Source organism: Ranitomeya variabilis, chromosome 5 (assembly GCF_051348905.1).
Source record: "Ranitomeya variabilis isolate aRanVar5 chromosome 5, aRanVar5.hap1, whole genome shotgun sequence".
NCBI lineage: Eukaryota > Metazoa > Chordata > Amphibia > Anura > Dendrobatidae > Ranitomeya > Ranitomeya variabilis.
In genome coordinates, this window is record NC_135236.1 from 526,152,172 (window position 1) to 526,296,350 (window position 144,179).

General features: G+C 44.8%; 1 long non-coding RNA gene across 2 annotated transcripts; it reads left to right on the forward strand.

Moving 5' to 3' along the window:
• The first annotated feature begins 44,432 nt into the window (after nt 1-44,432).
• LOC143776424 (uncharacterized) lies at nt 44,433-46,608 on the forward strand. 2 transcript variants are annotated; one of them, XR_013215824.1, is made up of 5 exons: nt 44,433-45,197; nt 45,307-45,375; nt 45,849-46,071; nt 46,324-46,483; nt 46,576-46,608. It is a non-coding gene; the product is annotated as an uncharacterized LOC143776424 (long non-coding RNA). The 2 variants fall into 2 exon arrangements; XR_013215823.1 differs by having other exon boundaries at nt 44,433-45,375.
• The last annotated feature ends 97,571 nt before the right edge of the window (nt 46,609-144,179 follow it).

The following is a 144,179-nucleotide window of genomic DNA, read 5'->3' on the forward strand; positions in this document are numbered from 1 at the left end:
CTGTGGAAACCAACTGCTTTTTTCAAAGCACATATCCTCTTGTTCCTTCCTTTCTGCACAGCTATCTTTTTTGTTTGTCCACACTTTTTATTTAATTTGTGCATCAGTCCACTCCTATTGCTGCCTGCCATACCTGGCTTACATTACTGCAGGGAGATAGTAATTGTAGGACAGTTTTTTTTTTTGTTTTGTTTTTTTTTGTGGGAGATTAAGATTGGCATTTCTGCTACAGTGCCATCCCTGTGTGTGCCATCTCTCACTGAGTGGGCCATAGAAAGCCTATTTATTTTTTCCGTGATTTGTGTTCTAAAATCTACCTCAACACAAAAACACTACATCAATCAGTGGGAGAAAAATATTGGCCTCAGTCAGGGCTTGTGTGCCACTGCTGTGTGTGCTATCTCTCATTCAGTGGGCTATAGCAAGCCTATTTTTATTTTATTTTTTTTTAATATTATTTGGTTTCTAAAGTCTCCCTGAAAAAAAAACAAAAACCTAAAAAAACAGTGGGAGAGTAATATTGCCCTTTCAGCTTGTGTGCCAGTCTTGACTCCTGGGTGTGCCACCTCTCTCTCTCATTCAGTGGGCCATAGAAAGGCTATTTTTTTTTTGGTTTTTTTAATATTATTTGGTTTCTAAAGTCTCCCTGAAAAAAAAAAAAAAAAACATACAAAAAACAGTGGGAGAGTAATATTGCCCTTTCAGCTTGTGTGCCAGTCTTGACTCCTGGGTGTGCCACCTCTCTCCCTTTCATTCAGTGGGCCATAGAAAGCCTATGTATTTTTTTTTTTAAATATTATTGGGTTTCTAAAGTCTCCCTTAAAAAACAAAAAATACATAAAAAAACAGTGGGAGAGTAATATTGCCCTTTCAGCTTGTGTGCCAGTCTTGACTCCTGGGTGTGCCACCTCTCTCTCTCATTCAGTGGGCCATAGAAAGGCTATTTTTTTTTTGTTTTTTTTAATATTATTTGGTTTCTAAAGTCTCCCTGAAAAAAAAAAAAAACATACAAAAAACAGTGGGAGAGTAATATTGCCCTTTCAGCTTGTGTGCCAGTCTTGACTCCTGGGTGTGCCACCTCTCTCCCTCTCATTCAGTGGGCCATAGAAAGCCTATTTATTTATTTTTTTTAAATATTATTGGGTTTCTAAAGTCTCCCTTAAAAAACAAAAAATACATAAAAAAACAGTGGGAGAGTAATATTGCCCTTTCAGCTTGTGTGCCAGTCTTGACTCCTGGGTGTGCCACCTCTCTCCCTTTCATTCAGTGGGCCATAGAAAGCCTATTTATTTTTTCCGTGATTTGTGTTCTAAATTCTACCTCAACACAAAAACACTACATCAATCAGTGGGAGAAAAATATTGGCCTCAGTCAGGGCTTGTGTGCCACTGCTGTGTGTGCTATCTCTCTGTCATGTTCTCAATGGCAAGAGAACATAGCATCAGCATATATAGGAACTAGCTCTTGGAAGATGGGAACTGAGCTGACCATGAACTAAACCTAACGCACAACTAGCAGTGGCCGGGTAGCATGCCTACGTTGATTCTAGATGCCCAGCACCAGCCGGAGGACTAAATAATGCTAGCAGAGGAAAATATTAGTCCTAGCTCACCTCTAGAGAAATACCCCGAAAGGAGACAGAGGCCCCCCACATGTATTGGCGGTGAATTAAGATGAAATAACAAACGTAGTATGAAAATAGGTTTAGCAAATTTGAGGTCCACTTACTACATAGCAGAAGACAGAAAGGACACTTTCATGGTCAGCTGAAAACCCTATCAAAACACCATCCAGAAATTACTTTAAAACTCTGGCATTAACTCATAACACCAGAGTGGCAATTCCTGTTCACAAGAGCTTTCCAGACACAGTAACGAAACTACAGCTGTGAACTGGAACAAAAATGCAAAAACAAACATGGACAAGAGTCCAACTTATCTAGTAGTTGTCTAGGAGCAGGAACAAGCACAGAGAGGCTTCTGATAACATTGTTGACCGGCAAGCAACTAACAGAGCAGCAAGGTTATATAGCGACTCCCACATCTTGATGGGAACAGGTGAACAGAGAAGATGAAGACACCAGTTCAATTCCACCAGTAGCCACCGGGGGAGCCCAGAATCCAAATTCACAACAGTACCCCCCCCTCAAGGAGGGGGCACCGAACCCTCACCAGAACCACCAGGGCGATCAGGATGGGCCCTATGAAAGGCACGAACCAAATCAGAGGCATGAACATCAGATGCATTCACCCAAGAATTATCCTCCTGGCAGTATCCCTTCCACTTGACCAGATACTGGAGTCTCCGTCTGGAAACACGAGAGTCTAAGATTTTCTCCACAACGTACTCCAACTCACCCTCAACCAACACCGGAGCAGGAGGCTCAACGGAAGGCACAACAGGTACCTCATACCTGCGCAACAATGACCGATGAAAAACGTTATGAATAGAAAAGGATGCAGGGAGGTCCAAACGGAAGGAAACAGGGTTAAGAATCTCCAATATCTTATACGGGCCGATGAACCGAGGCTTAAACTTAGGAGAAGAGACCCTCATAGGGACAAAACGAGAAGACAACCACACCAAATCCCCAACACAAAGCCGAGGACCAACACGACGGTGGCGGTTGGCAAAAAGCTGAGTCTTCTCCTGGGACAACCTCAAATTGTCCACCACCTGCCCCCAGATCTGATGCAATCTCTCCACCACAGCATCCACTCCAGGACAATCCGAAGATTCCACCTGACCAGAGGAAAATCGAGGATGAAACCCCGAATTACAGAAAAACGGGGACACCAAAGTGGCAGAGCTGGCCCGATTATTGAGAGCGAACTCTGCCAATGGCAAAAAAGCAACCCAATCATCCTGGTCAGCAGACACAAAACACCTCAGATATGTCTCCAGGGTCTGATTAGTCCGCTCGGTCTGGCCATTCGTCTGAGGATGGAAAGCGGACGAAAAAGATAAATCTATGCCCATCCTAGCACAGAATGCCCGCCAAAATCTAGACACGAATTGGGTCCCTCTGTCAGAAATGATATTCTCAGGAATACCATGCAAACGAACAACATTTTGAAAAAACAGAGGAACCAACTCGGAAGAAGAAGGCAACTTGGGCAGAGGAACCAAATGGACCATCTTAGAGAAACGGTCACACACCACCCAGATGACAGACATCTTCTGAGAAACAGGCAGATCTGAAATAAAATCCATCGAGATGTGCGTCCAAGGCCTCTTAGGAATAGGCAAGGGCAACAATAATCCACTAGCCCGAGAACAACAAGGCTTGGCCCGAGCACAAACGTCACAAGACTGCACAAAGCCTCGCACATCTCGTGACAGGGAAGGCCACCAGAAGGACCTTGCCACCAAATCCCTGGTACCAAAAATGCCAGGATGACCTGCCAACGCAGAAGAATGAACCTCAGAGATGACTCTACTGGTCCAATCATCAGGAACAAACAGTTTATCAGGTGGGCAACGATCCGGTCTATCCGCCTGAAACTCCTGCAAGGCCCGCCGCAGGTCTGGAGAAACGGCTGACAATACCACTCCATCCTTAAGGATACCTGTGGGCTCAGAGTTACCAGGCGAGTCAGGCTCAAAACTCCTAGAAAGGGCATCCGCCTTAACATTCTTAGAACCCGGTAGGTATGACACCACAAAATTAAACCGAGAGAAAAATAATGACCAGCGCGCCTGTCTAGGATTCAGGCGCCTGGCGGTCTCAAGATAAATCAAATTTTTGTGGTCAGTCAATACCACCACCTGATGTCTGGCCCCCTCAAGCCAATGGCGCCACTCCTCAAAAGCCCACTTCATGGCCAAAAGCTCCCGATTCCCAACATCATAATTCCGCTCAGCGGGCGAAAATTTACGGGAAAAGAAGGCACAAGGCCTCATCACGGAGCAGTCAGAACTTTTCTGCGACAACACTGCCCCAGCTCCGATCTCAGAAGCGTCGACCTCAACCTGAAAAGGTAGAGCAACATCAGGCTGACGCAACACAGGGGCAGAGGAAAAACGGCGCTTAAGCTCCCGAAAGGCCTCCACAGCGTCAGGGGACCAATCAGCAACATCAGCACCCTTCTTAGTCAAATCGGTCAATGGCTTAGCAATATCCGAAAAACCAGCAATAAATCGACGATAAAAGTTAGCAAAGCCCAAAAATTTCTGAAGACTCTTAAGAGAAGAGGGCTGCGTCCAATCACAAATAGCTTGAACCTTGACAGGATCCATTTCAATGGAAGAGGGAGAAAAAATATATCCCAAAAAGGAAATCCTCTGTACCCCAAAAACACACTTAGAACCCTTCACACACAAAGAATTAGACCGCAAAACCTGGAAAACCCTCCTGACTTGCTGGACATGAGAGTCCCAGTCATCCGAAAAAATCAGAATATCATCCAGATACACAATCATAAATTTATCCAAATAATCGCGAAAAATATCATGCATAAAGGACTGGAAAACTGACGGAGCATTTGAAAGACCAAAAGGCATCACTAAATACTCAAAGTGGCCCTCGGGCGTATTAAATGCGGTCTTCCACTCATCCCCCTGCCTGATTCGCACCAAATTATACGCCCCACGAAGGTCAATCTTAGAGAACCACTTGGCCCCCTTTATGCGAGCAAACAAATCAGTCAGCAACGGCAATGGGTATTGATATTTAACAGTGATTTTGTTCAAAAGCCGATAATCGATACATGGTCTCAAAGAGCCGTCTTTTTTGACACAAAGAAAAAACCGGCTCCTAAGGGAGATGACGATAGACGAATATGTCCCTTTTCCAAGGACTCCTTTATATATTCTCGCATAGCAGCATGTTCAGGCACAGACAGATTAAACAAACGACCCTTTGGGTATTTACTACCCGGGATTAAATCTATGGCACAATCGCACTCTCGGTGCGGAGGTAACGAACCAAGCTTGGATTCTTCAAAGACGTCACGATAGTCAGACAGGAACTCAGGAATTTCAGAGGGAATAGATGATGAAATGGAAACCACCGGTACATCCCCATGAGCCCCCTTACATCCCCAGCTCAACACAGACATAGCTCTCCAGTCGAGGACTGGGTTGTGAGATTGCAGCCAAGGCAATCCTAGCACCAAATCATCATGTAGATTATACAGCACCAGAAAGCGAATAATCTCCTGGTGATCCGGATTAATACGCATAGTTACTTGTGTCCAGTATTGTGGTTTATTATTAGCCAATGGGGTGGAGTCAATCCCCTTCAGAGGAATAGGAGTCTCCAAAGGCTCTAAATCATACCCACAGCGTTTGGCAAAGGACCAATCCATAAGACTCAAAGCGGCGCCAGAGTCGACATAGGCGTCCGTGGTAATAGATGACAAAGAGCAAATCAGGGTCACAGATAGAATAAACTTAGACGGTAAGGTGCAAATGGAAACAGATTTATCAAGCTTTTTAGTGCGCTTAGAGCATGCTGATATAACATGAGTAGAATCACCACAATAGAAACACAACCCATTTTTCCGTCTAAAATTCTGCCGCTCGCTTCGGGACAGAATTCTATCACACTGCATACTCTCTGGCGACTTCTCAGTGGACACCGCCAGATGGTGCACTGGTTTGCGCTCCCGCAAACGCCTATCGATCTGAATAGCCATTGTCATGGACTCATTCAGACCCGCAGGCACAGGGAACCCCACCATAACATCCTTAATGGCATCAGAGAGACCCTCTCTGAAAGTCGCCGCCAGGGCGCACTCATTCCACTGAGTAAGCACAGACCATTTGCGGAATCTTTGGCAGTAAATTTCCGCTTCATCTTGCCCCTGAGATAGGGACATCAAAGTTTTTTCTGCCTGAAGCTCCAAATGAGGTTCGTCATAAAGCAACCCCAAGGCCAGAAAAAACGCATCCACATTGAGCAACGCAGGATCCCCTGGTGTCAATGAGAAAGCCCAGTCTTGAGGGTCGCCCCGGAGCAAGGAAATCACAATCCTGACCTGCTGTGCAGGGTCTCCGGCAGAGCGAAATTTCAGGGACAAAAATAATTTGCAATTATTTCGAAAATTCTGAAACCCAGATCTATTCCCCGAGAAAAATTCCGGCAAAGGAATTCTCGGCTCAGATACAGGTGCATGACAAACAAAGTCTTGCAAATTTTGTACCTTCGTGGCGAGATTATTCAAACCTGCAGTTACACTCTGAAGATCCATTACAAACAGGTGGACACAGAGCCATTCAAAGATTAGAAGGAGAAAAAAAAAAAAAAATCTCAGCAGACTTCTTATTTCTCTCCTTTCTCAGCCAAGGATTTTAACCCTTTAGTAGGCCGGTCAAACTGTCATGTTCTCAATGGCAAGAGAACATAGCATCAGCATATATAGGAACTAGCTCTTGGAAGATGGGAACTGAGCTGACCATGAACTAAACCTAACGCACAACTAGCAGTGGCCGGGTAGCATGCCTACGTTGATTCTAGATGCCCAGCACCAGCCGGAGGACTAAATAATCCTAGCAGAGGAAAATATTAGTCCTAGCTCACCTCTAGAGAAATACCCCGAAAGGAGACAGAGGCCCCCCACATGTATTGGCGGTGAATTAAGATGAAATAACAAACGTAGTATGAAAATAGGTTTAGCAAATTTGAGGTCCACTTACTACATAGCAGAAGACAGAAAGGACACTTTCATGGTCAGCTGAAAACCCTATCAAAACACCATCCAGAAATTACTTTAAAACTCTGGCATTAACTCATAACACCAGAGTGGCAATTCCTGTTCACAAGAGCTTTCCAGACACAGTAACGAAACTACAGCTGTGAACTGGAACAAAAATGCAAAAACAAACATGGACAAGAGTCCAACTTATCTAGTAGTTGTCTAGGAGCAGGAACAAGCACAGAGAGGCTTCTGATAACATTGTTGACCGGCAAGCAACTAACAGAGCAGCAAGGTTATATAGCGACTCCCACATCTTGATGGGAACAGGTGAACAGAGAAGATGAAGACACCAGTTCAATTCCACCAGTAGCCACCGGGGGAGCCCAGAATCCAAATTCACAACATCTCTCATTCAGTGGGCTATAGCAAGCCTATTTTTATTTATTTTTTTTAAATATTATTTGGTTTCTAAAGTCTCCCTGAAAAAAAAAACAAAACCTAAAAAAACAGTGGGAGAGTAATATTGCCCTTTCAGCTTGTGTGCCAGTCTTGACTCCTGGGTGTGCCACCTCTCTCTCTCATTCAGTGGGCCATAGAAAGGCTATTTTTTTTTTGGTTTTTTTAATATTATTTGGTTTCTAAAGTCTCCCTGAAAAAAAAAAAAAAAACATACAAAAAACAGTGGGAGAGTAATATTGCCCTTTCAGCTTGTGTGCCAGTCTTGACTCCTGGGTGTGCCACCTCTCTCCCTTTCATTCAGTGGGCCATAGAAAGCCTATGTATTTTTTTTTTTAAATATTATTGGGTTTCTAAAGTCTCCCTTAAAAAACAAAAAATACATAAAAAAACAGTGGGAGAGTAATATTGCCCTTTCAGCTTGTGTGCCAGTCTTGACTCCTGGGTGTGCCACCTCTCTCTCTCATTCAGTGGGCCATAGAAAGGCTATTTTTTTTTTGGTTTTTTTAATATTATTTGGTTTCTAAAGTCTCCCTGAAAAAAAAAAAAAAACATACAAAAAACAGTGGGAGAGTAATATTGCCCTTTCAGCTTGTGTGCCAGTCTTGACTCCTGGGTGTGCCACCTCTCTCCCTCTCATTCAGTGGGCCATAGAAAGCCTATTTATTTTTTTTTTTAAATATTATTGGGTTTCTAAAGTCTCCCTTAAAAAACAAAAAATACATAAAAAAACAGTGGGAGAGTAATATTGCCCTTTCAGCTTGTGTGCCAGTCTTGACTCCTGGGTGTGCCACCTCTCTCCCTTTCATTCAGTGGGCCATAGAAAGCCTATTTATTTTTTCCGTGATTTGTGTTCTAAATTCTACCTCAACACAAAAACACTACATCAATCAGTGGGAGAAAAATATTGGCCTCAGTCAGGGCTTGTGTGCCACTGCTGTGTGTGCTATCTCTCATTCAGTGGGCTATAGCAAGCCTATTTTTATTTTATTTTTTTTAATATTATTTGGTTTCTAAAGTCTCCCTGAAAAAAAAAAAAAAACCTAAAAAAACAGTGGGAGAGTAATATTGCCCTTTCAGCTTGTGTGCCAGTCTTGACTCCTGGGTGTGCCACCTCTCTCCCTCTCATTCAGTGGGCCATAGAAAGCCTATTTATTTTTTTTAAAAAATATTATTGGGTTTCTAAAGTCTCCCTTAAAAAACAAAAAATACATAAAAAAACAGTGGGAGAGTAATATTGCCCTTTCAGCTTGTGTGCCAGTCTTGACTCCTGGGTGTGCCACCTCTCTCCCTTTCATTCAGTGGGCCATAGAAAGCCTATTTATTTTTTCCGTGATTTGTGTTCTAAATTCTACCTCAACACAAAAACACGACATCAATCAGTGGGAGAAAAATATTGGCCTCAGTCAGGGCTTGTGTGCCACTGCTGTGTGTGCTATCTCTCATTCAGTGGGCTATAGCAAGCCTATTTTTTTTTTTTTTATATTATTTGGTTTCTAAAGTCTCCCTGAAAAAAAAAACAAAACCTAAAAAAACAGTGGGAGAGTAATATTGCCCTTTCAGCTTGTGTGCCAGTCTTGACTCCTGGGTGTGCCACCTCTCTCTCTCATTCAGTGGGCCATAGAAAGGCTATTTATTTATTTTTTTAAATATTATTGGGTTTCTAAAGTCTCCCTTAAAAAACAAAAAATACATAAAAAAACAGTGGGAGAGTAATATTGCCCTTTCAGCTTGTGTGCCAGTCTTGACTCCTGGGTGTGCCACCTCTCTCTCTCTAATTGTGGGCCATAGAAAGCCTTTTTTTTTTTTTTTTTTTTTTAATATTATTTGGTTTCTAAAGTCTCCCTGAAAAAAAAAAAAACATAAATTAGGTGGGAGATTAATATTGACATTAGTGCTTGAGTGACAGTCCTGCGTGTGTGTCATCTCTGTGATTTTGTGCCACAGAAAACAGAGTGTGTAACATTGTGCCTGATTTTCCTTGTGGTCTCACCAACCTGTTAAGGGATATTGAAATCATACTGAAGTTATAGCTCACCGTGTAAGTTGTTTGACAGCAACAAATAAAGTTACTTTGGTTAAGATTTTAAAACAATGAGGAAGTCTGGTGCAAGAGGTCGTCGTGGGCGTTCATTGTCAGCTGGTAATGATGGTAGTGGTAGTGGAGCATCAGGTGGTCGTGGGGATAAAAATATTCCACCTAAGTCTGGAGCTGTGGAGCCAGTTTCGTCGTCAGGCTACACAAGGCCTCGAACGCTCTCTTTTCTGGGAGTAGGAAAACCGCTTTTAAAGGCGGAGCAGCAACAGCAAGTTTTGGCTTACATTGCAGACTCAGCCTCTAGCTCTTTTGCCTCCTCTTCCGAAACTGGTAAATGTAAAAGCAGCGCGTCGCTTGTGGATGTTCACGGTCAGGGACAAGTCGCTTCCTTGTCCTCCTCAGCAAAAACTACAACAAGAGAGAAGGATGCAGCAGGCGACACAACGGGTCACTCCATGGAGCTCTTTACACATACCGTCCCTGGCTTAGAAAGTGAAACATTTAACAGGCCATGCCCATTACAAGTATATTCTGACATGGAGTGCACTGATGCACAGCCACAGCCAGAGTACTATGCTGCTCCTTTGACTCAGACCACCACATTGCCCTCTCAGGGTACAGATCCACAATCAGACCCTGATGAGACTATGTTGCCCCGCCACGAACGCTATACCACCGACCGACACAGTGACACAGACGAAGTTGCACACGAGCTCGAAGAGGAGGTAATAGATGACCCAGTTATTGACCCCGATTGGCAGCCATTGGGGGAACAGGGTGCAGGCGGCAGTAGTTCAGAAGCGGAGGTGGAGGAGGGGCGGCAGCAGGCATCAACATCGCAACAGGTTCCATCTGCCGGGCCCGTATCTGGCCCAAAACGCGTGTCAAAGCCAAAACCTGTTGGAGCACAGCGTTGCCATCCGGTTAAAGCTCAGTCTGCAATCCCTGAAAAGGGATCCGAGTCTAGGAAGAGTGCAGTCTGGCATTTTTTTAAACAACATCCAACTGATCAGTGCAAAGTCATCTGTCAAAAATGTTCAACTAGCTTAAGCAGAGGTCAGAATCTGAAAAGTCTAAATACTAGTTGCATGCATAGACACTTAACCACCATGCATTTTCAAGCCTGGACTAACTACCAAACGTCCCTCAAGGTTGTAGCACCCTCGGCCAATGAAGCTAGTCAGCAACGCAACATCCCTTCCGTCACTGTAAGGCCACCATTTTCCGCACCACCGGCAGTATCTGTGCAGGTTTCTTTGCCAGCCAAAAGCAGTCAGGGTCAGGGAATCACCAGTTTTGTAGGAGGAAATATTGCATCTAGGGCACCGGCGGAAACAATACCGTCTCCAACCGTCTCTCAGTCTGCCATGTACACCGGCACACCCGAAAGTTCCACGATCTCCAGCTCTCCAGTCCAGCTCACCCTACATGAGACTCTGGTTAGAAAAAGGAAGTACTTATCCTCGCATCCGCGTACACAGGGTTTTAACGCCCACATAGCTAGACTAATCTCGTTAGAGATGATGCCCTACCGGTTAGTTGAAAGCGAAGCTTTCAAAGCCCTGATGGAGTACGCTGAACCACGATACGAGCTACCCAGTCGACACTTTTTTTCCAGAAAAGCCATCCCAGCCCTGCACCAGCATGTTAAACAGCGCATCGTCCATGCACTCAGGCAATCTGTGAGTACAAAGGTGCACCTGACTACAGATGCATGGACCAGTAGGCATGGCCAGGGACGTTATGTGTCCATCACGGCACACTGGGTGAATGTGGTGGATGCAGGGTCCACAGGCGACATCAATTTAGGGACAGTTGTGCCTAGCCCACGGTCTAGGAAACAGTTGGCTGTAGGCGTTCGCACCCCCTCCTCCTCCTCCTCCTCGTCCTCCTGCAGAAGCTACAGCTCTTCCACAGAACGCAGTCTGCCAACCACTCCATCGGCAGATGACACTGTTGCACACCAGTTGTCCCATTATGGGCCAGCTACTGCCAAGCGTCAGCAGGCTGTATTGGCTATGAAGTGTTTGGGCGACAACAGACACACCGCGGAAGTTCTGTCCGAGTTCTTGCAACAAGAAACGCAGTCGTGGCTGGGCACAGTAGATCTTGAGGCAGGCAAGGTAGTGAGTGATAACGGAAGGAATTTCATGGCTGCCATCTCCCTTTCCCAACTGAAACACATTCCTTGCCTGGCTCACACCTTAAACCTGGTGGTGCAGTGCTTATTGAAAACTTATCCTGGGTTCTCCGACCTGCTCCTCAAAGTGCGTGCACTTTGCTCACATATCCGACGTTCGCCTGTACACGCCAGCCGTATGCAGACCTATCAGCGGTCTTTGAACCTTCCCCAGCATCGCCTCATCATAGACGTTGCAACAAGGTGGAACTCAACACTGCACATGCTTCAGAGACTGTGCGAACAGAGGCGTGCTGTTACTTATTTGTGGGAGGATACACGGGCAGGCAGTAGGATGGCAGACATGGAGTTGTCAGGTGTGCAGTGGTCTAAGATACAAGACATGTGTCAAGTCCTTCAGTGTTTTGAGGAATGCACACGGCTGGTTAGTGCAGACAACGCCGTAATAAGCATGAGCATCCCCCTAATGCGTCTGCTGATGCAAAGTTTGACGCACATAAAGGAGCAGGCGTCTGCACCAGAGGAAGAGGAAAGCCTTGATGACAGTCAGCCATTGTCTGGTCAGGGCAGTGTACAGGACGAGGTAGCGGGCGAAGAGGAGGTGGAGGACGAGGAGGATGATGGGGATGAGTATATTTTTAATGCCGAACCTTTCCCGGGGGCACAGGAAATTGGTTGCGTGTCACGGCCGGGTTCTGGTTTTTTGAGGGACACAAGTGACGTAGATTTGCCTGCAACTGCCCCTCAACCAATCACAACCGGAGATTTGACAACTGGAACTTTGGCCCACATGGCGGATTATGCCTTACGTATCCTAAAAAGGGACACACGCATTACGAAAATGATGAACGATGACGATTACTGGTTGGCCTGCCTCCTTGATCCACGCTATAAAGGCAAATTGCAAAATATTATGCCACATGAGAACTTGGAACTAATATTAGCAACCAAACAATCAACTCTTGTTGACCGTTTGCTTCAGGCATTCCCAGCACACAGCGCACGTGATCGTTCTCACACGAGCTCCAGGGGGCAGCAGACTAGGAGTGTTAGGGGTGCACACATCAGAAGTGGCGTTGGACAGAGGGGTTTTCTGACCAGGTTGTGGAGTGATTTTGCTATGACCGCAGACAGGACAGGTACTGCTGCATCAATTGAAAGTGACAGGAGACAACATTTGTCCAGTATGGTTACTAACTATTTTTCATCCCTTATCGATGTTCTCCCTCAACCGTCATTCCCATTTGATTACTGGGCCTCCAAATTAGACACCTGGCCAGAATTGGCAGAATATGCATTGCAGGAGCTTGCTTGCCCGGCAGCAAGTGTCCTATCAGAAAGAGTATTCAGTGCTGCAGGTTCAATATTAACCGAAAAAAGGACTCGTCTGGCTACCCAAAATGTTGACGATCTAACATTCATTAAAATGAACCACAACTGGATTTCGAAATCTTTTGCCCCACCTTGCCCGGCCGACACCTAGCTTTCCTATGAAAAGCTCTTGCCTGTGAATTACTTTTCTAATGTCTAATTTGCTGCAGCTGATTGTACAGCATACGACATGTTTACACCTCCCTAAATGGCAAAACTCCCCACACGGGGCCGTGGTATCGCGACTTGGCGCAAGCACCCGTGAGACTGCTGTTTGTCTGAAGAGGTGGGTGTGCTCGCTTTTGGTTGACGGCATTGCTACTGGGTCCCTCATAGTACAATGTAGTGTCTCTGGCGGTGGTGGTGCGCACCCAACGTCAGACACACCGTTGTAACATGAGGGGCCCTGGGGCGGTCCCGCCAGCCTCAAGAGAGTTCCCCCCTACCCCAGCTCAAAATGTGCTCTACCACGTCCAAAATTATGTCGCACAGCTCCACCAATCTATAGTCTATTCGCTGACATCATTCAATGTCTGGCACTGACAATACAAATTTGTAGACATCTATGATGCAACTTAAAGTAGTCTGTGTCTGTGTCCTATATTGGCACCATTAAATAGTTACTGCCAAATTACTATGTCAGAAACTCAGTAGATGAGCCCACCCCTGTACCTAAGTATGCCACCTTTTTTTTTGTTGTGGTTGTTTTGCGAGTAGTGTTGAGCATTCCGATGCTGCAAGTATCGGGTATCGGCCGATACTTGCTGTATCGGAATTCCGATACCGGGATTCTGATACTCTTGTGGTATCGGGTATCGGGTATCGCAACAACATTAATGTTAAAATGTGTAAAAGAGAGAATTAAAATAAAAAATATCGCTATACTCACCTCTCCGACGCAGCCGGGACTTCAGCGAGGGAACCGGCAGCGTTGTTTGTTTAAAATTCGCGCTATTACTTGGTTACGTGAATTCCCGGCTTGTGATTGGTCAGGTCGGCCACGTTGCCGGGACGCGGACCAATCACAGCAAGCCGTGACGAAATTACGTCACGGCTTGCTGTGAATGGTCCGCGTCCCGGCAATATGGCCGCCCTGACCAATCACAAGCCGTGACGTCACGGGAGGCTGGACACGCGCCCATTTTAAAATGAGCGCGTCCAGCCTCCCGGCTTGTGATTGGTTGACCGCGGCGCAACCAATCACAAGCCGTGATGTCACGGGAGGCTGGACACGCGCCCATTTTAAAATGAGCGCGTCCAGCCTCCCGGCTTGTGATTGGTTGACCGCGGCGCAACCAATCACAAGCCGTGACGTCACGGGAGGCTGGACACGCGCCAATTTTAAAGTGAGCGCGTGTCCAGCCTCCCGTGACGTCACGGCTTGTGATTGGTCAGGGCGGCCATATTGCCGGGACGCGGACCAATCACAGCAAGCCGTGACGTAATTTCGTCACGGCTTGCTGTGATTGGTCCGCGTCCCGGCAACATGGCCGACCTGACCAATCACAAGCCGGGAATTCACGTAACCAAGTAATAGCGCGAATTTTAAACAAACAACGCTGCCGGTTCCCTCGCTGAAGTCCCGGCTGCGTCGGAGAGGTGAGTATAGCGATATTTTTTATTTTAATTCTTTCTTTTACACATTTATATGGTTCCCAGGGCCTGAAGGAGAGTTTCCTCTCCTTCAGACCCTGGGAACCATCAGGAATACCGTCCGATACATGAGTCCCATTGACTTGTATTGGTATCGGGTATCGGTATCGGATTGGATCCGATATTTTGCCGGTATCGGCCGATACTTTCCGATACCGATACTTTCAAGTATCGGACGGTATCGCTCAACACTATTTGCGAGACATTAACATCTATTTATATTTTGGGAGTACTGGGACAGACACTCCTTGCACTACTCCTCCACTCACCACCAAGCTGCCTGTGTATCCATGTAACCGCTGTAAAGCTGCCATGAGCCTATTGTTTGTTATTTTAGGCCTTTGAAGCCTGTCTGCGGTCCCTCCTTCCACTAGTCCTCCACTGACCAGACCACTGCTGCCCGTGTACCCCTGGAACCAATTATAAAGTGCCTACAGCCAGCCCATTTTCTTATGTTAGGCCTTTGAAGCCTGTCTGCGGTCCCTACTTTAAATACTCCTCCACTGACCACCAAGCTGCCTGCCCGTGTATCCATGTAACCGCTGTAAAACTGCCATGAGCCTATTGTTTGTTATGTTAGGCCTTTGATAGCCTGTCTGCGGTCCCTACTTTAAATACTCCTCCACTCACCACCAAGCTGCCTGTGTATCCATGTAACCGCTGTAAAGCTGCCATGAGCCTATTGTTTGTTATTTTAGGCCTTTGAAGCCTGTCTGCGGTCCCTCCTTCCACTAGTCCTCCACTGACCAGACCACTGCTGCCCGTGTACCCCTGGAACCAATTATAAAGTGCCTACAGCCAGCCCATTTTCTTATGTTAGGCCTTTGAAGCCTGTCTGCGGTCCCTACTTTAAATACTCCTCCACTGACCACCAAGCTGCCTGCCCGTGTATCCATGTAACCGCTGTAAAACTGCCATGAGCCTATTGTTTGTTATGTTAGGCCTTTGATAGCCTGTCTGCGGTCCCTACTTTAAATACTCCTCCACTCACCACCAAGCTGCCTGTGTATCCATGTAACCGCTGTAAAGCTGCCATGAGCCTATTGTTTGTTATTTTAGGCCTTTGATAGCCTGTCTGCGGTCCCTACTTTAAATACTCCTCCACTGACCAGACCACTGCTGCCCGTGTACCCCTGGAACCAATTATAAAGTGCCTACAGCCAGCCCATTTTCTTATGTTAGGCCTTTGAAGCCTGTCTGCGGTCCCTACTTTAAATACTCCTCCACTGACCACCAAGCTGCCTGCCCGTGTATCCATGTAACCGCTGTAAAACTGCCATGAGCCTATTGTTTGTTATGTTAGGCCTTTGATAGCCTGTCTGCGGTCCCTACTTTAAATACTCCTCCACTCACCACCAAGCTGCCTGTGTATCCATGTAACCGCTGTAAAGCTGCCATGAGCCTATTGTTTGTTATTTTAGGCCTTTGATAGCCTGTCTGCGGTCCCTACTTTAAATACTCCTCCACTGACCAGACCACTGCTGCCCGTGTACCCCTGGAACCAATTATAAAGTGCCTACAGCCAGCCCATTTTCTTATGTTAGGCCTTTGAAGCCTGTCTGCGGTCCCTACTTTAAATACTCCTCCACTCACCACCAAGCTGCCTGCCCGTCTATCCATGTAACCGCTGTAAAACTGCCATGAGCCTATTGTTTGTTATGTTAGGCCTTTGATAGCCTGTCTGCGGTCCCTACTTTAAATACTCCTCCACTGACCACCAAGCTGCCTGCCCGTGTATCCATGTAACCGCTGTAAAACTGCCATGAGCCTATTGTTTGTTATGTTAGGCCTTTGATAGCCTGTCTGCGGTCCCTACTTTAAATACTCCTCCACTCACCACCACCAAGTTGCCTGCCCGTGTATCCATGTAACCGCTGTAAAACTGCCATGAGCCTATTGTTTGTTATGTTAGGCCTTTGATAGCCTGTCTGCGGTCCCTACTTTAAATACTCCTCCACTCACCACCACCAAGTTGCCTGCCCGTGTATCCATGTAACCGCTGTAAAACTGCCATGAGCCTATTGTTTGTTATGTTAGGCCTTTGATAGCCTGTCTGCGGTCCCTACTTTAAATACTCCTCCACTCACCACCAAGCTGCCTGTGTATCCATGTAACCGCTGTAAAGCTGCCATGAGCCTATTGTTTGTTATTTTAGGCCTTTGATAGCCTGTCTGCGGTCCCTACTTTAAATACTCCTCCACTGACCAGACCACTGCTGCCCGTGTACCCCTGGAACCAATTATAAAGTGCCTACAGCCAGCCCATTTTCTTATGTTAGGCCTTTGAAGCCTGTCTGCGGTCCCTACTTTAAATACTCCTCCACTGACCACCAAGCTGCCTGCCCGTGTATCCATGTAACCGCTGTAAAACTGCCATGAGCCTATTGTTTGTTATTTTAGGCCTTTGATAGCCTGTCTGCGGTCCCTACTTTAAATACTCCTCCACTGACCAGACCACTGCTGCCCGTGTACCCCTGGAACCAATTATAAAGTGCCTACAGCCAGCCCATTTTCTTATGTTAGGCCTTTGAAGCCTGTCTGCGGTCCCTACTTTAAATACTCCTCCACTGACCACCAAGCTGCCTGCCCGTGTATCCATGTAACCGCTGTAAAACTGCCATGAGCCTATTGTTTGTTATTTTAGGCCTTTGATAGCCTGTCTGCGGTCCCTACTTTAAATACTCCTCCACTCACCACCACCAAGTTGCCTGCCCGTGTATCCATGTAACCGCTGTAAAACTGCCATGAGCCTATTGTTTGTTATGTTAGGCCTTTGATAGCCTGTCTGCGGTCCCTACTTTAAATACTCCTCCACTCACCACCAAGCTGCCTGTGTATCCATGTAACCGCTGTAAAGCTGCCATGAGCCTATTGTTTGTTATTTTAGGCCTTTGATAGCCTGTCTGCGGTCCCTACTTTAAATACTCCTCCACTGACCAGACCACTGCTGCCCGTGTACCCCTGGAACCAATTATAAAGTGCCTACAGCCAGCCCATTTTCTTATGTTAGGCCTTTGAAGCCTGTCTGCGGTCCCTACTTTAAATACTCCTCCACTCACCACCAAGCTGCCTGCCCGTCTATCCATGTAACCGCTGTAAAACTGCCATGAGCCTATTGTTTGTTATGTTAGGCCTTTGATAGCCTGTCTGCGGTCCCTACTTTAAATACTCCTCCACTGACCACCAAGCTGCCTGCCCGTGTATCCATGTAACCGCTGTAAAACTGCCATGAGCCTATTGTTTGTTATGTTAGGCCTTTGATAGCCTGTCTGCGGTCCCTACTTTAAATACTCCTCCACTCACCACCACCAAGTTGCCTGCCCGTGTATCCATGTAACCGCTGTAAAACTGCCATGAGCCTATTGTTTGTTATGTTAGGCCTTTGATAGCCTGTCTGCGGTCCCTACTTTAAATACTCCTCCACTCACCACCACCAAGTTGCCTGCCCGTGTATCCATGTAACCGCTGTAAAACTGCCATGAGCCTATTGTTTGTTATGTTAGGCCTTTGATAGCCTGTCTGCGGTCCCTACTTTAAATACTCCTCCACTCACCACCAAGCTGCCTGTGTATCCATGTAACCGCTGTAAAGCTGCCATGAGCCTATTGTTTGTTATTTTAGGCCTTTGAAGCCTGTCTGCGGTCCCTCCTTCCACTAGTCCTCCACTGACCAGACCACTGCTGCCCGTGTACCCCTGGAACCAATTATAAAGTGCCTACAGCCAGCCCATTTTCTTATGTTAGGCCTTTGAAGCCTGTCTGCGGTCCCTACTTTAAATACTCCTCCACTGACCACCAAGCTGCCTGCCCGTGTATCCATGTAACCGCTGTAAAACTGCCATGAGCCTATTGTTTGTTATGTTAGGCCTTTGATAGCCTGTCTGCGGTCCCTACTTTAAATACTCCTCCACTCACCACCACCAAGTTGCCTGCCCGTGTATCCATGTAACCGCTGTAAAACTGCCATGAGCCTATTGTTTGTTATGTTAGGCCTTTGATAGCCTGTCTGCGGTCCCTACTTTAAATACTCCTCCACTCACCACCACCAAGTTGCCTGCCCGTGTATCCATGTAACCGCTGTAAAACTGCCATGAGCCTATTGTTTGTTATGTTAGGCCTTTGATAGCCTGTCTGCGGTCCCTACTTTAAATACTCCTCCACTGACCAGACCACTGCTGCCCGTGTACCCCTGGAACCAATTATAAAGTGCCTACAGCCAGCCCATTTTCTTAGGTTAGGCCTTTGAAGCCTGTCTGCGGTCCCTACTTTAAATACTCCTCCACTCACCACCAAGCTGCCTGTGTATCCATGTAACCGCTGTAAAGCTGCCATGAGCCTATTGTTTGTTATTTTAGGCCTTTGAAGCCTGTCTGCGGTCCCTCCTTCCACTAGTCCTCCACTGACCAGACCACTGCTGCCCGTGTACCCCTGGAACCAATTATAAAGTGCCTACAGCCAGCCCATTTTCTTATGTTAGGCCTTTGAAGCCTGTCTGCGGTCCCTACTTTAAATACTCCTCCACTGACCACCAAGCTGCCTGCCCGTGTATCCATGTAACCGCTGTAAAACTGCCATGAGCCTATTGTTTGTTATGTTAGGCCTTTGATAGCCTGTCTGCGGTCCCTACTTTAAATACTCCTCCACTCACCACCAAGCTGCCTGTGTATCCATGTAACCGCTGTAAAGCTGCCATGAGCCTATTGTTTGTTATTTTAGGCCTTTGATAGCCTGTCTGCGGTCCCTACTTTAAATACTCCTCCACTGACCAGACCACTGCTGCCCGTGTACCCCTGGAACCAATTATAAAGTGCCTACAGCCAGCCCATTTTCTTATGTTAGGCCTTTGAAGCCTGTCTGCGGTCCCTACTTTAAATACTCCTCCACTCACCACCAAGCTGCCTGCCCGTCTATCCATGTAACCGCTGTAAAACTGCCATGAGCCTATTGTTTGTTATGTTAGGCCTTTGATAGCCTGTCTGCGGTCCCTACTTTAAATACTCCTCCACTGACCACCAAGCTTCCTGCCCGTGTATCCATGTAACCGCTGTAAAACTGCCATGAGCCTATTGTTTGTTATGTTAGGCCTTTGATAGCCTGTCTGCGGTCCCTACTTTAAATACTCCTCCACTCACCACCACCAAGTTGCCTGCCCGTGTATCCATGTAACCGCTGTAAAACTGCCATGAGCCTATTGTTTGTTATGTTAGGCCTTTGATAGCCTGTCTGCGGTCCCTACTTTAAATACTCCTCCACTCACCACCACCAAGTTGCCTGCCCGTGTATCCATGTAACCGCTGTAAAACTGCCATGAGCCTATTGTTTGTTATGTTAGGCCTTTGATAGCCTGTCTGCGGTCCCTACTTTAAATACTCCTCCACTCACCACCAAGCTGCCTGTGTATCCATGTAACCGCTGTAAAGCTGCCATGAGCCTATTGTTTGTTATTTTAGGCCTTTGATAGCCTGTCTGCGGTCCCTACTTTAAATACTCCTCCACTGACCAGACCACTGCTGCCCGTGTACCCCTGGAACCAATTATAAAGTGCCTACAGCCAGCCCATTTTCTTATGTTAGGCCTTTGAAGCCTGTCTGCGGTCCCTACTTTAAATACTCCTCCACTGACCACCAAGCTGCCTGCCCGTGTATCCATGTAACCGCTGTAAAACTGCCATGAGCCTATTGTTTGTTATTTTAGGCCTTTGATAGCCTGTCTGCGGTCCCTACTTTAAATACTCCTCCACTGACCAGACCACTGCTGCCCGTGTACCCCTGGAACCAATTATAAAGTGCCTACAGCCAGCCCATTTTCTTATGTTAGGCCTTTGAAGCCTGTCTGCGGTCCCTACTTTAAATACTCCTCCACTGACCACCAAGCTGCCTGCCCGTGTATCCATGTAACCGCTGTAAAACTGCCATGAGCCTATTGTTTGTTATTTTAGGCCTTTGATAGCCTGTCTGCGGTCCCTACTTTAAATACTCCTCCACTCACCACCACCAAGTTGCCTGCCCGTGTATCCATGTAACCGCTGTAAAACTGCCATGAGCCTATTGTTTGTTATGTTAGGCCTTTGATAGCCTGTCTGCGGTCCCTACTTTAAATACTCCTCCACTCACCACCAAGCTGCCTGTGTATCCATGTAACCGCTGTAAAGCTGCCATGAGCCTATTGTTTGTTATTTTAGGCCTTTGATAGCCTGTCTGCGGTCCCTACTTTAAATACTCCTCCACTGACCAGACCACTGCTGCCCGTGTACCCCTGGAACCAATTATAAAGTGCCTACAGCCAGCCCATTTTCTTATGTTAGGCCTTTGAAGCCTGTCTGCGGTCCCTACTTTAAATACTCCTCCACTCACCACCAAGCTGCCTGCCCGTCTATCCATGTAACCGCTGTAAAACTGCAATGAGCCTATTGTTTGTTATTTTAGGCCTTTGATAGCCTGTCTGCGGCCCCTACTTGCAATACTCCTCCACTGACCACAATGCTGCCTGGAGTGCCTGCCTGTGTATCCATGTAACCGATGTAAAACTGCCATGACTGCCTACTGTTTGTTATTTTAGGCCTTTGATAGCCTGTCTGCAGCCCCTACTTGCAATACTCCTCCACTGACCACACCAATGCTGCCCGTGTACCCCTGGAACCTATTTAAAAGTTCATAGAGCCTAGTTATATATTTTATTTACTATTAATAAGGCCATGATGGACTACGCTGTACCACGCTACAAGCTAACCAGTCGACACTTCTTTTGCGAGAAAAGCCATCCCAACCCTCCACCAGCATGTAGAAGACCGCATTGTCCATGCACTCTGGCAATCTGTGAGTACAAAGGTGCACCTGACAACAGACGCATGGACCTGTAGGCATGGCCACGGAAGATTACGTGTCCATTACGGCGCAATGGGTTAATGTGGTGGATGCATGGTCCACAGGGGACAGCCTACTAAGTCTGTCTGCAGTCCCTAATTCAAATTGTCCTCCACTGTCTAAATCGGAGCTTCCACCTTCTGGCTTTCGGCCTATAGTATCAGAAATTAAACTGCATTTGGCCTTCAACTTTGGTTAGGGCCTACTAACGGCTTCTGCCCCTCCCTGGTGTTGTCCTCAACTAAATAAAGCTGAGCTTCAACCTTCCGGCTCTCATTAAGTGGTTTTAAAAAAAAAAATGGTGGTTAGGGCCTACTAACGGCTTCTGCCCCTCCCTGGTGTTGTCCTCAACTAAATAAAGCTGAGCTTCAACCTTCCGGCTCTCATTAAGTGGTTTTAAAAAAAAAAAATGGTGGTTAGGGCCTACTAACGGCTTCTGCCCCTCCCTGGTGTTGCCCTCAACTAAATAAAGCTGAGCTTCAACCTTCTGCTCCAAATTACCATTTTGAAAAATGCAATAGGCTTTTCCGGCCTACTAAAGGTGTCTGTCTGTGTGCCCCTGCCTGGTGTTGCCCTCAACTAAATAAAGCTGAGCTTCAACCTTCTGCTCCAAATTACCATTTTAAAAAATGCAATAGGCTTTTCCGGCCTACTAAAGGTGTCTGTCTGTGTGCCCCTGCCTGGTGTTGCCCTCAACTAAATAAAGCTGAGCTTCAACCTTCTGCTCCAAATTACCATTTTGAAAAATGCAATAGGCTTTTCCGGCCTACTAAAGGTGTCTGTCTGTGTGCCCCTGCCTGGTGTTGTCCTCAACTAAATAAAGCTGAGCTTCAACCTTCCGGCTCTCATTAAGTGGTTTTAAAAAAAAAAATGGTGGTTAGGGCCTACTAACGGCTTCTGCCCCTCCCTGGTGTTGCCCTCAACTAAATAAAGCTGAGCTTCAACCTTCTGCTCCAAATTACCATTTTAAAAAATGCAATAGGCTTTTCCGGCCTACTAAAGGTGTCTGCCCCTCCCTGGTGTTGTCCTCAACTGAACAAAGCTGAGCTTCCACATTCTGGCTTTCGCCCTATACTATCAGATATTAAACTGCATTTGGCCTACTAGTGTGGTTAGGCCCTTGAAACAGTGTCTGCTGCTCTTGGGTTTGCTACTCCACTGAACAAAGCAATGCCGCCTGTTTAGTCCTGTTACCAATTTTGAACTGCATGTAGCCTACTTTATTCTTTGGCCCTATATCTGTTTCCTCCTCATCCTGCCCATTGCCCAGCCACTGCTAAATGAGTCTGCTGGTACATTGACCTAGACCACTACATTCCCCTTGTACTCTACACAGCCAGAATCTGTCCCTGCTGAAAGTAAGGTTCCCCTTCCCGCATGTTATACCACCTTACACAGGGACAAAGAGGAAGGTGCAGATGAAAGTGCAGGTTCCTTCATCAGGTGGGGGGGCATACTCGTCGGCGACGTCACTGGCACAGGGCCCCTCAGAGTACGCAAAAGTGTCGCTGCTGGTGGGAGGCGCCCCCGCCATGCAAACACACCGCCGTACTTTGAGGGGCCCTGTGCCAGTGGCAATGCGAACGAGTGGGCCCCCCCCTGCTTGCTCAGGATCACAGCACTTGCAACTTTTAAATACTTACCTTTCCCTGCAACACCGCCGTGACGTAGTCCGCATTTCCTGGGCCCACGAAAAACTTGAGCCAGCCCTACTCCCCCCACAACTTTCCCCCAATTCCCTATGCCCAACTATTATTATACAGTTAATTAAGATTGGCAAGCTTCAGAAACAAGAATGGATGTTTTTGGCATTAAAATGGGCACTGTAGGTGTTTTCCTGGCCTCCACTCACTGCCGACTATGCTTCCCCATTGACTTGCATTGGGTTTCGTGTTTCGGTCGATCCCCGACTTTTAGCGATAATCGGCCGACTGCACTCGACTCGACTCTGGACAAAATCGGGTTTCCCAAAACCCTACTCGATCTTAAAAAAATGAAAGTCGCTCAACCCTAACGGTCAGGTCTATCCGCCTGAAACTCCTGCAGCACTCGTCGCAAATCTGGGGAGATGGCAGACAAAATCACCCCTTCTCTGAGGATACCAGCTGGCTCTGAATCACCAGGAGAGTCAGGCACAAAACTCCTAGAAAGAGCATCAGCCTTCACATTCTTCGAACCAGGCAGGTATGAGACCACAAAATCAAAACGAGAGAAAAACAACGAACAACGAGCCTGTCTAGGATTCAGCCGCTTTGCCGACTCGAGATAAATCAAATTCTTGTGATCAGTCAAGACCACCACACGATGCTTAGCTCCCTCGAGCCAATGTCGCCACTCCTCAAATGCCCACTTCATAGCCAACAACTCCCGATTACCAACATCATAATTCCGCTCGGCAGGAGAAAATTTTCTTGAAAAGAAAGCACATGGCTTCATCACAGAGCCATCAGAGCTTCTCTGCGACAAAACAGCCCCCGCTCCAATCTCAGAAGCATCAACCTCGACCTGGAAAGGAAGGGAGACGTCTGGCTGACATAAGACCGGAGCCGAAGAAAACCGGCGCTTCAGCTCCCGAAAGGCCTCCACAGCCGCAGGAGACCAATTAGTAACATCAGAACCCTTCTTGGTCAAATCCGTCAATGGCTTAACAACACCAGAAAAATTAGCGATGAAGCGACGGTAAAAATTAGCAAAACCCAAGAACTTCTGAAGACTCTTAACAGATGTAGGCTGAGTCCAGTCATGAATAGCCTGAACCTTGACTGGGTCCATCTCAATAGCAGAAGGAGAAAAAATGAAACCCAAAAAAGAAATCTTCTGGACTCCAAAAAGACATTTTGAGCCCTTCACAAATAAAGCATTGGCACGCAGGACCTGAAACACCATCCTGACCTGCTTAACATGGGACTCCCAATCATCTGAAAAAAACAGAATATCATCCGGATACACAATCATAAATTTATCCAGATACTCGCGGAAGATGTCATGCATAAAGGACTGAAAGACAGAAGGAGCGTTAGAAAGTCCAAAAGGCATCACCAAGTACTCAAAATGGCCTTCGGGCGTATTAAATGCAGTTTTCCATTCATCACCCTGCTTAATACGCACAAGGTTATACGCACCACGAAGATCTATCTTGGTGAACCAACTAGACCCCCTAATGCGAGCAAACAGATCAGATAACAATGGCAAAGGATACTGAAATTTGACCGTGATTTTGTTTAGAAGGCGATAATCAATACAAGGTCTCAAGGAACCATCCTTCTTAGCCACAAAAAAGAACCCCGCACCAAGAGGGGAGGAGGAGGGGCGAATAAGTCCTTTCTCCAAAGACTCCTTTATATAACTCCACATAGCAGCATGCTCCGGCACTGACAAATTGAAAAGTTGTCCCTTAGGAAACTTACTACCAGGAATCAAATTTATAGCACAATCACAATCCCTATGAGGAGGTAGAGAACTGAGTTTGGGCTCATCAAATACATCCTGGTAATCTGACAAAAACGCAGGGACCTCAGAAGGAGTGGATGAAGCAATTGACACCACAGGAGCGTCGCCATGAATTCCCTGACAACCCCAACTTGACACAGACATTGCTTTCCAATCCAGGACTGGATTATGAGTCTGCAACCATGGCAGGCCCAACACGACAACATCATGCAAATTATGCAATACAAGAAAGCGAATCACCTCCTGATGAACAGGAGTCATGCACATGGTCACTTGTGTCCAGTACTGAGGTTTATTCATAGCCAATGGTGTAGCATCAATTCCCCTTAGTTTAATAGGGAATTTTAAAGGCTCCAAAACAAAACCACAGCAAATGACAAATCCATCAGACTCAGGGCAGCACCTGAATCCACAAAAGCCATAACCGGGTAAGATGACAGGGAACAAATCAGGGTAACAGACAAAATAAACTTAGGCTGTAAAGTACCGATGGTGACAGATTTATCAATCTTTTTTGTGCGCTTAGAGCATGCTGAGATAACATGAGCTGAGTCACCACAGTAAAAGCACAACCCATTTTGCCGTCTATAATTTTGCCGTTCACTTCTGGTCAGAATTCTATCACATTGCATAGACTCAGGTGTCTGTTCAGAAGACACCGCCAAATGGCGCGCAGGTTTGCGCTCCCGCAAACGCCGATCAATGTGAATGGCCAGAGTCATTGACTCATTCAGACCTGCAGGCGTAGGGAACCCCACCATGACATTCTTAATGGCTTCAGAAAGACCTTTTCTGAAATTTGCAGCCAGGGCACACTCATTCCATTGAGTAAGCACCGACCATTTCCGAAATTTCTGGCAGTACACCTCTGCATCATCTTGCCCCTGAGAGAGGGCCAACAACGCTTTTTCAGCCTGGTTCTCAAGATTAGGTTCCTCATAGAGCAATCCAAGGGCCAGAAAAAACACATCTACACTGAGCAATGCAGGATCCCCTGGAGCCAATGCGAAAGCCCAATCTTGAGGATCGCCACGCAAGAAAGAAATAATAATCTTAACTTGCTGAACAGAATCCCCAGAGGAACGAGGTTTCAAAGAAAGAAACAACTTGCAATTGTTCTTAAAATTCAGGAACCTAGATATATCTCCAGAAAACAACTCCGGAATAGGTATTCTAGGCTCTGACATAGGACTGTGCACAACAAATTCCTGAACACTTTGTACCCTTGCAGCAAGATGATCTACGCTGGAGGCTAAACTCTGGATATCCATATCAGCAGCTGAACTCAGAGCCACACCAAGATTAAGAGGAGGAGAGAAGCCAGACACACAGCAGCTAGACACACGGCAGCAACAAAAAAAAAATATCTCCAAGCTTCTTTTCTCCTGCTTCTGCCATGCAATTAACACTTTATAGGCCGGCTGTACTGTTATGATCCTAGTGGCAAGGATCGCAGGTCGGACTAGCTAAGTAACTGAACAGACTACTAGCTCTGGGGAAGTGGTAACTAGATTGACCGCAACCTGATCCTTTCCGCAAACAACTATAGGCAGCCGTGGAACGTTACCTAAAAATCCTAGCAAATAGATAATGGCTGCACTCAAGTTTATTGTGCTAAAGCAAGGAAATGTGCAATACATGAAATGTGAACAGCATAATGGCTTGTGAAATTTATGAAAAAACACATGAGATTTTTAGCACAAAATTTGGCCAAATGTTGTGAGCCCATTCACCAAACGTCAAGGTAATCTCAGATCGAATGGGTAACTAACCTGTCTGCCTAGTGTGAACACTTACCTATGGCTAATAAAATGGTAAAGCCTGTATTTATAGAGGAGGTTAGAACCAACTGTGTTTGGATGTAATTAAAATCACAGCATGGTGAAGGGCGGGGCGTTCAAGTCAGAAAAAGCAATACATAGTAAATATAGAAAAACTGACTGAACAGCCATCTAGTCTGAACTGGTGCATAACCAAAAAGTCTTACATAGCAAATAGATAATGGCTGCACTCAAGTTTATTGTGCTAAAGCAAGGAAATGTGCAATACATGAAATGTGAACAGCATAATGGCTTGTGAAATTTATGAAAAAACACATGAGATTTTACCGGGAAACTCGGTACCCATACTAATATCCTGGCACTGATGTAGTTTTTCTATTATATGTATAATATATGTGTATTGTAGTGACTCACGCTCAGCAGTAGGTAGTGTTCGCATAGGCACTGGATTCTTGTGTCAAAACAATGTTTATTTTTACTGGTTGCAAAGTACCAAACAAAAACCATAAACATAAATCCTTAGCCTTGTCCAGTTGCTAACTAAACAACATAGGCCCTACAACTTCAGACTGGTGAGCTAGTCCCAGTTTAGTCCCACAAAACAGCTATCATTGATAGGGTTATAGGATGTTTCGCCCCCAGCAGTTCGCCCTCAGCAGTTCCCCCCCCCCCGGGTATAGTTCGGCCACGCACATTTCGTCCCCAGCATTTGGCCCCCAGGATGATACTTACCTGTTGCAGCTGCAGCTCCTTGGGTCACGGAGTGCAGTCTAGCAGTTCCCCGTGACATCAGATGGAAACAATTGATTTACCAGGTCACAAAAGTGCAGCACTCTTTACAATACTTTTGTGACATGTGGATTGATGATGGATGAGAATTCATGAACCACAAGGACAAACTGACGAAACATACAAACACAAAATTCTGGGGGCAAAACAGGGTACAAGGGCGAAATGTACCTGGGGGTGAACTGCTGGAGGCGAACTGCTGGGGGTAAACTGCTGGGGGCGAAACATCCAAATCCCCATTGATAGCAACCAGTGATAACTGGTTCATGGCCACCCAGAGACACTCTGGCTTGTCTCTCTATTCTGCTCCAACACATTCCAGTATGCACAGCTTCCTCTAGTAGACTGACTAAGGTGAACACCAATCCTGGTGATATGCAGAGCTAGTCAGGTGCACCTAATCGGAACCTGTGGAGCTAGGATTTAACCATAGACTACCTGACTTTGCTACAATATTGCAAAGTCCGTTAGTGGACACAACTTGATTTAGCATGTCCCTTTTGTAACATTATTTTCAGGGGTACTATCATTTCTGTCCAGGCCTATTTCATGGGATTTTTTTTTTAATAATGTGGAAGCATGGTTGAAAAGTAATGTCTGGCTATCATTTGTTCATGTCATAGATTTTTTATTGATTATTACTTTTGTCAGATTCAAGTTATTTCTGTGGCCATTGTGGGTTTTTCTGTCATTAAATGAGGGGTACCAACAATTTCGACCATGTGTGTTTGGTTCATGAGGTGTATGCAGTTGTGCTCAAATGTTTACATACCCCAGTATATTTTTTCTTCTATAGGCCTTTTTTCAGAGAATAGGAATGATAACACCAAAACTTTTTCTCCACTCATGGTTAGTGCTTGGGTGAAACCTATTATTGTCAAACTACTGTGTTTTCTCTTTTTAAGTCATAAATGATGACAACCCAAAACATCCAAATGACCCTGATCAAAAGTTTACAAACCTGGTTAAATATCATATATGATAAAAATACCACCAATATGGTAACCTGTTAAGGTACTACGATACAACCTACTGCTCACGCCTGCCTTGCTGTGTTGGTTGGCACCCTAAGGGTATGGCTCCACGGTCCGGAGGGGCGGCGGTATCGCCGCAGCGGCGAAGCCGCTCTGCGCTAAGCCCCGCCCCCTTTCTGGGACGCGATGGTGCCGGATGTGTACAGTACACATCCGGGATCATCGCACCCCTCGCCATAGGGCCCTGTGATATGCCTTGCGGGGACGCTGCGTCCCCGCAAGGTGTACGGACATGCTGCGATCTGAAAAGACGCACAGCATGTCCGGAGTCGCAGGGCCGCCGCGTGCGGGTTTCCACGCATAGTGGAGACGGGATTTCATAAAATCCCCTCCACTATGCTGGAACATCTGGACGCTGCTTGTTTGACGCTGCAGCGTCAAACAAGCAGCGTTTACTTACCGTGGAAACATACCCTAAGAAATGATTTTTTGGCGCCCCCACTCAACGCAGGCTGCCCCTCACTTCCCTACGAATTCCCTCTCAATATAGGCGGGAAAACAAAATAGTGGAGAGCAGTGGTGAAAAAAAGGTGCAAAAAAAATTGAGCACCCAAATACAGCCTTAACAGGCTCCCACATTAATAATTATAACAATACAGCACATGACCAATCAGATGATAAATCAATACTCAGTCTACATATAGTCATGTTCGTCCCATGTCTAGCATAGACATATAGTAATCGCACATCATAGTCCAATAGGGACCAACCAAAGATGACCAGAGTATAACGATGGATATGATAAAGAATAATAAATAACTTAGCATGTGCTGGTATCACCCCGACGCGTTTCTCTGTTAGTACGGTTCATCAGGAGGAGAAGATGTGGTAATAGATATTGCCGGATGCCATGTAGATGAATAGCATAAGTCAGCGGTGGAAATGTGCGAGTATAAGTAACTAACATTAAGTCAGCGCGCCTGAATAAGCCCCGCCCCCACATGGATACAGCGGGATTATCTCCGGGTTAATACAGCGTTAGGTCCCCCAATTTTAAATATAACCAAAATACCACTAGTCCTCTACATATTACTAAAGGATTGCCGTGCTTCATACAGAATAAGGTATAGTTACTCTTGTTCCTGAGCTGTTGGTTGCCTTATTAGTATTATCAATTCCGGGTCCCAGTCTGTTCAGGTGCAAACCTTCTATTCTAACCTGCTCATGCGCACTCCTCACCAAACAGACCCGCATGACACGCATAGTCCTAAGACAGCTTGCGTATCACGAGGAGACTGCGCAGTGATACCTGGGGGCGTGTCTTATTGCCGACAGATAGACCGGCCTGCCGCTGCATATATAAAAACCTCTCCATGCTACTCGAGGACCATCTGATATGTTGATACTCTATTAAACAAGCAACAGTTAGACGGATTAAAAGCATAGAATAATGGTATACATCCATGTTCATAACAACAGCAAAATTAGTGGTTTTAAAGTATCACATTCATTTAGATTTCCTTTATTAAAGAATTGGGGTAACCAAACTCCTTAAAGTAAATTAAATAGCCACAGATAGTAAAGCAAATAAAATACCAAAATAATCTCCCTACAATCGGGAACATGCTAAGGCATGTGAGAATATGGGATTACTACGGAAGATGTCCCAATCTTTCCTTGTATTTTTATATATATGTGTCGCAGAACCAACACAGGTACTCCACCATAACAATACTCAGATGAAACAGGTATAGGACAAGCACTCATTGAGCCCCTTAGGAGACAATGATTGAATTCTAAATATCCACTCAGTCTCTCTCCTTAGTATAGTTCTATCCAAATCGCCCCCTCTAACTTTCGGTTTGACCAGTTCGATCATACTGAATGAAATATCTCGGAGGTTTCCACCATGGCAGTTATTCATATGTCGAGCCACTGGGGTGTCCCGTTTGTGCCTAATATCCCCTAGGTGCTCGCCAACTCTAACCCTGAGCTCCCTCAGTGTCTTGCCTATATAGTCCAATGGACACGTACAGGTGGCTTTGTAGACTACACCAGTGGACTTACAGTTACCGAAATCCCTCAAAGAAAAAACTTTCCCATTTGATGCACTCCTGAAGGTCTTGCCTTGAGCCATAACCTCACATCTCGTGCAGTTTCCGCATTTAAAGAAACCCAGGGGTCTTCTATCTAACCATGTCCCTGGTTTGGATGGTCTCTGGTACAGGCTATGCACGAGGCGGTCCCCTATTGATCTGCCCCTCCTGTATGTTACACTCGGTCTCGGGGGTAAATAATTCCTCAGACCGTGGTCCGCCAAGAGGATCCCCCAGTGCTTTTTGAGCACCTGGTAGACTCTCTCTGACTGCCCATCAAAGGTGCCAATGAGTCTGACCCTCTCCTCCTTTTGTAGACTGGAGGTATCCTTAGATCTCAATAGGGACTGCCTCTCGGTCCTTAAGATCTCATTATAAGGGCCATCTAGCACTTCACAGGGATAGTCTCTTGCCCTAAATCGTTGATATAGAACCCTTGCTTGTTTCCTGTACATCCCATCATCCGTACAATTTCTTCTAATTCTCATGAATTGCCCCTTTGTTATCCCCCTCTTAAGGGGAACCGGATGGTGACTCGTCCATCTTAGCAAGCTATTAGTGGATGTCGGTTTCCGATACGTGCAAGTGCTAATTGTTGTGAATTTGGATTCTGGGCTCCCCCGGTGGCCGCTTGTGGAATTGGACTTGTCATCCTCTTTCCTGTTTCACCTGATTCCATCAGTAGTGGGTGTCGCTATTTAAGCTCATTTCTCTGGTGGTTTCTTGCCGGTCAACAATGTTATCTGATGCCTCTCAGTGCTTGTTCCTGCTTCTAGACTACTACTAGATAAGTTGGACTTTTGTCCATGTTTTGTTTTGCCTATTTGTTCCAGTTCACAGCTGAAGTTTTGTTGCTGTGTCTGGAAAGCTCTCGTTGATCAGGGATTGCTACTCTGGCGTTATGAGTTAGTGCCAGAGTTTAAGGTAATCTCTGGATGGTGTTTTGTTAGTGTTTTTCTGCTGACCATGAAAGTATACTATCTGTCTTCTGCTATCTAGTAAGCGGACCTCAAATTTGCTAAGACTATTTTCCTGCTGCGTTTGTTGTTTCATCTGAACTCACCGTCATTATATGTGGGGGGCTACTGTCTTCTTGGGAATATTTCTCTAGAGGTGAGCCAGGTCTTATATTTCCCTCTGCTAGCTATTTAGGTCTTAGGCCAGAGCTGGGCATCTAGCGATAAATAGGAAATGCTACCTGGCTATTTCTAGTTGCGCGGCAGGCTTAGTTCATGGTCAGTATAGTTCCATCTTCCGAGAGCTTGTCCCTCTATAGGCTTGCTATGATCTCTGCCTGCAGAGATCATGACAGTTTGACCGGCCCATAAAGTGTTAAAGACCCAGGTTGAGAAAGGAGAGTTATAAGAAGTCTGCTGGAATTTTTTTTTTTTTTTTTTTCCTCCAGTCTGCCTTGCTGCAGTCTTTTCTCTCTCTCTCCTCCTAATCTCTGTATGCTCTGTGTGCACCTGACAATAATGGATCTCCAGAGTGTAACTGCGGGTTTGAATAATCTCATCACGAAAGTACAAAATTTACAAGATTTTGTGGTACATGCTCCGGTATCTGAGCCGAGAATTCCTTTGCCGGAGTTCTTCACAGGGAATAGAGCTAGCTTCCAGAATTTCCGAAATAATTGTAAGCTTTATTTGTCCCTGAAGTCTCGTTCAGCTGGAGACCCTGCTCAGCAGGTTAGGATTGTGATTTCCTTGCTCAGGGGTGACCCTCAAGATTGGGCCTTCTCATTGCCAGCAGGGGATCCTGCGTTACGCGATGTGGATGCGTTTTTTCTGGCCTTGGGCTTGCTTTATGAGGAACCTCATTTGGAACTTCAGGCAGAAAAAACTTTGATGGCACTATCTCAGGGGCAAGACGAAGCTGAAGTTTTCTGCCAAAAATTCCGTAAATGGTCTGTGCTTACTCAGTGGAATGAGTGCGCCTTGGCGGCAACTTTCAGAGAAGGTCTCTCTGATGCCGTTAAGGATGTTATGGTGGGGTTCCCTTTGCCTGCAGGTCTGAATGAGTCCATGACAATGGCTATTCAGATTGATAGGCGTCTGCGGGAGCGCAAACCGGTGCACCATCTGGCGGTGTCTATGGAAAAGACGCCAGAAAGTATGCAGTGTGATAGAATTCTGTCCAGGAGCGAGCGACAGAATTTTAGACGGAAGAATGGATTGTGTTTCTATTGTGGGGATTCTACTCATGTTATATCAGCATGCTCTAGGCGTACAAAGAAGCTTGATAAGTCTGTTTCCATTAGCACCATTCAGTCTAAGTTAATTTTGTCTGTAACCCTGATTTGCTCTTTGTCATCCATTGCCACGGACGCCTATGTTGACTCTGGCGCCGCTCTGAGTCTTATGGATTGGTCCTTTGCCAATCGTTGTGGTTTTGATTTAGAGCCTTTGGAGACTCTTATTCCTCTGAAGGGGATTGACTCCACCCCATTGGCTAATAATAAACCACAATACTGGACACAAGTAACCATGCGTATCAATCCGGATCACCAGGAGATTATTCGTTTCCTGGTGCTGTATAATTTACATGACGATTTGGTACTGGGATTGCCATGGTTGCAGTCTCACAACCCAGTCTTGGACTGGAGAGCAATGTCTGTGTTGAGCTGGGGATGTAAGGGTATTCATGGGGACGTACCTTTGGTTTCTATTTCGTCGTCCATTCCCTCTGAAGTCCCTGAGTTCCTCTCTGATTATCAAGACGTCTTTGACGAACCCAAGCTTGGGTCGTTACCTCCGCACCGTGAGTGCGATTGTGCCATAGATTTGATACCGGGTTGTAAATATCCAAAGGGTCGTTTGTTTAATTTGTCTGTGCCGGAACATGCTGCTATGCGGGAATATATAAAGGAGTCTTTGGAAAAGGGACATATTCGTCCATCTTCTTCTCCCTTGGGAGCTGGGTTTTTCTTTGTCTCAAAAAAAGACGGCTCTTTGAGACCATGTATTGATTATCGGCTTCTGAATAAGATCACTGTTAAGTATCAATACCCATTGCCATTGCTTACTGATTTGTTTGCTCGTATAGAGGGTGCTAAGTGGTTCTCTAAAATTGATCTTCGTGGGGCGTATAATTTGGTGCGGATCAGGCAGGGGGATGAGTGGAAGACCGCATTTAATACGCCCGAGGGCCACTTTGAGTATTTGGTCATGCCTTTTGGTCTTTCTAATGCCCCTTCAGTTTTCCAGTCTTTTATGCATGATATTTTCCGCGATTTTCTGGATAAATTTATGATAATATATCTGGATGATATTCTGATTTTTTCTGATGACTGGGACTCTCATGTCCAGCAGGTCAGGAGAGTTTTTCAGGTTCTGCGGTCTAATTCTTTATGTGTGAAGGGGTCTAAGTGCGTTTTTGGGGTCCAGAAAATTTCCTTTTTGGGGTATATTTTTTCTCCCTCTTCCATTGAGATGGATCCCGTCAAGGTGCAAGCTATTTGTGACTGGACTCAGCCCTCCTCTCTTAAGGGTCTTCAGAGATTTTTGGGCTTTGCCAACTTTTACCGCCGATTTATTGCTGGTTTTTCGGATGTCGTTAAACCACTGACTGATTTGACCAGACAAGGCGCTGATGTTGCTAATTGGTCCCCTCATGCTGTAGAGGCCTTTCAGGAGCTTAAGCGCCGTTTTGCCTCTGCCCCTGTGTTGCGTCAGCCTGATGTGAATCTGCCTTTTCAGGTTGAGGTTGACGCTTCGGAGATCGGAGCTGGGGCAGTGTTGTCGCAGAAAGGTTCCGACTGCTCCGTCATTAGGCCTTGTGCCTTCTTTTCTCGCAAATTTTCGCCCGCAGAGCGGAATTATGATGTTGGGAATCGGGAGCTTTTGGCCATGAAGTGGGCGTTTGAGGAGTGGCGCCATTGGCTCGAGGGGGCTAGACATCAGGTGGTGGTATTGACTGACCACAAAAATTTGATTTATCTTGAGACTGCCAGACGCCTGAATCCTAGACAGGCGCGCTGGTCTTTATTTTTTTCTCGCTTTAATTTTGTGGTGTCATACCTACCGGGTTCTAAGAATGTTAAGGCAGATGCCCTTTCTAGGAGTTTTGACCCGGACTCTCCTGGTAATTCTGAACCCACAGGTATCCTTAGGGAGGGAGTAATTTTGTCGGCCGTTTCTCCTGATCTGCGGCGGTCCTTGCAAGAGTTTCAGGCGGATAGACCGGATCGTTGTCCGCCTGATAGACTGTTTGTTCCGGATGATTGGACCAGCAGAGTCATCTCTGAGGTACATTCTTCTGCATTGGCAGGTCATCCCGGAATTTTTGGTACCAGGGATTTGGTGGCAAGATCCTTCTGGTGGCCTTCTCTGTCACGAGATGTGCGAGTCTTTGTGCAGTCATGTGACGTTTGTGCTCGGGCCAAGTCTTGTAGTTCTCGGGCTAACGGACTGCTGTTGCCCTTGCCTATTCCTAAGAGGCCTTGGACACACATCTCGATGGATTTTATTTCAGATCTGCCTGTTTCCCAGAAGATGTCTGTCATCTGGGTGGTTTGTGACCGTTTCTCTAAAATGGTCCATTTGGTTCCTCTGCCCAAGTTGCCTTCTTCTTCTGAGTTGGTTCCTCTGTTTTTTCAGAATGTTGTCCGATTGCATGGTATTCCTGAGAATATTGTTTCTGACAGAGGTACCCAATTTGTGTCTAGATTTTGGCGGGCATTCTGTGCTAGGATGGGCATAGATTTGTCTTTTTCGTCTGCTTTTCACCCTCAGACTAATGGCCAGACCGAGCGGACTAATCAGACCCTTGAGACATATCTGAGGTGTTTTGTCTCTGCTGACCAGGATGATTGGGTTGCTTTTTTGCCATTGGCAGAGTTCGCCCTCAATAATCGGGCCAGTTCTTCCACCTTGGTGTCCCCGTTTTTCTGTAATTCGGGGTTTCACCCTCGATTTTCCTCCGGTCAGGTGGAATCCTCGGATTGTCCTGGAGTGGATGCGGTGGTAGAGAGATTGCATCACATTTGGGGGCAGGTTATGGACAATTTGAAGTTGTCCCAGGAGAAGACTCAGCGTTTTGCCAACCGTCATCGTCGTGTTGGTTCTCGGCTTTGTGTTGGAGATTTAGTGTGGTTGTCTTCTCGTTTTGTCCCTATGAGGGTCTCTTCTCCTAAGTTTAAACCTCGGTTCATCGGCCCTTATAGAATATTGGAGATTCTTAATCCTGTTTCTTTCCGTTTGGACCTCCCTGCGTCCTTTTCCATTCATAACGTTTTTCATCGGTCGTTATTGCGCAGGTATGAGGTACCTGTTGTACCTTCAGTTGAGCCTCCTGCTCCGGTGTTGGTTGAGGGTGAGTTGGAGTACGTTGTGGAGAAAATTTTGGACTCTCGTGTTTCCAGACGGAAACTCCAGTATCTGGTCAACTGGAAGGGTTACGGCCAGGAGGATAATTCTTGGGTCAATGCATCTGATGTTCATGCTTCTGATCTTGTTCGTGCCTTCCATAGGGCTCATCCTGGTCGCCCTGGTGGATCTGGTGAGGGTTCGGTGCCCCCTCCTTGAGGGGGGGGTACTGTTGTGAATTTGGATTCTGGGCTCCCCCGGTGGCCGCTTGTGGAATTGGACTTGTCATCCTCTTTCCTGTTTCACCTGATTCCATCAGTAGTGGGTGTCGCTATTTAAGCTCATTTCTCTGGTGGTTTCTTGCCGGTCAACAATGTTATCTGATGCCTCTCAGTGCTTGTTCCTGCTTCTAGACTACTACTAGATAAGTTGGACTTTTGTCCATGTTTTGTTTTGCCTATTTGTTCCAGTTCACAGCTGAAGTTTTGTTGCTGTGTCTGGAAAGCTCTCGTTGATCAGGGATTGCTACTCTGGCGTTATGAGTTAGTGCCAGAGTTTAAGGTAATCTCTGGATGGTGTTTTGTTAGTGTTTTTCTGCTGACCATGAAAGTATACTATCTGTCTTCTGCTATCTAGTAAGCGGACCTCAAATTTGCTAAGACTATTTTCCTGCTGCGTTTGTTGTTTCATCTGAACTCACCGTCATTATATGTGGGGGGCTACTGTCTTCTTGGGAATATTTCTCTAGAGGTGAGCCAGGTCTTATATTTCCCTCTGCTAGCTATTTAGGTCTTAGGCCAGAGCTGGGCATCTAGCGATAAATAGGAAATGCTACCTGGCTATTTCTAGTTGCGCGGCAGGCTTAGTTCATGGTCAGTATAGTTCCATCTTCCGAGAGCTTGTCCCTCTATAGGCTTGCTATGATCTCTGCCTGCAGAGATCATGACAGCTAATGCTCCCATCAAGTTCCTTGGAGATTGTCAGATCAAGGAAATTGATGCTCCTGTCATTTTGCTCATGGGTGAAGCAGAGCCCAATATTATTGATGTTAATTGTCTCCACAAAGCGCTGGAGCTCAGCCCCCGGGCCAGACCACAATAGCAAGATGTCATCTATGTATCTGGCCCAGAGGCTGATGTAGGGGCCCCACCACACTCCCTCCTCTCCAAAGATAATGGTTTCCTCCCACCAGCCCAGGAAGATGTTAGCTTACGTGGGGGAACAAGGGCTCCCCATCGCAGTCCCCCTGAGCTGCTGGAAGTACTTCCCATCGAAGAGGAAGTAATTGTGGGTCAGACAGAATTGCAGAAGTTCCTCGGCAAAAAAATTGTGCTCATGACATTCAACTGCTCTCATCTGTAAATAGTGATTAATAGCCTCCATCCCGCAAGCATGTGGAATGCTGCTATAAAGGGCCTCCACGTCTATCGATACCAGCAGGGTGTCAGCTTCCACCGTAATGCCCTCTAGCTGACTCAATAGATGTGACGTGTCGCAGACATAGGAAGGCAGAGATGTAACAAAAGGTCTAAGGATCCTATCCAGATAGATCCCACTGTTCTGTATCACCGAGTCAATCCCTGACACAATTGGGTGCCCTTTAAGAGGGGAGAAGCCCTTGTGGATCTTAGGTAGGGCATAAAATGTAGGCCTAACTGGATTGTTTGGCACTAGAAATTTCCATTCATTTAAAGACAATAAATTCCCCTCCTTTGCCCTCTCAAGAATGTCCATCAGTTCATGACTATATCCCGCAGTAGGATCATAACCCAAGACCTCATAGGTATCTGTTTCATCCAACAGTAGATGACACATTTTTAGATACACAGATTGATCCATAAGTACTAGGTTACCGCCCTTGTCCGACGCCTTTATAATGACATCTCGATTTCTTTCCAAATTCTCCAAAGCCATGATCTCTTCCCCAGAGAGATTAGAGCATCCATGCTGACTAAAGCGAGGTATTTTACATAGATCAGCTTCCACCAGCTGTACAAAAATGTCAACACTCGTGATGTCATTCAAGGGCGGTATCATGGTACTCCTATTTCTTAGGTCTGTAAAAGGGCCCTTTCCTCTCTCCTGATCATTTTCCCTCAGGAGGTCAGTTAATGTTCGTACGCCTTCCATATCTTCCTCTGATAGGCCTAGGTTTTTGCACTGTTCAGAGTCATATTTCTGGAAGAACAATTTCCATTTAAGGTTTCTGCCAAATAAATTGATGTCCTTGACCCACTGAAAACAATTAAAGGCCCCCGTTGGCACAAAATTTAGGCCCTTCCGTAAAACAGAGTACTCATCCCCAGACAGGGTGTATGATGATAAATTTATAATCTGCCCTTGACTTAAAGATGTCTTTTCCGTAGATCGTACCCTGTTGTCAACAGGCCTCGATCTAAAAAAGATTGTGAGGATGAGGATGAGGATTGTACAGCCATACCAGATTCTGGCTGACCCCCTCTTCCAGTGCCTCTCTGTCTGTGATAGTTCTTTAATGCCCGCCATTTGCCTTTAATGTACTTGCCCCTCCCGCGATAACCTGAGAACCCCTCTGTGCGTTCAGTATCTGAGGTGTCAATATCTGATGATGACGCTTCAGTATTTACTCTCGGCTGGTAGTCGTATGCTCGATTTTCTTTGAATTCGGCAAGATCCCGCAGAAACTGATTATGTTTGCGGTCCTTCAAATTCGTTTGGAATCTTTCTACAGATGTTTGTAGTGTATTCTCCCATTTAGCAAATTCCGGATCAGATTTGAATTTCTGGACCTTCTCAATAAGGCTATTGAGTCTCCTCGTGGAGTCCTCAAAAAGCTTCTGTTCCTCCTTTAATAGGAGTTGCATAAAACGGATCGAAGATTCCACGGATTCTTTTGTCCACGCCGTCAACAGCAAGGGGTTTGCTGTGCGTGGTGAGGGCTGTATATTAATATGTAGTCCCTTAGGGACAATTTGGTTTTTGATGTAATTTAATTTTCCAGACCTTTCACCTCCCACCACGATTTGATGCTTTCTTTATATCCCCAATAGAGTTCTTTAAAGAGAGTCTTCAAAGAGGGGTTCTCAGAGCTATCCGAGGGCAATGTATTGGTAGAGAAAACCTGGTTGGCGTCCTGCGCCCATAAGTCTGTGTTGATTGGCACCGAAAGAAAACTCGCCATATCCTAGGCTTTCACATAAATCAAAAAATTAAATAGAGTAGGGACTGATCAAACTGCTTGTGTACATATAATCCCATTAAAACTTAGCCTTTAATGATTAATTAAATCTAAAACCCTGACCCAAAGCAAACCTGGTTAAATATCATATATGATAAAAATACCACCAATATGGTAACCTGTTAAGGTACTACGATACAACCTACTGCTCACGCCTGCCTTGCTGTGGGGGTTGGCACCCTAAGAAATGATTTTTTGCTGCCCCCACTCAACGCAGGCTGCCCCTTACTTCCCTACGAAATCCCTCTCAATATAGGCGGGAAAACAAAATAGTGGAGAGCAGTGGTGAAAAAAAGGTGCAAAAAAATTGAGTATCCAAATACAGCCTTAACAGGCTCCCCCATTAATAATTATCACAATACAGCACATGACCAATCAGATGATAAATCAATACTCAGTCTACATATAGCCATGTTCGTCCCATGTCTAGCATAGACATATAGTAATCGCACATCATAGTCCAATAGGGACCAACCAAAGATGACCAGAGTATAACGATGGTTATGATAAAGAATAATAAATAACTTAGCATGTGCTGGTATCACCCCGACGTGTTTCTCAGTTAGTACGGTTCATCAGGAGGAGAAGATGTGGTAATAGATATTGCCGGATGCCATGTAGATGAATAGCATAAGTCGGCGGTGGAAATGTGCGAGTATAAGTAACTAACATTAAGTCCGCGCGCCTGAATAAGCCCCGCCCCCACATGGATACAGCGGGATTATCTGCGGGTTAATACAGCGTTAAGTCCCCCAATTTTAAATATAACCAAAATACCACTAGTCCTCTACATATTACTAAAGGATTGCCGTGCAAACCCCTTGCTGTTGACGGCGTGGACAAAAGAATCCGTGGAATCTTCGATCCGTTTTATGCAACTCCTATTAAAGGAGGAACAGAAGCTTTTTGAGGACTCCACGAGGAGACTCAATAGCCTTATTGAGAAGGTCCAGAAATTCAAATCTGATCTAGAATTTGTTAAACGGGAGAATACACTACAAACATCTGTAGAAAGATTCCAAATGAATTTGAAGGACCGCAAACACAATCAGTTTCTGAGGGATTTTGCCGAATTCAAAGAAAATCGAGCATACGACTACCAGCCGAGAGTAAATACTGAGGCGTCATCATCAGATATTGACACCTCAGATACTGAACGCACAGAGGGGTTCTCAGGTTATCGTTGGAGGGGCAAGTACATTAAAGGCAAAAGGCGGGCATTAAAGATCTATCACAGACAGAGAGGCACTGGAAGAGGGGGTCAGCCAGAATCTGGTACAGCTGTACCATCCTCATCCTCATCCTCACAACCTTTTTTAGATCGAGGCCTGTTGACAACAGGGTACGATCTACGGAAAATACATCTTTAAGTCAAGGGCAGATTATAAATTTATCATCATACACCCTGTCTGGGGAGGAGTACTCTGTCTTACGGAAGGGTCTAAATTTTGTGCCAACGGGGGCCTTTAATTGTTTTCAGTGGGTCAAGGACATCAATTTATTTGGCAGAAACCTTAAATGGAAATTGTTCTTCCAGAAATATGACTCTGAACAGTGCAAAAAACTAGGCCTATCAGAGGAAGATATGGAAGGCGTACGGACATTAACTGACCTCCTGAGGGAAAATGAACAGGAGAGAGGAAAGGGCCCTTTTACAGACCTAAGAAATAGGAATACCATGATGCCGCCCTTGAATGACATCACGAGTGTTGACATTTTTGTACAGCTGGTGGAAGCTGATCTATGTAAAATACCTCGCTTTAGTCAACATGGATGCTCTAATCTCTCTGGGGAAGAGATCATGGCTTTGGAGAATTTGGAAAGAAATCGAGACATCATTATAAAGGCGTCGGACAAGGGCGGTAACCTAGTACTTATGGATCAATCTGTGTATCTAAAAATGTGTCATCTACTGTTGGATGAAACAGATACCTATGAGGTCTTGGGTTATGATCCTACTGCGGGATATAGTCATGAACTGATGGACATTCTTGAGAGGGCGAAGGAGGGGAATTTATTGTCTTTAAATGAATGGAAATTTCTAGTGCCAAACAATCCAGTTAGGCCTACATTTTATGCCCTACCTAAGATCCACAAGGGCTTCTCCCCTCTTAAAGGGCACCCAATTGTGTCAGGGATTGACTCGGTGATACAGAACAGTGGGATCTATCTGGATAGGATCCTTAGACCTTTTGTTACATCTCTGCCTTCCTATGTCCACGACATGTCACATCTATTGAGCCAGCTAGAGAGCATTACGGTGGAAGCTGACACCCTGCTGGTATCGATAGATGTACAGGCCCTTTATAGCAGCATCCCGCATGCTTGCTGGATGGAGGCTATTAATAACTATCTACAGATGAGAGCAGTTGAATGTCATGAGCACAATTTTTTTGTCGAGGAACTTCTGCAATTCTGTCTGACCCACAATTACTTCCTCTTCGATGGGAAGTACTTCCACCAGCTCAGGGGGACTGCGATGGGGAGCCCTTGTGCCCCCACGTATGCTAACATCTTCCTGGGCTGGTGGGAGGAAACCATTATCTTTGGAGAGGAGGGAGTGTGGTGGGCCCCTACATCAGTCTCTGGGCCAGATACATAGATGACATCTTGCTATTGTGGTCTGGCCCGGGGACTGAGCTCCAGCGCTTTGTGGAGACAATTAACATTAATAATATTGGGCTCCGCTTCACCCATGAGCACCATGACAGGAGCATCAATTTCCTTGATCTGACCATCTCCAAGGAACTTGATGGGAGCATTAGCACTTGCTCGTATCGGAAACCGACGTCCACTAATAGCTTGCTAAGATGGACGAGTCACCATCCGGTTCCCCATAAGAGGGGAATACCAAAGAGGCAATTCATGAGAATTAGAAGAAATTGTACAGATGATGGGATGTACAGGAAACAAGCAAGGGATCTATATCAACGATTTAGGGCAAGAGACTATCCCTGTGAAGTGCTAGATGGCCCTTATAATGAGATCTTAAGGACCGAGAGGCAGTCCCTATTGAGATCTAAGGATACCTCCAGTCTACAAAAGGAGGAGAGGGTCAGACTCATTGGCACCTTTGATGGGCAGTCAGAGAGAGTCTACCAGGTGCTCAAAAAGCACTGGGGGATCCTCTTGGCGGACCCCGGTCTGAGGAATTATTTACCCCCGAGACCGAGTGTAACATACAGGAGGGGCAGATCAATAGGGGACCGCCTCGTGCATAGCCTGTACCAGAGACCATCCAAACCAGGGACATGGTTAGATAGAAGACCCCTGGGTTTCTTTAGATGCGGAAACTGTACGAGATGTGAGGTTATGGCTCAAGGCAAGACCTTCAGGAGTGCATCAAATGGGAAGGTTTTTTCTTTGAGGGATTTCGGTAACTGTAAGTCCACTGGTGTAGTCTACAAAGCCACCTGTACGTGTCCGTTGGACTATATAGGCAAGACACTGAGGGAGCTCAGGGTTAGAGTTGGCGAGCACCTAGGGGATATTAGGCACAAATGGGGTACCCCAGTGGCTCGACATATGAATAACTGCCATGGTGGAAACCTCTGAGATATTTCATTCAGTATGATCGAACTGGTCAAACCGAAAGTTAGAGGGGGCGATTTAGATAGAACTATACTAAGGAGAGAGACTGAGTGGATATTTAGAATTCAATCATTGTCTCCTAAGGGGCTCAATGAGTGCTTGTCCTATACCTGTTTCATCTGAGTATTGTTATGATGGAGTACCTGTGTTGGTTCTGCGACACATATATATAAAAATACAAGGAAAGATTGGGACATCCTCCGTAGTAATCCCATATTCTCACATGCCTTAGCATGTTCCCGATTGAAGGGAGATTATTTTGGTATTTTATTTGCTTTACTATCTGTGGCTATTTAATTTACTTTAAGGCGTTTGGCTACCCCAATTATTTAATAGAGGAAATCTAAATTAATGTGATACTTTAAAACCACTAATTTTGCTGTTATTATGAACATGGATGTATACCATTATTCTATGCTTTTAATCCGTCTAACTGTTGCTTGTTTAATAGAGTATTAACATATCAGATGGTCCTCGAGTAGCATGGAGAGGTTTTTATATATGCAGCGGCAGGTCGGTCTATCTGTCGGCAATAAGACACGCCCCCAGGTATCACTGCGCAGTCTCCTCGTGATACGCAAGCTGTCTTAGGACTATGCGTGTCATGCGGGTCTGTTTGGTGAGGAGTGCGCATGAGCAGGTAAGAATAGAAGGTGTGCGCCTGAACAGACTGGGCCCCGGAAATGATAATACTAATAAGGCAACCAACAGCTCAGGAACAAGAGTAACTATACCTTATTCTGTATGAAGCACGGCAATCCTTTAGTAATATGTAGAGGACTAGTGGTATTTTGGTTATATTTAAAATTGGGGGACCTAACGCTGTATTAACCCGGAGATAATCCCGCTGTATCCATGTGGGGGTGGGGCTTATTCAGGCGCGCGGACTTAATGCTAGTTACTTATACTCGCACATTTCCACCGCCGACTTATGCTATTCATCTACATGGCATCCGGCAATATCTATTACCACATCTTCTCCTCCTGATGAACCGTACTAACGGAGAAACGCGTCGGGGTGATACCAGCACATGCTAAGTTATTTATTATTCTTTATCATATCCATCGTTATACTCTGGTCATCTTTGGTTGGTCCCTATTGGACTATGATGTGCGATTACTATAAGTCTATGCTAGACATGGGACGAACATGGCTATATGTAGACTGAGTATTGATTTATCATCTGATTGGTCATGTGCTGTATTGTTATAATTATTAATGGGGGAGCCTGTTAAGGCTGTATTTGGGTACTCAATTTTTTTTGCACCTTTTTTTCATCACTGCTCTCCACTATTTTGTTTTCCCGCCTATATTGAGAGGGATTTCGTAGGGAAGTGAGGGGCAGCCTGCGTTGAGTGGGGGCGCCAAAAAATCATTTCTTAGGGTGCCAACCCCCACAGCAAGGCAGGCGTGAGCAGTAGGTTGTATCGTAGTACCTTAACAGGTTACCATATTGGTGGTATTTTTATCATATATGATATTTAACCAGGTTTGCTTTGGGTCAGGGTTTTAGATTTAATTAATCATTAAAGGCTAAGTTTTAATGGGATTATATGTACACAAGCAGTTTGATCAGTCCCTACTCTATTTAATTTTTTGTTTCATGCCCAGGATGTGCAAAACAGGACTTAGTCCCAGAAAAGCCTGCTCGCCGCAGATCAGGGCAGGGTACAATAGCAGAGCCTGGAGAGGCAGCAGTAACCCTTTGCACAGAATCAGGCTCAGTGAGACGCTGGGACCGACGTCTCCGCTGAGCAGGCTCCACTGCGGCCGATGGAGAATGGGAGACCACAGCAGACACGGATCGAGATTCCCCCTGTGCAGCAGAGGAAACTCGACTCCTAACATACTATTCCCCAGTAGCCTGCTTTAATCTGGCTGGTAAGAAATATAGGGAACCCCACGTCATTTTTCATTTTAAATTATTATTTATTTATTAAAAAAGAAGGGAAAGATATTACATTCAACTGACCTCTCTCTCTGTGCTTTCCTCAACTTCCTGTGTCATGTACTTCCAGCTGTGTCACAAGATTCACCATTATTTAAATTAGTACACATGCTTAGTAAGGCTGGGTTCACATTGCGCTAGGTGTGTCCGTCTAACGGACTCGTTTTTAAGTAGTAAAAACGCAATGTAACGCACTTACTAACGCGCCCATAGACTTGCATTGTAAAACGCATCGTGACGCATCCCTAAATTGGTATGCGTTTGTCACATAACGTTTTTTTTCTGACGGACCTTCAACGCGGCTTGCAGCGTTCTCGGGTCCGGTCAAGCTAACGCACTACTAACGGAAGCGTTCATTCTGCCATAGAAGGCTATGGCAAACGCAGTCAGACGCAAATCATGAAAAATTTCCAAATAGGACCACACGTTTTAATAGCGTTTGAGGGTGGTCACATGTGTCATGTGACAGGAAATGTGATTTCGGCCATTAAGAGGAATATACCACCCACAATAGGACTACTGCACGTGACAGAGTGTTGCAATACCTCTCCTGAAATGTAAGTACATTTCTATATATATATCTCAGTATACATCATGGGAGTCTGTAAAATGTCCGTCGGATGTGTGTGTACTAAACATGTTGCTTTGTTGCACACAGATGTCGGACACAGATGTCAGCAGCAGCAGCAGCAGCAGCAGTGTGTCTGCGATTTTTTCGTCACAGTCGGTAGGCTTGCACTTTAAAAAACCACTATAATGTTGTGTGAAACTCCATTGTATTGAGCTAGGCATAACAATCCTGTTTATTGTTTTATTGTGAATAGGAGTCTTCTGAGCCCGAGGCTGCTAGACCACCCCCCAAAAAACATGCTAAAAAAACAAAGGTACATAGCACACATGTTGAATTTTTCAGGCATAAATTTATTGATCCAATGAATGTTAACATAATTTAATGTTAAAATGTTTTTTTTTTACATTTTACATACACAATAGGTGGTGCAACACGGAGGACAAAAAAGAAAGAAGGTCCCTAGCCGTCTGTCGTCGCCACAACTGCCAGTGGTAAATATCAAATTAGAAATATTCTATCCAATATTTATCAACAATCTATCTATTCAATTTCTATCTACTATACCTGTAAAATATCAACTATCTATCGCTCCATCTATTTTTGTCAATCTATATCTATGTATATATCTATATCCATGTATCTATCTATTTATCTATCTATCAATATCTATGTATCTATCTATAAATATGTATCTATCTATGTATCTATCTAGCTATATCTATGTATCTATCTATCTATCTATCTATATCTATATATCTATCTATATCTATCTATATCTATGTATCTATTGCTATATCTATGTATCTATCTATCTATATCTATGTATCTATATATCTATCTATATCTATCTATATATATGTATCTATCTATTGCTATATCTATGTATCTATCTATCTCTGTATATATGAATATGGCCATCCAGTGAAATTGAAACTATCAACCTAAATTTTTTGGGTTTACCTAGTCCAAGTCAGCGGCCAAAAAAAAAAGGATTGTCGTTGACGAAGAGCCATTGACTATCCACAACGAGACACTGATCAACCTTGTTGAAGCCAACACCTCCATATGGGACCAGAGCGACAGCTCCCACCATGACATCGTGAAAAACCGGAAGTTGTGGGATCAAATAATCTGTCACTTTGATCCCCGATACATGGAGAAGTCTACAACTTCAAAGAAAAAAATTGGTAAATATTGGTGACGTAACATCGGAAAATGTAAACCCCAAAAAAATTTCTATCCTATCAACCTATCCACTTGTTGTCTCTCTCAATTATGAACTATCTGTACACTATCTATCTATACACTATTTCTAAAAACTATTTCTTAACTATCTATCTACTATTTATATCTCAACTATCCTAGCAAACTATGAAAAATGTTTCCTATATCTTCAAACTATCTGTCTACTATTTTTTTTTTTTTTTTTAAATTTAAAGCCGATGCTGTCCATACCCGTTGGAAGTCCATCCGCGATCGCTTTGTCCGTGACTACCGGAACAATCAAAATGCAGCAAGTGGATCCAGTGGTAAACGGGTGACCCCGTATGTGCATTACGACCAACTGCTCTTTCTTCAAAAAACATTGTCTCAGCGCTCGTAAGTACAAAAACGTCTGTGTGCGAAACAAAATTGTTTAATAAAGGTAACTAATTTACTTTATTTATATTAATTTTTTTTTTGGGTTACAGCACGATATGCAGTACCGCTGCTCCGAGACCAACAGAGGAACTGGAACCTTCTCCAGTGGAACCAACACAACCTGAAGATGTGTCTGGCATCAGCGAGCCACGATCTGCGGACAGAAGCACTGTTGCTGCAGGTGTGAGTGCCCGGTTGCAATCACAGCGTGGACGCAAGCGAGCAACCCAAAAAGATGAAGCTGATGCAATTATCGTGGATGGACTCCAACGAGTAGAGGACATGTGTCGCAGTGAGCTGAAAGACGTGAGGCGCGAAATTACCGAGCTGCAAGCACGCGAGTCTGTCTACTCTGCTAATGAGTGGAAGCTACTTTTCTTATCCTATGTGCCTGTTGCCCAAAATATCCCGGCACATAGAAACTTTATGTTTAGACAAAGATTGAACGAGCTTGTAGAGGAATTTGTGGGACCACAAGAACCCGCTCCATCGGGAACTAGAAGAATGGACTTGCCGGCCTACAACCCTCAATATAGAGGCCGGGGTGAAACGAGCGTGGAACCTCATAGACATAGTAGCAGTCCATCATATAGTTGGGCAGACAATACGCCCGTGCAGTACCAAAGTCTTTAGTACAGTTCAGTGTCCCCAGCCAGGTGCAATAACCACGTTGCAAGTTTTCTATTTTTTTTTTTTGGTTATGTTTTTTGTTGTGAATTTCTATTTTCCTTTTTTTTCTTCCCTATGGGATATCATATGTTAAACCTGTGTACCAAAAGTTTGTTGGAAAAACCCATAAACATGTTGTAAACTGTTTCAAATTTAATAATCTTGGATGACTTTAACTTTTAACACAACACAACTTTATACACGACATAAGGTAATTTTTAACACGACATCTGGTTAAAAAACTTTTTACACGCCATAAGGTAACTTTTTACACCACATCAGGAAGACTTTACAATATTTTCACACGTATCTGTCTTGCCATGGAACATGGCCTTCATGTGTGAAGTAGTGTGCAAACTGATCACGAATCCTCATTATTTGTGCTGTTGACCGAACAGCAGTAGATTCAATGCTCATGAGGTTCGACTCACAATCATCAGGGTCTACCACCTGGGTTTCATGTCTCGCCACAAAATTATGCAGACAGATGCACGCCTTCACAACACGGTCCACATTTTCTGGTTGCAGTTGCATGCAGGTTAGTAAAATCCGCCATTTCAATGTCAAAATCCCAAAGGCACACTCCACATAACGTCTAGCCCGGCTCAAGCGATAATTAAAAATGCGCCTGCTGGAGTCTAGACTACGGCTTGAGTAGGGCTTGAGGAGATTTTGTCCTAGTTGGAAGGCCTCGTCACCAACTAAAACATAGGGCAAACTTGGGCCTTCGGTCCCCGGAAGAGGTCTTGATGAGGGTATGTTGAAACTTTGGCTGTACAAACATCGGCCCATGTTGGAGTCTCTGAATACTCTGGAATCGTTAGTCCGGCCATAAGCACCAATATCCACAGCAACAAAACGGTACCTGGCATCCGCAATAGCCATCAATACTATAGAAAAGTATTTCTTATAGTTATAGTACAGGGAACCACTATGCGCAGGTTTCTGAATCCGTATGTGCTTGCCGTCCACGGCACCAATACAATTGGGGAAATTAGCCACATCCTCAAACTGTTGGGAAATCGCTAGCCACATTTCTGATGTCGGGGTTGGTAGCACAAGTGGTTGCAAGTTATTCCAAATGGCATCACAAGTTTCCCGAACCAGTTGGCAAATTGTTGACTTCCCAAGTCTAAACTGATAATGCAGTGATGCAAAAGTTTCTCCGGTAGCCAGATATCTGTCGACATTTAAATAAAAAAAAAAAAATTAGGATTGTTAGTGATCATCTAAAGCCTAGTTACAATAGAATATACAATTGCAAAATGAACATTATGCCCCACGATACCTACATCTAGTGTTTGTCAATAGAATGCTAAAAAAAATGTATAATTACCTCACAGTCACTACTAGACGTTGCTCCGCACTGATGCTTTCACGAAAAGTGCTGCGATGATGATGTATCTCATCCGTCACATGCGAGAGCAGAACATCAAAGGTCTCAATGGACATCCTGAGATAGCGTTGGAATTTGGAGGGGTGATCCCGAAGCTGCACATACAGGGTGTGAAAGGCACCATATGTACTCCGCAAGAAATTCACTTCGTGGATCCAATATCTCCTTTGCGAACTGCGCTTTCTCTGACGAAGTCGCAACCGCATCAAGCGAAATCTGACGAGCTCAGACACAAACATCTTGCTAGCAGAAGTTCACTCAATGCTTTCAAAATGGAGAATGAGTCTGTGCCCACACCCGACAATGACAAAAGGGAAAAAAAAAAAAAAAAAAAAAAAGAACAACTTTATTGACAGTGACAAACGCAGACAAACGGATACGGACATCAAAATGAAAAACGCGATCACATGCGTTAACGCTAGCGTTACTGTGACGACGAATTTCACATATTTTTTGCTCCTTTTCTGTACATGCGTTTAACGCATCCGTTTAACGCCATGTACTTGACGCAATGTGAACCTAGCCTAAGCTGCATAACCAGAGTTAATATGCATGTGATCTGGAAGATATGCGATTTTACCGCATCTAATGAAAGTCTATGGCTAATTTACGCAGCAGAGACTGAGCGTCTCCGCTACATACATAGACATTCTGCGGTCTGGAAAGACGCGCTGCATGTTCGTCTCATCATTTGAGCCACTGGCATCTCTGGACACATAGTGGGCATGGGATTTCTTGAAATCCCAGCCACTATGCTGTAATATCTGGAAGCTGTGGATTGGAAGATGTGGATGTATGCAGCGTCCAACCCGCAGTGCTTACTGACCATGTGCAACTACTCTTAGTGTGTCCTAACAAGGAAAGACTTGTAAATGAACAAATGGCTTCAATGGAGAAGATAGGGCCAAGATACCACAGGATCAATCATCAGGACCGTGTCAGAAGGAAAGAGATTACATCACATAGCCAGGGTAGTTCTTCAACCTGAGAGAGAAAACAATGCTGTGGTACCAGTAATCTCTCAACATTGAAAGTGGAAACAAAACTTGCCTGGATCCAGAAGAAGATGGATCAGTTAACATGAAGGAAGAGCTCAACACCGCAAACTCAGCTCTGCTACATCAGGACCAATAGAAAAAAAAATAAAACTCATATTTAGATATGCGCCAAAAGTGACACAATTGATTACATATTACTCCAAAAACATTGTATCTCAAAAAGGAGGACAGATGGAGTTTTTGTTTAAAAATATATGTACAAAAATCTTTATTGACACAATAATGAACATACAAAAAGACAGATAAAAACATGTGCTATAAAGGACACCACAAAAAGTGGCGGCATTTAGTACAAAGTATAGCTCAATTCACAGTAACAAACTTGGTAATAGTAAGATGAGGACTTGCTGGTTGTGCTCAGAGAGTCACATTACAATGCCCCCTGCTGTAAGCAAAAAGTGCCATCAGTCATTATACTATTCCTATACTATGTCTACACTAATGATGCCCAGGGTTGTATGGTTTGTGGTCAAGAGCTCAAGATCCAAAACCAATCTGACATTACAATCATGAAAGGTTCCCCAAATTCATTTGTATGATGCACAGTCAGAAAATCATCTTACCTGGTACTAAAACACCAGCACCCAAACCCCAACACGCAATTCGCTGTCCACTGACTCTGCTTCCCTGAGTACTCCCCCTTGAGGAAGCAGAGTCAATGGACAGTGAAACGCGCGTTGGGGTTTGGGTGCTGGCGTTTTAGTTACTGTGAATTGAGCTATACTCTGTACTAAACGCCACCACTTTTTCTGGTGTCTTTTATAGCACATGGTTTTATCTGTCTTTTTGTATGTTCATTATTGTGCCAATAAAGATTTTTGTACATAATTTAAAAAAAAAACACCATCTGTCCTCCTTTTTGAGATACATCAGGACCAAGCAGCAGCTATCAGACTTTCTCCTAAGCGCCACAGATCTGAGTTGAGACACCAGTGTTCAAATGTGTTACAGTATAGAGCAGGGTTCTTTAGCTAGGCCAGATTATCAGAAGTCAGGTAGGAAGTTCGAAGAGAGTAGTTTGGAAATTGCTTACACTGTTTGTATTGAACTTTGCATTTCAATAGCTGGAGCACAGCTTGCATGACTCTCTCCAGCTATCTCTCCATGTATCTATTGTTGTTATTTTCCTTACAATAATTATTAGTCTTATTTTCCAGCATATAATCCTCTGTCTTTAACCCCTTCACCCCCGGAGCTTTTTCCGTTTTTCCATTTTCGTTTTTCGCTACCCTCCTTCCCAGAGCCATAACTTTTTTATTTTTCCGTCAATTTGGCCATGTGAGGGCTTATTTTTTGCGGGACGAGTTGTACTTTTGAACGACATCATTGGTTTTAGCATGTCGTGTACTAGAAAACGGGAAAAAAATTCCAAGTGCAGTGAAATTGCAAAAAAAGTGCAATCCCACACTTGTTTTTTGCTTGCCTATTTTGCTAGGTTCACTAAATGCTAAAACTGACCTGCCATTATGATTCTCCAGGTCACTACGAGTTCATAGACACCTAACATGACTAGGTTATTTTTCACCTAAGTGGTGAAAAAAAATTCCAAACTTTGCAAAAAACAAAACAAAACAAAATTGCGCCATTTTCCGATACTCGTAGCGTCTCCATTTTTCGTGATATGGGGTCAGGTGAGGGCTTATTTTTTGCGTGCCGAGCTGGCGTTTTTAATGATAGCATTCTGGTGTAGATACGTTCTTTTGATCGCCCGTTATTGCATTTTAATGCAATGTTGTGGCGACCAAAAAAACGTAAATCTGGCGTTTCGAATTTTTTTCTCATTACGCCATTTAGCGATCAGGTTAATGCTTTTTTTTAATTGATAGATCGGGCGATTCTGAACGCGGCGATACCAAATATGTGTAGGGTTTTTTTTTTTTTTATTGATTTATTTTGATTGGGGCGAAAGGGGGGTGATTTAAACTTTTATGTTTTTTTTATTTTTTTCACATTTTTAAAAACTTTTTTTTTTTACTTTTGCCATGCTTCTATAGCCTCCATGGGAGGCTAGAAGCAGGCACAGCCCGATCGGCTCTGCTACATAACAGCGATCATCAGATCGCTGTTATGTAGCTAAAATGCAGGTGTGCTGTGAGCGCCGACCACAGGGGGGCGCTCACAGCCACCGGCAATCAGTAACCATAGAGGTCTCAAGGACCTCTATGGTTACAATGGAGGAGCATCGCCGACCCCCGATCATGTGACAGGGGTCGGCGATGCGCTCATATCCGGCCGCACGGCCGGATGCGGTAGTTAAATGCCGCTGTCTGCGTTTGACAGCGGCATTTAACTAGTTAATAGCGGCGGGTGATCGCGATTTCACCCGCCGCTATTGCGCGCACATGTCAGCTGTAAAAAACAGCTGACATGTCGCGACTTTGATGTGCGCTCACCGCCGGAGCGCACATCAAAGCGGGGGTCCCGACATGTGACGTACTATACCGTCACATGTCGGGAAGGGGTTAAATAAAACTGGTGTTTTGTTTCTGCCTCCTCGTCTACTGTACCGTATTTGAGTCTTGCCCTACGGTGTCATTCAGGCACCGCTACGTAGACATAGCAGTAGAATTAAATAATTTTTTCAGCTCACAAATAGGAAAGAATTTGATGAAGAGTAGAATTTTAGTTTAGACACACTGCTCTCTAAAAACCCCTTCAGAGTGCACTGATTTTTTAGGCACACTACTCACAAAAAACCCTGTAGAGTACAATTCATCTTTATGCACACTACTCGCAAAAAAAAGTTGCAGAGTACAATATTTTTTTTACACACACTACTAGCAAAAATATGCTGCAGAGTGAAATTATTTTTTACTCACACTAGTCATATAGAAAAAGCGGTACAGTAAAATTATTTCTTTGGCCTACAAATGGCAATTTGATGGATGGAGTCAGATTTTTATTTCCCATATACTAAATAACAAACACCAGTCTAGAAAAAAATATTTCTTTGGCCTAGAAATGGCAACCTAGATGGCTGATGAGAATTATTCATTTCTCAGACTACTAAAAAACACACACCAGTCTAGAAAAAAACATTTTTGGGTGTAGAAATAAGAACTAGATAACTGATGGCAATTGTTTATTTTCCATATTGCTAAAAACATACACCGGTCCAGAAAATTTTTTTTTTGGGCCTAGTGATGGCAAAGAGGCAGCTGATATATATATTTGCAAAACTACTAGAAAACACACAGCAATTCTGAATTTTTTTTTTCTTGGGCCAACTAGTGGCAATGAAGTGGCTGATGCCAATTATTTTTTTCTCAGACTACTAGAAAGCGCACAGCAGCTTAAAGAAACAGTACTGAAACTGGCAGGGGGTGCAGAGTACACACAGTACTCTCACAGATAGGTTTGCAGAGTACACACAATGGCTTAAAGGGCAGTACTCCCTCAGGCAAGGGGATGCAGAGTCCTCATGTGAGCAGGGTAGGGATGCAGTGACAGACAAGAGGCAGAGCAAGGGTTAACAATTTTTACTGTTTTAATTGAGCAGTGGGTTAACTCCTTGCAGTTGATGCATAATTAAACGAGAGAATAAACAGTCCAATTGCAAAGGATATGCAGAGTTATTTAACACGGTAACAGCAGTTCTTTTTTTTTTATACACTTATCATGTCAGAAGTTCCTCAGACTGCAGATACTACTGGGAGTTAGTAGCGCCAACACTGGCTGGCATGGTGCTTGTCCAAACAAAAGGTTCTGCTAGTAACAGCGGTCCATCTTCTGGCGGCAGCGGTCTGTCTCTGGCACCTTCCGCTGGGCCCCTAGTCCATAAGTATATAAGGCCAGAACAAACAAGGCCGCAGCACTATCAGGGTCCAATGTGAGCAGGCAGGTATATACTGGTAAGGTGGGCTACAAACGTCTGTCCAGTACCTGGTTTTCTCTATGTGGCACCTCATGGTCAAGAAGCGCACGGCACCTCGCTCTCTGCCAGTAACCGGGCACACTGCACTTTTCTCTCTGAAATCCCCGCTGGTGATGGTGGGAGTATACAGATACGGGCAGGTGCAGTCCCGGTGCTCCAGAGACTGAGCACTTCTCTCTCTGTGCTGCACGCTGCCTGTTCCCGCCAAGACTGACTGCTTCTGTGCGCGCTGCTGCTGCTGCCGCTTAGCCACACCCCCAGCTTCCGAGTGCAAAGGTCTGTCTGGTCTCTTACTCTTTCCCCCAGACAACAGAGGAGATAGCCCCGACAGTTCCAGACCCAGCACAGAACAGGCACCCACTGCCCGGTTCTCCTCCTTACACACACAGCAGCTTAAAGGAACAGTACTCAAGCAGGCGGAGAGGTGCAGAGCATACACAGCGTCTTTTTGCACAGTACTCTCACAGATGGGTTTACAGAGTACAAACAGCAACTTAAAGGACAGCACTCACAGAGGCAGGGGGTGTAGAGTACAAATAGTTGCTTAACAGACAGTACTCCCACAGGTGGAGTGGTGCAAAGTACACACAAAGATTCAAAGTACAGTACTCCCATAGCCAGGGGTGCCTACTACACACAGCGGTTTTTAGTACAGTACTTCCACTGATATTGGTTGTTGAGTACACACAGCATTTTTTTTTGCAGAGTACACAGTCAGAATCTGTCCCTCACTCCGGCTGAGTCCTATCCCTACACTAATGAGAGCATAATGGCGGCAGCACTCGTGCTCTGGCCTTTATACAGGCTGTATCACGTGTTGTGCTGGCCAAGCTTTGATGGATTTAGAAGTGCCCACACTCTCAAAGCATGTTGATTGGCTGTGCTGCAGTTTTTCAACAAGATTTATTAGACTGGTGAACCCGAACAGAATCCAGACGTACAGTAAAATGTCTGTGTTCGGCGTTCGGTAACGGACCCTAGGTGCTCAGTCCGGACCTCAAACTTTCCTGTTCAGGGTCGCTCATCTATAACTATTTCCATATAGATGTTGGTCCTGCATTTGAGTTGGAGTGAAACAGGGAGGGGAATGGTTTAGGATGTAAAGTTTTATTGATATTAATAAATCACTAACGCTATACTAAACTCCTATATTCTCATGTTGATTTTCATTATTTGCTCATTGAGCAGAATTTAAAAGAAATTAAGAAACAAATAATAAAAATAACAATAAAAACCTTAATGCACTAAAGGACACTATTCCTGCCTTCTGTTCTTGCTGCTCCAATAAATTATAGCAGGTTTATAATCCTAAATCCCTTTGTTGCTTTCTTTCTTCTTTCAGTTTTTTTTTATTATATTAACAGCTGTGGTTTCTATGTAGTCTGAAGAAAACCCAATCTCTGTGAAATAGCTGCTTGATCTCATTTCTGGATAAACAGGCTCTTATCTAAAGTCTCTCTATTAATAAAATCCATTTTGCTTCTCCAGGATTTCATGCTCGGATTATCCCTGTCACCTCTACTGTATAGTTTATCTTCTAGTGCTATCCTGTTCTCTGCAAACTCTAAGTATTTCACCTTTCTTTTACTGAAGTTGCAGAAATTATTTATCACTTTTTAAGTCTGACAGTTCCAATTCTTCAGTTGCCAATATTGTTTCCTAGTGGAATTGAATTCTGCTTGAGTTTTACAAAAATGCTGATCTTTTTGTAATTCACGTGTATTCACCAAAATGGTAGCGGCGGGTACTAGTGATGACCGAACATGCTCGAATAAAATATTTTTGTCCCTCTTGCTGCATGTTTTGCGCTTGTTAGACAGCCACAACACATGCGGAGATCAGTGAAAATAATTTACCAGCAAAATTCTTGGGAACAGGCAAATTCAAATTTTGCCTAATTAACTAGAAATTGTATTTTTCTAGAAAATACAATACAATGTAATTACTAATTGCCAAATTGAGGTTGAGTTCCCTTTAAGATTATTGGTAAATTCACTGAGCTATTTAAAAGGGAACCTGTCACCCCGTTTTTTCAATATGAGCTAAATAGGGCCTGAGCTGTGCATTACAATGGTGCCTTTATTATCCTCCGATTCCCCACCTTTGCTGCCAAAATACCTTTGTAAACTCGCCGTTTTCAGCTGTCAATCACCCCGGTCCGGTCCGATGGTCGTTGCCAAATCACTGTCTCTTCCCCCGCTCCTCGGCGTGTCAGACGTAACTCGATCTGTGAATAGCACAGATCGCGCTCATTTTTGGCAGTTGCGCAGTGCATTAGGCACAATTTGCATATGCTGACTTCCGGGGCACAGAGGTTACAGTGTAAACCTGCGCATGCGCAATAATGTGCTGAATGCTATGCCCACAGTTGGGCAAAGCATAATGCGCAGGCGCAAAATACAACTCCAACGGCAGGAAGAAGTTTCTTAGTGAAAACCCGGAGGTGGTGAGAATCGGAGATTAGCCAACGCCCATTGGACAGGACCGGGGTGATTGACAGCCGAAAACAGAGAGTTTACAAAGGTATTTTGGCAGCAAAGGTGGGGAATCAGAGGATAATAAAGCACTATTGTACAGCACAGCTCAGGCCCTATTGAATGCTATTTTTAGCTCATATTGAAAAAACGGGGTGACCGGTTCCCTTTAAGGTATGTAGTTAGCAGTTTTGTCTACATTTGTTCTGACTATAGATATTGCCAGCAATGACATCTGCCTTTTGATATATATATATATATATATATATATATATATATATATATATATATATATATATATATATATATATACGGTATAACTAATAGCTATTCAAAAAGAAGCTGATCTGCAGCGGCTGCCACACAGTATATTAAGCTGTGCTGATCATCTTCAATTAATGTTTACATATGGCTGCCTACTGAACTACTGCAAGTACAGCTGATTGGTTGGGGTGATGGGAATCCTGAACCTAATTCACTAATATTAAATGACAAAACGACATATTTGGATTCAAATTAAAAAAAATATGTATTTACATGCAAAAATTTTTTTGAAGTTCTAAATGCAAGAAAAAATCATTATGCTAAAAAGCTAATAAAGAGGTTTTTTCCAGAATTAAAAAAAAAATGAATATTTTCTTCCTTAAAGAGAATTTGTCACCAGGTTTTTCTATTTAACCTGAGAGCTTGCTTTTCTGTCAGCACAATCAGTGTTTTATCAGCAAGGGATTATCAGTGCAGGACTAGTTGCCACGTGCAACCTAGTCCAGCTAAGCTGTGTAACCACCCACCACCACTGATTGGCAGATTGCTGACATTTCACAGAGATCACAGGAAGCTGCCAATCAGGGGTGTGGATGGTTATACAGAGCTTGGCATTCACTCTAAGCAGTCCAGTAAGTGATACATCACTGGAATCAGGGTCTCTAATCCTACATTATGAGACTTTCAGATTACACATTAAAACCTTCTGACTGTTCCCCATTTAACAGCACTAAATTTGAAAGTTGAACTTTGTAAAAATGGAAAGAAAGATAGAAAATATTTAATGATTCATGGGACACTTTTATTTTAAAATTTTATAGATACGTTCATATATTATAAATGGAACGTATTATTAAAACTTTTCAAAATATTTAATAGATTAAAAACAAAACAAAATGCAACTGTTTGTCAACAATGAATCTTCCTTATTGCTTGAGAAAAGCATGAAATATGACTTTCAGAATTCTGGGTAAATTTCAAAGCACTGCCATATCATTAACTAAATTATGGTATTTGTTCATAACTGTCCAACTAGATCAAATTATTCTATCTTCGCATTGCTTCATGGATCTTGAGCAGACACACTGATCTGTTAGTAATGCCTTTATTTTGCAATACATGCGATGATCAATGTTATATAAGAAATACTAAGCTGTGCAGTGAGCAAACTGATTTCATATTACTGCCGAGGGTTACGTACAATGCACTGCAAAAAAAAATGTGTTACAGGCTCATCCAGTAGCTAAGAGGTTACCAAAGTAAATATGCATCCCTAAATGTCCGCCAGCGTTTGACCTTCTGGCTACACTAATGGAAAACCATTCTATTTTAAAACTCACATTAAAGGTCCTATGAGAAACCCAGGAGCAAAGATAAAAATGTGGACAGAATAATGAAACATAGCTTCCCCTCCAGGTTTAGAATTTTTGTTTTTCATCGTGACTTTGAAAAGACTTTTAATAAGTACACACATTTTTATTACATTATTTCAGTGCTGAATTTTTACCATAAAACATAACTGTTCTGTTGTATTAAATCAAATTGAAACAAGAAACTTGATAACCTTTTCCCTTTAAACTCTTGAACCTTTTATTATTGCCAATGACTAATCAAGTAATTACGGAATCTTCATATGCAGACAAGATACTTACAACTCTTGGGGCTATGTTGTATTTATGAATAGCATTGGGTAACAATACATGGAAATGTCTAGTAAATGTATGGTTCTACCATTTTCAACATTTGTCTTCTGTATGGACAAAGACTAGCAATGGGCGAGCACTAAAATGCTCGGGTGCTCGTTGCTCAGGTCGAGCAAATTGGAATACTCAGGTACTCGACCCAAGCAACGAGCCCAATGTAAATCTATGGCCTGCCTTGCTATCAATTCATATGCACCCCAAGAATCCTTTGAACCCAGATACTGGATGGCCACAGGAAAATCCACTTCACATTATTCATTTTGTACTCCCATACTGTTTCCTTATGCATTGACTGCAAGGCCTGCCCTGCTACCAAATGATATGCACCCCGACAAGCGATTAAACCCAGGTACTGGATGGCCACCGGAAAACCCACTTCACATTCTTCAGTTGGTCCTGCCATACTGTTTAATTATGCAATGAATGCAAGGGCCACCTTGACCCAAATTTGCACGCACCCCAACCCCCCTTGGAAGAAACATGGAGGAGGGCCTCATAAAAAAACCTGTCCCATTACAAAGGATTGGGTCTCCTAGACTCGTAAAGCCCATACACTAAATGCATGGGCTGCCAAACATTTCCCCATGGTGGGTACATTTTTTACAATTTTTTTATGGGGATCATAGACACCCTTGCCAAAAAACAGACTGGCTGTAGCAGCACAGAACACGTTCTAGTGGCGGTGGATGATGAGATGTGGAGGAAGGCCTCATTAAAAAATAGGCCCAATTTAAAGGAGCGGGTCTCCTACACTTGGAATGCCCATACACTAAGTGTACTGTATGGGCTAACAAACATTTCCTCCCTGACAGAACGCTAGCAGCAGGGCAGACCAGAACATCCAAGGTGTAGAGAGCCCATTCATGCCACGTGTCCAGCTTGGATTCCCAATGATTAAAAGGCACAGAGGAATCACGGAGGACATTTGTACGATCAGCAAGGTACTCCCTCAGCATTTTTCCAAATTTTGCACTTTTTGTGACAGCACCCCTTGCCTCTGTGCCGGCACGATGGGAGAGTCTGAGAAAACTGTCCCATAACTCTGCCTTTGTTCCCCTGCCTGTGCTGGATTGTACTTCTGTCTCTCTCGCCTGTACTTCTTGGTTGTACAACAAACTCTGACATCTGCTGCCAGCGTTGTCAGATGGGAATTTTTTTAGAAGTTCCGCTACAAGGGCCCTCTGGTACTGCACCATTTTAGTACACCTGTCTGCCTCTGCAAGAAGAGATTGAAAAATCTCCTTTTAGCATGGGTCTTGAAGTGTCACCAACCAGTAATGAGTGTCACCGAAAAGTTTAATAATGCGAGGGTCACGGGAAACATAGCGCAACATAAAGTCAGCCATGCATGCCAGACTGCTAACAGGAAAGATTTCTGTGCCCTCACCAACAGGATGACTGACCATGCTGTTCTCCTCTTCCTCCCTGTCCTCAGGCCATCCCCGCTGAACAGACGGTATGACAGCTGTGTTTGTAGTACCATCTAAAGCACATGAAAGTAGTTACTGTTTTTCCTCCTCCTCCTTTTCCTCATTGTCTACCAATCCACGTTGGGATGACATGAGGCTGGGCTGTGTGTAATCACCCTGCAAGGTTCCTTACTCCATGTCCTCGTGCTCTGCCTGCAATGCATCCTCTTTAATTGTGAGCAAAGAGGTTTTCACAATGCAGAGAAGTAGGATGGTGACGCTAATTATGTCATCATTGCCGCTCACTATCTTGGTGCAGTCCTCAAAGTTTTGGAAGATGGTACATATGTCTGACTTGCATGTCCACTCCTGAGTAGTGTTGAGTGATACCTTCCGATATCGAGAAATATCAGATCGGATTGAATCGGACCGATACCCCAAAAATATCGGGTATCGCCGATTCCAATACCGGAAACCAATGCAAGTCAATGGGACACAAATATCGGAATGAAAATAAACTCTTTCTTTCCTTTCACATCCAGTTCGGGAGGGGGGAAGAGTGTGGGCGGTGCATGGGCTGAGACTGTGTGTGTCTGTGTGTGTGGGCAGGGTCTGTGCGGGCCTCTCGGGGGTCTGTGCAGGCCTGCCGGGGCCTGTGTGGGCCTCTCGGGGGTCTGTGCGGGCCTGCTAGGGCCTGTGCGGGCCTCTCGGGAGTCTGTGTGGGCCTGCTGGGGCCTGTACGGGCCTCTCGGGGGTCTGCGTGGGCCTGCTGGGCCTGTACGAGCCTCTCGGGGGTCTGTGCGGGCCTGCCGGGGGTCTATACGGGCCTCTCGGCGGTCTGTGCGGGCCTGCCGAGGGTCTTTGTGTCTATGCGCAGGCATCGTCCGATGGGACTACAAGTCCCATCAGGCTATGCCTGCTACAAGGACAGTGATTGACACATTAGCCAATGATGGGACAATAGTAGTCCCATCATCCGGCTAATGTGTTGAATGTAAAAAAAACACAAACATACATACTACATACTACATACATACAACATACATACATACATACATACTGCATACAACATACTACATACACACTACATGCATACAACATACATACAGCATACATACTACATACATACAACATACATACAACATACATACAACATACATACAACATACAGTACATACAACATACATACTACATACATACATACAACATACAAACTACATACATACAACATACATACATACTACATACAACATACATACATACTACATGCATACAACATACATACTACATACATACATGCAACATACATACATACTACATACATACAACATGCATACAACATACATACAACATACTACATACATGCAACATACATACATACAACATACTACATACATACTACATACAATACATTCATACATTACATTCAATACATACATATAGACATACAGTACATATAACATAGATTACATACTCATCATCACTTGTCCCTTTGTTCCCCGAAGCCAGTGTCATCTGTGAAAAATATTAAAATAACAAACAAACAATATTCTCCCTGATCCACAGAAATCCACGAGTGTCCCTTTTGGCATTGCTGTGTGAGAAAGTTCCCACGCAGCTTTTGCCATAAAGTGAAGCCAGTGAACTATAGTAACCTCTTAGTGATGCACTGCAGGAGCCATTGTCTCCTGTCAGTGTGTCACTGAAGGTCCTATAGAGCAGTGACATCACCCGATGTCACTGTTCTATAGGGAGATCATTGTGGGACACTGGTTATTAATTGGACTGCGTCCGACAGGGAGTATACGGTTTATTATTTTGCATTTTTTGCAGGCACTGAAGTATGGTAAGTATGGTTAAATTAAGAATATTAAAATACTTTTTTTCTGGCTGTGACTTTATTTTTTTTTTAAACTCTCACTACTGTAGGATTAATAATGGATAGGCGTCTTATTGACGCCTCTCCATTATTAGCCCCTTATTACCCCATATCCCACCACTACATGGGAGTGGCAAGAGAGGGGCTAAGTGCTGGAATTGCCGCATCTTACAGATGGGCCATCTCTGGGGCGGCTGCGGACTGGTATTTGTAGCCGGGGGGGGGGGCAATATCCATGGCTCCTCTCTAGGCTATGAATATCAGACCACAGCTGTCTGCTTAGCCTTTCTGGCTATAAAATATAGGAGGACCCCACATCATTTTTTTGGGGGGTCCCCCTATTTTAATAGCCAGTAAAGGCTACGCAGATAGCTGTGGGCTAATATTCATAGCCTGGGAGGGGCCATGGGTATTACCCCCTTCCCAGGCTACAAATATTGTCCTCCGGCTGTCGACTTTCCCCCTTTGGCGCAGAAAATTGCACGGGAGCCCACGCCGTTTTTTCCCATTTTTTTCTTTATGTTCATTTATCAACATCGGCCTATCTATGGATATACAGTTAGGTCCATATATATTTGGACAGACACAACATTTTTCTCATTTTGGTTATAGACATTACCACAATGAATTTTAAACAAAACAATTCAGATGCAGTTGAAGTTCAGACTTTCAGCTTTCATTTGAGGGTATCCACATTAAAATTGGATGAAGGGTTTAGGAGTTTCAGCTCCTTAACATGTGCCACCCTGTTTTTAAAGGGACCAAAAGTAATTGGACAGATTCAATAATTTTAAATAAAATGTTCATTTCTAGTACTTGGTTGAAAACCCTTTGTTGGCAATGACTGCCTGAAGTCTTGAACTCATGGACATCACCAGACGCTGTGTTTCCTCCTTTTTGATGCTCTGCCAGGCCTTCACTGCGGTGGTTTTCAGTTGCTGTTTGTTTGTGGCCTTTCTGTCTGAAGTTTAGTCTTTAACAAGTGAAATGCATGCTCAATTGGGTTGAGATCAGGTGACTGACTTGGCCATTCAAGAATATTCCACTTCTTTGCTTTAATAGACTCCCGGGTTGCTTTGGCTTCATGTTTTGGGTCATTGTCCATCTGTAGTATGAAACGACGATCAATCAGTTTTGCTGCATTTGGCTGGATCTGAGCACACAGTATGGCTCTGAATACCTCAGAATTCATTTGGCTGCTTCTGTCCTGTGTCACATCATCAATAAACACTAGTGACCCAGTGCCACTGGCAGCCATGCATGCCCAAGCCATCACACTGCCTCCGCCGTGTTTTACAGATGATGTGGTATGCTTTGGATCATGAGCTGTACCAAGCCTTCGCCATACTTTTCTCTTTCCATCATTCTGGTAGAGGTTGATCTTGGTTTCATCTGTCCAAAGAATGTTCTTCCTGAACTGTGCTGGCTTTTTTAGATGTTTTTTAGCAAAGTCCAGTCTAGCCTTTTTATTCTTGACACTTATGAGTGGCTTGCACCGTGCAGTGAACCCTCTGTATTTACTTTCATGCAGTCTTCTCTTTATGGTAGATTTGGATATTGATACGCCGACCTCCTGGAGAGTGTTGTTCACTTGGTTGGCTGTTGTGAAGGGGTTTCTCTTTACCATGGAGATTATTCTGCGATCACCCACCACTGTTGTCTTCCGTGGGCGCCCAGGTCTTTTTGCATTGATGAGATCACCAGTGCTTTCTTTCCTTCTCAGGATGTACCAAACTGTACATTTTGCCACTCCTAATATTGTAGCAATTTCTCAGATGGGTTTTTTCTCTGTTTTCACAGCTTAAGAATGGCTTGTTTCACCTTCATGGAGAGCACTTTTGACCTCATGTTTACTTCATAGGAAAACCTTCCAAATGCAAGCACCACACCTCAAATCAACTCCAGGCCTTTTATCTGCTTAGTTGAGAATTACATAATGAAGGGATTGCCCACACCTGTCCATGAAATAGCCTTGGAGTCAATTGTCCAATTACTTTTGGTCCCTTTAAAAAACAGGGTGGCACAGGTTAAGGAGCTGAAACTCCTAAACTCTTCATCCAATTTTAATATGGATACCCTCAAATGAAAGCTAAAAGTCTGAACTTCAACTGCATCTGAATTGTTTTGTTTAAAATTAAATTGTGGTAATGTCTATAACCAAAATGAGAAAAATGTTGTCTCTGTCCAAATATATATGGACCTAACTGTATCTATCTATAGATATATCTACAGATACATAGATGGTTCTATCCATATATCTATCTGGCTAATTTCACACATCAGGCTTTTGCCATCAGGCACAATCCGGTGAGTTTTGAAAAAAAATGGTCCGTTTTTTTCTGCTGGATCCGTTTTTTCTCATAGAGTTGTATTAGCACCTGATTGCACCTGATGGCCACACGTTTCATCCGTTTTTTGCCAGATCCATCAAAAAAACTGATTCTGCTGGATGGAAAACACATACAGAGAAATGTTTTTTCTGTCCGGCGAAAAAACGCACAGCAACGGATCCGGCAAAAAATGGATGAAACGTGTGGCCATCAGGCGCAATCCGGCTCTAATACAACTCTATGAGATAAAATCAGATTCGGCGGAAAAAAATGGATCCTGCAAATGTGCTCACAGGATGCGTTTTTTACCCATAGACTTGTATTAGCGATGGATCGCGATGGATGGCTACACGTCGCGTCTGTCGTGCAATGGATCCGTCATGTTTTGGCAGACCGTTGGCACGAAAAAATGTTCAAGTGAATGTTTTTTTAGTCCGTCGCGTCCGCCATTTTCTACCGCGCATGCGCGGCCGAAACTCCGCCCCTCCTCCCCGGACTTCAGAATTGGCAGCAGATGCGTTGAAAAACTGCATCCGCTGCCCACATCGTGCACAAATTTCACAACATGCAACAGTATGTCGGCCCGATGCATAGCGACGGACCCGTAACGACGCAAGTGTTAAAGAGGCCTTAATGAGCCTTTCATTAAAAAAAAACGGAAAAAAACGGCATGGGCTCCCACACAATTTTCTGCGCCAGAGGGGAAAAGCCGTCGGCCGGGGGCCAATATTTGTAGCCTGCTATGAATATCAGCCCGCAGCTGTCTGCGTAGCCTTTACTGGCTATTAAAATAGGGGGACCCCCAAAAAATGACGTGGGGTCCCCCTTTATTTTATAGCCAGAAAGGCTACGCAGACAGGTGCAGGCTGATATTCATAGCCTAGAGAGGGGCCATGAATATTGCCCCCCCCCCGGCTACAAATATCAGTCCGCAGCCGTCCCAGAAATGGTGCATCTGTAAGATGCGCCAATTTCGGCACTTAGACCCTCTCTTCCCACTCCCGTGTAGCGGTGGGATATGGGGTAATAAAGAGTTAATGTCACCTTGCTATTGTAAGGTGACATTAAGCCGGGTTAATAATGGAGAGGCGTCAATAAGACGCCTATCCATTATTAATCCAATACTAGCAAATGGTTAATAAAACACACACACATTAAGAAAAAAGTATTTTAATATTCTTCATTTCACCATACTTACCATACTTCTGCGCCTGCAAAAAATGTAAAATAAAAAACCGTATACTACCTGTCCGCCGTAGTCCAATTAATAAGTCATCAAAGCAAAAGGTGGCTACTTTGAAGAACCTAGAATATAAGACATATTTTCAGTTGTTTCACACTTTTTGTTAAGTATATAATTCCACATGTGTTAATTCATAGTTTTGATGCCTTCAGTGTGAATGTACAATTTTCAAAGTCATGAAAATACAGAAAAATGAGAAGGTGAGTCCAAACTTTTGGTCTGTACTGTATCTGGCATGCATGTAGGTTTTATGTATGTAGTATGTTGCATGTATGTAGTATGTTGTATGTATGCAGTATGTATGTAGTATGTTTGTTGTAAGTTGAATGTATGTTGCATGTATGTAGTATGTTGTATGTATGTTGTATGTATGTATGTTGTATGCATGTAGTTTGCATGTTGTATGTATGTGGTATGTTGTATGTATGTTGCATGTATATATATTGTATGTATGTATGTTGTATGTATGTAGTATGTTGTATGTATGTTGTATGTATGTATCCCATCCCGATATTTCTGAATATCGGAAGGTATCGCTCGACACTAGCTGTTATACAGTGATAGATGACTAGTGTTGAGTAGTGTTGAGCATTCCGATACCGCAAGTATCGGGTATCGGCCGATACTTGCGGTATTGGAATTCCGATACCGAGATCCGATACTTTTGTGGTATCGGGATCGGGAATCGGAATCGGAAGTTTTCAGTGTATGGTTCCCAGGGTCTGAAGGAGAGGAAACTCTCCTTCAGGCCCTGGGATCCATATGAATGTGTAAAATAAAGAATTAAAATAAAAAATATTGATATACTCACCTGTCCGGAGGCCCCTGGACATCACCGCTGGTAACCGGCAGCCTTCTTTGTTTAAAATGAGCGCGTTCAGCACCTTCCATGACGTCACGGCTTCTGATTGGTCGCGTGCCGCTCATGTGACCGCCACGCGACCAATCACAAGCCGCGACGTAATCCCTCAGGTCCTAAATTCCCTTCTAGGAATTTAGGACCTGAGGGATGACGTCACGGCTTCTGATTGGTCGCGTGGCGTTCACATGAGCGGCACGCGACCAATCAGAAGCCATGACGTCATGGAAGGTGCTGAACGCGCTCATTTTAAGCAAAGAAGGCTGCCGGTTCACAGCGGTAAGGTCCAGGCTGCGTCGGAGAGGTGAGTATATCAATATTTTTTATTTTAATTCTTTATTTTACACATTAATATGGATCCCAGGGCCTGAAGGAGAGTTTCCTCTCCTTCAGACCCTGGGAACCATCAGGGATACCTTCCGATACTTGAGTCCCATTGACTTGTATTGGTATCGGGTATCGGTATCGGATCAGATCCGATACTTTGCCGCTATCGGCCGATACTTTCCGATACCGATACTTTCAAGTATCGGACGGTATCGCTCAACACTAGTGTTGAGCGATACCGCCCGATACTTGAAAGTATCGGTATCGGATAGTATCGGCCGATACCCGAAAAGTATCGGATATCGCCAATACCGATACCCGATACCAATACAAGTCAATGGGACACCAAGTATCGGAAGGTATCCTGACGGTTCCCAGGGTCTGAAGGAGAGGAAACTCCCCTTCAGGCCCTGGGATCCATATTAATGTGTAAAATAAAGAATAAAAATACAAAATATTGATATACTCACCCTCTGATGCGCACTGGTTGTAACCGCCAGCCTCCGTTCATAAGAATGAGCGCTTGAAAGTCCTTAGATGACGTTGCGGCCTGTGATTGGTCACGGAGCGGTCACGTGACCGCAACGCGACCAATCACAAGCCGTGACGTCATCTAAGGACTTTCAAGCGCTCATTCTTATGAACGGAGGCTGGCGGTTACATCGGTAAGGTCCAGGCTGCATCGGAGAGGTGAGTATATCAATATTTTTTATTTTTATTCTTTATTTTACACATTAATATCGATCCCGATACCGATTCCCGATATCACAAAAGTATCGGATCTCGGTATCGGAATTCCGATACAGCAAATATCGGCCGATACCCGATACTTGCGGTATCGGAATGCTCAACACTATAGATGACTAATAAAGTTTTGACTCTTAAAATAAAGACAGGAGAAAAACAATGGCAGTGTGTCCAATGGGTTAAAACATAAATGTAAGCACCAATGTTTATATGAATACTAGATGGTGGCCCGATTCTAAAGCATTGGGTATCTACTATATAATCGTCTAATTCTGTCTCTTTGTCTGTAACAGAAATCCCGCGTTGCTGATTGGTCTCGCCAGCTGCCTGTGACCAATCAGCGATATTGGCGCAGTCCGCCTGCAAATTTGCACGGGATTTCAACTATGCTTCGCTGATTGGTAGCGCCCGGCCAGCCGCGACCAATCAGTGACAGGTGTAGTCTGGCCGCGAATTGGCGCAGGATTTGAACCATGCTTCGCTGATTGGTTGTGCTCGGCTGGCCACGACCAATCAGCGATATTGTCTCAAGATTTAAACCCCGCTGCGCTGATTGCTCGCACCCGGCCGGCCGCTACTAATTAGTGATATTAGAAAAAAATCAAAACCGCACCCACTTTCTTTTGCATACGATAAAGTCTCAATGGACAAGGGGTGCACGTCCAATACCAGGGAGCCCAGCCCAGACACGTACCAAGACAACAAAGGACAAAAAGACAGCGCCACGCTGGGTAGTGAAAAAATAAAGGCTTACATTTTATTCTGCCTCCTGTAGCGACGTTTCGGTCACAAGACCGTTATCAAGCACTTGCTTGATTAACACGTCGCTACAGGAAGCAGAATAAAATGTAAGCCTTTATTTTTTCACTACCCAGCATGGCGCTGTCTTTTTGTCCTTTGCCATCAGTGATATTGGCGCCGGATTTAAACACCGCTTCACTGATAATGTATATATTTTACCCGGAAAATCCTGTGTATTCATTGCATTATTCTTAAATCTTCATAAATAAACTACATACATATTCTAGAATACCCCATGCATTAGAATCGGGCCACCATCTAGTTATTTAACCCCTTTCTGTCATTAGACGTACTATTCCGTCCATGTGGGGTGGGCCCTACTTCCCAAGGACGGAATAGTACGTCATGCCCTTTAATGCGACACTGTGACTTAAGTCGCAGTGATCGCATTAATATTCCGACGCCATCTTACCTGGAGGAAGATGGTGTCGGCATCCTAGGGTCTATCGCCGCCGCCCCCGGCCTCCCGATCGCTGTGATTGGCTGCTCAATTCTGAGCAGCCAATCGCAGCCTTTCTCATTGTTTCAGCCAATCAATTTGGCTGAAACAGTGAGGTCCCAGCCTAGGATCGAGTACTGATGTACTCGATCCTAGGCCAGTGCCTGGCAATGCCAGGCATGGACCCAAACCCCCCCAGGATTGGCGCGATCGACGATCACATCGATCGCGCCAATCGCAGGGCACAGCGGCGGTGTTACCGCTCTGTGCCCTGCCTGTACCTGCATGCTCTGCAGCCCCGTGTCCCCTGCCATGGCTCTGGATCCCCTGCCATGGCTCCGGATCCTTCCACACTGATTGGCGCGATCGCCAGGCATGGGCTCAAACCCCCCCAGGATTGGCGCAATCGACGATCACATCGATCACGCCAATCACAGGGCACAGAAGAGGCGTGACCGCGCTGTGCCCTGATGGTGACCTGCCGGTGACCTGCCTATGATCGGAGCTGTGAGCTCCGATCATAGGCTGGTGCCTAGCAACACCGGCGTCACCAGGGCCTTCTCTGATTGGTGGGATCGATGTGATCATCGATCCCACCAATCACAGGTCACAGCAGCGGTGTGACCGCTCTGTGACCTGTCTCACCTGCCCCTGACCTGTGTAACTACTCTGAAGGAATCCTCACACTTGGTGAGGATTCCTTCAGAGCGGTCACGCTGCGAGATCCCCTCCTTTCTGAGACTTGTTGAGCGTTGATTGGTGACGCAGTTCACCTATCAACACTCGTGCTCGCTTTTTTTTCACCCCCTTAGCGCTGCCGAGCATTGATTGGTGACGCAGTTCACCTATCAACACTCGTGCTCACTTTTTTTCCCCCATCCCCGTGCGCTCCCCCAGCCACTGTGTCTAATCCGTGCCTTTTCTTTTTTTTTTCCCCCATCCCCTTGCGCTCCCCCAGCCGCCGCGTCTAATCTGTGCCTTCCCTTTTCTTTTTTTTTCACATCCCCGTTCGCACACCCAGCAGCCGCCGAACTCTGATAAGTGACACGGTTCACTTATCAGAGCTCTCGTGCCTGCCGTTTTTTTCACATCCCCGTTCACACACCCAGCAGGCGCCGAAATTTGATAAGTGACGCGGTTCACTTATCAGAGCTAGGGCCTGCTGTTTTAGACTTTTATTTTAACAGGTATTTTTTTCTCCCCATTTGCTTTCTTTTTCCTTTAGCTTTCTTTTTCAGAATAGTTTGCACCAAACACTATCCCCCCCACACGTACACATAGTTACCAATAAAGTACACAAAAGCACCATACTCACAAAAAAAATGTCCCGCTCGTCCCGTTCGTCCAATCTGCGCTATTCAGCGGAGGAGGCATATTCTTTCCTTTCCTCCAACACTGATAGCAAGGGAGAGGATCCCACTTTTATTTTTCTGATTCTTCCTCATCCTCTTCCTCATCCTCTTCCCCCTCCTCATCTTCCTCCTCCGGCCCTGCGGAACCGCCATGCAGATGCCGCAGGACAGAAGCAGTGCCCATCATTCATGAAGATGAAGATGAGGCAGGGCCCACTCCTGAAGATGAACCAGCGCGCCCCTCTTCGGACCCTGTATGGACCTCTCCCCCCGAAAATTACGAACCACTGATTCCTGATTTTGTGGCAGAATCAGGAATCAGGTTTGACACCACCGGCCTCACAGAAATAGACTTTTTTAAAGTCTTTTTCTCTGAGAATTTTGTTAATCTCATGGTGGAGCAAACTAATTTGTACGCTCGTCAATTTTTGAAGCAAAACACCGGTTCATCATATTCTAACTGGTCTCCTGTAGACGCAGTTGAAATGATGCAGTTTTGGGGCCTGATGCTTCATATGGGGCTCCAGAAGAAGCCAGAAATTCGGCAATATTGGAGTGTTGATATTTTACACAACAATCCCATGTTCCGAATGGTCATGGTCCGAACACGTTTTGAGGCCATCCGTAAGTTCCAGCATTATTCCAATAATGCACAGTGTCCTGCACGAGATGACCCCAACTTTGACCGTCTGTTCAAAGTTCGGCCGGTCATCGAACACTTCAACAAAAAGTTTGGTGAAGTGTACGTGCCCAAAAGGGACATCTGCGTGGATGAGTCCTTGGTTCATTTTAAGGGGCGGCTCAGATTCCATCAATACCTGCCCAGCAAGAGGGCCAGGTACGGAATCAAACTCTACAAGCTGTGTGAGAGTACCTCAGGGTACATCTACAGCTTTAGAGTCTACGAAGGGAAGGACACCAGGATTGAACTGCCTGAGTGATCCAGAACACTGCCCCCATCCCTTATGGGAAATATGCAAATGCATGTAGGATAGCTGCGGAGACACCATCACGTGTTTCTCGACGCAAGCAGCGAATAGGGAAGGAAAAACCACGGGAAGGGCAGCATCCAATAAAGGAAAACTGTTATGGTTCTCAATGGCAAGAGAACATAGCCCAGCAAACATGAGTACTAGCTCTTGGAAGGATGGAAACTAAACTGACCATGAACTAAACCTGCCGCACAACTAACAGTAGCCGGGTAGCGTTGCCTACGTTTTTATCCCTAGACGCCCAGCGCCGGCCGGAGGACTAACTAATCCTGGCAGAGGAAAATATAGTCCTGGCTCACCTCTAGAGAAATTTCCCCGATAGGCAGACAGAGGCCCCCACATATATTGGCGGTGATTTTAGATGAAATGACAAACGTAGTATGAAAATAGGTTTAGCAAAATTGAGGTCCGCTTACTAGATAGCAGGAAGACAGAAAGGGCACTTTCATGGTCAGCTGAAAACCCTATCAAAATACCATCCTGAAATTACTTTAAGACTCTAGTATTAACTCATAACATCAGAGTGGCAATTTCAGATCACAAGAGCTTTCCAGACACAGAAACGAAACTACAGCTGTGAACTGGAACAAAATGCAAAAACAAACGAGGACGAAAGTCCAACTTAGCTGGGAGTTGTCTAGAAGCAGGAACATGCACAGAAAGGCTTCTGATTACAATGTTGACCGGCATGGAAGTGACAGAGGAGCAAGGTTAAATAGCGACTCCCACATCCTGATGGAAACAGGTGAACAGAGGGGATGATGCACACCAGTTCAATTCCACCAGTGGCCACCGGGGGAGCCCAAAATCCAATTTACAACAGTACCCCCCCCTCAAGGAGGGGGCACCGAACCCTCACCAGAACCACCAGGGCGATCAGGATGAGCCCTATGAAAGGCACGGACCAGATCGGAGGCATGAACATCAGAGGCAGTCACCCAAGAATTATCCTCCTGACCGTATCCCTTCCATTTGACCAGATACTGGAGTTTCCGTCTGGAAACACGGGAGTCCAAGATTTTTTCCACAACGTACTCCAACTCGCCCTCAACCAACACCGGAGCAGGAGGCTCAACGGAAGGCACAACCGGTACCTCATACCTGCGCAACAATGACCGATGAAAAACATTTTGAATAGAAAAAGATGCAGGGAGGTCCAAACGGAAGGACACAGGGTTAAGAATCTCCAATATCTTGTACGGGCCGATGAACCGAGGCTTAAACTTAGGAGAAGAAACCCTCATAGGGACAAAACGAGAAGACAACCACACCAAGTCCCCAACACAAAGCCGAGGACCAACCCGACGCCGGCGGTTGGCAAAAAGCTGAGTCTTCTCCTGGGACAACTTCAAATTGTCCACTACCTGCCCCCAAATCTGATGCAACCTCTCCACCACAGCATCCACTCCAGGACAATCCGAAGATTCCACCTGACCAGAAGAAAATCGAGGATGAAACCCCGAATTACAGAAAAAAGGAGACACCAAGGTGGCAGAGCTGGCCCGATTATTGAGGGCAAACTCCGCTAAAGGCAAAAAAGCAACCCAATCATCCTGATCTGCAGACACAAAACACCTCAAATATGTCTCCAAGGTCTGATTCGTCCGCTCGGTCTGGCCATTTGTCTGAGGATGGAAAGCAGACGAGAAAGACAAATCTATGCCCATCCTAGCACAGAATGCTCGCCAAAATCTAGACACGAATTGGGTTCCTCTGTCAGAAACCATATTCTCCGGAATACCATGCAAACGGACCACATTTTGAAAAAACAGAGGAACCAACTCGGAAGAAGAAGGCAACTTAGGCAGGGGAACCAAATGGACCATCTTAGAGAAACGGTCACACACCACCCAGATGACAGACATCTTCTGAGAAACAGGAAGATCCGAAATAAAATCCATCGAGATGTGCGTCCAGGGCCTCTTCGGGATAGGCAAGGGCAACAACAATCCACTAGCCCGAGAACAACAAGGCTTGGCCCGAGCACAAACGTCACAAGACTGCACAAAGCCTCGCACATCTCGAGACAGGGAAGGCCACCAGAAGGACCTTGCCACCAAATCCCTGGTACCAAAGATTCCAGGATGACCTGTCAACGCAGAAGAATGAACCTCAGAAATGACTTTACTGGTCCAATCATCAGGAACAAACAGTCTACCAGGTGGGCAACGATCAGGTCTATCCGCCTGAAACTCCTGCAAGGCCCGCCGCAGGTCTGGAGAAACGGCAGACAATATCACTCCATCCTTAAGGATACCTGTAGGTTCAGAGTTACCAGGGGAGTCAGGCTCAAAACTCCTAGAAAGGGCATCCGCCTTAACATTCTTAGAACCCGGCAGGTAGGACACCACAAAATTAAACCGAGAGAAAAACAACGACCAGCGCGCCTGTCTAGGATTCAGGTGTCTGGCGGACTCAAGATAAATTAGATTTTTGTGGTCAGTCAATACCACCACCTGATGTCTAGCCCCCTCAAGCCAATGACGCCACTCCTCAAAAGCCCACTTCATGGCCAAAAGCTCCCGATTCCCAACATCATAATTCCGCTCGGCGGGCGAAAATTTACGCGAGAAAAAGGCACAAGGTCTCATCACGGAACAATCGGAACTTCTCTGCGACAAAACTGCCCCAGCTCCGATTTCAGAAGCGTCGACCTCAACCTGAAAAGGAAGAGCAACATCAGGCTGACGCAACACAGGGGCGGAAGAAAAGCGGCGCTTAAGCTCCCGAAAGGCCTCCACAGCAGCAGGGGACCAATCAGCAACATCAGCACCCTTCTTAGTCAAATCAGTCAATGGTTTAACAACATCAGAAAAACCAGCAATAAATCGACGATAAAAGTTAGCAAAGCCCAAAAATTTCTGAAGACTCTTAAGAGAAGAAGGTTGCGTCCAATCACAAATAGCCTGAACCTTGACAGGATCCATCTCGATGGAAGAGGGGGAAAAAATATATCCCAAAAAGGAAATCTTTTGAACCCCAAAAACGCACTTAGAACCCTTCACACACAAGGAATTAGACCGCAAAACCTGAAAAACCCTCCTGACCTGCTGGACATGAGAGTCCCAGTCATCCGAAAACATCAAAATATCATCCAGATACACAATCATAAATTTATCCAAATAATCACGGAAAATGTCATGCATTAAGGACTGAAAGACTGAAGGGGCATTTGAAAGACCAAAAGGCATCACCAAATACTCAAAGTGGCCCTCGGGCGTATTAAATGCGGTCTTCCACTCATCCCCCTGCTTAATTCGCACCAAATTATACGCCCCACGGAGATCTATCTTAGAGAACCACTTGGCCCCCTTTATGCGAGCAAACAAATCAGTCAGCAGTGGCAACGGATATTGATATTTAACCGTGATTTTATTCAAAAGCCGATAATCAATACACGGTCTCAAAGAGCCATCTTTCTTAGCCACAAAGAAAAAACCGGCTCCTAAGGGAGATGACGAAGGACGAATATGTCCCTTTTCCAGGGACTCCTTTATATATTCTCGCATAGCAGCATGTTCAGGCACAGACAGATTAAATAAACGACCCTTAGGGTATTTACTACCCGGAATCAAATCTATGGCACAATCGCACTCCCGGTGCGGAGGTAATGAACCAAGCTTAGGTTCTTCAAAAACGTCACGATATTCAGTCAAGAATTCAGGAATCTCAGAGGGAATAGATGATGAAATGGAAACCACAGGTACGTCCCCATGCGTCCCCTTACATCCCCAGCTTAACACAGACATAGCTTTCCAGTCAAGGACTGGGTTATGAGATTGCAGCCATGGCAATCCAAGCACCAACACATCATGTAGGTTATACAGCACAAGAAAGCGAATAATCTCCTGATGATCCGGATTAATCCGCATAGTTACTTGTGTCCAGTATTGTGGTTTATTACTAGCCAATGGGGTGGAGTCAATCCCCTTCAGGGGTATAGGAGTTTCAAGAGGCTCCAAATCATACCCACAGAGTTTGGCAAAGGACCAATCCATAAGACTCAAAGCGGCGCCAGAGTCGACATAGGCATCCGTGGTAATAGATGATAAAGAACAAATCAGGGCCACAGATAGAATAAACTTAGACTGTAAAGTGCCAATTGAAACAGACTTATCAAGCTTCTTAGTACGCTTAGAGCATGCTGATATAACATGAGTTGAATCACCGCAATAGAAGCACAACCCATTTTTTCGTCTTAAATTCTGCCGTTCACTTCTGGACAGAATTCTATCACATTGCATATTCTCTGGCGTCTTCTCAGTAGACACCGCCAAATGGTGCACAGGTTTGCGCTCCCGCAGACGCCTATCGATCTGGATAGCCATTGTCATGGACTCATTCAGACCCGCAGGCACAGGGAACCCCACCATAACATCCTTAATGGCATCAGAGAGACCCTCTCTGAAATTCGCCGCCAGGGCGCACTCATTCCACTGAGTAAGCACAGCCCATTTACGGAATTTCTGGCAGTATATTTCAGCTTCGTCTTGCCCCTGAGATAGGGACATCAAGGCCTTTTCCGCCTGAAGCTCTAACTGAGGTTCCTCATAAAGCAACCCCAAGGCCAGAAAAAACGCATCCACATTGAGCAACGCAGGATCCCCTGGAGCCAATGCAAAAGCCCAATCCTGAGGGTCGCCCCGGAGCAAGGAAATCACAATCCTGACCTGCTGAGCAGGATCTCCAGCAGAGCGAGATTTCAGGGACAAAAACAACTTGCAATTATTTTTGAAATTTTGAAAGCAAGATCTATTCCCCGAGAAAAATTCAGGCAAAGGATTTCTAGGTTCAGATATAGGAACATGAACAACAAAATCTTGTAAATTTTGAACTTTCGTGGTGAGATTATTCAAACCTGCAGCTAAACTCTGAATATCCATTTTAAACAGGTGAACACAGAGCCATTCCAGGATTAGAAGGAGAGAGAGAGAGAGAGAAAGGCTGCAATATAGGCAGACTTGCAAGAGATTCAATTACAAGCACACTCAGAACTGAAGGGAAGGGAAAAAAAAAAAAAAAAAAAAAAATCTTCAGCAGACTTCTCTTTTCTCTCCTTTCTCTGTCAATTAATTTAACCCTTTGCGGGCCGATCAAACTGTTATGGTTCTCAATGGCAAGAGAACATAGCCCAGCAAACATGAGTACTAGCTCTTGGAAGGATGGAAACTAAACTGACCATGAACTAAACCTGCCGCACAACTAACAGTAGCCGGGTAGCGTTGCCTACGTTTTTATCCCTAGACGCCCAGCGCCGGCCGGAGGACTAACTAATCCTGGCAGAGGAAAATATAGTCCTGGCTCACCTCTAGAGAAATTTCCCCGATAGGCAGACAGAGGCCCCCACATATATTGGCGGTGATTTTAGATGAAATGACAAACGTAGTATGAAAATAGGTTTAGCAAAATTGAGGTCCGCTTACTAGATAGCAGGAAGACAGAAAGGGCACTTTCATGGTCAGCTGAAAACCCTATCAAAATACCATCCTGAAATTACTTTAAGACTCTAGTATTAACTCATAACATCAGAGTGGCAATTTCAGATCACAAGAGCTTTCCAGACACAGAAACGAAACTACAGCTGTGAACTGGAACAAAATGCAAAAACAAACGAGGACGAAAGTCCAACTTAGCTGGGAGTTGTCTAGAAGCAGGAACATGCACAGAAAGGCTTCTGATTACAATGTTGACCGGCATGGAAGTGACAGAGGAGCAAGGTTAAATAGCGACTCCCACATCCTGATGGAAACAGGTGAACAGAGGGGATGATGCACACCAGTTCAATTCCACCAGTGGCCACCGGGGGAGCCCAAAATCCAATTTACAACAGAAAACCACCTATGCCAAGCATGGTATCCATCCACAGACAGCTGTTTCGGGCTATTAGGAGCAGTGCCTAGTAAAAGGCTGTGAAGGAACAGATGATTGGCCTCGGGGAGACCAAAACATCCAACACCGCGGAGACACCATCACGTGTTTCTCAACGCAGTGATCCAGAACACTGCCCCCATCCCTTATGGGAAATATGCAAATGCATGTAGGATAGCTGCGGAGACACCACCATGTGTTTCTCGACGCAAGCAGCGAATAGCCAGACCTTTCCCCTTCACAGCCTTTTACTAGGCACTGCTCCTAATAGCCAGATTCCTACTCCACACTGATGAGGGGCAAACACCCCGAAACAGCTGTCTGTGGATGGATACCATGCTTGGCATAGGTGGTTTTCCTTTATTGGATGCTGCCCTTCCCGTGGTTGTTCCTTCCCGGGGAAAGGTCTGGCTATTCGCTGCTTGCGTCGAGAAACACGTGATGGTGTCTCCGCAGCTATCCTACATGCATTTGCATATTTCCCATAAGGGATGGGGGCAGTGTTCTGGATCACTGCATTGAGAAACACGTGATGGTGTCTCCGCGGTGTTGGATGTTTTGGTCTCCCCGAGGCCAATCATCTGTTCCTTCACAGCCTTTTAATAGGCACTGCTCCTAATAGCCAGATTCCTACTCCACACTGATGAGGGGCAAACACCCCGAAACAGCTGTCGGTGGATGGATACCATGCTTGGCATAGGTGGTTTTCCTTTATTGGATACTGCCCTTCCTGTGGTTGTTCCTTCCCGGGGAAAGGTCTGGCTATTCGCTGCTTGCGTCGAGAAACACGTGATGGTGTCTCCGCAGCTATCCTACATGCATTTGCATATTTCCCATAAGGGATGGGGGCAGTGTTCTGGATCACTGCGTTGAGAAACACGTGATGGTGTCTCCGCGGTGTTGGATGTTTTGGTCTCCCCGAGGCCAATCATCTGTTCCTTCACAGCCTTTTACTAGGCACTGCTCCTAATAGCTAGATTCCTACTCCACACTGATGAGGGGCAAACACCCCGAAACAGCTGTCTGTGGATGGATACCATGCTTGGCATAGGTGGTTTTCCTTTATTGGATGCTGCCCTTCCCGTGGTTGTTCCTTCCCGGGGAAAGGTCTGGCTATTCGCTGCTTGTGTCGAGAAACACGTGATGGTGTCTCCGCAGCTATCCTACATGAACTGCCTGAGTGTCCCCCTGTCATGGGAGTGAGTGGGAAAATTGTGTGGGATTTGGTGCACCCACTGCTGGATAAAGGTTATCACCTCTACACTGATAACTTTTATTCCAGCATCCCACTCTACAAATCCTTCTCTGCGCGAGGTACCGCAGCCTGCGGTACTGTCCTCAAAAATCAGAGAGGCCTCCCAAAGCTGCTACTTGGGCAGATGCTCAGAAAAGGTGAGAGCAGAGCCCAATGTAGCGACCACCTGCTGCTGGTTAAGTACAAGGACAAGAGGGATGTCCTTCTCTTGACCACCATACACGGTGATGGCAGTGCCCACAGCACTGTACGGGGTACCTCTACACAGGTCAGCAAACCTGACTGTGTACTGGGGTACAACAAAAACATGGGGGGCGTTGATCTCTCTGATCAACTCCTCCAACCGTACAGTGCTTTGAGAAAGGCCAAGGTGTGGTACAAAAAGCTGTCCATGTACATCGTACAAATGGCAATGCTCAACGCTTTCCTGCTGTCACGATGTGCATGCCACACCGATACGTCGTACCTTCAGTTCCAGGAGGTAGTAGTTAAGGCCCTGATATTTGGCACGAGGGAAGGAGCGGGCCCCAGTACTTCCGGAACTGCAGGTGCTCGTATCGTACCAGGTCAGCATTTCCTGGGGGAGGTCCTGCAAACTGGAAAAAGAGGTATGTCGCAAAAAAGGTGCCGAGTGTGTTACAAAAGGGGAATACGCAAGGACACCATTTAATGCGACACCTGCCCCGAAAAACCTGGCCTGTGTATGAAGGATTGCTTCAAATTGTACCACACCTCCATGCACTACTAATTTACTTTACAGGAAACAGTAGATTAGTTCCAAAACGGGGGCACATCTATGTAAGTTCATTGGGGGTCTAGTTTACAAAATGTCACTTGTGGTTTTTTTTACTGTTTGGGCACATCAGGGGCTCTGCAAACGGAACATGACACCTGCAGACCATTCCATCAAAGTCTGCTTTCCAAAACGTCACCACATCCCTTCCGAGCCCCGACGTGTGCCCAAACAGTATTATTTCCCACATGTGGGGTATCAGCGTTCTCAGGACAAATTGGACAACAACTTTTGGGGTCCAATTTCTCCTGTTACACTTGGGAAAATTAAAAATTGGGGACTAAATGATCATTTTTGTAGGAAAAAATAGGATATAGGATATTTTATTTTCACACCCGGGCGTTATAAATCTAAGTGAAACACTTGGGGGTTCAAAATTCTCACCACACACCTAGATAAGTTCCCAATTAGGTCTAGTTTCCAAAATTGTGTCACTTGTGGGGGATTTCTACTGTTCAGGCACATCAGGGGCTCTGCAAACGGAACATAATGCCCGCATACCATTCCATCAAAGTCTGCTTTTCAAAATGTCACTACTTCCCTTCTGAGCCCCGAAGTGTACCCAAACAGTAGTTTTCTCCCACATGTGGGGTATCAGCGCACTCAGGACAAATTGCACAACAACTATGGGGGTCCAATTTCTCCTGTTGCACTTGGGAAAATTAAAAATTGGGGACTAAATGATCATTTTTGTGGGAAAAAATAGGATTTTTTTTTTCACGCCCGGGCGTTATAAACTTTTGTGAAGCACTTGGGGGATAAAAGTGCTCACGACTAGTGTTGAGCATTCCGATACCGCAAGTATCGGGTATCGGCCGATACTTGCGGGTATCGGAATTCCGATACCGAGATCCGATACTTTTGTGGTATCGGGTATCGGTATCGAAACAACATTAATGTAAAAATGTGTAAAAGAGAGAATTAAAATAAAAAATATTGCTATACTCACCTCTCCGACGCAGCCTGCACCTTACCGAGGGAAGCGGCAGCGTTTTTTGTTTAAAATTCGCGCGTTTACTTCCTTACGTGAAGTCCCGGCTTGTGATTGGTCGCGTGCCGCCCATGTGGCGGCGACGCAACCAATCACAGCAAGCCGTGACGTAATTTCAGGTCATTCAGTATTTTAAAATTACGCTCCGGCTTTGTGATTGGTTGCGTCGCAGTCACATGGGCGACCCAACCAATCACAGCAAGCCGTGACATAATTTCAGGTCCTTAAGGATTTTAAAATTACGTCCCGGCTTTGTGATTGGTTGCGTCGCAGTCACATGGGCGACGCAACCAATCACAAGCCGTGACGTCACGGGAGGCTGGACACGCGCGCATTTTAAAATGCGCGCGTGTCCAGCCTCCCGTGACGTCCCGGCTTGTGATTGGTTGCGTCGCGGTCAACCAATCACAAGCCGGGAGGCTGGACACGCGCGCATTTTAAAATGCGCGCGCGTCCAGCCTCCCGTGACGTCACGGCTTGTGATTGGTTGCGTCACCCATGTGACTGCGACGCAACCAATCACAAAGCCGGGACGTAATTTTAAAATCCTTAAGGACCTGAAATTACGTCACGGCTTGCTGTGATTGGTTGCGTCGCCCATGTGACTGCGACGCAACCAATCACAAAGCCGGAGCGTAATTTTAAAATACTGAATGACCTGAAATTACGTCACGGCTTGCTGTGATTGGTTGCGTCGCCACCACATGGGCGGTTCGCGACCAATCACAAGCCGGGACTTCACGTAAGGAAAGAAAAGCGCGAATTTTAAGCAAACAACGCTGCTGGTTCCCTCGCTGAGGTTCAGGCTGCGTCGGAGAGGTGAGTATAGCAATATTTTTTATTTTAATTCTCTCTTTTACACATTAATATGGATCCCAGGGCCTGAAGGAGAGTTTCCTCTCCTTCAGACCCTGGGAACCATCAGGGATACCGTCCGATACTTGAGTCCCATTGACTTGTATTGGTATCGGGTATCGGTATCGGATTGGATCCGATACTTTGCCGGTATCGGCCGATACTTTCCGATACCGATACTTTCAAGTATCGGACGGTATCGCTCAACACTACTCACGACACATCTAGATAAGTTCCTTAGGGGGTCTAGTTTCCAAAATGGGGTCACTTGTGGGGGATTTCCACTGTTTAGGCACATCAGGGGCTCGCCAAACACGACATGGCGTCCAATCTCAATTCCAGTTAATTTTAGATTGAAAATGTCAAATGGTGCTCCTTTCCTTCTGAGCCCTGCCATGCGCCCAAACAGTGGTTTACCCCCACATATGGGGTATCAACATACTCAGGACAAATTGGACAACAACTTTTGGGGTCCAATTTTTCTTGTTACCCTTGAGAAAATAAAAAATTGGGGACTAAACGATCATGTTTGTGGAAAAAATAGGATGTTTTTTTTCGCGCCCAGGCGTTATACACTTTTGTGAAGCACTTGGGGGATAAAAGTGCTCACAACACATCTAGATAAGTTCCTTAGGGGGTCTTGTTTCCAAAATGGGGTCACTTGTGGGGGGTTTCCACTGTTTAGGCACATCAGGGGCTCACCAAACTCGACATGGTGTCCGATCTCAATTCCAGCCAATTTTGGCTTGAAAATGTCAAACGACGCTCCTTTCCCTCTGAGCCCTGCCATGTGCCCAAAAAGTGGTTCCCCCTCACATATGGGGTATCAGCATACTCAGGACAAATTGGACAACAACTTTTGAGGTCCATTTTCTCTTTTTACCCTTGAAAAATTAAAAAACTTATTGCTGAAAGATCATTTTTGTGACTAAAAAGTAAAATGATAATTTTTTCCTTCCATATTGCTTCTGCTGCTGTGAAAAACCTGAAGGGTTAATAAACTTCTTGAATGTGGTTTTGAGCACCTTGAGTGGTGCAGTTTTCAGAATGGTGTCACTTTGGGGTATTTTCTGCCATATAGACCCCTCAAAGTGACTTCAAATGTGAGGTGTTCCCTAAAAAAAATGGTTTTGTAAATTTTGTTGTAAAAATGAGAAATTGCTGGTCAACTTTTAACTCTTATAACTTCCTAGAAAAAAAAAATTTGTTTCCAAAATTGTACTGATGTAAAGTAGACATGAGGGAAATGTTATTTATTAACTATTTTGTGTCACATAACTCTCTGGTTTAACAGAATAAAAATTAAAATTTTGAAATTTTCAAAATTTTTGCCAAATTTCCATTTTTTTCACAAATAAACGCAAGTTATATCGAAGAAATGTTACCACTACCATGAAGTACAATATGTCACGAGAAAACAATGTCAGAATCGCCAAGATTTGTTGAAGCGTTTCGGAGTTATAACCTCATAAAGGGACAGTGGTCAGAAATGTAAAAATTGGCCCGGTCATTAACGTGCAAACCACCCCTGGGGGTAAATGGGTTAATAAACGTTTTGAAATTTTGCATTAGATTGTGGGCTTTTGACTCTATGTTTTTTGAGGAAATATACGCTGCAAATTGTAGCAAGAGTAACATGTAGCCTTTTGTTGTCATGTTGAAAAACGACTCCTGTGAAACACTGGAGAAAAAGCTGTACCACTGATTTCATTTTAAAAAAAGATTTTCAGAAGTTTATGTCAGTTCAAGGGTGGGTAATTGGATTATTTCAAGGGATGGATGACCTCTTATTTGATGAGAAGTTGGTAAAGTTGGGCTTGTTTAACTTAGGGAAAAGAAATCTCAGAGGAAATCTCATTTATTTCTATAAATATATGTGTGGTCACTACTACTGGCACACAACTTCTTCCTACCAAAGACCTTACAAAGCACCAGGGGACATTCAGTACGTGTGGAAGTTAGGCGTTTTTCGACAGCTAAAAAGGAAAGGGTTCATTACAGTTAGAGCAGTCAGACTGTGGAATTCCCTACTGCTAGAGGTAGTAATAGCAGACTTTGCAACAGCTTTTAACCCTTTTCCCAACTTACATGTATAGGTACATCTCAGGTGGGCTCCCTGTGCACCGGCGGTGAGCCTGCATCTTTTCCGGCACATGTCAACTGATTTGAACAACTGACATGTGCCCCTAACAGCTGAGGGCAGAATTTCAATCCACCCATGGCTGTTAACATGTTAAATGCCGCTGTCAATCTCTAACAGTGGCATTTAACCCTAGAACGCATACCCATAGAAATCTACACATTCACGCACCTGGGTCCTTTTAGGCCTGTTTACAATTATCATGGAATAACTCAAATAAAAATACTTTTCAAAGTTTATTGCAAAGTGAGGATGCATTCCCACTAGCGCAGGGGTCCGCCAGGACGGGATTCCGTAATGGATCTGACCTCCTGGTGACCCCAGCTAAGGCTGGCGGACGCATACCTGGGGCCTCGCAGGGCTGCCAGGTTACTTGTTTCCTATTTTCTGTAAAATTACTTTAGTTAGAATTTTGAAACTCTAGGTATTCCTCAGGTATATAGTTGTTAGTAATTTCCAGTTGTTCATATATTTTTATGTTATAGGCATTTCGGTATAACAACATTTTTTTGGGACTACCCCATATTCACGCACCTGGGGCCTTTTAGGCCTGTGTGAAAATAACACGGAATAACTCAAATAAAAATACTTTTCAAAATGTATTTTACAATTGCAAGGTAATGATGCATTCCAACTAGCGCTGGGGTCCGCCAGGAGGGGATCCGTAATGGATCTGACCTCCTGGTGACCCCAGCTAAGGCTGGCGGAATCCCGCCATTCCGGCAGCCTTAGCTGGAGTTACCAGGAGGTCAGATCCATTATGGATCCCCTCCTGGCGGACCCCAGCGCTACTGGGAACACAGCCTAAGATGTGTATATTTCAAAACATAATTATGTGCATAAAACAACAAAAAAGTAAGTAAACGGGCACGCCAAATATAGGCATTCTATATGCAATTTTTTTCTGAAAACGTTTTTTGGTTGTAGCAAACTTGGTGCAGGAATATTTATTTGTAACTTTACATATTCCCCGACAATTCCCGCATATTATTTTTTCGGCTGAATGTTCCTTGCATACATTTTGTCCGCAAGTAGAACAGAAATGCTCCGATTTTCTTTCCTTCTTTGCTGGACAAATATAGCAGCGCTTTCTTTTTTTTCTCTTTGCTCTGGATGTTCCAGAAAGCGTATTCCACATCGGATCATTGCCTCCGTAATTTGCCTTGATAAGCATATCATGCTGCTTCTCTCCATCATAGTAGGCATCAAAAGTTCATAACAAAGTTCTCTCAAAAATAGACGTCTCTTGTCTTTCCTGTTGGCATGGAATTCTGGAATAGTTTGACAATAAACAATGTAGCTATTGAGGGCTGACACATCAAGGATATTGGAAAAAAGGGCAACAGGCCAACGTTTAGTCTGCCTTTTGCAATAATACTCTCCAATCATTTCGTCCATCTTGTTGACACCTCCTTTTGTCTTATTATAATGCAGTATGATTTCAGGGTTTTTTTTCCTGTCATTGGTGTCAATACTTCCATCATGATGCATTGTACTCAGTAATATCACAGATTTTTCTTTCTTGGCTTTATCAGACACCATTGTTGCTTGATTGCAGAAACCGAATACACTCTCGTAGATTGTTCGCTGTGCATTGTGCTTCATGATTGGAGGAATTTTGCGGCGGTTTGGCCTCATAGTACCAACAAGTGTAAGTTGCTTTTGAAGCAAAAAGTTGGCCATTTCAAAATTGGTAAAGTAATTATCCATTGTAATATTTTTATTCTTTTTTTTTCTTATTTTTAATATTTTTATTATTTTTATGTTGTCATGCAGAATCCACACTCTTCCCAGCAATAGCAGAGTCATAAAAGTTCTTCCCCAGCAACAATACAGACAAAAAGACTGAGTATCACATGTAAACCTAGTACAGGCCTAAAAGGCCCCAGGTGCGTGAATATGGGGTAGTCCCAAAAAAAGGTTGTTATACCGAAATGTCTGTAACATAAAAATATATGAATAACTGGAAATTACTAACAACTATATACCTGAGAATTACCTAGATTTTCAAAATTCTAACTAAAGTACTTTTACAGAAAATAGAAAACAAGTAACCTGGCAGGCCTGCGAGGCCCCAGGTATGCGTTCTAGGGTTAACATGCTCACGCCGGAAGCGCGTGGCAAACCACGCCATCGGCACCCATGTCACATGACCGTAGGTCACCGACTAGTGTTGAGCGATACTTCCCGATATCGGAAAGTATCGGTATCGGAAAGTATCGGCCGATACCGTCACAGTATCGGAATCCAATCCGATACCGATACCCGATCCCAATGCAAGTCAATGGGACGAAAATATCGGAATTAAAATAAACCCTTTCTTTCCTTGTAGGTTAATTCTACATGAAGGAAAACAACTAAGAATAATGTAGGATGTATTGGGGGAGGTGGCGGAGACATTAAAGGCACAGGGGTTTATCCCAATCAAATAGAATAGCAGTATTTTTAATTTTTTTATGACGTTCGGCGTTAGAAAGAATTTGACTATGTTAATTTTTTATTTATTTTGTCAGATATTGATGTTTCACTACTTCCACGCCCTTCACCCTATTTTTTACTTCTCCCACACTTTCTTCTTCATTATCCTCATCATCAGCTTCTGTGACATCAACTTCTTCACCTTATTCATCTTCTTCTTTTCTACGTATATATATATATTTTTTTTTACATTGTTCATATTCTTTTTATTTAACTATTATCTTTTTTATATTCAACTTCTTCATCATATTCTTATTTGTGACAGGCATTCCCGTAGTTGTTATCTATAAAAGTTTGAAGATTACACCTTCCGTTCTGCCTGTCACAAAACAGTTACATTTGTCCGCGTTCAGTTTGGCCTGCAGCATCAGGCTTTATCCAGGGGCACCACGAGGAGGAACGGACTCACCCCCATACACTGCTTAGTCTTCTTCTGCTTATAATTTAGATAATATCTTTTGCTCTGATATTTAGTCTTATGCTTAATGTTCTTCTGCTCTTTGTTCTGCAGCCTCTTGTTCTTCTGCTTCTCGGTCTTCCAGGTTGTCGTCGTCATCTCCAGGGTCGTCATCTCCAGGGTCGTCGTCATCGGGGTCGTCGTCATCGGGGTCGTCGTCATCGGGGTCGTCGTCATCGGGGTCGTCTTCAGGGTCATCGTCTCCAGGGTCGTCGTCATCTCGGTGGTTGTCGTCTCTGGTGTCGTCATCATCTTAGGGGTGGTCTTCCGGGTCATCGTCTTTCGGGTCTTGAACTTGGAAATGTAGCAGAAGGTACAAGAAGGCTGAGAAAATGCCGAGAAACAGCTGATGGAACTGGAACTCGGATGGCTACCCGAAGGTCCAAGAGCCAATGGAACTACCGAGGACCAGCTGACGTTACTGGAACCCGGTTACTAAGCAGGAGGTACCCGTGCCTGAAAGCACTACCAAGGACCACCTGACGTTGGTGGAACTCGGATACCCAGAGGGAGGCACCTAAGCCAAAGGCTCTGCCCGGAACCAGCTGACGGTACTGGAACCAGGATGGGGAGCAGAAGGTACAAGAGCAAAAGACACTGCCGAGAACCAGCTGACGGTACTGGAACCCGGATGGGTAGCCGAAGGTCCAAGAGCCAATGGAACTACCGAGGACCAGCTGACGTTACTGGAACCCGGTTACTAAGCAGGAGGTACCCGTGCCTGAAAGCACTACCAAGGACCACCTGACGTTGGTGGAACTCGGATACCCAGAGGGAGGCACCTAAGCCAAAGGCTCTGCCCGGAACCAGCTGACGGTACTGGAACCAGGATGGGGAGCAGAAGGTACAAGAGCAAAAGACACTGCCGAGAACCAGCTGACGGTACTGGAACCCGGATGGGGACCTATTCAAGCTTGTCTTCCTAGGGCCCCAACTGGCGGTGTGTTAGAGCCCAGGGACAGCAGGAGGAGGAGCAGGGGGAGGGGAGTGTAGGCCGAAGCCTGCACAGGCGGCAGCTTTGGGTGTGTTGTGTCTGCGTGGCTTTTGCAGGACACGTTGCCGGCTACACAGCAGGGGAACAGCTGGCGGTGCTGGACCCCACTGACACATTGGCGAGGTGTTTGGCTCTGTGCAGCCAGCACTTCCGGACAGCAACTAGCGTTGTTGGAGCCCGGGCTCTGCAGGTGGAGCAGAGTGTAGGCCGAAGCCTAATTGAACCGATTTCAAAAGTCACCTTTAACCCCCCCTCAGGGGTTACAAAGTAGAAGAGCCACAGCTTATGCAGCAGCAGTGCTGCGCAAGTCAAAGGTTGCTCTTGTAATTTTTCTCCTTGCACACGCTGAATGGAACACGTATAACATTTAGCCCTTTATACAGTCAAACTGTGTAATGGAGGCGAGAGTTCCCTTTGTAATGAGACGCAGCACAGGTGTCAAGAATCCCACCTTGGTGCTGGGTGCAGCCTCCCGAGCGTTGTTATTTGCTGTACAGGAGTCTGCGCTGTCGTGTTATCCCCTGGCCTAGCGCCGTTAGCGCTGCCCATCTTCTGGCATCATGTAATGTCGGCCGGTGCGGTTCGCGATGCCCCTGAATCCCAGCCCCGCAGTGTCTTAACATTGGTAAAACACTGCGGGGCTGGGATTCAGGGCCTGGCGCAGCACATATGTTCGCCTCTCACACTCGGGTCCTTACACCCGCTTCAGACTGTGCGGCGTCATCTGATCCCTTATCGCATGCCACGGCCATGAAGCCGCACAGTCCGAAGAAGGCGGAAGGAGAGGAGGGACAGGCGAACTGATGCACTGATCCTGCCCATGAATCGCACCCTCGCAGTCCCAATAAATAAGACACCGAGGGGCGTTGTGTGGGTCAGGGCGGCCGCAGAGGCGCAGCCAGCCAAACAATGATGCCAGAAGACGGGCAGCGCTACCAAGGGGGTTGCAGCGTGTCATTACAAAGGAAAGTCACACCACCGGGACGGTTAAATGGTCACACAGAGGACACATTTCAGACGTGTTTTCAGTTCCACATGTGCGAGGAGAATACGATTCTGAGCCACCTTGCACACATGCAGCATTACCGCTGTACAAGGTGGCTGGATAACGTAAAAACGCCTGGGGGAGGGGGGACAGGTTCCCTTCAATTTCAGTTCTTGTGTCTGCGTGGCTTTTGCAGGACACGTTGCCGGCTGCACAGCAGGGGAACAGCTGGCGGTGCTGGACCCCACTGACACATTGGCTGGTGTTTTTCTCTGTGCAGCTAGCACATCTGGGCCCCAACTGGCGGTGTGTTAGAGCCCAGGGACAGCAGGAGGAGGAGCAGGAGGAGGAGTAGCAGGGGGAGGGGAGTGTAGGCCGAAGCCTGCACAGGCGGCAGCTTTGGGTGTGTTGTGTCTGCGTGGCTTTTGCAGGACACGTTGCCGGCTACACAGCAGGGGAACAGCTGGCGGTGCTGGACCCCACTGACACATTGGCGAGGTGTTTGGCTCTGTGCAGCCAGCACTTCCGGACAGCAACTAGCGTTGTTGGAGCCCGTGCTCTGCAGGTGGAGCAGAGTGTAGGCCGAAGCCTAATTGAACCGATTTCAAAAGTCACCTTTAACCCCCCCTCAGGGGTTACAAAGTAGAAGAGCCACAGCTTATGCAGCAGCAGTGCTGCGCAAGTCAAAGGTTGCTCTTGTAATTTTTCTCCTTGCACACGCTGAATGGAACACGTATAACATTTAGCCCTTTATACAGTCAAACTGTGTAATGGAGGCGCGAGTTCCCTTTGTAATGAGACGCAGCACAGGTGTCAAGAATCCCACCTTGGTGCTGGGTGCAGCCTCCCGAGCGTTGTTATTTGCTGTACAGGAGTCTGCGCTGTCGTGTTATCCCCTGGCCTAGCGCCGTTAGCGCTGCCCATCTTCTGGCATCATGTAATGTCGGCCGGTGCGGTTCGCGATGCCCCTGAATCCCAGCCCCGCAGTGTCTTAACATTGGTAAAACACTGCGGGGCTGGGATTCAGGGCCTGGCGCAGCACATATGTTCGCCTCTCACACTCGGGTCCTTACACCCGCTTCAGACTGTGCGGTGTCATCTGATCCCTTATCGCATGCCACGGCCATGAAGCCGCACAGTCCGAAGAAGGCGGAAGGAGAGGAGGGACAGGCGAACTGATGCACTGATCCTGCCCATGAATCGCACCCTCGCAGTCCCAATAAATAAGACACCGAGGGGCGTTGTGTGGGTCAGGGCGGCCGCAGAGGCGCAGCCAGCCAAACAATGATGCCAGAAGACGGGCAGCGCTACCAAGGGGGTTGCAGCGTGTCATTACAAAGGAAAGTCACACCACCGGGACGGTTAAATGGTCACACAGAGGACACATTTCAGACGTGTTTTCAGTTCCACATGTGCGAGGAGAATACGTTTCTGAGCCACCTTGCACACATGCAGCATTACCGCTGTACAAGGTGGCTGGATAACGTAAAAACGCCTGGGGGAGGGGGGACAGGTTCCCTTCAATTTCAGTTCTTGTGTCTGCGTGGCTTTTGCAGGACACGTTGCCGGCTGCACAGCAGGGGAACAGCTGGCGGTGCTGGACCCCACTGACACATTGGCTGGTGTTTTTCTCTGTGCAGCTAGCACATCTGGGCCCCAACTGGCGGTGTGTTAGAGCCCAGGGACAGCAGGAGGAGGAGCAGGAGGAGGAGGAGCAGGGGGAGGGGAGTGTAGGCCGAAGCCTGCACAGGCGGCAGCTTTGGGTGTGTTGTGTCTGCGTGGCTTTTGCAGGACACGTTGCCGGCTACACAGCAGGGGAACAGCTGGCGGTGCTGGACCCCACTGACACATTGGCGAGGTGTTTGGCTCTGTGCAGCCAGCACTTCCGGACAGCAACTAGCGTTGTTGGAGCCCGGGCTCTGCAGGTGGAGCAGAGTGTAGGCCGAAGCCTAATTGAACCGATTTCAAAAGTCACCTTTAACCCCCCCTCAGGGGTTACAAAGTAGAAGAGCCACAGCTTATGCAGCAGCAGTGCTGCGCAAGTCAAAGGTTGCTCTTGTAATTTTTCTCCTTGCACACGCTGAATGGAACACGTATAACATTTAGCCCTTTATACAGTCAAACTGTGTAATGGAGGCGAGAGTTCCCTTTGTAATGAGACGCAGCACAGGTGTCAAGAATCCCACCTTGGTGCTGGGTGCAGCCTCCCGAGCGTTGTTATTTGCTGTACAGGAGTCTGCGCTGTCGTGTTATCCCCTGGCCTAGCGCCGTTAGCGCTGCCCATCTTCTGGCATCATGTAATGTCGGCCGGTGCGGTTCGCGATGCCCCTGAATCCCAGCCCCGCAGTGTCTTAACATTGGTAAAACACTGCGGGGCTGGGATTCAGGGCCTGGCGCAGCACATATGTTCGCCTCTCACACTCGGGTCCTTACACCCGCTTCAGACTGTGCGGCGTCATCTGATCCCTTATCGCATGCCACGGCCATGAAGCCGCACAGTCCGAAGAAGGCGGAAGGAGAGGAGGGACAGGCGAACTGATGCACTGATCCTGCCCATGAATCGCACCCTCGCAGTCCCAATAAATAAGACACCGAGGGGCGTTGTGTGGGTCAGGGCGGCCGCAGAGGCGCAGCCAGCCAAACAATGATGCCAGAAGACGGGCAGCGCTACCAAGGGGGTTGCAGCGTGTCATTACAAAGGAAAGTCACACCACCGGGACGGTTAAATGGTCACACAGAGGACACATTTCAGACGTGTTTTCAGTTCCACATGTGCGAGGAGAATACGTTTCTGAGCCACCTTGAACACATGCAGCATTACTGCTGTTCAAGGTAGCTGTAAAACATAGAAACATCTGGGGGAGGGGGGACAGGTTCCCTTCAATTTCAGTTCTTGTGTCTGCGTGGCGGTCGCAGGACACGTTGCCGGCTACACAGCAGGGGAACAGCTGGCGGTGCTGAACCCCACTGACACATTGGCTGGTGTTTTTCTCTGTGCAGCTAGCACATCTGGGCAAAAACTGGCGGTGTTAGAGCCCAGGGTCAGCAGGAGGAGCAGGGGGAGCGGAGTGTAGGCCGAAGCCTGCACTCGAGCAAGTTGAAAGGAAACCTTTAACCCCCCCCTGTAGCTGAAAGAGCCATTGTGTACAGCACTAATGCTGGAAAAGGTAAACTTAGCTCTTTTAATTATGGTCCTTGTACATGCGGAACCTAACATTTATGAAATGTGTCTCCTCACAGCGTTAAACCGTCCGGTAGGTGGAACTTTCCTTTGTCGTGTGACGCAGCACAGCCATCATTTTTACCCCCTTGGCGCCGTGCGCCGCCTCCTCAGCGTTGTTTGAATCTGTCCCGGAGCCTGCGCTGTTAGGTTAGCCCTTGGCCATGCACACATGTTGCGCTGCCCGTCTTCTGACCTCATTTGGTGTCAGGCTGGCTGCGCCTGTGCGGGTGCGCTGGCCGAGATCCCGCCTCGCAGTGTCGTCTAATGTAATCCCACCGCGGGCCTGTGATCCGTGCCCGTGCGCAGTGCATATCCTCTCCTCTCACTCCCCTCCCTACGGCTTTTTCAGACTGTGCGGTGTCACGGCCGTGGCATGCTATTAGGGACCAGCTGACATCGCACAGTCTGAAGAAGCCGTAGGGAGGGGAGTGAGAGGAGAGGATATGCACTGCGCACGGGCACGGATCACAGGCCCGCGGTGGGATTACATTAGACGACACTGCGAGGCGGGATCTCGGCCAGCGCACCCGCACAGGCGCAGCCAGCCTGACACCAAATGAGGTCAGAAGACGGGCAGCGCAACATGTGTGCATGGCCAAGGGCTAACCTAACAGCGCAGGCTCCGGGACAGATTCAAACAACGCTGAGGAGGGGGCGCATGGCGCCAAGGGGGTAAAAATGATGGCTGTGCTGCGTCACACGACAAAGGAAAGTTCCACCTACCGGACGGTTTAACGCTGTGTGGGGACACATTTCATAAGTGTTTGGTTCAGCATGTGCAAGGAGCATCACGAAAAGAGGCACTTTTTCCCTTTGCATCATTACTGCTGCACAAGGTGGCTCCTTCAGTAACAAACGCCTGGGGGGGGGGGGGGGCAGGTTCCCTTACATTTAACTTGTTGTGTCTGCGTGGCGGTCGCAGTACACGTTGCCGTATACACAGCAGGGGAACAGCTGGCGGTGCTGAACCCCACTAACACATTGGCGAGGTGTTTGGCGAGGTGCGTACAGCACTTCTGGACGGCAACTAGCGGTGTTGGAGCCCAGGGACAGGTGGAGGAGGAGGAGGTTGGAGGAGGTTGGAGGAGGTAGGAGGGATTGCCACACACACAGCAGGGGAACAGCTGACGTTACTGAACCCCAATAACAGAGGAGGGACTGTTGACTGTGCGTACAGCACTTCTGGACGGCAACTGGCGGTGTTGGAGCCCAGGGACAGGTGGAGGAGGAGGAGGTTGGAGGAGGTAGGAGGAGGTAGGAGGGATTGCCACACAAACAGCAGGGGAACAGCTGACGTTACTGAACCCCAATAACAGAGGAGGGACTGTTGACTGTGCGTACAGCACTTCTGGACGGCAACTGGCGGTGTTGGAGCCCAGGGACAGGTGGAGGAGGAGGAGGTTGGAGGAGGTAGGAGGAGGTAGGAGGGATTGCCACACACACAGCAGGGGAACAGCTGACGTTACTGAACCCCAATAACAGAGGAGGGACTGTTGACTGTGCGTACAGCACTTCTGGACGGCAACTGGCGGTGTTGGAGCCCAGGGACAGGTGGAGGAGAAGGAGGTTGGAGGAGGTAGGAGGGATTGCCACACACACAGCAGGGGAACAGCTGACGTTACTGAACCCCAATAACAGAGGAGGGACTGTTGACTGTGCGTACAGCACTTCTGGACGGCAACTGGCGGTGTTGGAGCCCAGGGACAGGTGGAGGAGGAGGAGGAGGTTGGAGGAGGTAGGAGGAGGTAGGAGGGATTGCCACACACACAGCAGGGGAACAGCTGACGTTACTGAACCCCAATAACAGAGGAGGGACTGTTGACTGTGCGTACAGCACTTCTGGATGGCAACTGGCGGTGTTGGAGCCCAGGGACAGGTGGAGGAGGAGGAGGTTGGAGGAGGTAGGAGGGATTGCCACACACACAGCAGGGGAACAGCTGACGTTACTGAACCCCAATAACAGAGGAGGGACTGTTGACTGTGCGTACAGCACTTCTGGACGGCAACTGGCGGTGTTGGAGCCCAGGGACAGGTGGAGGAGGAGGAGGTTGGAGGAGGTAGGAGGAGGTAGGAGGGATTGCCACACACACAGCAGGGGAACAGCTGACGTTACTGAACCCCAATAACAGAGGAGGGACTGTTGACTGTGCGTACAGCACTTCTGGACGGCAACTGGCGGTGTTGGAGCCCAGGGACAGGTGGAGGAGGAGGAGGTTGGAGGAGGTAGGAGGAGGTAGGAGGGATTGCCACACACACAGCAGGGGAACAGCTGACGTTACTGAACCCCAATAACAGAGGAGGGACTGTTGACTGTGCGTACAGCACTTCTGGACGGCAACTGGCGGTGTTGAAGCCCAGGGGCAGGTGGAGGAGGAGGAGGTTGGAGGAGGTAGGAGGGATTGCCACACACACAGCAGGGGAACAGCTGACGTTACTGAACCCCAATAACAGAGGAGGGACTGTTGACTGTGCGTACAGCACTTCTGGACGGCAACTGGCGGTGTTGGAGCCCAGGGACAGGTGGAGGAGGAGGAGGTTGGAGGAGGTAGGAGGAGGTAGGAGGGATTGCCACACACACAGCAGGGGAACAGCTGACGTTACTGAACCCCAATAACAGAGGAGGGACTGTTGACTGTGCGTACAGCACTTCTGGACGGCAACTGGCGGTGTTGGAGCCCAGGGACAGGTGGAGGAGGAGGAGGTTGGAGGAGGTAGGAGGAGGTAGGAGGGATTGCCACACACACAGCAGGGGAACAGCTGACGTTACTGAACCCCAATAACAGAGGAGGGACTGTTGACTGTGCGTACAGCACTTCTGGACGGCAACTGGCGGTGTTGGAGCCCAGGGACAGGTGGAGGAGGAGGAGGTTGGAGGAGGTAGGAGGGATTGCCACACACACAGCAGGGGAACAGCTGACGTTACTGAACCCCAATAACAGAGGAGGGACTGTTGACTGTGCGTACAGCACTTCTGGACGGCAACTGGCGGTGTTGGAGCCCAGGGACAGGTGGAGGAGGAGGAGGTTGGAGGAGGTAGGAGGGATTGCCACACACACAGCAGGGGAACAGCTGACGTTACTGAACCCCAATAACAGAGGAGGGACTGTTGACTGTGCGTACAGCACTTCTGGACGGCAACTGGCGGTGTTGGAGCCCAGGGACAGGTGGAGGAGGAGGAGGTTGGAGGAGGTAGGAGGAGGTAGGAGGGATTGCCACACACACAGCAGGGGAACAGCTGACGTTACTGAACCCCAATAACAGAGGAGGGACTGTTGACTGTGCGTACAGCACTTCTGGACGGCAACTGGCGGTGTTGGAGCCCAGGGACAGGTGGAGGAGGAGGAGGTTGGAGGAGGTAGGAGGGATTGCCACACACACAGCAGGGGAACAGCTGACGTTACTGAACCCCAATAACAGAGGAGGGACTGTTGACTGTGCGTACAGCACTTCTGGACGGCAACTGGCGGTGTTGGAGCCCAGGGACAGGTGGAGGAGGAGGAGGTTGGAGGAGGTAGGAGGGATTGCCACACACACAGCAGGGGAACAGCTGACGTTACTGAACCCCAATAACAGAGGAGCGACTGTTGACTGTGCGTACAGCACTTCTGGACGGCAACTAGCGGTGTTGGAGCCCAGGGGCAGGTGGAAAAGCAGAGGAACACAATGTAGGCCGAAGCCTGAGAAAGTCGAAAGGGAACCTTTAACCCCCCCCCCAAGGCGTTTGTAGCTGAAAGAGCCAGCTTGTGCAGCACAAAAGATGCAAAAGGAAAAGGTGGCTCTTTTCATCATGCTCCTTGCAAACACAGAACTAAACACTTTTAAAATGTGTCCCCTGAAGCCGTGAAACCGTCCCGGAGGTGGGACTTTCCTTCGTAATATGACGCAGCACAGCCATCATTACTACCCCCCCGCCGCCGTGCCCCGGCTCCTCAGCGTTGTTTGATTCCGTCCCGGAGCCTGCGCTGTTATGTTATCCCGTGGCCAGGCACACTTAGCGCTGCCCATCTTCTGACATCATTTGGTGTCAGGCTGGCTGCGCCTGTGCGGCCGCGCTGGCCGAGAGCCCGCCTCGCAGTGTCTTCTGATGTAATCCCACTGGGGGCCTGGGATCCATGGCCATGCGCAGTGCATATCCTCGCCTCTCACTCCCCTCCCTACGGCTTCTTTTTCAGACTGTGCGGTGTCACGGCCGTGGCATGCTATTAGGGACCAGCTGACACCGAACAGTCTGAAGAAGCCATAGGGAGATGAGTGAGAGGTGGAGGTTCAGATATGCACTGCGCATGTCCATAGATCCCAGGCCCCCAGTGGGATTAAATCAGAAGACACTGCGAGGCGGGCTCTCGGCCAGCGTGGCCGCACAGGCGCAGCCAGCCTGACACCAAATGATGCCAGAAGACGGGCAGCGCTAAGTGTGCCTGGCCACGGGATAACATAACAGCGCAGGCTCCGGGACGGAATCAAACAACGCTGAGGAGCCGGGGCGCGGCGCCGGGGGGGTAGGAATGACGGCTGTGCTGCGTCATATTACGAAGGAAAGTCCCACCTCCGGGACGGTTTTACGGTATCAGTGGACACATTTTATAAGTGTTAAGTTTTGCGTGTGCAAGGAGCAAAACCAAAATAGCTACCTTTTTCCTTGTGCAGCATTACTGCTGCACAAGGTGGCTCTTTCAGTAACAAACGCCTTGGGGGGGGGGGACAGATTCCCTTACATTTCAGTTGTTGTGTCAGCGTGGCGGTCGCATGACACATTGCCGGCTTCACAGCTGGGGATCAGCTGACGTTACTGAAACCCAATAACACTGGGTCGTATGTTTTGACTGTGCAGACGGCACATCTGAGCCTCAACTGGCGGTGTTGGAGCCCAGGAATTTAAGTTCAGGTGGTAGAAAGATGAACACAACAGGAGACCTGGATAACGTATACAGTGACCTAATTATTTAATCAGGAGGAGGAGTGGCAAATTCCTGCGAGATCCAGGCCTTGTTCATTTTCAGGAAAGTAAGCCGGTCAACGTTATCGGAGGATAGTCGCATGCGACGGTCAGTTAGTACACCACCTGCAGCACTAAAGACACGTTCCGATAATACACTGGCCGCAGGGCAAAACAGCACCTCCAATGCATACTGGCTTAGCTCTGGCCATGTATCCAGCTTTGAGACCCAAAACTTGAAAGGGGAAGAGCCGTCTGGGAGTACAGCAAGAGGGCAAGACATGTAGTCTGTCACCATCTGACGGAACCGTTGCCTCCTGCTGACTGGAGCCGTCTGTGATGGTGTAGACTTTTGTGGCGGGCACAGAAAACTGTGCCACAGTTCGGCCATACTGGTCTTGCCTTGGGCAGAGGCACTGCTTCTGCTCCCTCTTTGTGCAGAGCCTCCACCACTGCCTGGACGCACTGAGCTGCTTTGGAATGCACTAGCAGCACTTCTCTCAGTTGGAATGGAGAAGATGATGGAACTGACCAGTGTGTCTTGGTACTCCCGCATTTTTCGCTCCCGGTTCAACGGTGTGATGAGGCTTTCTACGTTGTCCCGGTAGCGAGGATCGAGGAGGGTGAACACCCAATAATCAGACATGTTGAGAATGTGGTCGATGCGGCGGTCGTTTCTCAGGCACTGCAGCATGTAATCCACCATGTGCTGCAGACTGCCAACTGCCCAAGAAACGCTGTCCCCAGCTGGAGGCGTGATCTCTGCCCGCTCGTCATCACCCCACCCTCGCTGTACACACTGAGTACTGGACAATTCGGGAACTCCCTCCTCTGGACGGATGTCTTCCTCCTCCATTGACTCCTCCTCATCCTCCTCACAAACTGTCCCCTGCCTACGCGTTTGTGAGGAACCACGTGGCGCTGACTGTCCAGAAGATGATGGAAGTGGTGAATCCTCATCCTCCACCTCTTCCACAACATCATCCCTTAGCGCTTGCAGTGATTTTTCAAGCAGGCAGATAAGGGGGACAGTCATGCTGACTAGTGCATCATCTGCACTCGCCATCCGCGTGGAATAATCAAAGGGACGCAAAACCTGGCAGACATCCTTCATAGTGGCCCACTCTGTGGTTGTGAAGTCTGTACGGCGCTGACTGCGACTTTTTTGCGCCTGATACAGCTGGTACTCCATTACAGCTTGCTGCTGCTCACACAACCGCTCCAACATATGTAACGTGGAATTCCACCTGGTAGGTAGGTCACATATGATGCGATGTTCCGGCAGGCGGTGTCGGCGCTGCAGAGCCGCAATGCGCGCTTTTGCCGTGCTGGAACGCCGCAAGTGAGCACACTCTAGGCGGACCTTGTGCAGCAGTGCATCAAGATCCGGATAGTCCCTCAAAAAACTCTGCACGACCAAATTGAGCACATGTGCCAGACATGGGATGTGAGTGAGGTTGCCGAGGCCCAGGGCTGCCACCAGATTTCGGCCATTATCACACACTACCATGCCTGGCTGGAGATTCGCTGGCTCAAACCACACATCGCTCTCCTGCTTGATGGCATTCCAGAGCTCCTGCGCTGTGTGGCTACGATTCCCCAAAAAAATTAATTTCAAGACGGCCTGTTGACGTTTGGCCACGGCTGTGCTCATGTCAGTCGTAACAGGTACACGTTCATCACGGGTCCATGTGGAGGTGGACTGTGACGGCTCCTGCAGCGATGATTCTGAGGAACTGGTGTAAGAGGAGGAGTCAATGCGTACAGAATGGATTCCTGCAATCCTTGGAGTGGGCAGGACACGTCCTGCGCCACTCGCACGGTCTGTACCCGGCTCAACGACATTAACCCAATGGGCAGTGAGGGAAAGGTATCGCCCCTGTCCATGTTGACTGGTCCACGCATCGGTGGTGAGGTGGACCTTGCTACTGACGGCGTTCAGTAGCGCGTGTTTTATGTGTCCCTCCACATGCTTGTGCAGGGCAGGGACGGCTTGCCTGCTGAAGTAAAAGCGGCTGGGCACACTGTACTGTGGGACTGCCAATGACATCAAGTCACGGAAGCTGTCAGTCTCCACCAGCCTGAATGACAGCATTTCCAGTGACAGAAGTTTGGCAATGCCTGCAGTCAGAGCCTGTGCTCGTGGGTGGTTTGACGAGAAAGGCCGCCTTTTCTCCCATGCCTGTACTACCGATGGCTGTAGACTGGGCTGGGAGTGTGTGGTTGACTGGGAAAGTGGTGCTGCGGGTGGAATGACAGCGGGTCTCTGGACAACAGGGCCAGAGGTTCTTCCACGGCGATCCTGGGAGGAAGCCGAACCAGCTGCGTGTGAGCTAGAGGAAGAGGCAACACGAGCTGAAGAGGTGGTAGCTGCCGCTGTTGGTTGGCCTAGCTCTTCAGTGTGTTTGTCTAACTCCGCCGGGTGCCTGTTGCGCACATGTTTCCACATGTTGGAGGTATTGAGGTTGGCGACTTTTTGACCTCTTTTGATTTTTTGATGACACACCTTGCATCTGACATAGCAAATGTCATCTGCAACTGTGTCAAAAAAGGACCAGGCACTGCAAGTCTTGGGAGCCCCCCTTTTGACTTTTGGAAGAGACATGCTCCTTACGGGTGCCAAAGCGGAGGCTGCAGGATCCGCAGTCTTCCCCCTCCCTCTCCCTCTTTGGGCCGTACGGGGAATCTCTTCCTCAGAGCTGCTCCCACCACCTTCCTGTCCCTGACGCCAAGATGGGTCAAGGACCTCATCATCTACACTACCCTCTGCCCCCAACTGCTCCTCCTGGGTAGTCTCAGCAGCAGAGCACGCACCAGTAAGTGGCACCTGAGTGTCATCATCAGCTGATGCGGCCTGCGAGGTGGTGACCGGAGCCACTGGCCCACCCGCCTCTTCAGAGGAAGACAGAAAAAGCTGTTGGGCATCACTGCACCCTGCCTCTTCTTCCATTTCTCCAATGCTGCTTGGCTGGCCCCCTGTTTCCAAGCCAAGAGATGATTCAGAGAACAGAAGTAGAGACTGCTCCTGTCCTGGGATCTCTGTCTGCCTGGGCAATTTTGCAGGTGGTGAAGAGACAGATGGCTGCTCTCCAGTGCTCTGTGTCTGAGAGGATGTGGCACTAATGGAAGTTGATGCATTAGCTGCCATCCATCCCACAACGGCTTCAATTTGGTCTTCACGCAGCAGCGGTGTACGGCGCTCGGCGACAAAGCTGCGCATGAACGACTGTTCCCTTGTGAAAGTGGGTGCTGATGACTCACCGGTGCCCGCAGCAGGCACAGAATCCCCACGTCCCCTCCCTGCTCCGCGCCCACGCCCACGCCCACGTGCCTTACTCACTGCCTTCTTCATCTTGGTTGACTGATAAAGATAAGCAGAAAAGTACTAACGGCTTTGTGTGCTTATTCCTGAGCAACTCCTCCTAACAGGTATAAGACACACTAATTTTCTAAAGTGTGGACTAGACTTGAATATGAGCTAATGTGGCCTACACAAATGTAAAGTGGTGTGTAACTGGTGTGTTTGGTGAACTTTATTATTTATTTATTTTTTGGGGGCTGAACTGACAACGGATAGAGCTGCAATCACACGGAGACCGTGCAGACAGCCGTAAACGGCGCTGCAAGGCCCAAAAACCCTCCTCTACTTTATCCTATGTAGTGTTTTTCCACAAATTAGCTGGAGACGGGTGGAAAGACACTAATAGGATTTTTTAAAATAAATTAGCAGCAGACTACACTACTTTGAAAAAAAAGAAAATTGATTTGGCGGTATGACGCAGTGAAAAACCCTGAGCTGCAGACAACCAGGCTACGGCTGCTCACAGACTACAGGGCGAGCTGCAGTCACACGGAGACCGTGCAGACAGCCGTAAACGGCGCTGCAAGGCCCAAAAACCCTCCTCTACTTTATCCTATGTAGTGTTTTTCCACAAATTAGCTGGAGACGGGTGGAAAGACACTAATAGGATTTTTTAAAATAAATTAGCAGCAGACTACACTACTTTGAAAAAAAAGAAAATTGATTTGGCGGTATGACGCAGTGAAAAACCCTGAGCTGGAGACAACCAGGCTATAGCTGCTCACAGATTACAGGGCGAGCTGCAGTCACACGGAGACCGTGCAGACAGCCGTAAACGGCGCTGCAAGGCCCAAAAACCCTCCTCTACTTTATCCTATGTAGTGTTTTTCCACAAATTAGCTGGAGACGGGTGGAAAGACACTAATAGGAATTTTTGGAAAAAATGTGCAGCAGCCTGCACTACTTCAAAAAAAAAAAAAAAAAGGACAGTATGAGGCAATGAACCACCCTCCCTGAACTGAATACAACCAGCTATGGATGGCCTATGTGGCTGCACTCAGACTAGAGAGTGGGCTGCACTCACACACACACACACAGAGAGACCTTGCAGATCGCTGTGAAAACAGCGCTACAAGGCAAAAGGAAGGTGAATAGTAGGTGAACACAGCGGTTGCTAAATTAGCCTTTGGAAAGCACAAAGAAGCAAATCGCTATCTCTAAACTGTCCCTCAGTCAGCAAACAGCGTCCTGTCACTAACTGAATTCACAGCAGAGTGATCGCAAAATGGCGCCAGCGACTTTTAAACTGCATCATGACATCATTTCAGCAGCCAATCACAGCCTTGCCAGTAGTTTCATGCCCTCCATGCTAAACAGGATGTGCCCACACTTGGAATCTTTCTCATTGGCTGAATTTCTGAATTTTGAATCATTGAACTTCCGATTCTGGTATCCGATACGCGCCAAGTATCGGAATCCCGGTATCGGAATTCCGATACCGCTAGTATCGGCCGATACCCGATACTTGTGGTATCGGAATGCTCAACACTATCACCGACTGGTTGGAATGACAGCCCAGGGTCTGCAGCAAAACCCTGTGGTTGTCATAGCATTTTAGCTACAAAGAGCAGGGCTGAAAAATAAAAAATATAAAAATTAAAATCACCCACCATTGGCCCCATTCAAAATAAAACAACAATTTAAAAAAAAAAAAAAAAAAAATATATATATATATATATATATATATATATATATATATATATATATATATATATATATATATATATATATATATATATATATATATATATATATATATATACCTGTTTGGCATTGTCACGTTCAGAATCGCCTGATCTATCAATAGAAGAATTAATCTGATCAATAAAAGGCGTAACGAGAAAACAAAACAAAAATGCCAGAATTACTATTTTGGTCACCACAACATAACATTAAAGTGAAATAACAGTCGATCAAAAGATCGTATCTACACCAAAATGGTATCAATAAAAACATCAGCTCAGAAAGTTCACGAAAAATGGAGACACTACAGGTCTCGGAAAAAGATGATTTTTTTTTTACTAAGAAACTTTGAATTTTTTTTTCACCACTTAAATAAAAACTAACCTATACATGTTTTGCATCTATGAGCTCATAGTGACCTGGAGAATCACAATGGCAGGTCAGTTTTAGCATTTAGTGAACATGGTAAAATAGCAAAACAAAAAACTGTTGTGGAATTGCACTTCTGTTTCAATTTCACGGCACTTTGAATATTTTTCCTGTTTCCCAGTATACTATATGGCAAAACCAATGGTGTCCTTCAAAAATACAAGTCTTCCGCAAAAAAACAAGCCCTCACATGGCCTTATTAAATGAAAAATAAAAAAGTTGGGGTTCTGGGAAGAAGGGGAGCAAAAAAAAGAAACTAAAAAATGGTAAACTCATTACAAAGCTAAATTATACTTAATTATATTTGCATTTTGCTAGTTTGAATTTTGGAAACCAAAAAAATCTCCCAGGTTTTAAAAATTCTGGAGAAGTGATTTTCAACAGTTCTTTATCAAAAGAGATAATAGACTTTGAGTAGTGATGAGCGAGTGTACTTGTTGCTCTGGTTTTCCTGAGCACGCTCGGATGATCTCCAAGTATTTATGACTGCTTGGAGATTTAGTTTTCATCGTGGCAGCTCAATGATTTACAGCTGTTAGCAAGCTTGATTACATGTTGGGATTCCCTAGCAACCAGGCAACCCCCACATGTACACAGCCTGGCTAGTAGCTGTAAATCATTCAGCTGCCGTGATGAAAACCCAAGCAACGAGTACACTCGCTCATCACTAACTTTGAGTAATTTAATTTCATATGTCCTTATGGGACTGCAAACTACCACTTTCAATCTAAACCAATATGTAATTATTATCTATATATATATAATTGTCTAAGGGTTTTTCTGTATGTCTGTCTGTCTGTCTGTCCTGGAAATCCCGCGTCTCTGACCAATCAGCGACGGGCACACCATGGCGATGATGATGTCATAAAGGTTGCCTCAACCAATCAGCGACGGGCACAGTATTGACGTAGATGTCATAATGGTTGCCATGGCGACGATGATGTCATAAAGGTTGCCTCGACCAATCAGCGACGGGCACAATCTGCCGCGAATTCTGGAATCATCATTGTCCATATACTACGGGGACATGCATATTCTAGAATGCCCGATGCATTAGAATCGGGCCACAGTCTAGTTAGTTCTATAATCACTGTTTTCAAGCAAAATCCTAATTGAAATTATGAAGCTAAATTTAGTTTGCTGTCAACATCACTTAGCCAAAACTTTGCAGCATAGGAACATTATAAGTCTTATTCAAGATATGAAACCAGCAACATTCCACTGGGAAAATTATCTGGATTAAAAAGAAAATGTTTTGACAATGCTTTATCTAAATAGGAGCCATCATAATCACTTCTAGATGCTGTACTGTCGTTTTCGAAATACAATTATATTTGTGTGTACTAGACACACCATATAAAACTGATAAGCACTCAAGGACATCGGTTCTTTTCATTCAACAGCCCACGCAACATACACTACATTTCTTTATCATAGCCTCATTGTTAATAAAACAGCTACAAAGCCACTCAAACTCAGGGGATGAATAAACTTCTTAAACATTAGACTCCATGTGGTATGTGGACTAGCATTATGACTATGTAGGATAATTCTACAGTTTGTACATTTGACATTTAATTTTACATAATGGTTGCAAAAGTGTTATATCCATATGTGGATTACTACTAGAGAGCACCAGTCTAATAAACCATTAGTCTTTAACTCAAAACTTTCATACAGTATTGAGATCTGCTAGCTACAGTTCTCTGTTTGCACTTCTAGTGATGAAAATCCCAATTGTGAAGCAAGTCAAGTTATGGAGCACAGGCAAACAAACAAGGTCATGCAAAAAGTCACTTAAGGGAACAGAAAAAAAGTGAGTGTAAAGCCCCCTGTAAGTAAGCGTGAGGGAGCTCATGGGAATATTGGACTTAGTTATGAATAGGAATGAATGAATAGGAAGCGAGGCTGTTTGAAAGCACGTGAAACGCGCGTTGGGGTGATCGGGGTCCTCACAGGAGTCCTCACAGGAGTTGAAACCAACAATGGGTAATTATTACCACTAATTATTTATATGGAAGCAGGCTGGAGCATGTAATAGAAATAGAGCAGTAGGGTATGCGACCCCTTGAATGTGCATTGAACTGTAATGTGTGATAGACATTCCAGATAGAAAACATAGAGTCGCTACCTAACGTTTATGCATTGTAATAGCTTGCTTCATCATATTTGGTTATCCTCTGTGGACCTTTGATCGGTTTAACTCACCTGGGTAGTTCACATAGGACGTATTTGATATACAATATCCATTTTTATCATGTATAAAATCTTTTTGATGTAATAAACGGTATATTTAGTAAACTCTTGGTTCTCCTTTTTATGTAATGTATATATGAGTAATTCTAAATAGTTGGATATTATTACCTTGCTGGTACCTTTCTAATAAAGTATTGGTCAATGTTGGTGTGTAATTGTGTTTTTTCACTGATCCTGGAGTGCAGTCGTATATGGGTGAGATAAATGATGTGTCTACTCCATTGTATTCTGTAGATTTTAATCAATTTTTAGAGGATGAATTTAATTAAATGACAGCTGAATTTCATAGATCGAGATTACTTTTTTGTTTACACTGGATGGTTGCTAAAGATGAAACAAGCAGGGTATAGTTCGTTATTTGAACAATTTTTTGTTTATTGGTCCTTAACAGTCAATAGTTTATTTAAGTCTGCTACACAAATGTGCTTAAAATGCTGAATTTTTTGGCTTTCCTCTAGCAGAGGAGAAGACTGTTTTTCCTACTGTATATATTCCATAGAATTTCTCAGCATCAAAATTGATTCTTTCAATATGGAATTTAGGCTTCCTAGTCTCTTTCATGCTGGACGCAATGATTTGGGAAGAATTAAAGCAAAACATTTGATTGTAGAAATCAAAAGAGTAATCTTATGTTTTTATAGTAGTTTTTTGGGAAAATTAAGCTAAGATTATTATAGAATTTTCAACAATTGCCTTTTCTGGATATAATTAGGAAGAGGGTGGACAAGGTCTATAAACAGTTTTTCCTGTTTTCACATTAATTTGGAAGATTTTGTCCCTGGTTTGTTCAGGAATGATCTAGTTCACTAGTCAGATATTGGTCGGGATATATTTTATCTGAATATGCAAAATATCATTGAGGCCGCTTTTCTTGGGGAGGTAAGGGGTCATGTCGGTTTGTTGACCGCCATGACTGGTGGGAGGTAACATCCAGCTCTCTGTGAGCTGTGAGTTTATAATTATTTATGAAAGGACTGAATAATCTGCTCAAGTCAATTAAGGACTGAGACGTTATTGGATCTGATTTATGTTATGGTTTAATTGATTAATTATTTAACAATTTAATTGATTATTTTAATTAATTCCATTATCAATACCTTTAATAAAGCATTGCAGCCTGTCTTATCCAACTTTGCGTTATGTCTCTTATTAAATAGAATTAAGAATAGTACATATATTCCTATGTAAATCTCCCGGTCAGTAGGAGTAAGGGGTCTCATAGGAATATTGGACCTAGTTATGAATACAAGTATTGGCTATTGTCTGCGTCTAATTGTGTTTTTTCTCTGAATTATACTAAAAAGTTAATGATAATATTGGAAGACTTACAGTTAATGGGCAAATGTGAGATGCCTGGAAACGGTTTTCCTGCAAATCCCTGGCCCAGATGATAGGAGAATGCTGCAGGAAGGCGGGTTTATCTGGACCATATTTAACTCCTGGATCTGGAACCATCTGCGCGTTCCTGTCAAGAATTGTAAGGTTTTCCTGTCTGACTTGACCCTTTGAGAAGTCTTAGGCCGGCGTATTCAACGCGAGGATGCAATTTTTTTCTCTAAAAATTATCCACGTGTCATCCGTATGGCACCCGTATGGCATCATTCGTGAAAACATATATACAGTCTATATATATATATATATATATATATATATATATATATATATATATATACACTAGATGGTGGCCCGATTCTAACGCATTCGGGTATTCTAGAATATGCATGTCCACGTAGTATATTGCCCAGTCAGGTAGTATTTTGCCCAGTCACGTAGTATAATGCTCCATGCATTTATTGCCCCATAGATGCCCCATATAATGCTCCATGCAGTTCTTTATGGCCCCACAGATGCCCCATATAATGCTCCATGCAGTTATGGCCCCATAGATGCCCCATATAATGCTCCATGCAGTTCTTTATGGCCCCATAGATGCCCCATATAATGCCCCATATATTGCTCCATGCAGTTATGGCCCCATAGATGCCCCATATAATGCTCCATGCAGTTCTTTATGGCCCCATAGATGCCCCATATAATGCTCCATGCAGTTATGGCATAGATCCTGTAGTACAACAGTTTGTTGTGGTGTCTCCAGTTGGCGACGGTGTCTGTCAGATTCCGCATCCTGGGCTTGTCTGGCAGCAGTTTGTTGTGGTGTCTCCTGTTGGCGACGTTGTCGTTTTCTTGCTGCTGCTTTTCTGTCATCCTCATTGGCGTATTTTTGTTTACGACCCATTCTAAGATAGAAACACAGGGAGATGCCACCCATACAGGGAGACACAGGCACGCACCCTACACAATGGCAGCACTTGACAGCAGTGGAGGACAATGATGATTCCAGAATTCGCGGCAGACTGTGCCCGTCGCTGATTGGTCGAGGCCTGGCGGCTTTGACCAATCAGCGATGTGGGATTTCCAGGACAGACAGACAATTAAACCCTTAGACAATTATGTATATAGATATATACATATATATGTCAGTGCCAGAATAGGCGCATCTTACAGATGTGCCTTTTCTGGGGTGGCTGGGGGCAGATCTTTTTAGCTGGGGAGGGGCAATAACCATGGTCCCTCTCTGGGGTATTAATATCTGCCCTCAGTCACTGGCTTTCCCACTCTGGTGGAGAAAATTAAGCTGCAGCCCACACCAGTTTTTTCTGTGATTTAACCCTTTATTTTAACCCCTTCATCCCAAAACCTGATTTCAACTTCCTGACCGGGCCATTTTTTTTCAATTCTGACCACTGTCACTTTATGAGGTCATAACTCTGAAACGCTTCAACGGATCCTAGTGGTTTTAAGATTGTTTTCTCGCAACATATTGTACTTTATAATAGTGCTCAAATTTCTTCGATATGACTGGTTATTTGTGAAAAAAATGGAAATTTGGTGAAAATTTTGACAATTTAGAAATTTTTGAAATTTGAATTTTTATGCCCTTAAACCAGAGAGATATGTCACAAAAATGAGTTCATAAATAACATTTCCCACATGTGTACTATACATCAGCACAATTTTGGAACCAAAATATTTTTTTGTCAGGAAGTTATAAGGGTTAAAATTTGACCTGCGATTTTTTATTTTTTCAATAAAATTTACGAAACCATTTTTTTTAGGGACCACATCACACTTGAAGTCACTTTGAGGGTATGTGCACACGTCAGGATTTCTTGCAGAAATTTCCTGAAGAAAAACGGAAATTTTCTGCAAGAAAGCCGCATTTTTTTTTGTGTTTTTTTCCGTTTTTCGCGGTTTTTTTAGCATTTTGCAATTGTAATTAGCTTGCAGAATGCTAAAGTTTTCCAAGCGATCTGTAGCATCGCTTGGAAAACTGATTGACAGGTTGGTCACACTTGTCAAACACTGCCTATGCAGCATCAATAGTAAAAGATAGAATGTTTAAAAAAAATAAAAAAAATGGTTATACTCACCTGCAGACAGTCGATCTCCTCAGCGGCGTCCGTTCCTATAGATGGTGTGTGTGCGCAGGACCTTCGATGACGTCGCAGCTTGTGATTGGTCACGTGAGCGGTCACATGAGCGGTCACGCGACCAATCACAAGACCGTGATGTCATCGCAGGTCCTTCACACAGAGCATCTATAGGAACGGAAGCGGCAGCATGCACCGGAGAGGCGGGAAGACTGCGGGGGCCATCGAAGGTGAGTATATGACTATTTTTATTTTAATTCTTTTTTTTTTACCAATTATATGGTGCCCAGTCCGTGGAGGAGAGTCTCCTCTCCTCCACCCTGGGTACCAACCGCACATAATCTGCTTACTTCCCGCATGGTGTGCACAGCCCAATGTGGGAAGTAAGCAGATCAATGCACTCCTAGGTGTGTGGAATCCCTGCAATTCTGCAAATTTAATGAACATGTTGCTTTTCTTTCCGCGATGCGATTTTTTTGCGGAAAAAAATGCAACATTTGCACAAAAAATGCAGAATACCCTGTAAATAATAGGAGGCATATGATAGCGTTTTTTTCGCGTTTTTATCACGTTTTTATAGCGAAAAAACGTGAAAAAAACGCGAAAAATCCTGAACGTGTGCACATGGCCTGAGGGGTCTATATGACAGAAAATACCCAAAAGTGACACCATTTCAAAAACTGCACCTCTCAAGGTACTCAAAACCACATTCAAGAATTTTTATTTACCCTTCACGTGCTTCACAGGAGCTGAAGCAATGTGGAAGGAAAAAATGAACACAACTTTTTAGTCACAAAAATGATCACTCGGCAACAATTTGTTTATTTTCACAAGGGTAAAAAGGAGAAAATGCTCCACTAAAGTTGTTGAGCAATTACTCCTGAGTACGCAGATACCCCATATGTGGGCAAAAAACACTGTTTGGAGGCACAGCAGGGCTCGGAAGGGTAGGAGCACCTCTTAACTTTTTGAATGCAAAATTGACTGGAATTGAGAGCGGATGCCATGTTGCATTTGAAGAGCCCCTGATGTGCCTAAACATTGGAAAACCCCCACAAGTGACCCTATTTTGGAAGCTAGACCCTTTAACGAACTTATGTAGCTGTGTGGTGAGCACTTTGAACCCCCAGGTGCTTCAAAAAAGTTTATAACGTAGAGCCGTGAAAAAAAGAAATCCACAAAAAATGATTTTTAGAAGCAAATTTTTTATTTTCACAAGTGTAAAAGGAGAAAATGGTCCACAAAAATTGTTAAGCAATTTCTCTTGAATACGTCGATACCCCATATGTGTGGGAAAACCACTGTTTGGGCGCACAGCAGGGCTCGGAAGGGAAGGAGCAACTTTTGACTTTTTGAACGCAAAATTGGCTGGAATTGAGAGAGGACACCATGTTGCGTTTTAAGAGCCCCTGATGTGCCTAAACATTGGAAAACCCCCACAAGTGACGCCATTTTGGAAGCTAGACCCTTTAACGAACTTATGTAGCTGTGTGGTGAGCACTTTGAATCCCCAGGTGCTTCAAAAAAGTTTATAACGTAGAGCCGTGAAAAAAAATCAAATTTTTTCCACAAAACTGATTTTTTAGCCCAATTTTTTTTATTTTCACAAAGGTAATGGGAGAAAATAGCTCACTAAAGTTGTTGCACGTTTTTTCCAGAGTACGCCGATACCCCATATGTGGGGTAAAACCATTGTTTGTGCGCACGGCAGGGCTCAGAATGGAAGGAGTGCTGTTTTGGATTGCAGACTTTGATGGAATGGTCTGCGGGCGTCATGTTGCATTTGCAGAGCGACTGATCTGCCTAAACAGTGGAAATCTCCCAAAGGTGACCATATTTTGGAAACTAGACCTCCCAATGAATTTATTTAGATATGTGGTGAGCACCATAAACCTCCAAGTACCTCACAGAAAATTATAACGTTGAGTCATGAAAATAAAAAAAAAATCACATTTTTTCCACAAAAATGATCTTTCAGCCCCATTTTTTTTATTTTCACAAAAGTAACAGGAGAAAACAGACCACTAAAGTTGTTGCACATTTTCTCCTGAGTACGTCGATACCCCACATGTGGGGGAAAACCACTGTTTGTGCGCACGGCAGGGCTCAGAATGGAAGGAGTGACGTTTTGGATTGCAGACTTTGATGGAATGGTCTGCAGACATCATGTTGCGTCTGCAGAGCCCCTGATGTGCCTGAACAGTGGAAATCGTCCACAATTGACCACATTTTGGAAACTACACCTCTGAAGGAATTTATCTAAAGGCATAGTTTTGAAGTAATAACTATAATGCTTTTGGTTTTAGTGTATGGATTTATAATGTGGCGGTATGTGTAAGATTTGCTTGGTACATCAGATTATAGATGCGTTGTGTCAAAAGGGTATAAACTAATTTTATTAATTTGTGGATATGTGGTATGCTTTGAAACAATCCTTAATGCAAAGGCCAGGTTTCTCAGGGTAGGTTTTACAATGGTAAGTTGCGTCCTTTCGGATTCCCTTCTTGGAGCATACTCTGCACCGTTTTTGTGATCGGCCTCTCCTCGCTGCTTGGGGAACCTGTCCTGGGAAATGTTGACCAGTGACAATATGGGCACTATCAGATTCAGAAGTACTGGGGCCCTCACCTCCAAGATCACCAAACATTAGTGCCTTGATGACTTCCTCCTGAACCTGAAGGAAGGTCCCCATATTGGCTGCAGATCAGAATAGTACAAAAGCATTGTACATTGCCATATGTACAATGTGAACGGCCAATTTTTTTACCATACTTTGGCTTTTCTCATGGCACTGTATGGTTGGAGGACCTTATCTGAATGATCCACACACCCATGTACCGATTGTAGTCCAAGATACAATCTTGGCTTTCGGACTTATGTTGTGGTCCTACGAAAAGTGACAAGGGTGCTGTTGTCACGGTGTATGGTGGTCAAGACAAGGACATCCCTTTTGTCCTTATACTTGACCACCAGCATGTTGTCACTGCATTGGGCTCTGCTTTCCCCTTTTCTCAGCATTTGCCCAATTAGCGGCTTAGGGAGGCTGGCAAATTTTCTGCTGAAGTGGTCAACCACGGGCCAAATTTTATATAGATGATCAAAGTTATGATAGTCTCAGGGAGGACACTGTGCATTATCAGTATAATGCAAAAATCTTTGGATCCCTTCAAATCTTGTCCTTGTCATGGCCATGAGGAATACCGGTGTACTGTAGAGAATATCAGTACTCCAGTACTGATGAATCTCTGTTTTTTTCATTATGCCAATATGCAGCACAATTCCCCAAAATGTCATCATCTCTGCTGCATTTATGAGGTTCGATCTGACGTATGATGACGTGGGATTTTGGTGACAAATTGCTGGGCATACAGGTTTGTCTGGGCCACCATAAGATTTATTATTTCTTCACTGGAAAATAATTTGAAGAAGTCAATTTCAGTGAGACCAGTGGTGTCAAACTGCACTCCTGAGCTGCTGCTGAAATCCGGAATGACGGGCTGATAATTTTCGGGGGGTGCAATCCATACAGGATCGATTGCTGCCGGAGTTGCCTGGGTCCTAGGGCACCTTGTTGGGGGTCCATCCTCACCAGATGAGGAGGATGAGGAGGAGGAATAGAGGAATGTGGGATTTTCCTCACTGGCTGAATCCGTGTCAGACACAAGGATGGCGTAAGCCTCCTCTGGTGAATAGCGCCATGTTGACGAATGGGCCATTTTTATTTTTTTTCCCAAACCCCGGGGATGTGTATGTAAGTGGTGCTTTTACATGTGTAATGTGTGGGGCTTGTGTATAGGGTACTCTTTATTATAACAAAACAGAGAGAAAAAAAGTGGAGAGGTAAAATGTAGAAGAAAAAATGGAAAGAAAAATCAGATGTACAAAAAAAAGTTTGTATAAAAAAAACAGACGTTCACTACACTAATTCCCTTCCTATAAATTTATCCAACGCAAATTATTTTTTACAAAAGAAAAACGCTCGTCACCAACAATGTGATGTACGCTCCCCTAATGCACTCGCTAAAAAGTTAATCGACGCAACTAATTCTTTTTTTTTTTTAGAAAAGAAAAATGGACATCACCAACAATGTGACGTATGTTCCCCTAATGCACTTTTTATGCAAGAAAAAAAAACTACCTCCCTACCTATAAAACTACTCTGTACTTTTTCAAAAAACAAGATTGGTCGTCACTAATGCTGTGATGCTGGCTATACTAACACGCTACCACTAAAACTATGCTGTACAATTTTTTTTCTCTAAAAGAAGATCGGTCATCACTAACGATGTGACGCCGGCTACGCTACCTTGCTATGTCTAAAACTATGCTGTACCAACTACTATTATTTTTTTCTAAAAAAACTTGGACGTCGCTTAGACTGCTAAGTCCGCTACACTAACTAGCTAAAAAAAGAAAAATTCCCGTGGCGCAGTCTCTGATCAGCAGCGATACTGATCAAAGCGCCATGGACTCAGGAAGAGCACAAATGCTCTACTCAGGATGCTGCGCACACAAAAAAAGCGCAAAAAAGTGAGCTAAAAATTCAATTGGACGGGGGGGACGTCACCAAACACTTGACGCCGGCTACACTACTTTGCTTCGTCTAAAACTACACTATACTAAATAAGATTATTATTTTTTTCTAAAAAAAATTGGACGTTGCTTAGACTGCAAAGTCTGCTACACTAACTAGCTAAAAAAGAAAAATTCCTGTGGCGCAGTCTCTGATCAGCAGCAATACTGATCAAAGTGCTGCGGACACAGGAAGAATGCTCTGCGCGGGACGCCGCACACAGGAAAAAAAGCGCTAAAAAGTGAGCTAAAAAATCAATTGAAAGGGGGAAGGGGAGGGGGGGTCCTGGAACAGGGATGGGAAAAGGGATGTCAAACACTGACGCTGGCTTCGGTACTTTGCTGCGTCTGAAACTACACTGTACTAACTACGATTATTATTTTTTCTAAAAAAAAAAATTGGATTTCGTTTAGACTGCGAAGTCCGCTACGCTAACTAGCTCTAAAAATAAAAAGTCCTGTGGCACAGTCTCTGATCATCAGCGATACTGATCAAAGCTCTGCGGACACAGGAAGAGCACGAATGCTCTGCGCAGGACACTGCGCACAGGAAAAAAAACACAAAAAAGTGTGCAAAAAATCAATTGGAGGGAGGAGGAGGAGGGGTACTGGAACAGGGATGGGGATGGGAAAGGTGCTGCTGCTGTGATCACAGGAGTCACACAGCAGGCAGATGGCAGCAGAGAGCAGGCAGATCGCAGGAGATTTCAGTGAAAAAGCAGCACTTGGAGGCAGGAGATCGCTGGGTTGATCACACTGGCCACCAATGGATTCTCTATCTCAAGGTACACAGAGGGGCTTAGACCACCTCTCTGCAGGCCCAATCAGGTGAGGTGATGTGGTGATCACCCCACCCACTATGACAGCTGTGATTGATGCTACGTCACAGAGCAACAATCACAGCCTGTCACATGCTTTTTTTTTCTACAACTTTATTGTCAGCTTTGCTGTGATTAGCTGATGAGAGTAAATCAGCCAATCACAGCGATCGCCTATGCGGGGGGGCAGATCAGCCTCACTTGGTGACATGCCAGGATGGTCTGCTATGAGAAACAGCAGCCATCCTCACCTGGTCACTGCGCGATGCAGCGCGGTAACCGGAATAGCAGCATCGTACTAATACTGCGGTTTGCGGGAACACAGTGTTAGGTGTCGAGTTCCTGCCACTGCACAGGGGGAATCTCGAACCATGTCCGCTGTGGTCTCCCATTCTTCTCCAGCCGCAGTGGAACCTGCTCAGCGGAGACGTCGGTCCCAGTGCCTGGCTTGGACAGATACTGCACATTTGGCTACTGCTGCCCTTCCAGGTTCAGCCATTATAACCAGTACTGTTCGGCGGCAAGCAGACGCTCCTGCTTTTCTCCTGAGCATGCCCAAGGGAAGACCTGTCATTGGAGGTCGGGGGTCACATGCTTAGGTCCTGTAGCAGCTCCTATTGGTCCACTAGGAAGGTCCTGGAGAGCTACAACTATAAAAGGTTTGCATGACCGAACGGACATGCGCTAGTATCATTTGTGTTTGGCTGTGGCCAGTGGATACTCTACCACTCAGTTCATATGTGGTGTGAGTCTGTTTAGCTTTGGGACTGTACACTCAGGCAGGCAGCTAGTGTCAGTGGGGCAATTAGCCTTGGCTTACCATCTGTTTCCTTCATGTGTGCGATTAGCACAGAAGAGTTCCAGAGCAAGCACAACTCTAGTTAGGGTATTATTCCATGTGTACAGTGGGACTCTCTGAGGCAACAGAGCTCGCTTTCCTTTCACACGGGGTGAAACTTAACCCACCTGTGAGCTCAGTGTCCATCCGCCATTACTTTGCAGCAGGTATCTCTGCACGGTGGACCCCGGGCTGCGAACGCACCTCGTATCAAGCTCTCTATTACTTAGTGTGTTCCGCTAGCCCTAACACTCAGTTCCTGCAGAGCAGTACTGGTACGGTGCATGTCAGCTAGAGCCACCAATTTTTGCACACAGACACTTCTAACATTAGTAGTGAGAAATTTGCTAACAAATAAGGGATATGAAATGGTTTACTGTATGTAAACCATGTCTCATATCCTGTCGGGTTTGATAAGGAGATAGCAACAGCAGGCTTTTAAGCTATCTAGCTCTGCATTAAATATATATGTGTGTGTGTCTCACTGACATGTGTGTATATATATATATATATATATATATATATATATACTGTATATATACAGTATTTATATATACATACCTATACTATGTGTAGACATTCATTTTAGCTACTCTATTCTAACCTGTCAGTGTGATTTTACTGTACACCGCGCTGAATTACCAGCTTTTGAATAGAACACCGGTGCATATTTCTTGCAAGTCACACGCATGGTCCGTGTGTAATCTGTATTTTTCTCGCCCCCATAGACTTTCATTGGTGGGTTTTTTGCGCAATACGCTAACAAACGCAGCATGCTGCGATTTTCTCAGCCCGTAAAATACGGCTGCGAAATATACGGCAGATAGGAGCTGCCCCATAGAGAATCATTGGTCCGTGTTCTGGCACCTCTCATACGTCCGTAAAACTCTCTAGTGTGACGCCGGCCTTATTACGTTGCAGTACTTTGTTGAAGGGAGGTAACACCAAGCTCTCTAGCTGCGGGTTTATGATTATTTATGAATGGACTAAATGATCAGCTCGAGTAAATTAAAGACTGAGCTGATATTGGATCTGATTTATGTTTTGGTTTAATTGATTAACTATTTAATGCTTTTAATTGATTTAATTTAAATCATAATCAATAACCTTAATAAAGCATTGTGGCCTGTTTTATCCAACTTTGCGTTATGTCTTTTATTTAAAAGAATTAAGAATAGTACACATATTTCCATGTACTGGGAACATAGCGGCTAGCAAACAAAAGCAACAATAGAGCAAGAGCAGTTAAGAATTTTGTGAATACAAACCCTACCTATACTTCACTACATGATTGTTCAAGAGAATGAAGCTTGTAAGTCCAAATAAAAAAGTGAAAGAATGTTCTTTGAAAGAAAATATCTAAAGAATCTCTTAAGTGAGAGAAAAACTTGAAGAAGAAAAGCAAAAGCAAGAAATTTGTCTGATACTAGAAAAATCCAATGTATAGAATATTACCAGCCTTTGAAACACAAACTTCAGTTCATACTTCTATTATAGATGAGTAGCTTCTCCTTTCATATAGGTCCAATTGCAGTAGTTTTCCTGCATATAACTCTGGCAAGACACAATTGCTAATTAAAGAGTAAGCTTCATTTCAATTATTTCATAAATCAATCGTACACATAATAATAAGCATCTGTGTATCAAATGCTATAAAAGAAATCTGCTTTTTTCTCCACCAGAACTAATCATTCATGCTGAATTAATGGGTAAAATCTGCATTCGGTGAAATCTAATTTTCACATTACGCAGAAAGGAGATGAAAGTTGCTGCTCATAAAATTCTATGGAGAGGGAAGAGGTGAGGTGGAGGGAAGAGCTAGAGGCAAAACAGACATTCTGCTGCAAGTTTTGGAGCTTTGAATTATGCAATTCATATTACCTAAACTAAGAGTAAAATAGTGGGAAAAATGCAATTCCACAATTATTATTTTAGTTATAGATACACAGTGAAGGAAAAAATTATTTGATCCCTTGTTGATTTTGTAAGTTTGCCCTTTGACAAAGACATGAACAGTCTATAATTTTAAGGTTAAGTTAATTTTAACATTGAGAGGTAGAATATAAAAAATAAAATCCAGAAATTCACATTGTATAAATTAAAAAATGTATTTGCATTTTGCAGTCAGAAATAAGTATATGATCCCTCAGGCAAACAGGACTGAAAACTTGGAGGCAAAACCCTTGTTGGCAAGCACAGCAGTCAGACTTCATTGTAGTTGATCATGAGGTTTGGCACATGTCAAGAGGAATTTTGGCCCACTTCTCTTTGAAGATCATCTTTAAATCATTAAGATTTTGAGGCTGTTGCTTGGCAACTCATAGTTTCAACACTTTCCATAAGTTTTCTGTGGGATTAAGGTCTGGAGACTGGCTAGGTCACTTGAAGACCTTAATGTGCTTCTTTTTAAGCCACTTTTTTGTTGCCTTGTCTGTATGTTTTGGGTCATTGTCTTGCTGGAAGACCCAGTCACGACCCATTTTTAATATCCTGGCAGAGGGAAGGAGGTTGTCACTCAGGATTTTACGGTACATGGCTCCATCCATTCTCCCATTGATGCCACAAAGTAGTCCTGTGCCCTCAGCAGAGAAACCCCCAAAACATAATTATTCCACTTCCATGCTTGACAGTGAGGATGGTGTTCTTTGGGTCATAGGCAGCATTTCTCTTCCTACAAACACGGTGAGTTGAGTTAATGCCAAAATGCTCAATTTGTGTCTCATCTGACCACAGAACCTTCTCCCAATCACTCACTGAATCATCCAGGTTTTCATTGGCAAACTTTAGATGGGCCTACACAAGTGCCTTCTCGAGCAGGGGGACCTTGCAGGAACTGCAGGATTTTAAACTTTTACGGTGTAATGTGTTAGCAATGGTTTTCTTTGTGACTGTGGTCCCAACTGCCTTGAGATCATTAACAAGTTCCCCCATGTAGTTTAAGGCTGGTATTTAACCTTCATCATGATCAAGGATACCCCATGAGGTGAGATTTTGCATGCTGCCCCAGATCGATGTCGATTGACAGTCATTTTGTTTCCTCCAATTTCTTACTATTGCTCTAACAGTTGTCTCCTCACCAAGCATCTTACTTATGGTTTTGAAGCCCATTCCAGCTTTGTGCAGGTCTATGATCTTGTCTCTGATATCCTTATGAAGCTGTTTGGTCTTGCCCTTGTTGTAGAGGCTAGAGTCTGACTGATTACTTGAGTTTGTGGACAGGAGTCTTTTATAAAGGTAACTATGTAAGACAGCTGTTTTTAATGCAGGTTACGAGTTGATTAGGAGCGTCTAACTGGTCTGTAGGAGCCAGAACTCTTAATGGATGGTAGGGGATCAAATACTTATTTCTCACTGCAAAATGCAAATAAACTTACTGTACATAATTTACACAAGGTGATTTTCTGGATTTTATTTTATTTTTGTTATTCTATCTCTCAATGTTAAAATTAACCTATGTTAAAATTATAGACTATATATGTCTTTGTCAGTAGGCAAACTTACAAAATCAGAAAGGGATCAAATAATTATTTCCTTCACTGTACATCATTGATTGTGTAGTAAAAATGACCTGAAAACATAATTCTATCTGTCAATATGATTATGGTGATACCAGACATATATCGTTTGCTCCCCCTATTTTAATAGCTTGAAAAAAAATCTGAACTTTGAGACCCAATTCTTAGTTATTTTTCTGCCAGTAAATATATTTTCTGTGGTATTAGCTGCTGTTATGTATATCATTTTTGTTAAATGCGATATATGGGTTAGATGCAGAAAAAATGAACAGCAATTGAGTTAAAAAGGGGTATTCCCATCTCTAAGATCTTATCCCAATATGAAGTATGCGTAATTATAATAATTTTAGCAAATACCTCCAATCAGAAATGTGATATGGTTCTTCTGATTCGCAATGTCTCTTTCCTCATGTGCAGACATTTAGATGTCCGTGGTTATGACCACCAGTAACTAGCTGTCACTATATCAATCGTTGTAGCCATGGATACATAATGTTAAGGCTAGCGGAATGCACCAAATAATAAAGAGGTAGATATGAGGTGCGTTCGCAGCCCGGGGTCCACCGTGCAGAGGTGGTGCCTGCTGCTGAGTAATGGCGGATGGACGCTTGCTCACACGTGGGTTAGACTTCACCCAGTGTGAATGGAAGCGAACTCTGTTGCTTCACAGAGTCACCAAAATACGCTGCACCCTGTTAGCAGTCACAGGGTGCAGCTGCAAGACACTAGTGGGATCCCTATGAATCACACCCATTAAACTGGTGATTGGACTCGCTCTGACCCTCGGTGGCTTTTGAGCCCGCGCCTGAGGATGCCCTGAGTCAGATGCAGAGTCCAAGCGGGAATTCCCACTCTACACTGGCAGGCTGTCAGGAAAGCGCACAGATTGCTCACGGTGCAGTACAGACGGGCACTGCAAAAAGGCACTGTAACGTGTGCTACGTGTGCAGGTGGCACTGTCGGGCGCTAGATAGCTTCCACCATTTGCAAGCAGTCAACAACACAAGGAATGGGAATGATTAAGGAGCTTTCATCCATCGACAGTCATTCATCTACACACACACACGTTATCAAGTTTATACTAGCGCATGGCCGTGCGGCCATGTGAACCTTTTATAGCGGAAGCTCTTCAGAACTTTCCTAGTGATCCAATAGGAGCTGCTACAGGACCTGAGCATGTGACCCTCGACCTCCAATGAGAGGTCGTCCCTTGGGCATGCTCAGTAAAGAAAAAGCAGGACTTAGTCCCAGGAGCATCTGCTCGCCGCTGATCAGTGCTGGTTACAATGGATAGACCTGGAAGGGCAGCAGTAACCAAGTGCACAGTATCTGCCTGAGCCAGGCGCTGGGACTGACGTCTCTGCAGAGCAGGCTCCACTGTGGCTGGAGAAGAATGGGAGACCACAGTGGACATGGTTCGAGATTCCCCCTGTTCAGTGGCGGGAACTCAACACCTAACACATAAGGTCCTGAAATGCCTGCACCTGAGGAAAGAGACATAGTGAATCAACTTTTTGGTTGTGTTTTATTCCATGTTACTTGCAACAGTATGATGGAAAAAAAGCATTTTTGCCATTTTTTGGCATTGTTCTCTGAAGGAGTTAAATAATGGCAGACTTTTATAAATTGAGTCATTCAGGGGGAGCTATACCAATACTTTTTTTTTTAATAAAAAATTACCTTCTATTGGAGAAATATTTTTACGATTTTTTATATAATTTGTTTTATACTTTGTATATCTCTGGGACGTAAACATTTTATAGTCTAATCACTGATATAATACCATGTTATACTTGTGTATTGCAGAGTATTAGACCTGTCAATGTTGTACTAGCAGAAGACCTGTTATTTTTTCTTAGGTAGCACAAAAAGACCTTTTATTATACCCACGTCTACAGCATTCCAGTCCGATGGGCATCTCTGGTTTTGATCTGAGGCCTTCTTTCTTGTCACAATCGCCGTCCTCCTGCTTGCTTTATGTTGATGAAACAAGCATTGAAACCACTGGAGGAGTGTTAAAAGACAGGTAGAAGCCAGGCATCATAACACACTCTTGGAGTCACATTAAGTGTGTGCCTGCACTGACACTTAAAGTGCATGCCTCACTACTCCAGTGTCATTGTGTAAGCACAGACACGCAAACTGATTTTAGACAGCATTTATTGTCAGAGATGATCTAACTTGTGTGGGAAATGTTCACCAATCTCAAATTAGGCATGAATGTAGAACATTCGGATTCGTGTTCGGTTTCCTGGGCATTTTTTCTGAAAGTCGGCAAAATTCGGTCACAGATCAGTAAATGATCTAGTTTCTGTCATTCTTTTAGTTTTGACTTTGACTAGGATAGTGGTGCTGTATGATGAGTAGGGAGGACATGTTTTATGAGAGGAGAGGGTGTACAGAAGTCACATGTCCCTGTCCATATAAAAGCAGACATCTTGTTTTTCTGGCGCCATTTTCTCGATGTAACAGGGGATAGAGGCTGTTCCTGCTGCTGAAAGTGGTTTTGTCATTTAGTTAGGTAGGTTTCTGTCCTGTGTGAATTTGATCTTCCAGAATTTAGATTGAGCTAAAACTGTGTTGCAGTAAGGTCCCATTTGCTAATCCCAATCATTTGGGCATAAACTGTTGTGTAGCAGTGAGAAATCAGGAGGCCTCACTTGCTCTTATAAATCGTTAGGCCTAATATGGGAGTCTGGCTATGAGGGCCTATTTGCTCATCCAAATCATTTGGGATAAAACTATGTTGCAGTGAGGACTCAGAAGTCCTCATTTGCTCCTTTAAATCTTTAGTTCTAATTTAGGGGTTCAGCCCGGAAGCCCTATTTGCTAATTGAAATTGTTAGGTACAAGAGTGTTGTTCAGGCACACTATCTAAGAAAATACATAGTGACTTTTCATTTAGTGACAGGTGATGGACAGTTGTGGGCCTAAGGTTGCAAAACCGCAGGTTAAAAGAGGGGAAGGGTACATACAACATGAGTGAGAAAAAGCAAGGTTGTGGCGGAATGGGGAATAAGCTTGGTGTTTGACATGTACGTGCAATTAGGTGTTGATGTAAGTGAAAGCTCAAGTGCACAAACACCATCTCGTCCTATCCAAAGACCACTAGCAATGTCTGTTACTGGACAGGCTACTCCACTCCCTTTCTTTGGCAGCTGCACACGCAGTATGCCTTGTAAATGAGGGTCAGAAAGAGAATGTGCTCCAGTGGATGGCAAGTACTGCATCAAGTGACATCTCCTCCTCTTCCGCCATTGTAACATCACACACAGTACAATCCTCAGAGATGGCACCCCAATTACCCTAGTTTCCCTCTACATCACAAATTTTCAAACACCCAACTGACTGTGAGGAACCACAGAAGGGCCAGTCTGCAAAGCTGTTCACATATTCAATTCCATGGGCATCAGAGATATTCTCCAAAGATTCACTGAATCTAGAGGAGGAGAGCATCTGCAACAAACAATGCCCCAAATTTTTTCATGTTGTATCCGGGACTAGACCAAGTTGGGTCCAAACAGCATCCTCACCCTTGTCACCAGATTTTAACCCCCGGGGTGATGGTGATCCTAATGAGACCCAGGTATTAGAGGCACATGGGGACTGCACTATGGGGTTATGGTAGGAAGAGGAGGTGAAGTTAAGAGAGGAGGACAATGAGGTTGTAGATCCCACTTGGTGTGAACCCAGAGGCATGCAGCTGAGAAGCTCAGGAGAGTAGGTGAAGGGGGAGAAAGAAAAGGAGGTTGCATTGCAGCTTGCCACAAAGATACGGAGTGATGCAACCATGGTAAGCACTGCATATTCATCCACAACTGTAGCAAGCATCGGTCAAGAGTCTGCAGTTCACAGGGGCAGCAAGGGTTGCCTAGCCTTAACCTTTTTTGAGACTGCAAAGGATGACCCAACTCATATTATCTGTCAAATTTGCAAAAAAAGACTCAATAGAGGCAAAAATTGCAATAGCTCGACTATTACATGCATGAATTGGTACATGTACGATCAGCATGCCTTAATTTGGGAATCTCACTGCGCTGAAATACAGACTAACTCACGTTGCCAGCCACCAGCCATCTCATCAACCACATCATCAGCTTATTCCTCCTCCATCATCGTGCCAAGTGTTTTCACACAGGTCTCAGGTCACAGATACTCCACTTGTTTACCCCGTACAGTCGGGATGAGTGAGGCCCGTCAGCTGTTACGGAAATGGAGAAAGCAGCTGTTTTTTTCACCGAGTACAACACATTTCTCTCAATCCACCATAACATCTCTGCCTGCTCTTCAGTCATAGTCCGGCAGTTTGCCCTATTCCTCCCTCTCTCAGCACAGCAGCTAGCCCTCAGTCCTGCAGCTGTTATCAATTAAAAGAATGTTTCCTTCAAATTACCATCTCCAATCTGTTGGCCACAGAAATACTGCCTTTCCACAAGGTTTGTACAGATAGTTTCCAAAAGTAGATGGCTGTCACAGTCCCCCAGTGTGAGATGCCCAGTTGTGATTACTTCTCTAATAAATCTGTGCCTGCACTACACCAGCATGTAGCAGACAACATGATCCATTCCCTGAAAAAATTATGTCTGCCAGGGTGCATTTTATGACTGACACCTGGAGGAGCAAACATAGGCAGGGGTGTTACATCTCATTGACTGGGCACTGGGTGGCTCTGGTGACTGTGGGGTCAGGCAAACAAGGGCTGCTCCACAAGTCTTGGAATCCCCAAGGCTTGCAGGACAAACTTCTGTGACTAAGGCTACGTTCACATTTGCGTTGTGCGCCGCAGCGTCGGCGCCGCAGCGCACAACGCAAACAAAAACGCGGCAAAACGCACGCTAAAACGCTGCGTTTTGCGCCGCATGCGTCGTTTTTGCCCGCAAGTTGGACGCAAAAAAAATGCAACTTGAAGCGTTTCTTGCGTCCAACGCTTGCGGCCATGCGGCGCAAAACGCAGCACAACGCATGTCCATGCGCCCCCATGTTAAGTATAGGGGCGCATGACGCATGCGGCGCCGCTGCGGCGCCCGACGCTGCGGCGCTGACCGCAAATGTGAACGTAGCCTTACACTTCTTCCACTGCTTCTGGCTCCTTTACCTCCTGTAGGGCCTGGAACTGCACCCTCAACTTCTGCCTTAATGAGACACACATTCCAACAGTGCAGAAGGATTCCACCCTCACCTCCATACTGTGCGGTGCGGCCAGGGCTCTCGCAATTACAGTGTTAAAATTAGTATGCCTTGGAGATCTCTGTCACACAGCTCAAGAGTTGTGGACAGCTATCCAGGCTGAGTTAGAGGAATGGCTGTCTCCATTGAATCTTGGGCCAGGGAAGGCTGTGTGTGATTACGGTGCAAATCTAGTGGCGGCCCTACACCTGGGCAATCTCACACACATGCCTTGCATGGCTCAAGTACACAACCTGGTGGTACAGCATTTTCTCCACCACTGTAATGGCCTGGATGTGCTGCAGCAGAAAACATGGTTGCTGTGTGCTCACTTCTGACAATCGCAGGTCATCGATTTGCATCGCTACAGAGGTCTTTTGGCCTACCGATTAGCTGTTTGATTTACAATGTTACGACACAGTGGCATTCCACTCTACACATATTGCAGTGACCATGGCAGCAGTGATGAGCCCTTGTGTAGTATGTCCTTTTCCATAGTTTGGGACAATGCAGTACGGATGTGGTACAAATCACGCTTGCGGAGTGGGCAAAGATGAAGGACCTCTGCACCCTTCTGGACAGTTTCAAAATGGCTACTAAGATGGTTAGCACTGACAATACCTTCATCAGCATCATTATTCCTGTCATCTAAATGCTGGCACACACTTGGAATTATCTGTATGAGGAAGTTTCTATCTCATAGGAAGAGGTGGAAGCAGAGGATGATGTGGAAAAGATCACCATATCTCTAAGTTCTGGACTGGCATTGCATGGGTGGGTACCATGGAAGGGTGGATAAAAGTGATTGAGGGGGACTCATGGTACAAGACAAACTGTTAGTGAAGGTGCAGGAGCTGAGATCAAGTTGAGGAGAACAAGGTGATGAACGTGCAAAAGTCAGGAGATGAAGAGGATAATGATTCCTCCCTGTTGTCCGTGGTTGGCTCGAGGGAACAGAAGAAGCAACCTTGAGTGTTACCGCACAAGCAACAAACCATAGACTTGGTGCTCATGTGTCGGGTGCTTTCATGGGGTCCTTCTTGCTTCACTATCTTCAGCGTGATACCCATATTCTTAGGGTTAGAAATAGTGCTGATTACTGGTTTGCCACTATGTTAGATCCACAGTACAAGTATAAATTTTGCCAGATGATTCACCCCCTGGAAAGGGACATGTGCATGCTGGATTATCGAAACACGCTTGCAGACAATCTTGAGAGTAGTTTTCACCAAGACAGCAGTGAGGCACACATTGTGGGTTGCAGTTCTAGACTTAAAACTCTGGGAAGGTCAAGGTGTCACCGCAAAAACATTAGCAGCAGAAGAAGCGGCAGTGTAAGTGGCATAAGCAATTTCTATGAGTCATTTCACACATTTTTTAGACCAGCCCATGCGCCAGCAGAACAGAGTACAAGTCTGACATGTTGTGAACAGCTGGAGAGGTTAGTGCAGGAATATCTCGAGCCCAACATCAATGTCATCATTGGCAATTTGGATCCTTTTGCATTTTGGTCTTCAAAAATGGAAGAGTGGCCTGAGCTCACCTGTCACGCCTTGGAGATTTTGTCATGCCCAGCAGCCAGCCTTCTCTCATAACGTGTGTTCAGCTCTGCTAGTGGTGTCCTGACAGATTTGTGTATCCGGCTGTCCCCTGAAAGTGTAGACAGCCTAACTTTCATAAAATGAACAAGTCAAGGATCTCCAATGACTTTTTCACCCCAGTCGCAGACTGGGCAGACTAAACGATGGTGCTGTTTCTATTGTCATGCATGAATCTCACATTGTTGCAGTCTGCATCACCTTTGTGGCTTTTATGCCTGATGTTGCTGCTGTTGCTGCTATTATAAACAATTTTTTGAAATGTGAAGACTGAAAGTTGGGTCTCCATCTGGTGGGTTGCCTGTCGTGGATGGTGTGTCGTCGGCCTATTATAATGTTTCTACTCTGGAAATTGATACCACTTTGCTGGTGTGTAACAATAATTTTTTATGTGGAGAATCCAGATTGGGTCTCCATCTGGTTGGTTGCCTGTTGTGGAAGGGGTGTCAGAGGCCGATTATACTTTTTCTACTCTGTTGAAATTGATGCCAGTGTACTGGTGTGTGGATTTTTGGAAATGTGGACAATCCAAGATGGGTCTCCTTCAAGTTGCTTGTAGCATCAGGGCTCCCAGACAGGTAAGCCTGCACTTGCTTTGACTCAACTACCTGTATTACTTTCCTTACATTTTTCTATCAATAGTACTCTATTCAATTGTTGTTTGTGCTCCCCGAGTGTGGTTGGAAGAAAAAATTGAGCTGCTGCATGAGGTATCAGGGATGTCAGCAATGAAGGCTTACACCACTCTCTCAACCGCCAGGTCTTAATTGAAACTTCAATTCAATACCTCATGCATGGCTCATGGCTGACTGCTGCTGTGGCATTAGCAAAATTCTACTGTGGATCAATCGATGCCACTTATCATGGTGTCTGCCCCCAATTTAGCTGTTTTGTAGCCCCTTATAGTATTGTGTATTCATTTAATTTTGCCTGCCATTGAATTTATTGGGTTTTTGGTATGTTTGTTGAACTGTTTGGTGAACATGTTTGGAGAATATTGTGACGTTTGGCGAACTGAACTTAACCGAACCTTGGAAGGTTCGTTCATCTCTAGTTGTTACCATCGAAATGATGAAAATTTGAAGGAGATCACACTTTAGATTCTATTTTCCCAACAAAACTATTGCAGGATGACTTTAATGATAAAACATTTTTAAATTCAGTTGCCTGTGCACTACAGAATAAGGCATCATGCTTGACTGGTTCTCTTCAAATTTTCGAAAACTCTGTTTCACATGAATTAAAACACTTTGAGTTTCGATGTCTGACACCATTCCCTATGATGTTAGAGCATCAGAAAGATGGCTAATGACTTTTTGTGTGGCTGCTCTGGCTTCCCCATAATGTCCTGTAGCTATGACCTCTAGCAGATTATCATAACTTGCTCAGTTGTCATCAGTGTCTTGACCATCACAGATCAATGCTTCCCATAGAGCACAGTTGGTATGGCAGAGTCGTTTTCCAGGCTCACTGGCTAAGTCTCTCTTTTATAGCATGTAAGCTTTTATGCTCAGCAGGGTCTTCCCTCTCCTTTCTGTAGAGTTTAAGCCATTATAGTCAGCAGGGGCCTATCTCTCTTTCTTATATAGTGCAAGCTCTTATAGATAGTGGATTCTCTTTCTCTCACCTCTCACTCACATGTATTTTACAAGCAATTACTAGCTTTTCAGTATTGACGTTTGCAAAAATGTATTCGCCACTAATAAAATGTTTGGGGAAAATTTGGCAAATCCGATAAATTTGAATGCCAAAAGATCCACTCCTCTCTAGCCATAGTCATCAAAAACAGAAGAGGTGTTAAAAGATGCTTGAAAATAGTAGCATACAGTCAAATCAGCAAGCAAAAAATTAATTTCTTTATGACGATTATAACTCAAATATGTGTTTGGCTATTAATTTGTGAACACTAATAAATGAGATAAATGCTGCTGATGATAATTTCTTGTATGGTGCACATACAATTTCACAGTGAATTGTCCATCCCCTGACTAATTCCTTCCAAAGACCATACAAACGACCAGGAAGCATTCACTACAGGTGGAAGAAAAAGCAGTTAAATGAGAAAGGGTTCTTCACAGTTAGAGAAGCCAGACTTTGAAATGCCCTACCACAAGAGGTAATAATGCTTTCCTCAGGTCAAAAGGCATTGAGGGTTATAGATAATTTAGTGACAGGTAATTTATAATTGGTGGGGAAAGGTTGAACTTGATAGACCTAGGTCTTTTTTAAACTTATATAACTATGTAACTATATACAACTATGCTTACTCACTGGATTAATTTATTTTATATTTTGATAGATAAGACTTTTATAAATGCAGCAATACCAAATATTTTTGTCTTGCATTTTTTAATTGTTTTATTTTAAATTGTGCACAAGGGGGATGATTTGATCTTTTCTAGGTTTTATTTTTTTTTTCATATTTGTAAAAACTTTTTTTCATTTTTTAACTGTATTTAATAATCCCCTTAGGGGTCTTGATTCTGCAATCATCTGATCACTTCTACTCTACATTGCAGTGCTACAATACTGCTATGTATAGCTAAAATCACGATCTTCTATTGTCATGCATAGTGTGGGAAAAGGGAGGGGAAAGCCCAAAAAAACTAGGGAAGTGGGGAGTGGAGACCCTTAGGCAGAACTAAAATCACCCCTATATAGGATCTGCACCTATCATCAGGCAGGAACGAAATCCCTGCCCAACGCTAGCGATAGGTCCTGGTTAGGGGAGGACAGGTTGAGCGCTAGTAAGTCCCCACTACAACTAAAGACAGAGAGGGTAGACAAACAAGTAGAATACTTATCTTGAGTAGACTCAGAGAGGATTACACCAGACCTCCAACAGCACCAGAGAGGAAAAAAGTGGACTGCTATAGCTTCAAGTCTTCACAAGGGAGAAATGTGAATATCACCGACGATTGTCAGAAGCAGACTGGGAGTCTATAAACACAAAGGTCCAGGTGTTTCAATTAGAGCCAGAGGGTGTTTGCCATTGGGTCCAAAAGTCAGAGTGATCAAGAAGGCGTCTGCAAAGACAAACGTAGAGACCTTCTGCAGCCAGATGCAGAGCGACAGTTTCAAAAAAAGCAGTAAAGCCGCACCCTATAATTATATAGTCTCTATGGACATCGGGGCGCACGTCCTCACCAGGGGGTCCATCCCAGATAGAACATCCAAATCCAAACTGAAGAAAAGGACAGCGCCACACCGGATAGTGAAAAGCAGCTCACATATTTATTCTGCCTCCTGCGGCAACGTTTCGGTCCAAAGACCTTTGTCAAGCCCAGTACACAGCATTTCAACCACCATTATATACCCATAAGCCCTCCCCTATAATTAACCATCTACCAATAGGAATACAATAGAAAAATAGAAAAAAAAACATACACAACACAGTTCACATATACGCATATAAAAAACAATTGTACATGAGTAGCAATCACCGCACCACCCCCTCTAACATAGATCAACTAACTCTGATCCCTCTTTTGCATACATCTTATCGCCAAAACACAGAGATAAAAATCCCAGTACATAGAATGTAAACAAACCATGTCCCACCTATCAGAGCAATGCTTAGGCAGTTACCATAGTACCCAAATACTCCCACAGGCGTGTTCATGAAGGATATAATCCAATCATATCACCGGGTTACAGGTCATGTGACCGCATCAACCCCATGTGATATGTGTCACACTGTGCAGGTCCTGCCAACATCTCCCCAATCCGAATAGTAATCCCAGCTGCACATGTCGCCGGCAAAATTCTGCTCATAAGAGACAAAGTCCCACATATTAGTGCACATGTCCATAGGGCTCATAGATCCGGAGATGTCCTTGCGCACACATATCTTTTCAATGTCCGCAGTGGGGGAGCAGGTGAATAGTGCGCATGTCCGGAGCTCCTCCTCAGTACTCCTGCATTCAGCGCCGATATATAGCAAAACAATGATGCGTATGTCTGAAATCACAGATCGTATCTCCAAATAACATATAGAACGATGTTATGCATGTCCAGAAAGTCTTCAATTCCTCCATATATATGGTAATGGCACACATGACTTAAATAATCGCATCTTTAAAAATGTCCTTAATGTTGTGCTGAAACCTATAATAGAATATATCTAAAAGGGAAAGCATATCCCTCCCAATCATTTAATAATATATACATCACAATATGCAAATGATAAAACACACTTATATTGCATTATAGTACCCTAGAATATTAATCATTTGACTCTAACACAACATCATAACCAAATAAAGCCATAACATCTCAACTTAGCCATCCACGCCACCATGTTCCCCATGTCATACCAAGGATTCCCAGCCAGTCTCCCATGCTGATACTTGCCCAGCCTCAAGCTGCTTAGCATTTATGATCTGGCAAGGGCCAGCACATTCAGCCTAAAGTGGCCATTGACACAAGAGGCACAATAGCATAGACAGCCAATCTCTGAAAAATATATATCCAAACAGTGTATCGCCTTTAAGGATAAATGGGGACATATAACCATAATACAATTACGGAATAACACTCATCGAATAGGTAAGGGATATAATGTACCAAACATCAAAGCATATTAGCCATATAGTATATCCTCCTTCATAAATCGGTGTTCATATAAATGATGGTATCAATAATCCCTGGGACACCAATCAGCCATGCCCTATGGACATGTGCACTAATATGTGGGACTTTGTCTCTTATGAGCAGAATTTTGCCGGCGACATGCGCAGCTGGGATTACTATTCGGATTGGGGAGATGTTGGCAGGACCTGCACAGTGTGACACATATCACATGGGGTTGATGCGGTCACATGACCTGTAACCCGGTGATATGATTGGATTATATCCTTCATGAACACGCCTGTGGGAGTATTTGGGTACTATGGTAACTGCCTAAGCATTGCTCTGATAGGTGGGACATGGTTTGTTTACATTCTATGTACTGGGATTTTTATCTCTGTGTTTTGGCGATAAGATGTATGCAAAAGAGGGATCAGAGTTAGTTGATCTATGTTAGAGGGGGTGGTGCGGTGATTGCTACTCATGTACAATTGTTTTTTATATGCGTATATGTGAACTGTGTTGTGCATGTTTTTTTTCTATTGTATTCCTATTGGTAGATGGTTAATTATAGGGGAGGGCTTATGGGTATATAATGGTGGTTGAAATGCTGTGTACTGGGCTTGACAAAGGTCTTTGGACCGAAACGTTGCCGCAGGAGGCAGAATAAATATGTGAGCTGCTTTTCACTATCCGGTGTGGCGCTGTCCTTTTCTTCAGTTTGGATTTAGATGCAGAGCGACAGTCTGCAGCATCTGACACACCCGTGACACCTATGAATGCCATCCATGTGCTGGCTTTCAAACGAGCAGCATAATGACAGAAGTTGAGGTCTTCATCAGATTCCCAGCTGTTTTGACAAATCATTAAGGCCCCGAGATCAAGTCACATGAATGCTGATGAGCACATGTAATGACACAACAACCTGTAATACTCTATGTATTTTGCACCATGATAACCAGTACCATTGTATCAAAAAGCTGAAAGGTTTTTTAGTGAGTGCTATTTTTGTGCAAGATTCAATTCAGTGTTTAAAGGGAACCTGTCATGTAAAAAACGCTATTGACCTGCAGATATAGGGATAAATTGCTGACTAATAGCATTGTGAAGCTGCCTCAGGCTTTCAGTCATAGGGGTGGTTCAATGCTCAGTGCCTAGTGAGTGGTGGCTGAGACCACACTCTGGCACTAATTCTCATGCAGAGCAACCACACCTCAACATAAAAATTGTCATTTTCCTTCTACAACATACAGTGGGGCAAAAAAGTATTTAGTCAGTCAGCAATAGTGCAAGTTCCACCACTTAAAAAAATGAGAGGCGTCTGTAATTTACATCATAGGTAGACCTCAACTATGGGAGACAAACTGAGAAAAAAAATCCAGAAAATCACATTGTCTGTTTTTTTATCATTTTATTTGCATTTTATGGTGGAAAATAAGTATTTGGTCAGAAACAAACAATCAAGATTTCTGGCTCTCACAGACCTGTAACTTCTTCTTTAAGAGTCTCCTCTTTCCTCCACTCATTACCTGTAGTAATGGCACCTGTTTAAACTTGTTATCAGTATTAAAAGACACCTGTGCACACCCTCAAACAGTCTGACTCCAAACTCCACTATGGTGAAGACCAAAGAGCTGTCAAAGGACACCAGAAACAAAATTGTAGCCCTGCACCAGGCTGGGAAGACTGAATCTGCAATAGCCAACCAGCTTGGAGTGAAGAAATCAACAGTGGGAGCAATAATTAGAAAATGGAAGACATACAAGACCACTGATAATCTCCCTCGATCTGGGGCTCCACGCAAAATCCCACCCCGTGGGGTCAGAATGATCACAAGAACGGTGAGCAAAAATTCCAGAACCACGCGGGGGGACCTAGTGAATGAACTGCAGAGAGCTGGGACCAATGTAACAAGGCCTACCATAAGTAACACACTACGCCACCATGGACTCAGATCCTGCAGTGCCAGACGTGTCCCACTGCTTAAGCCAGTACATGTCCGGGCCCATCTGAAGTTTGCTAGAGAGCATTTGGATGATCCAGAGGAGTTTTGGGAGAATGTCCTATGGTCTGATGAAACCAAACTGGAACTGTTTGGTAGAAACACAACTTGTCGTGTTAGGAGGAAAAAGAATACTGAGTTGCATCCATCAAACACCATACCTACTGTAAAGCATGGTGGTGGAAACATCATGCTTTGGGGCTGTTTCTCTGCAAAGGGGCCAGGACGACTGATCCGGGTACATGAAAGAATGAATGGGGCCATGTATCATGAGATTTTGAGTGCAAACCTCCTTCCATCAGCAAGGGCATTGAAGTTGAAACGTGGCTGGGTCTTTCAACATGACAATGATCCAAAGCACACCGCCAGGGCAACGAAGGAGTGGCTTCGTAAGAAGCATTTCAAGGTCCTGGAGTGGCCTAGCCAGTCTCCAGATCTCAACCCTATAGAAAACCTTTGGAGGGAGTTGAAAGTCCGTGTTGCCAAGCGAAAAGCCAAAAACATCACTGCTCTAGAGGAGATATGCATGGAGGAATGGGCCAAAATACCAACAACAGTGTGTGGCAACCTTGTGAAGACTTACAGAAAACGTTTGACCTCTGTCATTGCCAACAAAGGATATATTACAAAGTATTGAGATGAAATTTTGTTTCTGACCAAATACTTATTTTCCACCATAAAATGCAAATAAAATGATAAAACAACAGACAATGTGATTTTCTGGATTTTTTTTTCTCAGTTTGTCTCCCATAGTTGAGGTCTACCTATGATGTAAATTACAGACGCCTCTCATCTTTTTAAGTGGTGGAACTTGCACTATTGCTGACTGACTAAATACTTTTTTGCCCCACTGTACATCACCAGAAACACACGAGGACGTTTACTGCCTAAAAATTGACTATACCACTCTTATAATCATCCTTGTTAACAATGTCAATGCCTATCACTCTATATTCTGTACATTATTGAAATACATATTGTTGTACATTATCCTGTCTATAGTTTTTATAAAATTACATATACATGATTTTACACACTGGCCAACTTCTCCTAACAGAATTAATTATATGTTAACAGGTGCAAGCTGATATGACTATAATGGCAATTTTGTGTGCTTTTTGTAAGTTCAGTCTATATGACTGTAAAGTAATTTAAAATAATATATGTATTCAATGTTTGCATATATCTTAGTGCATACTGGTTTCCAGGTGGATCCTTCTATGGAATCCTTATCCCACGTAGGCCAGGTATGCCAAATGTGTCCCATATCAAAAACACATTAGGTATAATGATGATATTAATGGGATTTTCATCTAACTGAAAGATATCCTACATCCATAAGATAGGGGATAACATACTGATCGTTACCAATCCCGATCACGGAATGGATATCTGAATGGAGCAGAGGAGTATTTCTGATCTCCATTCATCATCCATGGAACTGCAAGAGAAAGCCACATACACCACTCAGCTTTCTCTGGTAGTCTCATAGAGAATCAATTAAATGGCCTTGCACATCTTTGCCTCTCAGTCTATTCAGAAAGAACACATTTTTGTGATCGCTTAGGGTCCCTATGGTTGGACCTCCAGCAATCAGGATCATTTACACCTTATCATTGATGGGAAAATATCTTAAGTGCCAAAATACAGGAACAGGGAAGCTAGACTTTTCTTAAATGATTTTTCCTTGATGTAATGCCAACTAGTTATCTATAAACTACTCTTATTCAGCTATCACTTATGCTAATCAATTACTTTAATTGGCTCCTATATCACACTTCTCTTTTTTTCCTTTGCATTTGTTGGTTTAGGGCATTGTTTATCCATTACTTTGTTTTTGCTGCAAAAAGAAAAAACTGCAGCCAAGTCATCATGTGATTGCAGCTTATTGCTCACATGGAATCCATAATTTTATGGATTTACATACATGGTAGGCTTTCAAGCTATGTTTTTACTTGCTTGCCTTTCTGTATGATATACCCTCTCAGAAATCGAGATTAATTAATGTCATTTTATAATGATGCTAACTTACTATTTAAACAGCTTCTTATTATAAAAATCAATCTCTCGGAAAGAACTACTGCAAAGCACCTACATTGGCTACTGAAAGTCCCTCCATCACCCAATGAATGTTGGATAGTATTGAGGTGGAATATAACTTGGTCTATTGCATGTCATATAGTGTATTCCTAGCTGTAAAACATGAAACTAAGGACTCATCTTCTCAATAAATCAACTGAAAGAAGTTGTTCTGTTGTAGTATGTTCCTTAGACAACCATTGTACTCAGAACTCAGCAGACATGGGGCCAAAGGAGATGGAGGACCTCATTCTGACACCATGCTGTGTTGCTGGCACTGTGAGCCATAATGATAAGGTCGCTTGCAGTGGTAGAAGCACTGTGAACCAGGGCAAATCTAGATTAGGGGGTCAAGGAGCTCTGGCCATCTCCATGCAGAAGAAACTATTAGTCAAACCTGGGATGTTGATGATGATGATAATTATGTAGTGGACAATACATGAGAACCGTACAGTGGTGCCAAGGAGGTGATGTCATAAGAGGAAGAGGGTGTTTGCCTTGGTGATACACATATACAGAGATCTGCGGTCAACACCTGAGCAGCTGATGACATAACTTTTGTTGGTGTAGAAGGGTCAACACTGCTTGAAAGTTGTTATGGTGATTCCTATGTGAGGGCATCTTAGGAGTGAAATCTGGAAGACCAATCATTGGCATGCTGGCACACATGGAGTAGAAACTACATCACTCCGTATGCACATGAAACTCCTGCTGTCCATGTTGAGAAAGTAAACTGAGCAAGATTCAAGTTGCCCTCCTTCTTTTATTCATGATCATGATTCTGGAAATCAGTCTGCATCCATTGATGTCGTTGTCATCAGCAGCATCATCATCCTCATCTACTGCCTTTGATACACTTCTTCCTCTACTTATGTTGAACTCTACTATTAGTTCCCCTTTGTCTGCCCAAGAGACAAGTCAGTCATCCAGTTACTTGGAACCTTGACTCCCACATGTCCAAGTTCACAACAATTGATGCTAGACCATGTGGATTCTATAGTGTATTTAGATAAAATCTTTTGCATTGAGTCACAATGGAATTAAAAAGTCGACACTGCCAGATTTAGTTACAAAATGCAACAATTTTTCAAAAACAAAACTTATGATATATGCGTGCATTTTCTATACACCTCATTTTCATTCTAATAAACTTTATTGTGCCTGAAACAGGTGTGAATTTTTACTTACACAGGATTAGGCCACTACACAGGGCAGGGCAAAATAGGAAAAATTGTTTTTGTTTTTGAAACAAAATATCTTGGAATCCTATAAATACAAATTTCTTTCACATAATTAACAATAGTTTTCAAAATTGTTAAGAATTTTGGATGCAGGTGTATTGGTGTGTTACCAGCATGATGTGTTTCTTGCTCTGTGAAGCTTTTGCACAGCAGATACCTGCCGACCAGATATCAGACCAGGAGGTCACTATTCACTCCAAGTGGAGTCATCACTCCCCTGCCAGCACAAAAATTACAACTAATAAGCAAGGCAGCAGTACCAATTACAGTATATATGACTTGATGGACAAGATATTTTATCTGCTGATATAGAAACACATCACCAAACAGTTGAGCAGCTTGAACAGACAGGTTCAGTTGCACCTGCACTGTGTGCTTTCTCCAGCATATACACTGATCACCAGCCCTATGGACTTCTGGATCAGCAGATTACTAAAATTTAGTTTGCATTAAAGCATTAAAAGGGGTTCAATACTGTTGTATGAGACATCAAAGTGTTATATACCTTTTTTCAGGGTAATAAAGACATTGCAGAATTGCAATTTCACATAAATCTAATTTTTGTGAAACATTCAGTGCATTTTTAGTGCATTCCTCATGCGGAAACGCATCAAAAAGGCATGTAATCAGCTCCTAAGTATAGTAATAAAGATTTGTCAAAGCAAAAAAAGGAAGTATCAAATATCAAGCAGCTTTATGACACACCACACAGAGACAAAAAAGTAACGTAAAAAAAGGGATACAAATTCATGTTAAAAAACGCACAAAGAAAGAATGAAAAAACACAAGTAACCTAATTTATATAATAGATATAATAGATGTAGAAATGGTGCAGAAATTCTGCAACATAAAATAATGCATCAAAAGCTCATGGTGGGAACGAAGCCTCATAATTGTGAAAACCTTGGATGTGTTGCTTTATGTTCAAAGCATTAATAAAGGTATTGAAACATTGTTTATTTGGTATACATTATAGCAGCTGCATTCTAAGCCTGACCTAATGTACTATGTGAATATTATTTTCTAAAAACAGTTGGAAATATTTAGGTTTAAGCCCTATTTTCTGCACAGCTAATAGCTCGTTACCCTGCAGCATATTTATATATTCTTGTATTGCATCAATATGAGTCTGCATTTAAATGGGAGGAATTGTTATTGTCCTGACATCTATTGATTTTGCAGACTGATAAGCAAGATCACAGATAGGTCATACGGTGCAAACTGGGTTGTTATGAATGGCGCAGTATTTGCTACAGACAGCAATACGTTGATCCAAGGCTAAGGTTTTGTAAAGAAAAGTGCATTCTAGATTTTCCATGAACTTGTTTCCATGAAAACCAGCAGAAGAAACAAGAATTGAAAAAGTCCCTACATTTATTGTCATTATATTTGTACATTTATTCTCTTATTCTTGAGTTTAGAAAGCCTAAAATGAATATAGTAAAAAATAATCCGTGAAGGAACAGTGTCTCAGTCTCTTAGAGTTAAATTCTTTGTATGTCATGTATGTCTGAACTCAATGAAGTTTCTTTCATTCTTGCACTTTTAGCCTACATTCCCACAATGAGCTTTTGGTGAGTTAATAATAATTTAAAAAATGGTTTTTATTTATATAGCGCCAACATATTCTGCAGCACTTTACAATTAAGCTGGGACATGTACAGACAATAAATTCAATACAAGATAAGACACTTTGAACAGTGACATTAGGGGTGAGGTCCCTGCTCGCAAGCTTATGGATCGCCCCCACGTTAAGGGCAATGGGGTACTCGGTACCGGGTCCCTCGGTTCGGTAGATGTCACAGTGGCCCAACCCGGCCTGTGGCCCTTTGAGGGGCGTCCAGTAATGACAGGACAAGAGTTTATAGAATGAATGTTCGTGACGCCACCTGTGGTATTCAGTCAGGGTGACCGACGCTGCTTAGGGATCCGCTGGGGTGATGTTATGGCAGCTAGATGGTATACCTTCTCACAGGTGAAGTGTATCCCCAGGACTTCCCAGAAGTGTAGATGGTGATGGTGTAATGCGCAGTGAATAACGAGGACACAAGGTTGCCGTCTCTTTACCTTTTACTGAAGGCTTCATTGTCCGCAGTCCAGGGCACCGGATCACAGGGTAGGCAGAGTCCGGCTGGTCCGAAGGCAAATCAAGAGTCTCCTTATCCAGGTGGAATGCAATAGCCTTCCTATGCGCACAGTAACACAGTAGGTCCTCACTTGCTTAAGCGCTAATGAAGTCCTCACTGTTAATACTCTTCTCTCTGTTCCCCGTGGTCGGATAGAACAAAACCCGTATGACTGATGGCCTGAGGCTTGACCCTAGAGATGCCCCAACCCCCACAAGTTGCCACCGTGTCTTCTTAGGTATTTTAGGTCGGGCAGCCTACTTGGATTTGACTGTCCTGCCAGTCTCTGAAGCAATGGCGTAGAGCACTTTACTCCCTCGGTATCCTGGCTACCGGAACACGCACCAGAAGGATGCAGCTAATCACGTCTACTATCCTCTCTGGTATCCACTTGTTGCTATGCCTTCGTTTCTCACTCACTAGAACATGCTTCCTTTCAATGGCTCTCCCTTTGGATGCTGCCGCATGGGGTGCAGGCACAGCTCCATGTACCCTTGTCCTCCTCAGACCGAAGTCTGGATCTGCTGGAGATCACTCCAGACAGCTCGGCCTGGAGACCTTTCTCTCTCGGTCTCCAGCCAGGAACTCTCTGACTAACTTTCCCTCCAACTACCAATTTTACCTAACTGTGAGGAGTGGCCTAATAGATAGAACCTTTGCTCCCCTAGTGGCTGGAGTGTGAAGTGTGTGGTGTGTCTGTGATACCTGGACAGAAGATCTCCTTTATTGCCTCCAGACGTAATATCACTCCCTCTGGTGGAGGAATAACATTACTGCAGCAACCAGGACTCTGGGGCGCTGCACTCCCCCCCGTTAAATCCAGCACTCCCAGGCTGGGAAAAGAAGAACAACAATACATTTTAGCAAAAGACATACAAAATTTTTGAAATGCTTTTAAACAAATTAATATAACAGTGCTTCCCTTTATGGGAGGTGAGGACACTTGAACGTTGCGAACAATTAAGAACATAATTACATTGTGTGCACGCGACTTTAAATAACAATTATTAACTAACTAACTATGAATAACCATTACCCATATGGGTATGCTATCTACTAAGTGCAAGTACCAAACAGTATTTTTCCTTTAAGTGCGAGTACCCCCTAAGGGCATACTATAAAACTTCAAAGTGCCTTATTCTCACTTCTTCTACATATGCAGGACTATCTGTCTACCCCTCACGGGCCTACTGCATTTTTCCTTCAGTCTATTTCTATAAAACCTAGCAATTACTTTAACTTCAATTTTATTCAAAGTACATCATTAAACATTTTACTCTCGGCTACATACTATCACTATGTAAAAACATTATTACTATCTAACTACTTAAGGCAACATTATCACTTTTAGGCGAGGTGCAACAACTAACATTCCCTTTAAGAGGAAACCAAGTCTTTTCTGAGGTAGTGCAAACAATCAATTTGCAAGTCAGTTATTAGCAGTGAAGCAGCAAGAACTTTCACGCTGTCATCAGGAACAGTCTCTTCGCAAAGTTCTTCTCTTGTAAAACCAGTAGAGAGCACCTTTAACCCCTTCCCGACCCATGACGCCACGTAGGCGTCATGAAAACCTGTGCCAATCCAACCCATGACACCTATGTGGCGTCATGGAATGATCGCGTCCCTGCAGAGCGGGTGAAAGGGTTAACTCCAATTTCACCCGATCTGCAGGGACAGGGGGAGTGGTACTTCAGCCCAGGGGGGGTGGCTTCACCCCCCCGTATCTACGATCGCTCTGATTGGCTGTTGAAAGTGAAACTGCCAATCAGAGCGATTTGTAATATTTCACCTAAAAAACTGGTGAAATATTACAATCCAGCCATGGCCGAAGCTGCAATATCATCGGCCATGGCTGGAAACACTGATGTGACCCCCCCACCCCACCGATCGCCCCCCCAAGCCACCGATCTGTGGTCCACTCCCCTCCGTCTTGTGCTCCGCTCCCCCGTCCTCCTGTCCGCTAGCCCCGTGCTCCTATGCCACCCCCGTGCTCCGATGCCCCCCCGTGCCCCGATCTCCACCCCCTTATACTTACCGAGGCTCCCGGTGTCCATCCGTCTTCTCCATGGGTGCCACCATCTTCCAAAATGGCGGGCGCATGCGCAGTGCGCCCGCCGAATCTGCCGGCCGGCAGATTCATTCCAGGTATAGTTTGATCACTGTGATATAACCTATCACAGTGATCAAAATAAAAAAAATAGTAAATGACCCCCCCCCCTTTATCACCCCCATAGGTAGGGACAATAATAAACAAAAGAAAATATATTTTTTTTCTTTTTCCACTAGGGTTAGGGTTAGAACTAGGGTTAGAACTAGGGGTAGGGTTAGGGGTAGGGTTAGGGGTAGGGTTAGGGGTAGGATTAGGGCATGTGCACACAGTGCGGATTTGGCTGCGGATCCGCAGCGGATTGGCCGTGGATCCGCAGTGGATTGGCCGCTGCGAATTCGTAGCAGTTTTCCATCAGGTTTACAGTACCATGTACACCTATGGAAAACCAAATCCGCTGTGCCCATGGTGCGGAAAATTCCATGCGGAAACTCTGCGTTGTATTTTCCGCAGCATGTCAATTCTTTGTGCGGATTCCGCAGCGTTTTACACCTGTTCCTCAATAGGAATCCGCAGATGAAATCCGCACAAAAAAACACTGGAAATCTGCACTTTTTCCAGTGCCTTTTACCTGCAGATTTTTCAAAAATCGTGCGGAAAAATCTCACACGAATCCGCAACGTGGGTTAGGGTTGGAATTAGAGTTAGGGTAGGAATTAGGGCTAGGGTTGGAAATAGGGTTAAGATTAGGCTTGTGGTTAGGGTTACAGATAGGGTTAGGAGTGTGTTGGGGTTACAGTTGTGGTTAGGGTTGGGATTAGGGTTAGGGTTGGGATTAGGGTTAGGATTAGGGTTAGGGTTGGGATTACAGTTACGGGTGTGTTGGGGTTAGGGTTGTGGTTAGGGGTGTGTTGGGGTTAGGGTTGTGATTAGGGTTATGGCTACAGTTGGGATTAGGGTTTGGGGTGTGTTGGGGTTAGTGTTGAAGTTAGAATTGAGGGGTTTCCACTGTTTGGGCACATCAGGGGTCTCCAAACACAACATGGCACCACCATTGATTCCAGCCAATCTTGCGTTCAAAAAGTCAAATGGTGCTCCCTCCCTTCCAAGCCCCGACGTGCGCCCAAACAGTGGTTTACCCCCACATATGGGGTACCAGCGTACTCAGGACAAACTGGGCAACAACTGTTGGGGTCCAACTTCCCCTGTTACCCTTGCAAAAATAAAAAATTACTTGATAAAACATAATTTTTGAGGAAAGAACAATTATTTTTTATTTTCACGGCTCTGCGTTATAAACTTCTGTGAAGCACTTGGGGGTTGAAAGTGCTCACCACACATCTAGATAAGTTCCGTGGGGGGTCTAGTTTCCAAAATGGGGTCACTTGTGGGGTGTTTCTACTGTTTAGGCACATCAGGGGCTCTGCAAATGCCATGTGACGCCCGCAGACCATTCCATCAAAGTCTGCATTTCAAATGTCACTACTTCCCTTCCGAGCCCTGACGTGCGCCCAAACAGTGGTTTACCCCCACATATGGGGTACCAGCATACTCACAACAAACTGGGCAACAAATATTGTGGTCCAATTTCTCCTGTTATTCTTGTGAAAATAAAAAATTGCTTGCTAAAACATCTTTTTTAAGGAAAGAAAAATTATTTTTTATTTTCACAGCTCTGCGTTGTAAACTTCTGTGAAGCACTTGGGGGTTGAACATGCTCACCACACATCTAGATAAGTTCCTTGGGGGGTCTAGTTTCCAAAATGGGGTCACTTGTGGGGTGTTTCTACTGTTTAGGCACATCAGGGGCTCTGCAAATGCAACGTGACGCCCACAGACTATTCCATCAAAGTCTGCATTTCAAATGTCACTACTTCCCTTCCGAGCCCTGACGTGTGCCCAAACAGTGGTTTACCCCCACATATGGGGTATCAGCGTACTCACAACAAACTGGGAAACAAATATTGGGGTCCAATTTCTCCTGTTACCCTTGTGAAAATAAAAAATTGCTTGCTAAAACATCTTTTTTGAGGAAAGAAAAATGATTTTTTTATTTTCATGGCTCTGCGTTGTAAACTTCTGTGAAGCACTTGGGGGTTGAACGTGCTCACCACACATATAGATAAGTTCAGTGGGGGGTCTAGTTTCCAAAATGGGGTCACTTGTGGGGGGTTTCTACTGTTTAGGCACATCAGGGGCTCTGCAAACGTAACATGATGCCCGCAGACCATTCCATCAAAGTCTGCATTCCAAAACGTCACTACTTCCCTTCCGAGCCCCGGCATGTGCCCAAACAGTGGTTTACGCCCACATATGTGGTATCAGCGTACTCAGGAGAAACTGGTAAACAACTTTTGGGGTCAAATTTCTCCTGTTACCCTTGGGAAAATTAAAAAATTCTGGGCTAAAAAAATATTTTTGAGGAAAGGAAACACTTATTATTTTCACGGCTCTGCGTTATAAACTTCTGTGAAGCACTTGGGGGTTCAAAGTGCTCACCACACATCTAGATAAGTTCCCTTGGGGGTCTAGTTTCCAAAATGGGGTCACTTGTTGGGAGTTCCTACTGTTTAGGCACATCAGGGGCTCTGCAAATGCAACCTGACGCCCGCAGAGCATTCCATCAAAGTCTGCATTTCAAAACGTTACTACTTCCCTTCCGAACCCCGACGTGTGCCAAAACAGTGGTTTACCCCCACATATGGGGTATCAGCGTACTCAGGAGAAACTGTACAACAACTTTGGGGGTCCAATTTCTCCTGTTACCCTTGGGAAAATAAAAAATTGTGGGCTAAAAATCATTTTTGAGAAAAGAAAATTTTTTTTTTATTTTCATGGCTCTGCGTTATAAACTTCTGTGAAGCACTTGGGGGTTCAAAGTGCTCACCACAAATCTAGATTAGTTCCTTGGGAGGTCTAGTTTCCAAAATGGGGTCACTTGTGGGAGAGCTCCAATGTTTAGGCACACAGGGGCTCTCCAAACGCGACATGGTGTCCGCTAATGATTGGAGCTAATTTTCCATTCAAAAAGCCAAATGGCGTGCTTTCCCTTCCGAGCCCTGCCGTGCGCCCAAACAGTGGTTTACCCCCACATATGGGGTATCATCGTACTCAGGACAAACTGGACAACAACATTTGGGGTCCTTCTCCTATTACCTTGGGAAAATAAAAAATTCCGAGCCAAAAATAATTTTTGAGGAAAGAAAAATTATTTTTTATTTTCACGGCTCTGCGTCATAAACTTCTGTGAAGCACCTGGGGGTTTTAAGTGCTCACTATGCATCTAGATAAGTTCCTTGGGGGGTCTAGATTCCAAAATGGGGTCACTTGTAGGGGAGCTCCAATGTTTAGGCACACAGGGGCTCTCCAAACGCGACATGGTGTCCGCTAACGATTGGAGCTAATTTTCCATTCAAAAAGTCAAATGACGCGCCTCCCCTTCCGAACCTTGCCGTGCACCCAAACAGTGGTTTACCCCCACATATGAGGTATCGGCGTACTCAGGAGAAATTGCCCAACAAATTTTAGGATCCATTTTATCCTGTTGCCCATGTGAAAATGAAAAAATTGAGGCTAAAGGAAATTTTGTGTGAAAAAAAAGTACTTTTTCATTTTTACGGATCAATTTGTAAAGCACCTGAGGGTTTAGAGGGATCACTATGCTTCTAGATAAGTTCCTTGGGGGGTCTAGTTTCCAAAATGGGGTCACTTGTGGGGGAGCTCCAATGTTTAGGCACACAGGGGCTCTCCAAACGTGACATGGTGTCCGCTAGCGATGGAGATAATTTTTCATTCAAAAAGTCAAATGGCGCTCCTTCCCTACCGAGCCTTACCATGTGCCCAAACAGTGGTTTACCCCCACATTTGAGGTATTGGTGTACTCAGGAGAAATTGTCCAACAAATTTTAGGATCCATTTTATCCTGTTGCCCATGTGAAAATGAAAAAATTGAGGCTAAAATAATTTTTTTGTGAAAAAAAAGTACTTTTTCATTTTTACGGATCAATTTGTGAAGCACCTGGGGGTTTAAAGTGCTCACTATGCTTCTAGATAAGTTCCTTGGGGGGTCTAGTTTCCAAAATGGGGTCACTTGTGGGGGAGCTCCAATGTTTAGGCACACGGGGGCTCTCCAAACGTGACATGGTGTCCGCTAAAGATTGGAGCCAATTTTTAATTCAAAAAGTCAAATGGCGCTCCTTCCCTTCCGAGCCCTGCCGTGCGCCCAAACAGTGGTTTACCCCCACATATGAGGTATCAGCGTACTCAGGACAAATTGGACAACAACGTTCATGGTTCAGTTTCTCCTTTTACCCTTGGGAAAATAAAAAAATTGTTGCTAAAAGATCATTTTTGTGACTAAAAAGTTAAATGTTCATTTTTTACTTCCATGTTGCTTCTGCTGCTGTGAAACACCTGAAGGGTTAATAAACTTCTTGAATGTGGTTTTGAGCACCTTGAGGGGTTCAGTTTTTAGAATGGTGTCACTTTTGGGTATTTTCAGCCATATAGAACCCTCAAAATGACTTCAAATGTGAGGTGGTTCCTAAAAAAAATGATTTTGTAAATTTTGTTGTAAAAATGAGAAATCACTGGTCAAATTTTAACCCTTATAACTTCCTAGCACAAAAAAAAATTTGTTTCCAAAATTGTGCTGATGTAAAGTAGACATGTGGGAAATGTTATTTATTAACTATTTTGTGTCACATAACTCTCTGGTTTAACAGAATAAAAATTCAAAATGTGAAAATTGCAACATTTTCAAAATTTTCGCCAAATGTCTGTTTTTTTCACAAATAAACTCAGAAATTATCGACCTAAATTTACCTCTAACATGAATCCCAATATGTCACAAAAAACAATCTCAGAATCGCTAGGATCCGTTGAAGCGTTCCTGAGTTATTACCTCATAAAGGGACACTGGTCAGAATTGCAAAAAATGGCCAGGTCATTAAGGTCAAAATAGGCTGGGTCATGAAGGGGTTAAATGTTTGTACTAATAAAGATTCTGTTTGTATACATCTTTACTATATGCTCCTTGTCCTCCTCTTTTCAGATGCACACTTGTAGGGTTGTAGGGTAGCAAAGAGTTGGTGTATGGTAGCATTTCAGTTTGTGTATAACTTTTTCCCAGCATGTGCAAACTATCATTCATATTATCGAATTAGGGCTATATGGGTATAGAAGGTCCTTTAGCCCCCGTTATTATAGCTTTTTTTTCAGTCAACATTATAGAAAACCTTTTACATATTTTTACTTTACAAACTGTTCATTTCTGCACATAGTAGTAGGAATGTAGACCGAAACATTTTTCTTGTTTTTTTCCCTCCACTCCTTTGTTGAGATATTGGGTACCAAAATTATTGTCTCTACAATGCAGTGGACAAAAAATATAAGTAGAAGGTATGTAGATAAAAACACCTTTCTTCTAAGTGTAGGATGGTAAAGTTTATAAAGTCAAAATTTGTGATGGGTCCTTTTTACGTTTCACACAAAAATATCAGAACTAGAGGCAAAAAAAGAGAACCTGACCCAAAGCAGAAAGACTTCTTATTTAAAAGAGTAACTAAACTTTCAACTTGTTTTGCTAATTTTATATAACATTGAACATTGCAGATCACTTCTTAAACGATTTTGCTTAAGTCCTTAAAAACAAGTTCATCTATGGGGCCTCCAATCCGCTGCTTACTCCTTAGCATAATTATCTGACTTTCTGGTAGTCCATAACTATGCACTATGAGTGAAAACTCTGGCAGAGGAGTGAATTTGCTCACCTGCAAGGTATTAAAGTGCAGGTATCCTTAAGGGGATCAATCTGTGTGTCCTGCGTAATCTCTGTTGCATTGTATGTCTCCTGGACTGTGAATTCAGCTGTGAAAAGTACAGTGGCTCAGTGGTTAGTACTGCAGCCTTGGGTGCTAATCCTACCAAGAACAAATGCAAGAAGTTTGTAAGTTCTCCTGTGGTACTGTGGGTTCCTGCGATGTATTCTCCTTTTCTCCTAGACTCCATCGACATACTGATAGGTAGTTTAGACTGTGAACCCCAGTGGGGACATCGAAGATAAAGTCTGTAAAGAGCTATATAAGAGTTTAGAATAAATACAAAATAAAACTCCTCAAGCATGGTTGCATCCAGCACTAGTGAGGTTAGGCAGCACTGCCGGACCGTGTCCTGGAAACCATAGAGTCAACAAAGGCATGCTGCCTAATCTTATTATGGTTGGGTATAGCTGTGCTGGAAGAGTTACAGAAGAAGATACAATGAAGGATACACACCATGTAGTAGTGATTATGTAGGACGCACAAAGTGATCCTCCTAAGCAGCAAGAAGAAGATACCCGCACTGAATACGTTGCTTTTGAATGAGCAAGCCAAAGTCATACTCTCAGTGCATAGTAATGGAGTACAGAAAAGCCAGTTAGACCAAGAAGTTAGCAGTGGTATGAAGGTCCTGTAGGTCCCTTACATGCAAGTTATTTACAGGGCTGAAGATATATCACTTAAGTGGCTTGTAAAATGAAATAACTTTCAATGTTTGATAGCATTATCAAAGAAATGGGGAAGTTTGGTTACTCTTTGAGCAATGAGCATTATGTAGATAGCCTAGAGGTTTTTTATATGATGGAATATAGGAACATATAGCATTTATTTTGGATTGGGAAAGTTTAGGCTCTTCTATGCTCAGAAATATAATACCAAAGGAAAAACTTTTCTGAAGATTTTATAGTCTTTGCCCTCTTTTCAAATATTACAAGGACAAAATAATTGTAGTGTATATAATGGAGGGACGTCAGGGTCTAGGTGTTTGTGACTTCATGACAAAGTGAACAGCGCCTGTTACTTAGATGAAAAGGTACAATGTTAAAATGGTCAAAAAGGAGAGTGCACAACATTTCTCTTTGATCTTAGAGGTGTGATAAAAAGGTAAAATATAGTTCTGTTCTGCCGTAAGAGTTTTGGAGAGTAATACTATATAGTAAAAAACAATAACAACATTGTCCTTAAAAATTTATACTATGGAAAAAGAAATTATTGCATCAATAAACCCATAACATTAGACATAGCAGTTATCCAATTAATTGTGTTCGCTCTGTTATAATCCAATGATAAATGTATTTTCTGCTAGCAAAGGC